At 43.3% G+C, this 121,896-nt stretch overlaps 7 protein-coding genes and 3 long non-coding RNA genes across 32 annotated transcripts in view; 8 read left to right on the forward strand and 2 right to left on the reverse strand.

Moving 5' to 3' along the window:
• Positions 1-5,328, forward strand: part of mecp2 (methyl CpG binding protein 2) — an 8,977-nt gene extending 3,649 nt beyond the window's left edge. The window contains exon 6 of the mRNA XM_029156056.3: positions 291-5,328. Within this exon, the coding sequence (XP_029011889.1) occupies positions 291-2,384 (2,094 nt within the window). The 3' untranslated portion in view covers positions 2,385-5,328. The remainder of the gene's footprint in view (positions 1-290) is intronic.
• Positions 5,329-5,787: 459 nt separating this feature from the next.
• LOC114858616 (uncharacterized) lies at positions 5,788-9,695 on the forward strand. The gene is made up of 10 exons (XM_041071502.2): positions 5,788-6,029; positions 6,896-7,069; positions 7,180-7,337; positions 7,406-7,604; positions 7,811-7,907; positions 7,987-8,158; positions 8,601-8,635; positions 8,707-8,815; positions 9,092-9,222; positions 9,593-9,695. The coding sequence occupies exons 1-10, from the start codon at positions 5,788-5,790 to the stop codon at positions 9,632-9,634; spliced, it is 1,359 nt and encodes a 452-aa protein (XP_040927436.1). The 3' UTR covers positions 9,635-9,695.
• Positions 9,696-11,742: 2,047 nt separating this feature from the next.
• On the forward strand, positions 11,743-31,612 carry fgd1 (FYVE, RhoGEF and PH domain containing 1). Of its 6 annotated transcripts, none has more exons than XM_029156051.3 (18): positions 11,743-12,061; positions 18,474-18,770; positions 19,216-19,414; positions 19,487-20,216; positions 20,352-20,441; positions 20,717-20,865; positions 20,939-21,095; positions 21,172-21,307; positions 22,248-22,306; positions 22,584-22,730; positions 22,812-22,904; positions 23,101-23,180; positions 23,286-23,316; positions 26,474-26,608; positions 26,679-26,807; positions 26,887-27,045; positions 27,147-27,293; positions 27,403-31,612. In XM_029156051.3, exons 1-18 carry the CDS (start codon positions 12,004-12,006, stop codon positions 27,670-27,672), a joined length of 3,066 nt encoding a protein of 1,021 aa, XP_029011884.1. In that variant the 5' UTR covers positions 11,743-12,003; the 3' UTR covers positions 27,673-31,612. The 6 variants fall into 6 exon arrangements, with proteins under 6 accessions (XP_029011884.1, XP_029011886.1, XP_055366095.1 ...); XM_029156053.3 differs by having other exon boundaries at positions 11,745-12,061; positions 15,733-18,770; positions 21,169-21,307; XM_055510120.1 differs by having other exon boundaries at positions 11,745-12,061; positions 18,442-18,770; positions 21,169-21,307.
• A 1-nt stretch (position 31,613) lies between these two features.
• On the reverse strand, positions 31,614-37,474 carry LOC129604304 (uncharacterized). Of its 2 annotated transcripts, XR_008695099.1 has the most exons (3): positions 36,769-37,474; positions 35,104-35,578; positions 31,614-35,011 (listed from the first exon to the last, which is right to left on the reverse strand). It is a non-coding gene; the product is annotated as an uncharacterized LOC129604304 (long non-coding RNA). The 2 variants fall into 2 exon arrangements; XR_008695098.1 differs by having other exon boundaries at positions 31,614-35,578.
• A 179-nt stretch (positions 37,475-37,653) lies between these two features.
• On the forward strand, positions 37,654-45,016 carry tfe3a (transcription factor binding to IGHM enhancer 3a). 3 transcript variants are annotated; one of them, XM_029156065.3, is made up of 11 exons: positions 37,654-37,932; positions 39,159-39,257; positions 39,367-39,429; positions 39,555-39,711; positions 39,883-40,068; positions 41,237-41,335; positions 42,768-42,882; positions 43,110-43,166; positions 43,270-43,345; positions 43,434-43,581; positions 43,657-45,016. In XM_029156065.3, exons 1-11 carry the CDS (start codon positions 37,796-37,798, stop codon positions 43,993-43,995), a joined length of 1,476 nt encoding a protein of 491 aa, XP_029011898.1. In that variant the 5' UTR covers positions 37,654-37,795; the 3' UTR covers positions 43,996-45,016. The 3 variants fall into 3 exon arrangements, with proteins under 3 accessions (XP_029011898.1, XP_029011899.1, XP_029011900.1); XM_029156066.3 differs by having other exon boundaries at positions 39,883-40,062; XM_029156067.3 differs by lacking the exon at positions 37,654-37,932 and having other exon boundaries at positions 39,353-39,429.
• An 8,669-nt stretch (positions 45,017-53,685) lies between these two features.
• cxxc1a (CXXC finger protein 1a) lies at positions 53,686-57,331 on the forward strand. Of its 4 annotated transcripts, XM_055510125.1 has the most exons (13): positions 53,686-53,844; positions 54,086-54,273; positions 54,564-54,664; positions 54,938-55,089; positions 55,176-55,331; positions 55,463-55,654; positions 55,721-55,822; positions 56,069-56,286; positions 56,506-56,713; positions 56,835-56,889; positions 57,008-57,057; positions 57,123-57,219; positions 57,292-57,331. In XM_055510125.1, the coding sequence occupies exons 1-12, from the start codon at positions 53,842-53,844 to the stop codon at positions 57,141-57,143; spliced, it is 1,446 nt and encodes a 481-aa protein (XP_055366100.1). In that variant the 5' UTR covers positions 53,686-53,841; the 3' UTR covers positions 57,144-57,219; positions 57,292-57,331. The 4 variants fall into 4 exon arrangements, with proteins under 4 accessions (XP_055366100.1, XP_029011891.3, XP_055366098.1 ...); XM_029156058.3 differs by lacking the exons at positions 57,123-57,219; positions 57,292-57,331 and having other exon boundaries at positions 56,779-56,889; positions 57,008-57,116; XM_055510123.1 differs by lacking the exons at positions 57,123-57,219; positions 57,292-57,331 and having other exon boundaries at positions 56,779-57,116.
• A 197-nt stretch (positions 57,332-57,528) lies between these two features.
• On the forward strand, positions 57,529-80,020 carry hdac6 (histone deacetylase 6). Of its 4 annotated transcripts, none has more exons than XR_008695084.1 (29): positions 57,529-57,667; positions 59,389-59,471; positions 59,818-59,943; positions 61,399-61,484; positions 64,375-64,459; positions 64,627-64,667; positions 64,839-64,935; positions 65,015-65,112; positions 65,211-65,315; positions 65,854-65,922; positions 66,000-66,126; positions 66,396-66,461; positions 66,856-66,915; positions 66,999-67,088; positions 67,299-67,405; positions 70,414-70,481; positions 70,598-70,745; positions 71,758-71,886; positions 72,101-72,269; positions 72,346-72,551; positions 72,630-72,822; positions 72,893-73,042; positions 77,255-77,432; positions 77,635-77,756; positions 77,829-78,038; positions 78,119-78,247; positions 78,323-78,395; positions 78,555-78,683; positions 79,650-80,020. XR_008695084.1 is itself a non-coding variant. In XM_055510118.1 (29 exons), the coding sequence occupies exons 1-29, from the start codon at positions 57,628-57,630 to the stop codon at positions 79,716-79,718; spliced, it is 3,327 nt and encodes a 1,108-aa protein (XP_055366093.1). In that variant the 5' UTR covers positions 57,529-57,627; the 3' UTR covers positions 79,719-80,020. The 4 variants fall into 4 exon arrangements, 3 of the variants coding, with proteins under 3 accessions (XP_055366093.1, XP_029011882.1, XP_055366094.1); XM_055510118.1 differs by having other exon boundaries at positions 78,323-78,469; XM_029156049.3 differs by lacking the exon at positions 57,529-57,667 and adding an exon at positions 59,020-59,155 and having other exon boundaries at positions 78,323-78,469.
• On the forward strand, positions 73,049-75,542 carry LOC129604307 (uncharacterized). Its single transcript, XR_008695103.1, has 2 exons — positions 73,049-74,075; positions 74,621-75,542. It is a non-coding gene; the product is annotated as an uncharacterized LOC129604307 (long non-coding RNA).
• Positions 80,021-80,161: 141 nt separating the features above from the next.
• lhfpl4b (LHFPL tetraspan subfamily member 4b) lies at positions 80,162-93,001 on the forward strand. 6 transcript variants are annotated; one of them, XM_029155078.3, is made up of 7 exons: positions 80,162-84,973; positions 91,493-91,716; positions 91,781-91,985; positions 92,080-92,159; positions 92,349-92,496; positions 92,576-92,611; positions 92,689-93,001. In XM_029155078.3, the coding sequence occupies exons 2-6, from the start codon at positions 91,495-91,497 to the stop codon at positions 92,602-92,604; spliced, it is 684 nt and encodes a 227-aa protein (XP_029010911.1). In that variant the 5' UTR covers positions 80,162-84,973; positions 91,493-91,494; the 3' UTR covers positions 92,605-92,611; positions 92,689-93,001. The 6 variants fall into 6 exon arrangements, with proteins under 6 accessions (XP_029010911.1, XP_040927660.1, XP_040927655.1 ...); XM_041071726.2 differs by having other exon boundaries at positions 91,930-91,985; positions 92,080-92,173; XM_041071721.2 differs by having other exon boundaries at positions 91,493-91,985; positions 92,080-92,173.
• Positions 93,002-100,542: 7,541 nt separating this feature from the next.
• On the reverse strand, positions 100,543-109,043 carry LOC129604302 (uncharacterized). Of its 4 annotated transcripts, XR_008695094.1 has the most exons (3): positions 108,306-109,040; positions 107,369-107,671; positions 100,543-106,754 (listed from the first exon to the last, which is right to left on the reverse strand). It is a non-coding gene; the product is annotated as an uncharacterized LOC129604302 (long non-coding RNA). The 4 variants fall into 4 exon arrangements; XR_008695095.1 differs by having other exon boundaries at positions 100,543-105,630; positions 107,369-109,043; XR_008695093.1 differs by having other exon boundaries at positions 107,369-109,043.
• Between the last annotated feature and the right edge of the window lie 12,853 nt (positions 109,044-121,896).

Here is a 121,896-nt window from a genome sequence, read left to right on the forward strand (position 1 = left end):
TGTAGCCACTATATCCTCTTACAAACTATGCTTCTAGCAGTGTCTCTAGGAGCTTTCATAGCCTTTGCTATCCTCTGTGTCCTTGGAAGGTAATAAGAATGTCTTCTGAACAATTTTCAAGGACAAGATTTTTCAGTGTTTAAAGAATTGAGACAGTGGTAATGATTATAAGTTGCATTTAGTGTTAATCTTGGAGGAACAGCTTGAAACATTTGTTGCACCGAGCAGTTTAATTTGGTTGGTGGGGGTTGGTGTTATGGTTACTTGCTTACGTGGTTGTTCTCCTGCAGGCAGTTTCTCCTGCTCTGAAATCCCGTCCTGGGAGAAAGAGAAAATCTGAACAAGAACTTCCAGCACCACCACAGACAGCCCCCAAGAAACGGGGCAGAAAAGCAGCCTCAACTTCAGCAGCATTATCAGCTCCTACAGCATCCACATCGGCAGCATCAACTGCTGGTAGTGCAGCAGCTGGAAGCTATGCCACAGCTGCCCTCTTAGCTGCCGAAGCCAAACGGAGAGCAGCCAAGGAGTCTTCCACAAAACCTGTTGTCCAAGAAACAGCCCTGCCAATCAAGAAACGTAAAACGAGAGAGACAGTGGAGGAGAAAGAGAGCATTCACATGCCAACAACTACATCAATGGAGACAGGAAGGTGGGCTACTACAGAGAAGGAAGGAGGTGCTGGGGATGGAACCTTAGATCCTCAGCCCACTCCGTCTGGAGACACCCAGTCACAGTCACAGAAGCAGCCCACTGCTTCAGATGAAGGTCATTCACATGGACCTAAGACACATAAAGGAAGGAAGCACAAAGAGAAAAGTGAAGTAGTGGCAGGTGACGGAGGCAGCAAAGGACAGGGAGCAGGTGAAGATGCAGGTGATAAGGGAGGACAGGGTGCAGGAGGAAGGAGTAGCAGCAGCAGCAGCAGTAGCATTAGCCCCTCAAAAAGTTACAAAAGAAAAGACAGACCACCTCACAAGCACCACCACCATCATCACCACCATCATCATCACCGTCGTCACCAACAGTCCTCTGCCTCCACACTGGCTCAGGGTCCTGCCCATCTAGCTCCCTCCAACCAGCCCAGGCTTGAAGTTGAGCACCAGGCTGTGCCTCAGCCTACGCAACAAACACCTTCTAGACCACAGTCCAAGCCAGCACTTCAGTCTGTATCTGAACCCCAGCATCCTCCCCCTCAACCACATCACCAACAACATTCTCCTGGTCAGCCCCCAGCTCAGCCTCGATACCCCACATCCCAGTCATCTCCTACCAGGCATTTTCTGTCCCAGCCACGGCCTCAACACCCCCCTCCCCAAACCCACAGTCTGCCCCAGGCCTTCACCCAAAAGGCCCAGTTGCAGCCTATCCACTCCGAAGCACAGCATCAAACCCAGCCACAAGCTCTGCATGCCCCTCAGTCTTCTTTGATTCTACACATTCAGCCACCTCAAACAAGGCATGCACATCCTTCGACTCAGTCGTCTACAGTGCTCCATCCTCAAACCCACCCCAGGCACCCGTCACAGCTGCAAACCCAGCTCAAACAGCAATGTCCTTCACAGCCTCATCTCGCACAACACGACAGGCCAACGCAACCACAGATGCAGTCCCAGGTCAGGATCCTAACCCAACCTCAGTCTCATGTTCAGCCCAGAATCCCATCTCAAACATACCCTCAACAGCAGTCCAGAAGCCATGGACAACCTCAGACCAGGCACCAAGTACAGACCCCATCACAGACAAGGCCCAGTTTGCAGCACCATGTGCAGACTCAATACAGACCACAATCCGGACAGTCTTTATCCCAGCCCAGGCCTCCTCAGTCTCAACTACAATCCCAAGCACAACAATACCTCCACCAGATTCAAACACAGCAACGACCCCTGTCCCAGGCTCCCTCTCAGCTCACCAGGCCCCATATGCAGCACCACTCATTCCAACGACCATCTCCCAGCCTAACCAGAACCAACCTGGCCTCTACTCAACAAAATCAGAGTGAACAGCCCCAAGATCTAAGCACCACACGGCCTAGTCGAGCAAGCTTGCTGCCGAACCGAGAAGTTGGTGTGGAATGTATCGTAATGGAAGGAAGAGGGGAGCCCACCATGACATCAGAGAACAGAGAGGTTTTAGGAGGAGAAAGAAGCTCAAACAGCACCTCAAGGCCTCCCAGCTCTGTGCCTCCTGAACCTCCTGGAGTAGCTGGGAGCGGGATTGGTGCTGTGACTGGATCAGAGGGCAGGCCCAGGCATAGGGCAGAGCCAGAGGCAGCAAGTGAGGGCAGGGAGCTCAGAGACATCGTTCCCCAGTCCTCTGTCCCGTGCCCCAGCCGAGAGGAAACCGTAGAGTCACGGACTGTTGTTAGTGAAAGAGTCAGTTGATTGGGTGAATCAGGAACCAGCTACTGATTGGTGGATGGAAGGTCAGGAGAACGAGCTGTCCATAGAGATATCACCTTTTTACAGTGTTTTAGATAGAAGAATAGTCAGGGTGATAGTCACACAGAACTTCTTGGACTGTTGCAACATCTACTTTGTCTGACTCTGTCTGGACACTTTATAAGGTTCTGGATTTGATAACTGACCCGGGCAGCGAGAGAGGAGAATGCGTATTGTCTTTTTCTAGGAAAAACAAATGAAAAGGAAAATCTGATTAAAAAGTGTGTGTACATATAATCAAAAGGCAGCTGTTGTGTCCCGCTAGTCTCCGTGGCGAGGGAGGGGTAGGTCGGAACTAAAACCAACGCTTAACACATTACTCGGAACGAAACGCTGCTTCCGGAATATAACCTGTTTTTTTATTTGGTATTTTGATAGTTTATTGTTTTGTCTCTGTTATCCAGCTTTAAACTCTGATATTATTGACTAAAGGTCCCTGACCCATTGTCTTGCTGCTGACTGAAGGTCCCTTATTTCATGTCCCTATTAATTATTACTAAAGGTCCTCCTATTGACTGATCCTTGATCAAAAGCCTCAGAGATGACGTTGGGCGGTGGTTTTCACCTTAATCAGTTTTCTTACTTCCCCTTCCCACCCACAGTAAATACTAAAGGGGTGGTGATGTCTAGCATGCCCCTCTAAAGGTAGCCAATCTGGTATCTTTATCTTCAGATTCCTTCTAGTTTAGAAGTTTGAAACATTTGCGTCGCTTAAACTCTTGATTTGTTTTATTAGACACTGCAACAGCATCAAAAACAAACCAGTTCATTGAAGAAAAACTTAAGGGTTCAGACAGTTGTTCTTCCAGCTTAGAGATTCTTCCACAATAGTCTTCATTTGCTCTGTTTGTTTTGGGATCATTTTGTTTCCAAAAGAAGTGCATTTAATGTCAAACCAAACCCACTTCTACAGTAGCTTTATTTTAGTTTTTAATGTTAATGACAGAGTGTGGCAATTGACTCAGTTTTATTGTGTCTTCATGTTGAATGTCTGGAACAGTTTGCACTTCTCCAGTTTGTACAATCAACCGCCTGCATGTCACTCAGAGACCCTGCAGGCCTCAACTCGAGGCACATGTATGCACAGGAGTAAAACCCTGAAGCAGATTTAGTTCAGCTTCATGTGGACTCAATGTGTTACAAACTACACAGTTAGTGCAGGTTTGGGAGGAGGGATTCTCGCATGCAGAACCTTCAGAGATTCTGTGAAATGTAGCAAACAACCCAGTTGTAGAATCATGTCTGGTGACACAGGTTCTGACAGAGGAATTAATTCACGATATGTGTACTTGACTGATCGATAGAAATGCTCCTACCCTCGTTAAAGCTAACATCCACTGTTCATGCTTTGAAGACAGCTGTGGCCAGAAACACTAAAGCAGAGAAGTACACGATAACAACAATCAGATCCCCTCAGGTTACAGATTCCTGTGAGAATATTTTATCTCTCACCAATGACTCAGTGGTGCCACCTAGTTCCAGGAGCCAAATATCAGAGATGGCATGCAGACAACTGAAAACTAGATTAGATTAGATTAGATTAGATTAGATTAGATTAGATTAGATTAGATTAGATTAGATTAGATTAGATTAGATTAGATTAGATTAAAAAAAACTATTTGTGCTGCAATAGGGGAATTGCCATAAATATTGTTATGATACTGTCCTCCTAAATGGATGGGTGTGGTTGCTGGGACTAACTGGGCAAGAGGTAGAGTAGTCGCCCACCAATCATAGAAAAATCCAGAAACAAGCCAAAGTGTCTTTGGGTAGACAGTGAACCCCAGGTTGCCCCTGCTGTGTAAAGAAATGCAGTGTCAAAGCGCTCTGAGTCCTAGATAAGTAGATAAGGTAGAAAAGCTGTGCAAGCATTCACCATTTAACCAGAACTAAACTGGCTAAAGTTGTGTGTGGCATGAAATCTGCAGCTTGAACTCAGTGATTGGCTGTTTGTCAATGAAATGCATCCTGGGAGTCGTGGTTATAATGTGCTTTAGTTTTTCTGTCCACAGATATGTCATAGTTTTTACTATATTCTGCATGTCTGAATCTCTCCCAGGACCAACATGGGGCTCTGTTCAAACCAGAGGCGGAAGTAAATAGGTACTGTCTGAAGCAGCACTAGGCCGAAGGATCATGAGTTTTAACGCAGTGACGAGTACTTTGTTGTGCACTAAATGCCATTAATAACATGAATGTATAGTCCAGATGTTCCACGTGTGCCTCATCAGCTTATTTGATGAACAAAACCAGGTTTAAAACTGGATTTCTGTATATTTACAGTAAAAAGTCATCAGGGTTAACAAACAGAACTTTTAGTTAAAACCCAGAAAAATTCAGTTTTACTGCTGTGGAACAAAAGCAGCAACAACACACATCAAAACAGAACATGGAATTATTTCTTGAGAGTTCTGCTTGAGTGAAGGTACTCTGTTACACTCCACCTCTGGTTCTCATGTATCTCTGGAGGAGCCTCAGTGTTAATGTTCTGATTCCGGCCCAATGTTCTGATACCCACCTGAGGCTGACATAGCTCCTCTGCATCCATGGCGCCTCCGTCTGCAGACATGAAGCGTCCCTCTGCGAGCGGGACCCGACCCTGCACCAACTACAGTAACCAGCCACCATACTGCATGTTCCAGAGTTTAGTGCCTATAATATTGTGCGTCTTGCCAGAAGCCACCATGTCCGCCCAGCCATGTTGTGTTTCTAGACTTAGTAGTGATGTGTGTGGTGACTTCATAGTTGCTAATATTGAGGATGAATATTCTGCTTTTTCTCTGGTCGGAATTCAAATGAAACTTCAATACACTGTCGCTGTAGACAACTAGTTTTTACCTGTTTTCTTATTTTTCTTTCTAACTAAAAGCGTTTGTTGTCCCCTTCCTGTGCATGTCTCGTTCAATGACTGACATCAACGAAAGCAACAGAGCTCGTCAGGTCATTGGAACACATTAGCATACGCACAGACTCTACTGTCTGTCTTTGTTTTGACTAATGCTAATATTTAACTTTTTATATACAACAAAAATAGAAACAAATAGACAGAATGCTGTAACAAATGTACACCTTCATATAGATATGTCAGCAATATTAGAGCCAACATAGACAAAAGACAGCTATTATTAAAACCATGATGTGTTTGTATTTTCTCTGTGTTCATTGATAAGGTTTGTCCAGAGGTCTAATACAGCTTTCAATTTCCAGTTGATATAGCTAATTATTAAAGCGATTACATATGTTTTGGAATCCATCCAAACGAGAGCCGTGACCTCTTGGTGACCTCTGGCCGATCAAAATGCGGCTCTCTGATTGGCTGAAAATACTTCCATGCAAAGGGGTGAAAATGGTGGTTGGCGTGGTCCTGGCGCTTTTGGTGCTCTTAGGACTCGCTCCTTCCTTAAGGAGCGATGCGGATTCAGAGCGTGGAAGGACGCACCTACGCCGCGTGCAGAGGCTCGCCGCTCAACCAAAGTACGGAGAGTGTTGGTTGCGAGCTTTGAAGCACCTAGACACGCGCTGCAAGGAGTTGACGTCACAGAGCCAAAGTCGGATCGCGCTGAGCTTCACCTACTGTCACCTGAGCAGGTAAGAAACACAAGGCCATGTGAGCAGCGGGTTTACTGGGTTAGTTCGGTGACCAATGCTTCACTTATCATTCTCCATCAACATAATTTGTTAAACGTCCGCTCGCTTTGAATCATTAACAACAGAAAGTTACAGGAAGATTGTATGAGGAAACCGGAGCAAAAGCTGTGTTGAGTCTACTGGTTCGGAACCAGTGTCCATCCTCCTCACACACTCCAAAGTTATCAGATAGCAGGTGAGCTGCTGTTAGTGGGTCTGTCTCTGGTTTTGTGATCCAGTAGCTACCGATACCAGCTCTGGCACCACGTTTGCGGTTTGTTCTGTGTTACTTTTCACTGATGTTGATATTTTTTTCCCTAGAATAAAAATTTACAGGAACTTTTGCGAACTGCTAAAAGCAGGAAAAAAATTGTTTGTTGTCTCATAAGAAACTATATTTAGGGATTCTAGAAGTGGAGCTGATGGAGACATGGCATAAAACCTCTGGTTTGACTGATATATAGAATATATATTTCCTGGAGTTGTGATTGAGCATAAAAACTTGCGTAGAAACATAGGTTATTATTAAATTTGAGGCCTTGTACACAATGTGTTGCACATTCGTCTTCTAACTTCTTATTGAGTTGAACAGTGGGGAGCAGCCATTTAATTACTATTAATTTGTATTTGTTATTTGTATGTATGTTTATTATGAAATTACAGTGTGTTTATACTGCAGCACATACTCTTCATATCTCTCCAGTATTTAATCTGATCGACATCTAAACACAGCTGTTACGTTGTGTTTGATTGGTTAACCTTTGTGTGACATCAACTGACCTGCCGTCATTTCTAACCTGTATTTAACAAGCATCTCTCTGTGTTAGCTCTGGAAGGGATTTCCCATCATGCCCTGATGGGTCAGACATCACCAAGTGTACAGGTGCGATGGATGCTGTGGCCTTTAACACTTATACCGAGTTTTTCACCCACACCTATTCCATCTGTCACTTCCTGCACTCTGAAGCCTGGCAGAGCCGCGCTGAGAACACCATTCACAGGTGAACCCAATTCAGGTGACGCTCAGCTGAGGTAAACCGGCGACGCAATGCCTCGCATGGGTAAACTGGACACGTTGCAAGGCCAAAAGCTAAATTTGTTGTGTGTCCAGGTTGACGGAGAGTTCGGCAGGTGTAGTTGAGCAGCTTCAGTCTACCAGGCAGATGGCTGAGGCTCTGATTGAAACCCAGAGCATTGCCTTACAGGCACAGCAGGAGATCCTAAACAATGGAGAAGAGCTGAGAGTCACCCTCAAAGACTCTACTCAAGGTAAAAATGGTCCTACATCCATGTTGTTTTTGCTGCACTGTCTAATACGCCTCTTTTGCGGCTCCCAGGTCTGCGGGCTGTGTTTTCTGAGCTAAGCAGCGTCTCCAGGGAGCAGCAGATGGCCCTGTCTGAACTCTTTAGCAGAGTTTCCTTCTTGCAGAACTTCCTACTGATGGAGGCTCATAGTCTGAGCTCCTGCTGCTACAACGCTGCTGCTCTCTTCACCTCATTCTTCCTCACCTGCAGCCAGCGCTCTTCCAGAGCCAGGTAAGCCCTCCTTTTCACCCTCTCCAGGGCCCGAAACCCAGCTGAAGGCAGAGTAGAGTAGGTGCGGCTGACTGTGTGTGTGTGTGTGTGTGTGTGTGTGTGTGTGTGTGTGTGTGTGTGTGTGTGTGTGTGTGTGTGTGTGTGTGTGTGTGTGTGTGTGTGTGTGTGTGTGTGTGTGTGTGTGTGTGTGTGTGTGTGTGTGTTAGGTTGGTGTTGCTTGGCTTGGTGTGTCTGAATTTCTACCTGGAGAGGAGGATCTACCAGTTCGTGGTGAGCTCCGATCATCCTGAACATCAACACATGGTTGGTACCTGCCGATAAGCTGACGCGATGATGCTCAGGTCACCTGGCTTACTCGTACGTATCATGGTTCTGTGCCCAGGAGCTGCTCGGTGTGTATGTGAGCCTGCTGCGGCGGCTCATGGTGTGCGTTGGCCTGTGCGTCCTGCTGGCTGTTTGTGTTCGGTACAGAGACCCAGTACAGCAGAGTCTGCAGGTGCTGCAACAGCTCACAGAGACTCAGCGAAGGCTGCAGGAGGCGCTGCAGCGCGCAGGTGAGGACTCGGACACAGCTGAGGCCCATCCAAGTAGTGTCAGCCCAGTTTGTACTAACATGAATGTAAAACATAAAACTAAGATGAGTGATTGTTTTCTAACAATGATTCATGTAGTATTTACTTCTTTTGTTTTTCCAATTTGTAGTGAATGTTAACAAAAGTTCACTTAATACAAGCAGAGCTGCCAACTGACCTGGAACCATTTAAATTTGTCTTCAAGTCCAAACTGGGCTGAGCTGTCACACATTGGGTCAAACATGTGGCTGCAGGCCTCATGGTGGAGGCGGCCTAAGGAATTGGTTTTAATCAGAATCTTCAGTGTTTGTGCTTCATCCTGCTTCTCTGCGAGTTGAGGTCAGATCAGTGCTGAACTCACTGAACAGATGAAGGGTTGGTGTCATTCTGTGGGTCTGATGCTAGTTCCGTCCTGTGTCTGCAGAGTGTTTGGCAGAACAGAGGATTCATCACATGAAGGTTAGTGATGGTCTGAGGTGAATTTTAAAGCACCGACGTGACTTTGTGACTCACTGTGTCACTGTTATCAGAGGAGCACAGGGAGCAGGAGGAAGGAGAAGGAGGATGATGATAGTGACGACGACTGCAGAAGCACACCGGTGTCTCCGACCACAGACTTGACTCATCTCTCAGTCCTTGGTCAGCACCTGTCTTACATCTATTAAATTCAGTTTATTTATATAGCGCCAACTCAAAACATAGTTATCTTAAGGCACTTTAGAAGGAAAAACTCCCTCGCGAGGAACGAGGAAGAAACCTACAGCAGAGAGAGAGAGAGACTGATCTTAAAGGTGGAGAGTGTGTTAGCTTCTCGAACCTGAACAGGGAGCTGGTTCAACAGGACAGGAGCTTGGTAACGAAAGGCTCTACACATACTTTTATATCTATGTGCTGCATATTGTGTCTCTGCTGCAGGTCGTGGCTCTACAAATGGCTCAGACATCACTATGCTGCCATACGTTACACACAATGCATCAGCAAGTCATGGTCGTCGCGCCCGTCGCTCCTCCGCTGTGGTCTACAGCATCCTGGTGGAAGACAGACAGGTAGGTGAGCTGTGACGTGTGTAGTATAAGTGTTTGAACATGTCAGAATCTGCTGCAAACGTCCTGCAGGGCCTGGAGTCTATTCTTGCTGTTCTGGTTCGTCTGCTGGATCAGTCTTCTTTTCTGTGTCCTTAAGGTTCATTCATAACTTGTCATTCTCTCTGTGACTTTACTTTTATGTGTCCAGGTTTAAGACGCAAACATTAATTCACCTTCACAAAACCCTGATAAGTTCTCCATGAATGTCCAGGTTGCTCTAGTTAGACGTTTCCACAGTAACCACAGATGTGATCAGATTAGGCTGGACTGAGATTTCGGGGGTTACATATTTTCCCATGTGACCTCTGACCTCTTTCCCTGTCATCTTTAGCCTCGCTACAGTCTAAGAAGCCGACGATCAGAAACTCAGTGACTGAAGGAATGAGTCCCAATGTTTGTTTTTCTTTGTCAATAAAGGCCAGTTGGATTTTAAAGAGACGTGTGTCACCGACTCAGCTATATCATCGTTTATTTTTGAATTATTGAGTAAACAAAAAATATTCTGCCTCAATCTGAGGGTCCAGAAAGTAATTTACAAATCCAAACTCCAGAGGGAGACAGGAGCAGAAATTCAAACTTAGAAACTAAAGCACCAAAACCAGAACAACCTAAATACACTGAAACGAACCCTAGACTTTCTGCATCCAGGGGCCCTTTTCTTCAAACCCTCCCATGGTTCCATGAACCTCGAGGGTTGGAGCCCTCTGAAGGTTCAGACTGATGAAAAAGTAGAAACCCTCTTGGATTTTTCTCAAGTTTTAGCCTCCTGAAACAAAAGGAGAAAATGAAAAGCAGACAGCAGGAAGAGGAGGAGGAGTCATGGTGCAGCTCAGATCAGACTCTCACGAAAACAGTAGAGGCGCGACAGAAGAAGCAAGCATCCACCTGTCGTCCTGCTGGAATGGAGGTAGAATACAGGCGGACCCAGCCTCCTGGGAAAGTGTGAAGTTCAAAGTAAGTGTGTTCTAGAGCAAACTGTTCTAGCCCAGATTACAGTCTGGAGCTTTGTTCTATGTGCATGCCCAGTCCTTTGGACCATTTCAAACCAGGTGCTGGAACGTGTGAGGACAGAGATGGAGAGAACCAGAACTAAGACCAGCATGTAAGCGGTGTGAACCTGTAGCTCGAGTAATGAGCACTTGAGATGGACTTGGCCAAGTCCTGAATCGTGAACTGAGCTCAGACTGTGATGTCTTGGAGCTTAACCAACTCTGCGGTGGTCTGTTCCCTCCCAGCTCCTTCTCCAGTGAATTCTGCACCATGAGGTTCTCCTACCACCTCCTCTCTTTGGCTGCAGCCAGCAGAAGTGCTACCTATAGGACAGGTGAGTCCAGAGTTCATGTTTCTCCACAGAGTGTGTGTCTGTAGCTTGATGGTGGCCCCACGTTTCTCTTCTTTTCACTTCAGAGGCAACGGCTGCGTCAGAATGAGAAGACAGAAGGCAGTGGGTTTGTCTGTTGGGATCAAGTCTAAGACAAGGGTGTACATAGTTCTGAGGTTTTTAGCGAATACCTGCTACTTCGGTTTCAGGAGCTCATAAGAGTGAAGAGCTACAGCTTAAAATCACACACCAACTTCAGATGTTGTACAAGGAGCAGAACTTAGCCCTGAGCTCTCCTCAAACTCTGGTTCTAATGCGAGTGTTCATCTTCAGCAGGAGTCACACAGCTGCTCATTGGCTCATTGGTTTCTCCTGTTTGAACCTGGACTTACCATGTTGATAATGACCCCTCATGAGGAAACAGAGAGGTGGAGTGTAATTGTCTGTAGATCGATAGACTTTATTCTTTATTGATCCCACAGCAGGGGAATTCAATTGCTGAAACAGCCAAAAACAGACAGCAGAGAAATTTTGCAGGATTGCAAGAAAAAGGAGCATAACAAATAAACAACAACAACATTATGCACATATTAACGATTCAGAGATAGTGTCTAAACAACATTGCAGATTGCTTGTCAGGCCTCTAAATTGTACAGTCTAACAGCAGTGGGGATTAAAGACCTGTGGTACCGTTCCTTCCTACACTGTGTGTGTGGGCGGGTTGTTTTTGTTTGTTTCAGTCATAACCTATGTCTAGACACCTGGAGTCCCTGGTTTTATTCTCACTGCATGCTGAATTTCAAATTAAAAAAAAAACAGAAAATAACTTTTAGATCTTTGCTTTGTTTGAGTTCGCATTTTTACTCTGGTTAACTGACTAACTAGCGTTTGGTCAAAAAATGTCCCAGCAGGAGTTAAGAGGCATCAGCTGATCACAGATCCTCAGTCCTCACGTGTTAACCGTTGTTACAGAAGCGTCCTCCAGTTAGCATAGCCGCTTACACAATTAACCACGAAACACGGCTAATACAATATAGGAGAGAGTGGATTACAGTTGCTGGAGGTAAAGTGTCCACACGCACACACTTCTGTTAATTAAAGTAATGTCAAAATATGAATGGCGTTTCCTTAATTCGTTGTCAAGGAAACCAAGCTATGAGAGAGAGAGAGAGAGAGACACCCCTCCCCTCCCTCTCTTCCGCCGCCCGCCGCTTACACATCGGGCAGCGCTCCGAACCAAACCGAGCGGATCTAACCTACTTATCCCCTTCAAGCGGCTGTCGGGGTACTGTTGGTTCGGACCGTCGATGAGTCTGTGAAAGCGAACCGGTCCGGTCCCTGCTTCCTGTGTGTGCGACTCGTTTCTTCTCCGTGCTGTGGACCGGGAGAGCCGCTCTCTCCCCGCACCAACATTTTCTTTAATGACCGGATTTGTATTTTGCTGCGCGATGTATATGGACAGAAGCAGCCTGACCAGGGGTGAGTCCGCACTGACACATCTGCAGCGCGCGCGCACGCACGTACCTGCTGAAAGCCGGCGCACGCGCACAGACAGAAACATACACGCAGCTTCACCACACCACAGCATCGTCTTTTATTTTGGGTCGTGTGAAAAATTTCGATGAACATCACCGTAATCTCGAGAATTGGGGGTTGGGAATGACATGCGCGCGCACGCCTCCAGACGTGCGCTCGCACACACTGACCGACATCTCGCCGCAGTGAATGTAGGCTAGTATGGCTGCGTGATACTACGCCTGCCAGATGTGTCTTCATCATCCCAACGCGGCGTTACGACAATCAGTCATAAAGGTTCGGTTCCACCAACAGTCTGAACCCAGACCAACCGGATCTTACAATGTGAAGGTTGATGGAGGCTGAACAGCAGGATGGAGGTGGATGGTGTTAAGTAGTGTGTGTGTGGGGGGGGCTCCGTGGACACAGTCGACTCATCTGAATTTGTTCCATCTCTGGTGATGCAAATACAGAATCCTTTTCTTTTAGAACCTGTCTGTAGCTTGTTCTGGCCTTTGATCTGTTTCTGACGTCTGCAGCTAATGCAGATCCAGCTTTAGTATCCAAATCGTATGCAATCAGTGAACCCACTAGAACCTTCAAAATGTCCACGACTGACAAGCAGAACAAAAGCTTAAGCTTGCTAGAACCAGCTGCATGAGTTATGGGTTGTCCTAATCCTTTACACTAGCATTAAAGCAGATCGGTAGAACCCCCATCTTTGGAACTGAGTCATAGAACCTTCTCAAGATGAACACGGAGATGACTAAACCACTCCACTACTACTGTAAGGAGAACCCAGACTCTAGAACCTCTAAGATGAACAGAACTACTTCAAAATCAAGAGTCATATGTTTGCTCCATGGTCTATAAGTAGACTATAAACAACATACTTCTGTTACTATGGGGGTGCCGAATGTAAAAGGAGCACCTATAACTAGTTTTCTCACATTCAACTAAATGACACATGTTTTCTCACATTTAGTTAAATGTGCAAAAGTCTAAATGTAAATGTTAAATGTTAAATATAAATGTTAAATGATCAAACTGAATATTCAAGTAGATTCCACCCTCTATGATCCTAGATCAGTGACGGGGACTCAAACGCCTCAAACACATAGCTCCGCCCACATCTGACTCTGGATCGGTGGACGACAATACTGGAGAGAAGCCTGAAGTCGAAGCCATCATGGCCGCCAGCTCCGACTCCCTCCCGTTGGGGGAGATTGAACGGGCTGTAACGGCAGGTGTGCGGTCTGAGGCTTCAAACTGCTGTTCTGTCGTTAACACCAATAATGAGGAGTTAAGTAGGTTTAAATAGAATATTTCTGTGGCGCCGTTGGAGAATTAGTTAGCTAACTTTACTAGCTAGCCGAAGTTACGTCCAGGCTAAAAACAAAAGTTTCCAGGTCAGATGTGGGCGGGGTTTGCGCGCACTGTTTGAGGCGTTTGAGTTCGCGTCTCTGATCTGAGACCAGCGCTGTTTGTAGGGATGGAGTCTACTTGCACAATCATGAATATTCAGTTTACACTCGGCGAACATTTAACATTCACATTTAGACTTTTGCACATTTAACTAAATGTGAGAAAACATGTTGAAAAAAACTAGTTATAGGTGCTCCTTTTACATTTGGCACCCCATACTGTTTCTAGCTAACAGTAGAACTTTTTTCGTTTTTTCTGGAAAATAATGAACATTAATGATGAACACCATAGTAGTGTTTTTTTAAGGTGGCAAATAGAACTTGTTGAAGAAGTGCCAGAACCCTCAATCGTGTTTTCCCTAGAATCATGGCTTGGGAGGGGGGGGGGGTGCGGCAAAACACTCCATAGTGTTTATGATTTTTTTAATTACAGTATAACAATATATTTTAACGTCTGCACGATTACTGTACAATAACCTAACTGTACACTGAACTAAACACTAACCATCAGATTTATTTTTAAAAATGAAAAAAAAGTTAACAATTGCCCTCTGACTGAGTCAAAACCTGTCATTGGGTGGTGGCTAGACTTTTGCTGCTTGTCAGGGGCAGGGCATGCAGCACGTGGGCTCCTTTCTCTACTTTGACTCGGAGTAGGAAAGCTACACCGGCTGCTACTCGCAGCAGAACAAGTGCTGTCAGCTTCACCCTACGAGCATTTAAAAAAAACGCCGAGATTGTTGCCTGATTTTCAGCCAGATGCGACATTCTTAGATGCGCGGTCTCTGTCCGCTGGCGGGTGTGCGCGCGCACGTGCCTGTGTGTGCGCATCGGGGCGGAATTCTGCCGTGCGCGATACGAAGAAAAATTGTAAAGGCGCAAACGTGGAGACAGAACTTAGATGCCATCGTATAAATTATGGGGTGCCAAATGTAAAAGTAGCACCTATAACTAGTTTTCTCACATTTAACTAAATGACACAACATGTTTTCTCACGTTTAGTTAAATGTGCAAAAGTCTAAATGTAAATGTTAAATATAAATGTTAAATGTAAATGTTAAATGTTAAATGTTAAATCTAAATGTTAAATGTAAATGTCAAATGTAAATGTTAAATCTAAATGTTAAATGTTTGCCGAGTGTAAAACTGAATATTCATGAATGGGCAAGTAAACTCCATCCCTACCCTCAAACAGCGCTGGTCTAAGATCAGTGACGTGGACTCAAACACGTCAAACAGTACGCATAGCTCCGCCCACATCTGACTCTGGATCGGTGCACGAAAATACTGGAGAGAAGCCTGAAGTCGAAGCCATCATGGCCGCCAGCTCCGACTCCCTCCCGTTGGGGGAGATTGAACGGGCTGTAACGGCAGGTGTGCGGGCTGAGGCTCCGCTTCAAACTGCCGTTCTGTCGTAAACACCATTAATGAGGAGTCAAGTAGGTTTAAAAAGAATATTTCTGTGGCGCCGGTGGAGAATTAGTTGGCTAACTATACTAGCTAGCCGAAGTTACGTCCAGGCTAAAAACAAAAGTTTCCAGATCAGATGTGGGCGGGGTTTGCGCGCACTGTTTGAGGTGATTGAGTTCGCGTCTCTGATCTGAGACCAGCGCTGTTTGAGGGTAGGGGTAGAGTCTACTTGCACAATCATGAATATTCAGTTTACACTCGGCAAACATTTAACATTTACATTTAACATTTACATTTAACATTTACATTTAACATTTAGCATTTAACATTTACATTTAGACTTTTGCACATTTAACTAAATGTGAGAAAACATGTTTTGTCATTTCGTTAAATGTGAGAAAACTAGTTATAGATGCTCCTTTTACATTTGGCACCCCCATAATAAATAACATAAGGCTATTTAGTTTAATAAAAGAAAAAAGCACAGGCGTATTATATAGGAAAGATCTTCTTAAATGACTTCTGTCGGTATTCTATGAAAATAAAATAAAATTAACTTCACAGTTTCCTTGGACTTCACGTTTTAAAGGTAGGGAAACACTGCTCAACGACTATGTTCTGCCAGGGCTTAAAAGGTCGAAAGAAACCGTTAGAAGCTCATCGCAGACACACAGAATCTTTGATAATCATGAAATTATTTAAGCAAAGTTGTAACGAAATGTCTCGTGGACATAAGTCTGTGATTCTAAGACCAAGGTGAGACAAGTCTGACTTTGAAGAACCTGCGTGTGTTTTCTATAGAGCTACAGTGTCTATTCTGGACTGAACTGGACTGGAGGGTTCTGCCATTGCTGCGGCGTTCCTGCCTACAGCCTAGTGTTCTACTAGGAACAGAACCCATCCAATTCTCTGGTTGTCAGCTTTGTGCGTAATGGACGGATTCTGGGTAATGTAGTTCTGAAGCACAAAGGGATAAAGAATCTGCTTCCTGAATCCAACGAATAAAAATTTACTCTGTGTCTGCTTTACAATAAAGTGATAGTTCACCGCTGAAAAGCAAATTGTGTTATAAAATTTTTACATTTTTTTAGCAAGAATGTGCAACAACACTTAACATTGATGGTCAATGTCCAGAGGAAAATGGCAGTAATATGTGTTGTGGATGTAAATGGTTATATCCTAACACCCAGATTGCATTGTGCTTGGACAAATCTCCCGAGCTTCAGAGATTGGATTTACCTGAGATGGGCTGTGTGTTTCCACATAAGGATAACTTTTCCAGTTTACACACAAATGTTTGGACATTTCTTTACAATTTTAACAAAAGGTTATATTTTAACATTGTGTTTGAATAAAGACATTGTTTCTAAGTCATTTAGCAAGCTTTTATTATAATTTAAGCAGACACAAATTCCTCATTTAGCTAAAACCTTCTTCCTTTCTTCATCTGCTGTTAGTGGCTGGAAAAACAAGATAGTTGTCACTCACAGATAGTCTCTGTGATGATACGCAACCGGCCGATATTACCTACAAATGGATGAAATTAATTATATTATTAGTTTTAAAGTTTCTGCCAGCCAAGCTAATGCACAGGCTAACGTTAGCAACGTAAGCTAGTGCTACTCCTGACAGTCCAAAACACAATCAGCAGCTCATAAATGTACTCAGACCTTACAGCACAAAAGAATAAACGGTCGAATATATTACTTACTCAGTGCTCATTTCACCGTTCTGTCCCAGCTGTTTCTGGTCTGTCCTGCAGCGCAAAGACACGATGCATCCGGCCTGTGGCTTTGCCTGAAGCTGACTCTGGGCTCTCCGCTGTAGGTGCTGGTTCCTTACGGGCAGCCTCGTCCTCGTCAGCACTGTACTCTGGCTCATACAACTAACCACAAATATCAGACGTGCGTGCTGAAGTACTACCTGTCCTCCAAATAATCTACAGCGGGACCTCCACCCATTGAATATTAGTGCTGTAAGCGTATGCGAGTAAAAACAATGGTGGAGAAGTTGCGCTTTAGCAGGATGGCTCCGCCCCTATCTCAGTCTGGCTCCGCCCCTCTCAGCCTGACCGTTGCTGGAGCAGGTACAGAGGAAATCAGGAAGCACTAGTTGTAGTTTTTGAGCCCATGGCAAACCATCTGCTAAGTCGTCTTACCGGGATTAATAAATAATAATAACTTCTCTGCATTGAAATTATGGAGCAGTCTAAGTGTCCCTTCAATTTTAGAAATGTAATATTAAGAAGGTCGTTTTGGTCAACACCTATTAAAAAAGTTTTCCTTTAACTAAAATCTGTTTTCTACGCAACCAACAAGAAGAAGCAATGGCGAACAGAGCTTTTGTGCATCTGTTCTCCAGCGGGCTGGCTCTGCCCCCTCTCAGCCTGGCTCCGCCCCCATAGGCTGTGGTTTCTTTCCGCTTTAGAATTTCTGACATTGCAGTATTTTCTGTGTCCAGTGTTTGAGCTGGGCCTCCTTGCCACAGATGGCTCTGCTTACCAACACACTTTCGCTCTGTCTTCCATCTTTACTTTTACTGGCTATAAGAAGCTGAGAGTAAACAAGGTTGAGTGATATGTAAAGAGGGGAGATGTTGGTACGGCCTTGTGAAACCTAATGGGACTGTCCTGCTGCAGACACGAAGTGTACAGTAGGATCATGTATGGAAGATGGAGTTTGATTTTAGCAGATAAAGATCTGATCAGGATCTTTATCTCAGAAATCCAGGATCTCAGGAATGTGGTAATTTCAAATAATTCCTTTCAAATAATGAGCTGTCAAAAAGCACTGGAACCCAGCCAATGAGCTGCAGCTGTGTTCAGACCACAAAAATCTCGGTCTCCTCTGTTTGGAGTTTATTTCTGTCCAACAGCACCAGCAGAGACGTCATCTGGAAGCTATTACTGTGGTTTTACAATCAGCTGATTCCACAAACGCCTGCCAGCCCATCGTCTGCTATAAGAAACCGAAAGACTACGGTGCTGCATCAGCAGACTGCACCTATAAGATTAAGTTATTCAAATAACGAGGTGGCGATAGACAATTATGATAAATGCTTCTTTATGATGCTCTGTTTATGTTAAGGCAGAGCATGGTTCTGTTAGAGGCGTAAAGTTATATATTAATAATTAGAATAATTACAATCTATTGGTTTTTGGGTTTGATTCCAGGGTCGTCCAGGTTTCTTTCTGTGCAGTTTGCGTGCTCTCCTCGTGTCTGTGTGGGTTTTCTCTGTTTTCTTCCCACAGTCCAAACACAAGCAGTCAGGTTGTGTGAGTGGTTCCCCTGTGATCTGTGAACCCTGCATCTGGGCCCGGCAGCAGGGCCACAACCCTTGACAGGAGTAAGCAGCCGAGATAGGATCGGCTTTTAAATTAAAAAGCTCGAGATTTGTTGTTTTTTCTTTATTGTTGAGTAAGGACTGAACTGAACTGATGACAAGGGAGACTGGTTTGTGTTACTTGGTACTGTACTTCTACTAAAACCTGTTACTGTTATGTCATTGTAGAACATCTTGTAGAGTTCCAATGTCATCCCCAGGTTCCTCCTCCTCCAGTCCCAGTTTGCTCGCTAAGGGTCTCTCTCTGGAACCATCCTGCTCGCCGTGCAGTCACGGTGAGGCGGATACACCCCAGCAGCTGAACTCAGACCTTGAACCCATCTCCTCCTCTTCGGGTCCAGCGTCCCGGGAAGAAGGGGCTCCGCTAACTAGGCTAATAGAGGACTGTGGTTCAGCTAATGAGTTGGTCAATGACACAGGCCCACTAGAGCTGCCAGCTAACACAGTAACCCCACTGAGCAGGAGCAGAGCACCGCTGCCTGGACCAAAGCCTCAGGGTACAAAACCTTCCTTCATCATTTATCTTGATAAATGATAAATATGCACATATTCTGCATGAACCTATCCCCTGGGGGAGCAATGCTTGTGCGAAGTGTCCTACACAAGGACACACCTGCAGCCCTGTGGTGTGAACCTGGGGCATCCTGCTTCCCAGGCCAATGCTCTACCCACTGAGCTACCCATTATGCATGTTTGCTAACACCGTAACATAGAAACTACCGGACCATGTTTTTCAAATGCAACTGTAGTGCAAATATTCATATTTGCATTCACATTGTAGTTTTATGTTTATGTTTATGTTAAGATATGAAACTACAGTGTTTTTCATATATACAGTTACTGCATACCAAAATCAGGAAGTGGGGTGGTTCTGAGAGCCAGTGCAGGTAGATGAACTGATTCATGACATCACTATTTAAGCTGTGACCACACCTCCCACAGTACCTCCAAAGCCCCCCCACCTTCAGCAGCATGCAGTGGTGTCAAGGCCTCGACCTCGTGCCCCAGACAAGCCCCTACCCCCTACACCACCTTGCAGACCCCTCCAAACAGATCCCCGGGGGGGGTGGAGTCCTCCCATCCGTGACGAAGGCACAGCCTCACCCACCTGTGTCCTGTCATTGATTGAAAAATTTGAGCGGTGAGTTCTAATTGATCTGAAGACATGTGACATCATGATTTTATTTATAAATGCTTGTATGTATATGTGCAGTGAGCAGATCATTGTGGTTCCTGACATTACCGGGGGAACCCTGTGTCAACGCCTCCCTGACCCCTCCTCCTCATCCCGACCTTCATCACCTGCAACCTCATCAATGCCTGTCGCTTCCCCAACTGATGAACAGACTTCCACGGAACTAAGAGGTGGTGATGGCATGATATTAAGGGCTAAGGAGGGGGCACCTAGTGACCTACATCATCTTAACGATGATGGCAATGAAAATAAAAATGATGATGACGACCTTCACCACAAGCGTTTATCCATGGAGTCGGGTTATGGTGCCTCTGAGAAGCACTTGGAAGAGGATATGGTGGCAGTTGAGATGAGAGAGCAACAACACCAGCCACTTCCACTGCTCGACCAATCAGAACTCCCCTCTGAGCATCTGTCCCTCCCCTCTTCACAGACAGATGGGAAGTTGGCCAATCGGGACAGCGGGATTGATAGCATCAGCTCTCCATCGCACAGTGAGGAGCTCTGCTTTGCTGGCGTAGATGACGGGGGTGTGGTTTACCCCTGCAGCCCTGCCCTCCTGCCTCACCTCTCCAGTTTGTCCTTATATGCAATGGAGGGAGGGGAAGGTGAGGAAGAGGGGGAGAAGGCAAGTGGAGGTGTGAGAAGAAGGCAGTTTGCAGAGGATGGAGACAGTGACCTGGAGGAGGAGGGAGAACTTACACTGGTGCTGTCTCCCCCCAAGGCCAACAGACAGGACTCTGCTGAGGTGAGATTACTGACAAAAAGGCTAACTGTATATAGACCTCAATTCGAACCTCATTGGAAAACAAGTTGACATTAAAGTCACAGAGCTCACAGAGATGTAAAAGTCAGATGTTTAACACTGAGGGTCTCTGTCCAGCTTTCTGTCCAACAGAGAGTTTTCAACATCGCTAATGAGCTGCTCCACACAGAGACTGCCTACGTCTCCAAGCTCCACCTCCTGGACCAGGTGAGTTACCAGAGCTGTCCTTCTTTTGTCCAGTCAGTGTTATTGTTTCGTTTATTTTCTAACATTCACATAATTGCCTCTGTTGCCATGGAAGCATTGCAGTCATTACACGACAGAGCACGATAGAGCTGATGGGTATGAGGTGTTACACCTGTAAAATGTTAGAAATCACAACAAAGAAACTAAAAACCAGGACTGGGTTTCTAGTTGCACTGACCCAGGACATAATGTGAATTTTACTTTGAATTTTCAACCTGTCTGCTCTCTTCCCTCAGGTTTTCTGTGCCAGACTCATGGAGGAGGCTCGCTCCCGCTCCTCTTTCCCCTGTGACGTGGTTCATGGAATCTTTTCCAACATCTGCTCCATTTACTGTTTCCATCAGCAGTTTCTGCTGCCAGCGCTTCAGAAACGGATGGAGGAGTGGTGAGGATCTTTCTTCTCCTCACCTTCTGGGTTTTCTCCTCAGGATCTCACTTTGTTCCTCCTTTATCTGCAGGGATTCAAACCCACGGATCGGGGACATCCTGCAGAAGCTGGCTCCCTTTCTGAAAATGTATGGAGAGTATGTGAAAAACTTTGACCGAGCCATGGAGCTGGTGAACACCTGGATGGAGAGATCAGCTCAATTCAAGACCATCATTCAGGAGATCCAGGTTCAGCTTCTTCTGGGATTTAAAGTGGTATGGTAGAAGTTTGGTCTGTTTATTTGTAATTGTGTGTTCTCAGAAGGAGGAGCGCTGTGGAAACCTGACTCTGCAGCATCACATGTTGGAGCCAGTTCAGAGGATTCCTCGCTACGAGCTGTTGCTCAAAGATTATCTTCATCGCCTGCCAGAGGACGCCCCGGACTACAAGGATGCCCAGAGTACAGAACATCACACGCACACATCAGTGCCGGCTAACGCTAAGTTGCTAACAACCAGCTTCACTCACACACCTGACCCTAAACTTTGGTTAGAGGGTATGTAGTCAGTTGTTTTAGCTAAAAACTACAGACAAAGTGAGGCGGAAAATTATTTTATTTGACAGTTGCTCTGAGTCAAGGTGGCTGTGGCCGAACGACTCACCTATTAGTATCTGTGTGAATCTGGAAGATTAGCAAGTTAGGCTAAGACCAGAACTGAATTTTTCCAATACTTCAGCATCATCTCTAACAACTCCACAATCTCCACATTGTTAATATTGAGATGTAAAATCCTCTTTCATTTTCTCCTCAGAAGAGGAGGTGGTTTTGGTAGAATGTGCTTCTGAAGTGATTAAGGTTCAGCAACACTTGGTTCTATCCCTGGTGCTGCTTTTGGTTGGGCTGCAGACAGCCTGCCAGGTGGTTTGACAGACTTCATGAACCCAGGAGATTGGCCCCTACAAGAAAGTCACAGTAAAAGAACAAACAGGACATGCAGTTTGGCTAGAGGCTGACTGCCAGAGACCATGTGAGGGAGGGAGGTCAACAAAAAATACTTGTTGTTGATGGGGAAGGCACACCAAGAACCAGCAACTCTACAGTATGACAGAGACGCAGTTCAGCAAATGAGTGAGGTGGACGTTAGGCACTAACACTTGAGGACAGTTGACAAGTCAGGTGTGAGCAATTAGGTGAGCAAATGGCTGAGAGCAATTAGAATAAGGGTGAATGCAACAGACAATGCAGAGGTGAGGATTCCCTGAAATACTGGATGCTGCTCAGTGACAGTTTAAGTTTGAGCACAGGAGATGAGCTAACAGTCATTATGAGATCGCCCCTTGTTTGCCTCTCTCTACATCTCTGCCTGTCTAATTGTCTACTTCTCTGTCTTTGTCTGCAGAGTCTCTGGAGCTGATTGCCACAGCAGCCGAACACTCCAACGCTGCCATCCGGAAAATGGTGAGAGTTCCGCAGTTGTCAGTCAGAACATTCAAGCCTTAGACACAGTCAGATAGTTTTTCACAGAATTAGAATCAGCTCTAAATCTTACGAGATGATGTTAACTTAATGCGCCAACCGACAATTATCATATATCTGGCAACACTGAATGGATCAGACATCCTAAGCTGATCAGACGTGGCTGTCAAGTGGCAGGATTGGTTGCTTCTAGTACGGCCTGCATGGACTCTGTGGGCTCTGGTTTATATTGTCTGTTGTCCGTGTTTGTCCTTGTCAGGAGCGAATGAGGAAGTTGTTGAAGGTGTACGAGCTGTTGGGAGGGGAAGAAGACATTGTTAACCCAACCAATGAGCTCATTAAAGAAGGACACATCCTAAAACTGTCCAACAAGAATGGAAGCACTCAGGACCGATACCTCATACTGGTACCTAACTGATTGTCTCATCCTCTGCTTCTGCTTCTCAGAATAGAACTCGTTATACGTGACTGTTGTCTCTCTCTGTAGTTTAACGACAGGTTGTTGTACTGCGTCCCAAAGCTGCGTCTGATTGGTCAGAAGTATGGCGTCCGTGCTCGTATTGATGTGGATGGCATGGAGGTGAGACATTTAAGTGTCCTTAGGAGAAAAGACACACGAGTATCTGTTGGGATGGTAGCGTTTGTCACTGTCAACAGATGCATGCATAGGTTCTGCTTGCAAATGTTCTTAGTTTTTGTTGGTGGACAACGACATGCTGATGTTCCATCCAACCCACAGAACTTGTGTAAATCTCTCTCCTGTGTGTGTCCTCCAGCTGAAGGAGACCAGCAGTATTGCAGTTCCTAGAACCTTTCTGGTGTCTGGAAAGCAGCGATCTATGGAGTTGCAGGCCAGGTACACTTTTATAGACAAGTGATTACATTGTGACAAGATGTTTCAGCTGAGTTTGTCCAGTAAATCTGGTGTCTGTTTTCTCATTGTGTTACTGTTTTCCTGCAGGACGGAGGAGGAAAAGAAAGACTGGATCCAGGTACACGCAGTCCACCATCCCCAAACCTAAACATAAGACGTGTAATGCTGTGGCATCCATCTGTAGTGGGGTCCAGGTGACAGATTGGTCTGGTTCAGTTGAGGATTTTGTACAGTAAACCTATTGCTTAGCCTCCCCACTCCGTGTCAACTCAGAGTGGAGCCCAGGACGCAGAGTCGCAGTCTTACACGCCTCTCTGCATGTTCTCTACAGCCGCCACCCACTCCTAGTCTTAGTTATCGCATAGAGACTGTGTCTGCTCCCCGACCACATAAACTATATGTCACAAACAAATCAAAGAGGAGTGACTTACCAGAATTTAAAAAACATCAAAACAGTTCCTCTTACGGAACAAAGTAACAGTAAGCTAATAAAGTGGTTTATTAAATATCAGATGTCTCTCATCTAAATCCTTTTTAATAAATGACTTGATAAGTGACCATCACATAGATCTGTTCTGTCTCACTGAAACCTGGCTGCAGCAGGATGAATATGTTACTTTAAATGAGTCGACTCCAATTAATCACATCAACTATCAAGTTCCAAGAAGTACAGGTAGAGGTGGAGGAGTAGCAGCCATTTATAAATCAGATTTATTAATTACTCCTTAACCTAAACATAGTTATAACTCATTTGAGAGCCTCACTCTGAGCCTTTCTCACCCAGACTCTAAAACTCAGAAGCCACTTGTGTTTTGTATTGTTTACCGTCCTCCTGCTCCATATTCGGAGTTCTTAACTGAATTCTCTGAATTCTTATCTGACTTAGTTCTTAGCACAGATAAAGTCATTGTAGTGGGAGACTTTAACATTCATGTAGATGTTGACAGCACTGCTTTTAACTCCTTAATAGACACTATTGGTTTTACACAGCAGGTAAATGAACCCACTCATCGTTTTAACCATACCCTCGATCTTGTCATGACATATGGGGTTGAAATTGATAATTTAATAGTTCTTCCCCAAAGCCCTCTGTTATCTGACCATTTCTTACTAACTTTTGAATTTAGCACAATTGACCCTACAATAGCTGGAAAGAAATGTTATTATAGCAGATGTTTATCTGACAACTCTGTTGCCAGATTCAAGCAGATGATTCCATCATCTTTTGCCTCAATGTCTTGTAGATACACAGAGAATAGTCACCTTAATCCTTATGAACAGGTTGACTGTCTTGTAGATGATGCTGCAGCTTCTCTACGTACAATGTTAGACACAGTGGCTCCTCTGAAGAAGAAGACAGTGGATCAGAGGAGGTTAGCTCCGTGGTATAACTCAGAGATTCGCAGCCTAAAGCACAGGACCAGACAACTAGAAAGACAGTGGCGTTCCAACAAAATAAATGTAAACTGCATTGCATGGAAGCACAGTCTAATGAAATATAAAAAAGCACTTTGTGCTGCTAGAAAAACATATTATTCCTCCCTAATTGAGGAAAACAAAAACAACCCCAGGTTTAGTCTACTATCCCCTTAAATCTCAGCAGCAATGACTTTATGAACTACTTTACTAACAAAATTATCATCATTAGAAAAAAACATTCAGCAGCGACTTCTTCCAAATGACAGAAAGCACTGTCTACTATAGATCCATCAACTTTAAATGTATTAAATCCTCTGTCTTACCTAGACAGCTTCTTCCCCATAACTCATATGGAGTTAACCTCAATAATCAACTCTTCCAAGTCGTCCACTTGTCTTTTAGATCCAATCCCAACCAGATTACTCAAAGAAGTTCTACCTTTGATCAGCTCATCCATATTAAATCAAATCAACCAATCTTTACAACTAGGCTATGTACCACAGGCTTTTAAGGTGGCTGTGGTCAAACCTCTATTGAAAAAACCAACCCTTGACCCTGGACAACTAGCCACCTATAGGCCCATTTCAAATTTACCCTTTATTTCCAAGATTCTGGAAAAAAAATCGTGGCTAAACAATTATCTGACCACCTGAGTGGGAATAACCTGTACGAAGATTTTCAGTCAGGATTTAGAAAACATCATAGCACAGAAACAGCTCTGGTTAGAGTCACTAATGATCTTTTATTAGCTTCGGACAATGGTCTAGTTTCTGTCCTTGTCCTGTTAGATCTTAGTGCTGCATTTGATACAATTGATCATAACATTCTATTACAGACACTAGAACATAGAATCGGGATTAATGGAACAGCATTGGGATGGTTTAAATCCTATTTGTTGAACAGATTCCAGTTTGTTCACGTTAATGATGAATTCTCCACATGCACAAGGATTAGCTATGGAGTACCACAGGGTTCTGTGCTGGGTCCAATTCTGTTTAGCCTATACATGTCTCCTCTAGGTGAGATTATTAGAAAGCATTCTATTAATTTTCATTTTTATGCAGATGATACTCTATATATGCTATATATATGTCCTTGGAACCAAATGAAACAGATCAACTAGTCAAAATTCAGGGTTGTTTAAAAGACATCAAATCCTGGATGTCCCAAAACTTCCTTCAACTAAACTCAGATAAAACCGAGATTCTTATTGTTGGGCCTAAAAATCTGAGAGAGACACTATTGAGTCAGATAGCCACCCTGGATGGCATAACATTACCTTCAAATTCTACTGTGAGGAACCTTGGTGTCATCTTTGACCAGGATCTCTCTTTTACATCATACATTAAACAAATGTCTAGAACCGCCTACTTTCATCTTAGAAATATAGCTAAAATCAAAAGCATCCTCTCTGAGAGCGATGCAGAGAGACTGATTCATGCATTTGTTACCTCTAGGCTGGACTACTGTAACTCCTTACTCATAGGATGTCCTAACAGCTCCTTAAAAAGCCTACAGCTTATTCAAAATGCTGCAGCCAGAGTTCTGACAGGACTTAGAAAGAGAGATCACATTTCTCCTACATTAGCTTCTCTGCACTGGCTGCCTGTAAAATGTAGGATAGAATTTAAAATTCTCCTACTCACCTACAAAGTACTCAATGATAAAGCTCCTTCTTATCTTAAAGACCTCATAGTTCCTTACGCTCCCAGCAGAACACTTCGTTCTTTGTTGGGTTTAGTTGTGTGAGGTTTTAAACCTTACTTTGTAAAGTGCCTTGAAATAACTTTGTTGTGATTTGGCGCTATATAAATAAAATTGAATTGAATTGAATTGAATATTGTGTGTGCACTCAGGCTATCCAGGCGACCATCCAGAGACACGAGCAGTCGGTGGAGAGCTTCAGACACTTGAATTGTTCTCTGCGAGACGACGATTCCACACCACCTCACTCCCTGGTAACACACCACTGGAAGCTGTTCTGTACTAAGGTACCAGATTAGCAGAGTACTGCAACGAGATCACACATGTAAAACAGTCAGTGGCTCCTGTTTATTTCAGAGCTGTGTGGAGCTGGGGAAACGAGCTCCAACTCCCATCAGAGAGAAGGAAGTGACTCTGTGCATGAAGTGTCAGGAGCCATTCAACTCCATCACCAAGAGGCGGCACCACTGTAAAGCTTGTGGACACGTACGTCCTCTTTCTGCCTGCCTACTTGCCTGCCTGTCTGTTTGCTGCCATTCTACTTTCTTGTTTCTGATGAACATAGGTGGTTTGTGGGAAATGTTCAGAGTTTCGCGCTCGTCTGTCATACGACAACAATCGGACCAACCGCGTTTGTGTCGACTGCTATGCTACTCTGGTAGGGGTGCTACCCTCGTCCTCCATGTCGAGCAGCAGCACCCAGAGGAGACGCTCCATCCTCGAGGTTGGTTCTATTTCCAGTTACCCCCACAGAAGGAGCTTAGTAAATAAAATGTAAACTGACTTATACTAGTAGGATGAAGCCAGAGTCTGTTGTCTCCACAGAAACAGGCCTCGCTGGCAGCAGAGAACAGTGTGATCTGTAGTTTTCTTAACCACATGGAGAAGGGAGGGGGGAAGGGCTGGCAGAAGGCCTGGTTTGTCATTCCTGAAAACGAGCCACTGGTTCTCTACATCTACGGAGCTCCACAGGTAAATTAAAAGACTAAAATGCAGTCTAGACCCTGAGCTACTAAACAATCAATGACGCTCCAATTAGCTTCACAAGTGTCGATTGTTACCAAAATCCTATCATTCACAGGATGTGAAGGCACAGCGAAGCATCCCTCTTATTGGCTTTGAGGTCTCTCTACCCGAGTCATGTGACCGACTGGAGCGACGCAATGCCTTCAAGATATCCCAGAGTCACCTTACGCTGTACTTCAGTGCCGAGGCAGAGGAACTGCAGCGGCGATGGATGGATGTCCTGTCGAGGGCTGGGAGGGGGGAGGAGCTTCAGGTGCACCTCCCAATTGTGGAAAGTTTGGAGGAGGAGCTTGAGGAGCTAGCAGCAGAGGAAGAAAACACATAATTTTTCAGTCATGAAGAAGGGGTCTTTAAACCAAGATCAATCTTTTAGTACAAAACGATTACAAACAGTTGTAGCTAACATCTAAACCAACCCACCCTTTGAGCTCTCTGTCTATTTAAACCTGTGTGGTTCAGCTGCATGATTTCTCCCTGCTATCAACGTAAGGCGGTGCTCCCTCTTAGCTCTTTGTTTCACCTGCCAGGTAAGGTGGCAGTAAATGTCTTCATTGTATATTGTCACAGTACATTTTTAAGAGAAACCTCAGATCAGCCTTCTGATCCCTGACCCAGTAGGTTTGGCCTGTGGAATGTCTTCAGCACTACTGTACCCTTAAGCCCCAGCTGTTGTTTTTTTGGAGAAACCTCTTATCCAGAGCAAAAAAAGTGACCTACAACTAATTTATATTGATTTTGCATCTCACAGCTGTTTGAACATGGATCCAAAGCTTCCTGATTGGATTATTTCATTTTTTTACTTTTAAAGTTGAAAAAATGCAACATGTTTCCTCTGTTGGATTAGTCTTTCAAAGGGTCAGCCAGGTCCCTAGGTAATAATAGTCCTCTCAAGGGTAGAAGTGCACCCCAGACTGTTGGCTTACTGACTCTAAAATAAGTAAACTGTTGGAAGCCAACTTTAAGCAACAGCACAGGAACCTGTGGACTCAACAAATAATATAATGAAAATAACTGAAACCTTATTGATCTCACAGTGTGGAAAAGAACCTGGGATCAAACCAGGGACCCTCTGCTTCCCAGGCCGATGTGCAACCTAATGAGCTAACAGGCCTCTTTGGTCAGATTTCAGTTCATGTTTGATGCAGAGAACATCGATGCACAGATGAAAGGTAAATGCATTTATTTTTCCTCAGAAAGGAAAGAGACATTTACTGTGGTTCATAGAGCACGTCCACCTGTACAATAGCCTTGTTTTATAAACTCATACTGAAGCTGCAGGTTCTGTCTGGGCTGCATGAAATCTGTACAGTACAGAACAATGTGCACATGGATGTTTATTGTGTTCAATTTGATGTACAGTAGGAGCCCTGAGACAACCTCATCAAGTCAGTTCATCAAGAATCATCAGTTATGTGCTTGTTGGAGTACGGTTAACATCTGAAAGCGGCTTGACACAGTTTTCAAGACAACCCAATGAGCCCATGACAAAAAAACTAAACATGTTGGAATGCCCCCTCACCTGCATCCTGACAAGAAGCAGCTGCTGAAATAATTTTAAGTTTAAAAGTCATGAGCAAGAGGTGGATAGAAAAAGAGAAGAAACATAGTGAAGTGTCATCTTTAATGCACTTCATAGACATCTCAAATGTCCCCTGTAATGGACAAACCCTTCTTTTATTTTTCCTCTGTTCATCTCTTCGCTCAATGGCCTCACTGCTGCTATTACACCTCGAGCTCAGCTACATTTCCCAGCAGCTTCTGCTCCTTTTAAATCACACAATCACAAGCTTTAGTCTAGTTTTAGTCAATTTGTCTGGACTTTTAGAATATTTTGTTTCAAATTCATCCGATACAGGTGAAATGTTATAAGTTTATTTTGACCTATTCAATATTTATTAATAATAATTGTCTAATATCTGGTGAAATAGCTATTGGGGTTTCTGCAGGACACTGGTGGATAATGAGTCTCTGGCAGGAAAGAGGAGCCAGACTGGACTTTAACGTACATTATCTGCTCATGTAAGACTCACTGAGTGTTGAAGCTGATATGAACTGAATTCATATCAGTTCATATATGAATGATATATGAATATAAATGAAAAAGTTTTAATCATCTTCACTTTCAGTGGTTCAGTATTTCTCTGTTTGTCTCTTTACACATTTTTGGAAAAGTGTTTTGATAGTGAAAAAATCAAATGCTACTAAGATAATTATTGTATTATTCTGATCAATCTCACTGATGAAAAAAGAATTGTTGTTGGATATTTCTGTGTTTTTGGGTCTGGGTTGCTTTTTGATATTTGCTTGATGCAAAAAGAAAACATTACTATAAATGTAATTTATTACCCCTCTCCCCAGTCATGTGATTCTGTAAAGTTTAAAGGTGAATGTTTGATGTTTCACTACATAGCCAGAGCCAAGCAGACAGTTTGGGGTCACAGGGACAATCTGACATTTTGATGAACCCTGCTGTTGTCCGGTTAGTTCATAGTCTCGTGTTTCAGATGGACATTGGGTTCATCTGTACAACAGAGGCCATGTGTAGCCTGGCTGAGAGCTAAATATCACTAACCAGCTCTTTTTATTATGACCTATTTCAAACATGTTTCATATCCGACTTTAGCTTCATGCCAATCTCTCTAAGGTTACTGGTATGCTGGTCTACGCTGGTTTAGTCAGAGTTAACAGGGGTTGTGTGATGTGGTTCTGTTGGCTGAGCCAGGCCAGCCGTCAGCTTCCTTGATCCAGCTGAGGCACATGAGTCTGGAACAGTCTTTCCTGAACTTCTACCTCTATCACTGTCTGGTGCTCAGTGGCTCTGGCTGTGTCACTGGGGCCACTTCTGCCTCGAGCTTGGCCTTAAGCCTGCCGTCATTATCATCTTTCAAAATGGTAAAAGTGTTAGCAGCTTTTAATCTGGGTGATATCTGTCAAACAGTTGGGCTCGTGCTTCCTATGCCGTCTGTTTTATTTTCCAAACTGTGCTGTGTGTTGTTCCAGTTCCATGTGCAAAGAACATACAGTATTCATTGTACAGAGCTAGTATGGGTAACGTATAAAGCCTTTGTGTATTTGAATATTTCCTAAGTCAAGTTGTAACAAGTTACAGTTTGAGCTGCTTATAACTGGAAAAGAGCACAATTATTGACTGTACACACAGATTTCGCATGTTTGGTTGCTTCTTACTGTGAGCGAACACCAGCTGGGTGTCCATCATCAGAAGCTAAAGCTCGTCCAACAACACGTGGCAGCTGGTATCCGCTACATCTCTTAAACACTTTGTTGTGCGTGGTCCAAACTGGTTCTGGTTTTTAGTAACTGGGGTCAGATTTCTGCCTTACCCAGAAATTTATTTGTGCCAAACCAAACAAGTCCTTTTCTTTTAGTACAAACCCTTCAGTGTGGGGCTTTGTATCGATGTTTTACTTCCTCCTGTTTTTTTATGTTAAAAAACAAGCAGGAAGTATTACAGGCAGATGTGTTGATCACGTCGATGTTCTCAAAATGTTTAGTTCCTCTGCAGTGAAGTGTCCTTCACATGTTCACTCTGCTCGTTTCCTCAGAATGTGAGTGTATCTGACTCTTCACAGCTGCTGTTACCCACGGACTGTTCATCAAACCAAGCACAGAAAAGGTTACTATTAATGTTTCATGTTTGAAAATCACAAAACAGCCTCAGACTTTAATCCACCACCAAGAGCATGATGGGGGCCTTTCACATGCATATGCAGTAGCAATTTCATCATGTTTCCATGGAGCAGCAGGACTTTCACCACTTATATTTTAGCAAGTTTCTTCTTGAGAAGTTGACAAATACTAAGATGATGTTAATATCTGACATGTTTTGGCAGTTAGACCATCAACATGTTGACAGTGATAACTAATCTTTACTTATCTCATAACTTCTTGCTAAAGGAACCGCAGAGGTTTCTGGGGCAGCCTGTTACTATAGTAACCATGAGGCTCTTCAGCCCTTACTTCAAAGTAGTGTGTTACCATAGCAGCTACCGTGCTCTAGTTACCATAACAACTACATCCCTTAGCTTTTTTCTGTGTCTCTCTGGGTGTAACAGCAGTATGGTTGTGTATTGAATTTCCTCTGGTATCTTTTTGCTATTGATTATTAATTATGGATTGGTTACAGGTTATTGGTTAGTGGCCGGCCACTGCCTTTCATCGTCTGTTGATTTCCCATAAGCTGTGTAAAAATATAAACTGAGAAATGTTTTATGAGGTCATAAATGAAATAAAAGCCAAAAACATGAGTCAAGTATATAAATAGTATTTTACTATCAATGGTACTGTACTATAATGTATGTGCTACTCTTGCGAAGCATCATGGAACACATCCAAAAAATAAAGTCACAGAGTGAGAATTGAGAATATTTCACAACGCCTTTGTTCTTCTTCATGTTTGAAATGGAAAGAAAATAGTCTGGTAGGAAACATCACACTGAACACTCTTCTCTTATTTGACCAAAAGAGCATTTACTCAGCTGATAACTTCTCATTAATAGAGGGTAGATTAGATTAACAGAGGCTCTTCTGGGGATGCCTGCCTGTGCCCGAAGGGTGGGACACTGTCCAGGAGACACATTGTTAGCCAGTGGTAGTACTCCTGGAAATCTCTCCACTACACTCTGGGGGTGTCTGTTCTCCGCTCCGGGTGCGTGGATCCGCTGCCTGTGTGGGTTGTAAAAAGGGCACCTATAACTAGTTTTCTCACATTTAACTAAATGACACAACATGTTTTCTCACATTTAGTTAAATGTGCAAAAGTCTAAATGTAAATGTTGAATGTAAATGTTAAATGTAAATGTTAAATGATTGCCGAGTATAAGACTGAATATTAATGATTGTGCAAGTAGACTCCATCCCTACCCTCAAACAGCGCTGGTCTCAGATCAGAGACGAGAACCCAAACACCTCAAACAGTGCGCGCAAACCCCGCTCACATCTGACCTGGAAACTTTCGTTTATAGCGTGGAAGTAACTCGGCTAGCTAGTGAAGTTAGCTAACTAATTCTCCACCGGCGCCACAGAAATACTCTATTCAAAACCTACTTAACTCCCCGTTAATGGTGTTTACGACAGAACAGCACTTTGAAGCGGAGCGTCAGCCCGCACACCCGCCGTTAAAGCCTGTTCAATGTCTCCTAACGGGAGGGAGTCGGAGCTGACGGCTTCGACTTCAGGTTTCTCTCCAGTATTGTCGTCCACCGATTCAGAGTCAGATGTGGGCGGAGCTATGCATACTGTTTGAGGTGTTTGAGTCCGCGTCACTGATCTAGGATCATAGGGGGTGGAGTCTACTTAAATATTCGATCATTTAACATTTATATTTAACATTTACATTTTACATTTAAAATTTACATTAAACATTTACATTTAGACTTTTGCACATTTAACTAAATGTGAGAAAACTAGTTATCGGTGTTCCTTTTACAATTGGCACCCCATATGCCTGGGTGGTCTCTTCTTCTACAGACTCCACTAACATGGTAGGGTAGTGAAGTTACGGCACCCGACCATATTCCCTATCTTGTCACGGGAGAATCTCCTGGTGGACTCCCTACAGCAGGGGTAGGGGTACAGCAAATGTATGGCCCGCGAGATGATTTTGTAACGTATTAAAATTAGCTGCAATTTTTCAATAAAATCAACAGCTGTTTCAATTGTCCACTTGGTGGCGCAGTAGCAATTATGTTAAGCAAGAACTGTTTATACCGGGACAGAGCAAGTAGGTCAAGCGGCAGCCAGTCTGGATGAGCTACTTTGTTTAGCCCTCACTACTTATTATGGATTCTACTTTCAACATTATTTGCCTTGGCACGTCTTCGCCCCAGTATGTCTCAAATAAAAGTGGACACAGAGTGTTCCAAGAAAAATGGTCATGTCCTAATTTATTCACGGAAGTGAATGGGAAAGTTCACAGCATGTTACAGTGCTGAAAAAATTTAACCTTTGTCACCACTATGTGAGTCTTCATGCCGACAAATACTGTAGGACGACTTCCAAGGACAGCGGAGAAGACAGAAGGTGAATGAACTGTTGACCGGTCTGCGTTTAATCTCAGCCGAGACATCAGTGACGCTGCAGTGAAAGCTAGCTACCTCACCTCTAATAAGATCGCAGTGGCTGTCAGCCTGGCTACAGATGGTGGGGCCTCAACGATCGGGCAGAAAGCAGGCGCAACGAAAGTTGTCCCGCTGTGTTATGACAGCAGACGTTCCTTCACCTTGAAGCTGTCGTTGTGGCAACTCGCCGGTGGTGATGTGTTTTGCTCACCATCCACCATGAATCCATCTGATCTGATCCATCTGATGCATCAGCATCCAACTTGAAATAATAGGCTTGCAGTGTGACTCTAATTTGAAGGGCACATTTGCCGCAGCTGACCACATTTTAATAGAATCCCTTGCCAGGTTAGCCCAACTTGACAACCCTTGCTGCAAAACTGTTGTGGATGTTTGGAACTGCACATGTCCGGGAGCAAGTTTTCTCTGTAATGACCATAAACAAAACTGCGCTCCAGGCTCGCGCACAACCACTTGAATCACATGGCTGCCACTCAGAGGTGATGCTTAATATTGATACGCTGGTGAAAACTAAAAGATACCAGGTACTGTATCAGCAGTCAATTTACTGAGGCATTGTGAGCTCTCTGTCCTCAAAATATTTAAATAACTTGGTGTTTTCTGATTAATAGTGATGTTGTCAGGCTTCAGCTTATGTTTTATGTTTATCGTATTATCGTATTATAAGAAAGAATGAGTTTGACACCCCTGCCCTACAGGTGGGCCAACCCTCCCACTGGAGGGAGTGTTTTCCGCTTGTTCTCTTGGGGTGGACAACGTTGACCCACAGTGGTCCATTCTGACCCATTGTGTCGTCTCTGTGGCTGCTGCTGGGGGGTTCTGTGTGGCTGACTCAGGTCACGACACCTGCCCTCCTGGAACTGAAGGTGTGTGGGCTGCCTGGCTGCTAGGATTCTTTCCTCTGCTTGTTGGCTGGATGGCCGGGCTCCTCTCATCACCCCAGTTTTCACTGTTGGCAATGCACCAATGTCTGCCCTGCTCTTTTAGTGAACAATCTTATGTTACAGCTTTACTAACCTTGAAGTGGGACACTCAACGTCTGAGCTGATAAACATGCTTCCTAAACTTAGCTGTGAGTACTGCTGTCATTTATTGTTATCACTATTAATAATGTTTGATCATACTAGTTGTGTTATTGTATGTCACAGCCCCTAAGTGTTATGTGATTATGTGTTATATTGTATTTGCATAGGAATATATGAATGTATTTTAGTATGAGTGTATACACACGCCTTAACATTATTACAGGTACTAATATTAATCTAACAGTTAACAACAGTACAGCAGTTATATAGTTATGAATGTGTCTGCCTGAATTATTTATTTGTTTGTTTGTTTGTTTGTTTTGTACCTATTTATATCTTTTTTTTGCCTCATTGATTTGTTTGGTCTCAGCTTTACGAGTACACAGGCAGGATGGTTGGACCAGAGACTGGATACAGGCAGGATGGTTGGACAAGAGACTGGACACAGGCAGGATGGTTGGACAAGAGACTGGACACAGGCAGGATGGCAGGACCAGAGACTGGACTGGACACAGGCAGGATGGTTGGACCAGAGACTAGACTGGACACAGGCAGGATGGTTGGACCACAGACTAGACCGGACACAGGCAGGATGGTTGGATAAGAGACTGGACACAGGCAGGATGGCAGTACCAGAGACTGGATTGGACACAGGCAGGATGGTTGGACCAGAGACTGGACTGGATACAGGCAGGATGGTTGGATCAGAGACTGGACACAGGCAGGAAGGTTGGATCAGAGACTGGACACAGGCAGGATAGTTGGACCAGAGACTGGACACAGGCAGGATAGTTGGACCAGAGACTGGACACAGGCAGGATGGTTGGACCAGAGACTAGACTGGACACAGGCAGGATGGTTGGACCAGAGACTAGACCGGACACAGGCAGGATGGTTGGATAAGAGACTGGACACAGGCAGGATGGCAGGACCAGAGACTGGATTGGACACAGGCAGGATGGTTGGACCAGAGACTGGACACAGGCAGGATGGCAGGACCAGAGACTGGATTGGACACAGGCAGGATGGTTGGACCAGAGACTGGACTGGATACAGGCAGGATGGTTGGACCAGAGACTGGACACAGGCAGGATGGTTGGATCAGAGACTGGACACAGGCAAGAAGGTTGGATCAGAGACTGGACACAGGCAGGATAGTTGGACCAGAGACTGGACACAGGCAGGATGGTTGGACCAGAGACTGGACTGGACACAGGAAGGATGGTTGGACCAAAGACTTGATACAGGCAGGATGGTTGGACCAGAGACTGGATACCGGCAGGACAATCTGGACACTTTCTTGTTCTTTTTTTAACAACTTTTACTAGTTGATCTGTTTCATTTGGTTCCAAAGACATATATAGCGGAGTAGCATTAGCATAACAATGAAAATTTATAAAATGCTTCCTAATAATATCACCTAAAGGAGACATCTATAGACTGAACAGTATTGGACCAAGCACAGAACCCTGTGGTACTCCAAAGCTAATCCTTGGGCATATGGAGGATTTGTTGTTAACATGAACAAACTGGAAGCTGTTGAACAAATAGGAAATAACCCATCCCAGTTCCTAATTCTGATGCTATGTTCTAGTCTCTGTAATAGAATGTTATTACAGAGCATTGTACCAAATGCAGCACTAAGATCCAACAGGACAAGGACAGAAACTAGACCATTGTCTGAAGCTAAGAGAAGATCATTATTTAGTAACCAGAGTTGTTTCTGTGCTATGATGTTTTCTAAATCCTGACAGAAATTCTTCGTACAGGTTATTCCCACTCAGGTCAGATAATTGTTTAGCCACGATTTTTTTAAGAATCTTAGAAACAAAGGGTAAATTTGAAATGGGCCTATACTGTAGTTGGCTAGTTCTCCGGGGTCCAAAGTAGGTTTTTTCAATAAAGGTTTGACCACAGCCACCTTAAAAGCCTTTGGTACATAGTCTATATGTACAGTAAAGATTGGTTGATTTGATTTAATATGAACAAGCTGATTAGAGAGTGGGGGAAAAGCTCTCTTGGTGTATTTAAAGTTGTTGGATCTAGACAGTGAGTTCTGTCATTTGGAGGAAGATGCTAATGAATGTTTTCTCTAATGGTGATAATTTTATTAGTAAAGTAGTTCACAAAGTCATTGCTGAGATTTAAGGGGATAGTAGGCTAAACACAGCTGTGACTCTTAGTCAACTTGGCTACAGTGCTGAAAAGAAATCTGGTATTGTTTTGTTTTTAGTTAGTATTCGTGACGTAATTTTCAACTGATGAAATACTCTGTAAAATGAAAACATGTCCACCCACCGCCCGCGCGCCTCTTCCCGGATTTCTGATTGGCCGTTTGTCATCAGAATCTCAGACCATCGATTGATGTCACGGCGGGTTTCCCCCTCGCTTCCCGTAACAATTGAAACAAAAACATACAAGATGGCCGGTTCCACACCGCTTCCAGAGCCCTAAAACACTGCGGCCCCCCATTAGCTGGTAGCAAAAAACAGTGACCCCCAATTGGCTGGCAGCAAACCAAGAAGCAACATAACAGTAGCTGATTGGTCGGGTCTAGACCAGTTTAGTCGGCGAATCACACATAGAAATAGAACAAGTAGATTGTACCTAGACTCTGACGTTAAAACTGGCTTTTGCACCTTTACTGATGATGACGTTCCATGAAGCTTCGAAGCTTTTCATCATATTGGCTCACTCGAATTTATTCAGTAACTCATCTATCGAACAAACTTATCATTAGTTTCTGCTTACTATACTTATTATGAACAAATTCACATTATTATATGACTAGTAAAAAACTGGCACCATAAAAGTAATTAAAAGAAACAGCCTCGCAACGATGGATTGGACTGATATGTTATGTGGGAAAATTAACAGTTCACATTTAGTCAATTTAATTTGCTTGAAAACCCACTTTAGTGTTTTGTTGTATCATTTCACACTTCAATATAAATAAAAAGAAATGAGACACGAGACACATTTTATCTATGCAGACTGATTAAAACGAGGTAACATATTTGCTAAAAACTAAACTAAAAGATCAGTCAGAAGAATATATGGAAAATTCCGGTTTATTCCATAAACTTGGTTTTGTGCAACACCCCTTTGGTGTAGTGTGTGTGATCTGTGTGTTGTGCTTCTGTGTCATCGGCTCCGTCTTTCAGCCTTCGCCTCGGCGCGCGGTTCAGCCCAAGACTTACCAAGACGAGACTTGTTCGTTTTCCCCTGGTGTCGCTACCGGTTCCGGGTTCTGCTCAGTTCCTGTGCCTGCTGTGTCGCTGAGTCTGGGTCTCTGCTGCATAAAACGTCTATTGGCTCTGAAGAGATGTCAACTGTCAGTTCGGACCACGTCCAGACCACAGAGCAGGACCGGGTCGGATCGGAGCAGAAGGAAGACGGGACCCTGCACCCACAGACCGTGTTTGTCATTCTGGACTCGGCTGAAACGCTCACCCTGCTCCAGTGAGTCCGGAGGTTCTTATGTTCTTCCAAAGTCTATTACATAATCTACAGATTTAAGGTCGCTGTGGTCATCACTACTCACCAACTCACTACTTAAGACGTGGTGTAGATCTCTGGTTTGTTCTGGTAAAATAACAAACTGTACACCTCACTTTAAAGATGGGGCAAGCAGCGTTTACTGTGGTGATTCTAGAGTTCACAGCAGGAAACGTGAGTCGTAAGTCATCATTTCTCTGACTGCCAGCAGAGTTGTGTCTTGTAAAGGTGAATCTGTGGAGAAGCAGCTGCAGGTTTTCATCTACGGACAAATGTCAGTCAGTGCCGAATAAAGCTTTTTACCTGTATTGTTGGCTAACTATGCCTCAAATGTTTCATATTGTGTGACATCGATTCCATTTGGGTTGGGCCTAAGTTGTAGTTCTGAGCAAACATTAAATTGTGAAACTGGTGATGAGATATGTTGCTCAGGTAGCAGTTAAGGTATGGGGGTAGCTAGGTTAATGATTTAGGAGGTTTTTGTTGTTTATTGCAATTGTCTGACCTTTGACCCCTAGCCTACTGAAAATCTGTGTTAGCTTAACCCCAAACCTTGTTCCCAAGTATTGAAAGCACTTTGTTTCTTCAGTTCAAACTGTTTCCAGATGTTGTTGAGGATTCACTCATGGCTGAAAAGTGATAAACGTCTCTTTGAACTTCTGCTTTTGTTTAAAAAAAACATGACATTGATGTTGATGGGCAACTTCACATTCACAGTCCTCAGCAAGCTTAAAACAGCAACTATGTAATGGTGTATGTGGATCAAATCCTATAAAGAACACCTGTAAACAGTCATAAAGACCAAACAGCACAAGACCCACATGAACATGGGAGTATCCTGTTTCCACTGTCGTCCCACTCAGTACGCGGAGGAACATGGATCCACACTGAGACACTACTATTACTGTCCTTCTATACACTGCATCCTAACAAAGCATCTCGTGAACAGAACCAGCTTAAGATGCAGTGTTTTTTAATCTTTTTATTCCATAATTTGAATACAAAAATATCAAACATGCAAAGGCTTGAACCAGTAGACACTGAGAAAATATAATACAGAAAAGTAATCAGAACATTCAGTATCTGACTGGTTCGGTGTCCATCTCAGAGGAGTCCGATCGTTTCCATACCTGGTTCCTTGTCTGATCGGTTCTGTTTCTGAAGCCTCTGGTTGGTTGTCTTCTGCTCAGGATGGAGTCTGGTATAGTACCTGACATTGAGGTCGACAGTTTGCTTCCTTCAGAGTGTGACACCTTCTACCAGATCAAGAGCCAACCAATCAGCAGCAGGTAACCAACACACCTGTCACATGTGGGGTTTCTGTGTCCAAAGTACACCAAGTTCTGTGATCTCATACTGCTGCACAGTAACAAATAGTTATAAGCTTCTTCTACTTAGCACGTCGTCAGCAGCCTCCTCCTCCTCCTTTGGTTCCTTGGTGCCGTCAGTCATGTCGTCCAGGTAAGTGTAGTGTCTCTGTTGGTCCTGCAGAGGGCGCAGTTCTCCATCAGTGTCACTTAACTCATAACCCCCGAGTCCTGTGTACGCTTCTCTTTTTTCTCCTGTCTCACGATCTTTTGCTGCAGGGTGTTGCTGCGCCAGGGTCTGATGCGACAGCAGGCTCTACAGGAGGAGCAGAAAGAGGCGCAGCAGCAGCTCCTGCACTGCACTGCGTCTTCCACCCCCATCTCTGTGTCGTCTTCCTGCAAACCCCCGGCTCAGGTCCCTGTGGAGGTGCTCAAGGTCTGTGCACTTTTTAGTGAGTGGTCTGTTCTGAACCTGTCCAAAGTCTGCTCTTAAATCAAACATTGGATTTTCTTTTACAATAAAATGTCTTTCATTAAATCACCGTGTGTTTAGTAGGAACACATGTTCAAACCTGGCTTTCAGAATACCTGCCTCTGTTTCCCTCAGGTGCAAACTCATCTGGAAAACCCCACCAGGTATCACATTCAGCAGGCTCAGAGGCAGCAGGTGCGTCAATACCTGTCCACCACTACCAAGACAACCAATCAGGAGCCGGCTGGACCAGCACCAAGTCACTCCCCCCAGGTGGGCTCCAGCCCTGGACAACCTAAGGACGACGGACAGGAAGTAAATGTATATATTCCTTTGTTCTGTTCATTTGTATGCAACAGTAAGTATGTCTCTTGGAGTTCAGCATAAAACCACTTTTACAAAGAGGAAACCAGAACTGAGCAGGAGCTGGGATCACTGATACAAGACATCTCAGTTGTGTTCACCAGGCATCAGTATATCATTAGAAAAGGGCAGCGTCATGGACCTACATTGATTTTTGTTTCTTTCATTTTGGACCCTTTAAGAATCCCACAGTCATTTAAAGCCACCATCTGCTGGGAGCTAGACCCCAGCCTGTCCCACTGAACACGCCTTTGACTCTGGACTTTCACATCTCATGCCACCCCCAGCCATCGGCCTGCGTCAGCTTAAGTAAATGTTAGAACATGTTCAGGATAAAAGCGCCTCCACTTCAAAATGTCCAGAAAGATCAAAAACACATTTTTACAGGGATCAAATTATGAACAGGAGTGGGGATAAACTGAGGAAGACTGTGACATGCAGGCAGCCACAGGAAGGAAGTCACTAGATAGACAAAACTAACAAACAAACAAACATTTCCCACACAACATGAACAGTTTCTTTTGTTTGTTACAAACTGAAATAAATGGTTTGAATGGTAAGATTGGGAATCAGGCCTAAACGGCTGCTTCCTTGTGACTTTTAAAGGAGCATTTCCCCACTTTTACTAAGTCAGCAGAGTCCTTCCTGTTCGAGTCCTAGTTTGTTGAGTCAGCAATTGGTCAGGATCTGACTCACATAAAGCGGCTTGGTCACAGTCTTTGTGTTGTTGCTGCAGCTGAACAGAATCTGTCTAAGCTTCAGGCGGTTAAAACCTTAGACCTGGACACATGTCAGTATGTCTGTGTCTGACAGAAAGCTCTTATCACTTATAAGGCCACGTGGATCAATATGTAAATGAGACATGAGCCAAATTCCCACTGTTCTTCTTGGTGGAGTCCGGTCTTTCAGATGACTGGGGGTATGTGTGACAGGCCCGAGGGTCGATCACTGTTTCTAAGGTGTTTGGACCAAATTTGACAACTGATCCAGGTTCACTGCAAATGATCAACCTCCTGCAGATCTGCAGATGTTTGTTTTTGTGAGCTTTGCTTGATGCACCTGTTACCATGTTGTAAAACATTTGTTAAAACCAACATGAGACCTGATGTGTGATTGGTTTATTCAGATTGAAGAGATGCTCATCAATGACCTCATCAGCCTGGAGTCGAGCCTCAATGACAGCTTTGTGGAGCTAAGCGACTCGGGACTGCAGCTGTCCTCCACGGTAACGCACTCACAGACACTAGACCTTAACAAGCTCCTGCAGCTTCAATGCTGAAGGCGACTCATACTGCATCAGAGTGTAGTTAAACAGGCAAGAAAGCATTTAGTCTCCTGCAACGCTTCCTGACACCAACCATGAACTGTGTGGTGTCGCGATTAGACAGTTAGAGGCCTGTGTGTTTTGCTGTCTTTTACTGTGGCAAACAGTCTACTGGTCAAACATCCCAGTTGTGCTTCCAGCTGTTTTAGCAACTCTGGCTACAGTTGTTCACGCCTCCCTGTTGCTGCTGCAGCCGCTCGGGGTGGAGACTCCAAGTGTGTCGCCCTGATAATGAAGCTCTGGGAGGTTTTTGTTTCTTTCTTAAAGAGACGTTTCCTCATTTTTCAACAGTCGTCAGACAGAAAGAGGAACAGAGGCTGCTGGTGCCGGTGTTATCAGAAAGATGAGGATTCTAGTTTTACTGCCGGAGCATGAGAAGAGGAGGATTAAATCGGAGGTAAAGGCCTTTGAAGGCCTTTTATTGATCCACTATTTGAACTGGTGGAGGTGAGAGATCAGAGGCGGACGTGTTCAGGTACAACTAAAGCAGCATAAACGTGTTCAGGTACAACTAAAGCAGCATAAACTTGTTCTGGTTCTGGTTTTGGTCTGTTCGACTGATCCTGGTTCAGAGGACAAACCACCAAACATTTGCACATTCATTTTGTGCTTTTGGACAAATGGATTGAGTAAATGTTGAGTGTGCAGCTAAGAGGCAGCGCCTGCAACTCTGGTTTTTCCCTTAAGATCTGGCTTCTCTCGATTCCTCATCAGCCGTGCTCAGCAGCACATTTGCTCCCTTGGCAGCTTTACATCCTTAGACATCTGTGAGGTGATGTGCTGGTTTTTAAGTCCAGCCAGGTTTGGCCCTGCTCAGTGTGGCTATGTTCAGTTTAGCAGACCAACTGCTGCAGCTCAGCATCATCTGTCTGTTGCACTTTGTTCACAACAGGACAATATTTCACTAATCAAAGGAAATGCAAACAGGAAGTGAGAAATGAGAATCCGCTTAGAACAGCATGAGGAGCTCCCGGCTTCAAGGCTCCGACCTTTGAGCCACTCACTAAACAGCTCTCAGGCCAAGTTTAGAAGGTGTTCAATCATTCAATCGAAGCCTTTTGGATCACGTGGCTTTTTGTCTCTGAGAACTGAACCACGTAAACCCCAATCTGGTGTTAAAACTCTTGTTCAGACACAGCAAACCCTCGCAAATCTTCTTCTGTCAGATGAGGTGACCTGAAGGAAGTTTTAGGTGTTATACAAATACAGTTCCCAGCTTGTGTGGTCATGTTACCATAGGCCAGACCTGTCAAGGGGAGCTTGACTGGACCTGTCGCAGGGTGGGACGCTCTGAGTGTCTGTCTGGCTGATCCTGTGTCCTGCTTTGTTTCAGCTGCCAGTCTCAGGGACCATGCTGGATGTGCACGGCAGCAGTGGGGAAACATCCATGGTCAGCGTGAGCAGCAGCTGCCCAGCTGAACTGCAGGACATCAAGAGGGAGCTGTGTGGTGCGTGACACACGTTCTGTACTGTAGCTGCTTACAATTGTTTGAAATAGCCCAGCTTGGCTTTTCCCATTGTTCTTCTTCAGTTTGATTAGTCAACACCACAGCCAGCCTTATTCCATCAGATCATCAGTTCCCACTTCCTGTTTGAACATGAACACTGTGCTGACTCAGATTCAGGTTGACAGTTCATCAGGAAGCGTAAAGTAACTGTGACATTGTTGTTGTAGATGGGGAGGCTAAAGCTCTTAACAAAGAACGTCAGAAGAAAGACAACCACAACCTGAGTGAGTCTAAAGTTTTCCCTAACTAACCGGGGCTCCTGCTCAATCTCTGTTTCTAATACTGATAACGGCTGCAGAGTCTGATCTTAACCTGTGTCCCTTTCAGTTGAGAGGAGAAGGAGGTTCAACATCAACGACCGGATCAAAGAACTTGGAGCACTCGTTCCCAAAACCACTGAGCCGTCAGTAAACGCATCACCCTCACAATAATAGTACTTCAGTAATGCTGAGACGTGTCTCTTCCACATTATTTTGACTTTGCGTGTTCAGGGAGATGAAGTGGAACAAAGGAACCATCCTGAAGGCGTCGGTGGATTACATCCGTAAACTGCAGAAGGAGCAACACAGAACCCGAGAGATGGAGGAGAGACAGCGGAGGCTGGAAGACGCCAACCGCTGCCTGCAGCTGCGCATACAGGTGAGCAGCAGTACCAAGAGACCAGAGCTCATTCCTCAGAGAAACTAATCAAAGCATGCTGGACTTTTATTGTAGGAGCTGGAGCTTCAGGCTCGACTCCATGGACTCTCCTCCCCCGCCTCCTCTTCTTTAGACCCTCAGACCCTGCTCTCCCCTACCCTGCCTCAGGTCTCCTCCTCCTTAGTGACGCCCTCTCGGGGTCTGGACACCCTGAGCTTTGGAGAACTGGAAGAGCCCCGAGGAGCGCCCACCGTCTTCTCCCCAGACCTGATGTCTGATGTGGAACTGACGGAGCTCCACAGCCTAGGACACATCCTGATGGAGGAGGGGAGTGGAGGCAACCCCCTGCTGTCCTGTGGAGCTTCAAAGACCCGCAGCAGGCGAAGCAGCTTCTGCATGGACGAGGACATCTGATGGTAACATTACCATGATGGAGCCCGGCTGATTAGAACTATTAGAACTAGGCTGCTCTGACTGGACGTTTTTTAATAGAAATATTTTTTAATAAGTGACATCATCAGTGACATAAGTGATGTCATGCTTCACCAGTAATCATGGTATCTACTGCTGGTAGATGGTCGGTGTATTCATGGTAACCAGTATTTGCTATTCCAGGATGTAACGACGTAAGTCTGGGGCCACATCTACATTCACACACAAGATTGGCTGATCTGAGCTTCAGCTGTTTCTGATTATTAATCACAATCATATGCAATTGGTTGAATCATTGCTACTGACTTGTCAGAGGCTTCAGCTCTAGAGGAGCAGCTGAGACAACAACAAGAGAACACATTTATACTCATCATAGTGATGTAATACATTTACTGAGTGAAATGTGATACAATCAACAACTCTGGTTGTACAGTAAATTCCTCAAATCTGCTCTGGGATCAGCCAAAGCTCTGACTAGTGTTAATGTTACCTTTAATTAAACACATTTAACATCTAAAAATAAAGTGACTTCAGCAACTAAATGAACAAAACAAGCTTTTAAATGAAACACCTTCATGTTCAATTGTGTATTTATTAATTGTACATGGACACACAACAGAGCTCCAGAGGAAACGGAAATGAAAGGGAAGCATTAACTCACTGTTATCTTGGTTTGCCTGTTACATAAAGGACTGATGCACTTTTTTCTTTGTTTAAAACAGTTTAGTGATGTTTTGCCTGTCGTTTTTTTCTTGTTCTGACGTCAAATCCACTGGTGTGTTTGTACAGTACAGCTGATTGTCACAACAACCAGAGACTCCTGCTGGCAATATATTCATCTCTACAGACACAGCAGGAACCAAGGCCTAAAGCATGTGTAGGCCATGTTAGGGATGCAGATACCGTATCAACTGTTGTCTGTAATCATAATCTGTGTATTTTTATAGACTCTTATGGTTCTGATTTTCTACAGAGATAAAGCTATGAAAGAAGTTTGAGTTTGGATCCTCAGTCCTGGTCTGGACTTAATTTTATTTTAAATCACAAAGCTTGATTAGTTCCCAATCAATCAAGCAACTGTAGTCCAAGTCTAGATGATGTAGCAGATTCAAATGAGCAGCACCAGGAAATAGAAAGAATTCAAGAACAGAAGAATGAGTTTGTTTTGACCTGTCGGCTTAACACACTACGTCCGAGTTTATATTGTAGTAACAGCTTCGATCCTCAGCCTGTTTGATTCAGAACCATCAAAGCAACGTTCTGCAGCAAACCTGAGGACAGTGTCCTTGGAAAACATGCATTCTACAATTCTTGGTTCACCTGTCTTCCTGTCCTTTTCTCACCCCCACCTTCTCCTTCTTCTTCCACCACCAGAGGTCCCTGTTTGTCTGCTGCTGTTTCAGCTGAAGTCTGACTCTGCCCCAGTATGTGTGCAACAAAGCCTCCAGTAAGAGCAAGGGAGGGGGACTCTGTGTTTATGTATGTACGATGACTGGTGCTCAAACAGCAAAATAATATTTTCAATTTTATTTATATAGCGCCAAATCACAACATTATCTCAACCCACCTTACAAGGTAAGGTTTAAGACCTTACAAAACTATCCCAACAGATCCCACATACAGCAAGCCTTTAATTTGACAGCAACAGCGGAGAGGAAAAACTCTCTCTCTAACGACGAAGAACCTCCAGCAGAACCAGTCTGAGAGAGAGAGAGAGAGAGAGAGGCACAGCAACAACAAACAAGCAAGAACAGAGCACAGGCAGGATAGTTGGACCGGAGACTGGACACAGGCAGGATGGTTGGACCCGCAGCTGCCCATCACAAACACATACTGTAGCTCTGAGTCCGATGATACCTGACGGTGAGGACATAGTGGGGAAGAAAGAAAGACGGGGGAGAAGCACTACTACTGTAGAGAGAGAGAGAGAAAATTAGTTAAACATAGAACAAGTCACTGCGGGACTATTAAAGGCTTTCTTATTCTAAACAATGATAGGAGGTTATAGGATAGAAGAGAGAAGGAAACAGGAGCTCAGTGTATAAATTAAGTTCCCCAGCAACATCTCCTATTATGTATAAGCATTATCAAAAAGGTGTCACACTTAGCAGGAGTAGCAAGGTGAAGGACCCAAACGAACAGCACACAGATCTCCGTTTATAGGGAATCTAATGAAAGCTGAAGGTCAAAGCTGGCAGAGGTCGGTACACAAGAAAACAATGATGGCCAAGGTAAAGACAGGAGTCAGGCAAGGCAGTCAATCTCCAGGCTGGGCTTGATAAACAAGGCATAGTCCAAAACGGCACAGACAGAGCAGGCAAGGCACAGTCAAAACCAAGATGCAGAACTGGTGTGTTACTTAACATAGTTAACTACAAATATAATGAGTGATAGGAAACCGCTGGGGGATCACATGACTAGATAAGTAAAACCAGAACTAAAGCAGACAGGATAACAAAACAGGTAGTACTAAAATGAACCGGGAAAAAACTGTAGTAATTGCTCTAGGACCAAGAGTTGTGACAAAAGGAGGGTTTTAAGCCTGATCTTAAAGGTGGATAATGTGTCAGCTTCTCAAACCTGAACAGGGAGCTGGTTCCACAGGAGAGAATCTTGGTAGCTAAAAGCTTTGCCTCCCATTCTACATTTAAAAAAAGTAGCCCAGTGCTCTGAGAACGAAGAGTTCTGCTGGGTGCATAAGGAACTATGAGGTCTTTAAGATAAGAAGGAGCTTTATCATTGAGTACTTTGTAGGTGAGTAGGAGAATTTTATATTCTAACCTACATTTTACAGGCAGCCAGTGCAGAAAAGCTAATGTGAATGAGAAATGTGATCTCTCTTTCTTAAGATAAGACTTAAGATAAGACTCAGTGTCACCTGCTCTGGCCCCAGGCAAAGACTTAACTATGACTGCTAGATTCTCTAACTTCACGTTTCAGACTATGGAGTCACCAATTATCAGTGGGTTTCCAGTGGGTGTGTCGCTGAGTGGGGAAATCTGTTTGAAACGCGAAGCAGTTAGTGGTGAACCGTGGGCGCCTATCTTAAGCTGTGTTTCTTACGAGTTGTCACCCACTCATGACCCTGCTGCCTGGGGCCTGCCGAGGGACTGGTAGCAGCTAAGCTAGGAGGTGCCGCAACGGCTAGAGGGACCTGGCTAACTGGCTTTTCCAAGGTGACTAAGTCTAATAACCTCGCCTCCAAATCTCCAAGTAGTGTAACAAACAAACAAATCCCAGTAACAGGAAGTGACACAATTCCGATGAGTGCAGCCACTGCTCACCAGACTTCACGACATAATAACCATATATAATAACCATAATAACCTGACGGTGTTCATTGCTCAGTATTTTGAGGGCGCTTAGAAAGGGTGCTCCCCATACTCTACCAAAACATCAAAGCGATACTGAACTGATTTTCAATGGGTGTTGACTGAGGCTTTTTTTGCCTCAGGCTCACAGGGGCAGCCTCATCCTCCTGCTTATGACGTAGCTCATTGGCGCTGAACTCTGGCCCATACAACTAACCAAGAATATCGGACTGTGCATGCTGAAGAACCCGCTGTCTTCTAAATAATCTACAGCAGGACCTCCGGCCACTGAATATAAGTGCTGTACGCCTATGCAAGGAAAAACAATGGTTTATGCTCCTGCAAGCTGGCTTCACCCCCTCTCAGTCTGACCATTGCTGGGGCAGGTATAGAGAAAACCAGAGAGCACTAGTTGTAGGTTTTGAGCCGACGGCAAACCATCTGCTGAGGCGTCTTACCGGAGGAATAAATAATAACTCTCTACATTGAAATTATGGAGCAATCTGAGTGTCCCTTCATTCATTCTTAAATATTACCTGAGGTCGTTTTAATCAACCCCCATTGAAAATTGTTTTTTCCTTTAAGTGCCCAATCGACTGCACTTTCTGCAGATCTTCAGAAAAAACAACCAAAAAAAGAAGCTACTAATGAGTTTCTACCACGCTTCTGTGGAGAGCACTCAGACATACTGCCTGGGAGTGTGGTAGAGTATACAGGTTTCACTGTTGACGACAAGAAAACTCTACAGGGGGCGATAAACACATCCCAAAAAATCATGCCCTCCTGTCCCCTGATCTGAATGTTTTCTTCTTTTCCTTCAGGACAGTTTTGATGTCACGAGTGACCCATGGCATGTTATTAGTGTTACAGGATTTCGGCTGGAGTGACCTGTAAACCAGGTGACAGGTTTAATACAGGGAGAGAATTAAGACGAGACACTAGATGTGTTGTGCCACTACGCAGGCTATTCTCCGTCTTGATAATAAACAATTTTCACATTTTATTTTCAAAAACATACTGTACCACACAAATCCAATACTCCATAAAACTTACTTGAGTGTGAATCTATACTTACTGTACCCTCTACACTCCTTTCCTAACATTCTTATAGTTTACATAATACAGTATATATTTTAACCTTACCTGTAAGACATACATGTACCATAGGCATTATAGAGGACCACTAAATGCCATTACAGATCGTCTTCACTCAGACAACACTTTAATCAACTTATTTACTTGGGTGTCCACACAGAATTTAATATATATAGTTACATATATTAAGCTATGTTGCACGTCCTTGGCATTTCTTGGTCCTGACCCATAGTTTGAGTTTTAAGTGTTTCACGGTAACACATGGCCCCTCAGCATCAGACTGTGTCCCTTTATAGGGTCCCACTCCTCCTTTTTCACCCCGTCTTGATGGATGTCGATGTACATTTCAGATATCTTTCTGTCGGTGCGGATGTTCTCTGTGATGTTGGGCCTCCTGTGGGGGTCAGAGACCAGGCGGTGGTGTCATTACAGTGATGTCCTGTTTTACCCACGCCCTCCTGAGCTGTCAATCACAAAAACTGGAAGTTTACTTCATTTGATTTTATGTGTATTTACATACAGGATGTTTGGTCTCAGATAGATGAGTCAGAATTAACTAAAGCCTTAGAAACAAGTGTAACAAATGAAAATTGAAGTGATTTCTGAGAACAAAATGTTGATCTGTGATCTGCGGTACGTGGGATCAGTTGTGTTTAGTTGTGTAAGTTCTTAAACCTTACCTTGTAAAGTGTCTTAAAAATTTGTGATTTGGTGCAGCATAAATTAAATTGAATTTAACTGAATTGAATCTTCTGAACAAAACAAAGAGCTCAGTTGGTGAAATCATTTGACACAACTCTTGAAACACGTGCATTAAATCTAAAACTAAAGCTAATGTGAAATGTTGTGAATTTATAGTTTATGAAGCATTATAGCAAGAAAAAAAGAGTTAAGGAAGGAAATGTGTGAAAAGTCACCTGGTCAGTCTAAAGAGACAGTAAGATCAAACAGAACAAAAGACAGTGAACACAACAGTCTGAAGAGACAGTAGGATCAAACAAAACAGGAGACAGTGAACACAACAGTGTGAGTAGACAGTCAGATCAAACAGAGCAGGAGAAAGTGAACACAACGGTCTGAAGAGACAGTAGGATCAAACAAAACAGGAGACAGTGAACACAACAGTGTGAGGAGACAGTCAGATCAAACAGAGCAGGAGACAGTGAACGCAACAGTCTGAGGAGACACAGTCACATCAAACAGAGCAGGAGACAGTGAACGCAACACTCTGAGGAGACAAAGTCAGATCAAACAGAGCAGGAGACAGTGAACGCAACAGTCTGAGGAGACAAAGTCAGATCAAACAGAGCAGGAGACAGTGAAAGCAACAGTCTGAGGAGACACAGTCAGATCAAACAGAGCAGGAGTCAGTGAACGCAACAGTCTGAGGAGACAAAGTCAGATCAAACAGAGCAGGAGACAGTGAAAGCAACAGTCTGAGGAGACACAGTCAGATCAAACAGAGCAGGAGACAGTGAACGCAACAGTCTGAGGAGACACAGTCAGATCAAACAGAGCAGGAGTCAGTGAACGCAACAGTCTGAGGAGACACAGTCACATCAAACAGAGCAGGAGACAGTGAACGCAACACTCTGAGGAGACAAAGTCAGATCAAACAGAGCAGGAGACAGTGAACGCAACAGTCTGAGGAGACAAAGTCAGATCAAACAGAGCAGGAGACAGTGAAAGCAACAGTCTGATGAGACAGTGAATGCAACAGTCTGAGGAGACACCGTCAGATCAAACAGAGCAGGAGACAGCGAATGCAACAGTGTGGGGAGACAAAGTCAGATCAAACAGAGCAGGAGACAGTAAAAGCAACAGTCTGGGGAGACACCGTCAGATCAAACAGAGCAGGAGACAGTGAACGCAACAGTCTGAGGAGACAAAGTCAGATCAAACAGAGCAGGAGACAGTGAAAGCAACAGTCTGATGAGACAGTGAATGCAACAGTCTGAGGAGACACCGTCAGATCAAACAGAGCAGGAGACAGCGAATGCAACAGTGTGGGGAGACAAAGTCAGATCAAACAGAGCAGGAGACAGTAAAAGCAACAGTCTGGGGAGACACCGTCAGATCAAACAGAGCAGGAGACAGTGAACGCAACAGTCTGAGGAGACAAAGTCAGATCAAACAGAGCAGGAGACAGTGAAAGCAACAGTCTGATGAGACAGTGAATGCAACAGTCTGAGGAGACACCGTCAAATCAAACAGCGCAGCAGTCAGTGAATGCAACAGTCTGAGGAGACACAGTCACATCAAACAGAGCAGGAGACAGTGAACGCAACAATCTGAGGAGACCGGCCCGCTGACGTTTTATACTTTGCCCTACAGTACATTTACACCAGATGCGTTTTATGTTCAACTGTTTTTACTATGTTGATATAAGTTTCAACATGTTGTACGAGATGTGATGTCTGTTATTGAACTGTTATCATCCTGACCGGCTGCTGTGTTGGGGACAGTGCATCCAGCAGAGATAAGCTCCACACTGATGGAGTGCATTTATCTCTTTGCTTCATGTCTGTGTATCTGTCTGCCTGTCTGTCTCTTGCTTTTTTGAAACAGGAAGTGAATGGACTGAGAGCTTGAAACTGATTGGCTCACCATCTCCAGACACCTTTTTGATGTTAGCAGCGTCAGTCTTCAGGGAGGCATGGCTTTTGGTGGAGGACGGACGTTGCTGATTATTGCTTTTCTGGGGATGTTGGTGCTGAGGAAAGCTGCAGTTAGATGACTGAGACAGAGGAGGAGGAGTGGAAGGAGGGGGAGGGGAAGGTGAAGTACAGAAAGGAGGAGACACCGAGGAGCTGGCCACACCTGAGGCAGAGACATGACATCACAGATGTGTGACAGGCTTAGCCAGATACATCACATCACATTTCTGTGTCCGCAAAGCAGAGGCGGTATGAGTGGACAAAAGTCAGGAGATGTCTTTCGTGAAAAAATTGTCTATCAGAGAGTCATTGCTGATGTCACATGTCGTCTTGTAGGGGTCAGTTGCTGACTCTGAGCCAGACAGATGGAGACGCTCTCAGAATTTTCTACTCATGGCCTGAGGAGGACAAACCCTTCATGACTGTCTGTCCAACACAGTTTCCTGATAATAAAGATTATCCTCAGCAGCTGTGTGCACAATTTAACATAACTTTGAAGGAGCCACCAGCTCCAGGATCAGTGGTGCATACTGATTAAATCATCAACATCTGACACAAGTGGTAATGATGGTGTCTGCTAAGTAAAAATCTGCTTTGAGCGGTTAGCATTTCTATGAATTTAACCCGGTGATTTAAACAATCTCTGAATCTTGGTTTTGGATTGGCCCAGAGAGGACGTCGCAACATAAAACAAAGGAAGCTCTGATTTGTCGTCTTGTGGCTTAGACAAGCTGTGGATCCAGATCTGACGTCACAAACACATGTGAAAAGACCTGGGGCCCATTTCAACAAGGAGGTTTAACAAACTTTGAGTTTAAACTAAACTCTGAGTTTCCCTCATTTCGGGGTTAACAAACTCAGAGTTTCAACAAAACCTCCTTCTTGAAACGGATTCCTGGTCTTTTAATTCTGGCTCACCTGTGCTGTGATGTTGGAGTGTCCCATTGGCTGCTGACTGACCCAGGCTACATCCTGATTGGCCCATTGGCCCTTTTGGCTTTGCTCTCAATGATGTCATGACTGTTGCTGTGTGATGTCACTTTCATCCTGCTGAACTTATTAATAAATGACAACCAATCACAACTGAATTTCAAAATCAACTGATATCAGAGTCTGTTGTCAACAACAACAACAACAACAACAACAACAACAACAACAACAACAACAACAACAACAACAACAACAACAACAACAACAACAACAACAACAACGGGCAAAACTGAACCAACACTTTCTACTCCAGAGGTACATATGGAGTGCCGAATGTAAAAGGTGCACCTATAACTAGTTGTCTCACATTTAACTAAATTCTCACATTTAGTTAAATGTGCAAAAGTCTAAATGTAAATGTTTAATGTTAAATGTAAATGTTAAATGTAAATGTAAATGTAAATGTAAATGTAAAATGTTAAATGTAAATGTAAAATGTTAAATGTAAAATGTTAAACGTAAATGTTAAATATTAATTGTAAATGTTAAATGTTCGCCGAGTGTAAACTGAATATTCATGATTGTGCAAGTAGACTCTACCCCTACCCTCAAACAGCGCTGGTCTCAGATCAGAGAAGCGAACTCAATCACCTCAAACAGTGCGCGCAAATCCCGCCCACATCTGACCTGGAAACTTTTGTTTTTAGCCTGGACGTAACTTCGGCTAGCTAGTAGTTAGTTCTCCACCTAATTCTCCACAGAAATATTCTATGTTTACGACAGAACAGCAGTTTGAAGCGGAGCCTCAGCCCGCACACCTGCCGTTACAGCCCGTTCAATCTCCCCCAACGGGAGGGAGTCGGAGCTGGCGGCCATGATGGCTTCGACTTCAGGTTTCTCTCCAGTATTGTCGTCCACCGATCCAGAGTCAGATGTGGGCGGAGCTATGCGTACTGTTTGAGGTATTTGAGTCCGCGTCACTGATCTAGGATAATAGAGGGTGGAGTCTACTTAAATATTCAGTTCGATTATTTAACATTTACATTTAACATTTACATTTAGACTTTTGCACATTTAACTAAATGTGAGAAAACATGTTGTGTCATTTAGTTAAATGTGAGAAAACTAGTTATAGGTGCTACTTTTACATTCGGCACCCCATAGGTACAGGTACATGAATAAACGCACTAATTAACTGCACTAAAAATTGTTTGTTAATAAAAGTGACAAACACCTTAATTATCAGTAAACGAGTCATTGTGCAGAATCAGCCTTTTCCCGCTGCTTTTTTAATGCAGTAAAGTAAAAGCAGCTGGCATGTTTTCTAATGTTCTTGTTTTAAACAATTATAAAAAATAACCAACAAAAGCTATGACGACACAAAAGACGTTTCCTCACCTGGAGCGTTTCTACTTACCTTCCAACGCCTCTCTACTAACTGTTTCTGCCGCTGTGCGCCCTACGTCAGGTGTAACCGTCCGTATGTCCCCACCTCAGCTTCCCTTCACGCACGCGCACGCATAACAGCATCCCTTTGACGCATTTGACAATTGCGCATTTTCTGCTCGAAAACAGATGTGATAGCTTCCATTCTTTTGGTTTGCGCGCTGAAGAACGCGCTGTTTGCGGCTGTAGTCCGGCCTCCGCCCTGCAGGTGGCACTGCTCGCTGCCTTTTGACTCTGAAAGAAGAAGACAAGGATGCAGACGCTTCAACGGACACAGGAATCTAAATCTGTGCAGCTGTGTGTAAAAGTGAAAAGCTGTGGCATCTTGAAGGAGATATGCTGAGGAGCGGAGCGGAGCGGAGCAGCGACAACGGCCGGAAAGCAGCATCATGGTGAGTCCGGTCACAAAACAGCTGAGCATCCCTGACGCTCACACGTCACAGAGTCAGAGACCGGAGCGACGTTTCAGCGAAAGGTTTAGAAACGTGAAGACGTTCAGTCGATCTGGTTTTTAATGCAAACTGTTCTAATGTGAGGCTGTACTGTGAACGAGTCTGGTCCCGGTTTGCAGCAGCAGCCGCACTGAGCGTCCGCTGTTTCAGTTAACTCGTTCCTTTCACCTTTTAAATAAAGAACTTTCAGTCTGAGGAGGTGACGGCAGAAGAGCGACACCCGGAGGAGGAGGAGGAGGAGGAGGAGAAGATCAGAGGAGCTGACGAGGAGGATGAAGCTGGAGGAGGCAGAACAAAGGAGGCCATGAAAACCCCTGGTGCTCCAGTTTACTGCATCTGCCGGAAGCCAGACATCAACTGTTTCATGATGTAAGTACAGGACACATCTTAGATCATACATCAGATACCGTCAGGGACACTCACCTGCCTCTTCCTGTATATCTGCTCCTGCATGTGTTGTCCTGTCTATCCCCTCCTGCCTCCTGTCTTACTCTCCTGTGTCTCTTCTGTCTTTCTCTCCCTGCCTGTTTCCTCCTGCATGTGTTCGCCTGTCTGCCTCCTCCTGTCTTTCTCTCCATGCCTGCCTGCCTCCCTCCTCCTGTCTGTACCATCCTATCTTACTCTGCCTGCTTGATTCCTCCTGCCTGTCCCTCTGTCAGAGGGTGCGACAGCTGCACTGAGTGGTTTCATGGGGACTGTATTGGCGTGTCGGAGCGAGCAGCCAAATCCATCAGAGTGTGGTACTGTCCGTCCTGCAGAGGTTAGTGTCTCATTGTTCCATTGTGTTTTTTCTTCCTGCTGGATTTGGACAAACGTTGACTGGACTGAGCTGTGATCTCACCACACACTTCTATAAACAAACAGTTTCTGTATTTGGTTCAAAACTGAAATTACTGAATTTCTTGACGCAAGATCCACAAAGTGTGTAAACCAGGCTGTGTCTGGACCTGCTCCTCTGTCCAGCAGGAGTCTGTGTGCTGAATCCGACTGATGGTGCAGATGCTTTCTTAGCTCTATTTTGTGTCTTCCTCAGACCAAGATTTGTCTCTGGAGATTAAATATCGTCCAAAAAAGACCAAGAAGAGGGAGGATAAACACTCAGAGCCAGAAAGAGATGACAAATTTGACGACAAAGATGGGAACTCCATACCCCAGCCACGAATGGACAGGAGGCGGGGCTGCCAGGTAATAGGAGAGGCTAATGTACATATAGCAGCTTAGCTCCTCTAAGTGGAACTCAGATTTCAGTCAAACTGTGGTCTGTGCCTCAGATCAAGCGTTCAGCCAGGATGTGTGGAGAGTGCCATGCCTGCCTGAGGACGGAGGACTGCGCCCAGTGTGACTTCTGTAAAGACATGAAGAAGTTTGGAGGTCCCAACAAAATCAGACAGAAGTGTAGACTCCGGCAATGTGAGGTCCGAGCCCGGGTATGTGATCCTCAGGCCAACATCTGTTTCCACGCCGCATTCAAATGCACCACGCAAAGAGTTTGTTGAAACATTGAGTCTTCAGGGGGGAATGATTATAACTATCATCTGGATGATTTGTCTGTGAGCAGAAGATGCTTCGTGTACAAGAAGAGGAGATGAGCCGGAGCAGAGGGTGGGGCCCATCACGGAAAGGAGCGGGGCACCAGACTGAGGATGACGAGGAGGAGGAGGAGGAGGAGGAGGAGGAGGAGCAGGAGGGGTTCAGTGAGAGCGAGCTGGAACTGTATGAGCAGTACAAAGCTGCTGGATACAGAGACCTGGTCAGTGTGGAGGCATCAGCTGTCAGCACGGTGCTGGCTGTCTTCTGACCTGTCCTCCTGTCACAGGTGTGGCATAGTGAGGAGGACGACACGCAGTCAGACTCTCTGAGAAAGAAGGCGGTGAAGGTGAAACACGTTAAGAGACAAGAGAAGAAGACGGAAAAAAAGGTGAGATCAGTGTGGTTCCTCAAGTTCCAGACAAGCAATTGTAGACTCAATGCATTAGAGCAGAAATATGATACCTCAACAATTATTGTGTGTTAAAGTTTAACTAGCATCCACCATGCGTCTGTCTTTCTGGACTCCACTCATTTGTTTTCAACCTTATGTTTGTGATACAGTCTTCATGTTTGAAGCTCAACAGAGCTGTTAGGGTTCTGTGTCTGGACCAACGCATGTCCTGTCCTGCTGTAGAAGTCTGTGTCTGCTCCTAAAGAAGAGGCAAAGCCTCGGCGTCACAAGGCCAAGCAGCGTCACAGGGAGCGTGTGCGACACAGCGTGCGGGCGGAAAGTGTCGGTGTTAAAGACGTGTCCGGGACCCTGAGGCAGTGTTTGGGTCCTGGATGTGTGGAGCCAGCAAGGACCAATTCCAAGTACTGCTCTGAGGACTGTGGTATGAAGCTTGCTGCCAAGTGAGTTTGCATGTTTGGAAACACATAGTGAACATTAGAACCTTTCTGAGAAAAGACTCATCTGCATCTTCGTTTGTCATCTAACCATTAGAACTCCTTTTAATTCATGTGAGCACATACTAGGATCAGCAATGAAACAGACAAAGAACAGAGTTTCTCGCATGACGGCTTTAGAGACGTGGTCCTGAGTCCAAGTGCTTGTTTTTGTGACTGTCTCAGTCGTATCTATGAGATCCTGCCTCAGAGGATCCAGCAGTGGCAGCAGAGTCCTTGCATCGCTGAGGAGATGGGCCGAAGGCAGCTGGAGCGGATTCGAAAGGAGCAGCAAGCAGCCAGACTGCGGCTCACCACGATGGAGAAGCGCTTCCATGAGCTGGAGGGCATCATTGCGAATGCCAAGCTGCAGCAGGTCCAGCACCATGAGGAGGTAGGAGACGCTCAGAGACTCGCATCGCTCCTTTTACGGCGTCGACTAACGCTGCGTCTCCTCAGGTGACAGAGGGTGACGGCGATGACACAGACCTTCAGATCTTTTGTGTTTCCTGCAGTCATCCCGTCAACCCCAAGGTTGCGCTGAGGCACATGGAGAGATGTTATGCGAAGGTCAGTGTACAGCAGTTAGAGCCCCAAGACATGCTGGACGTCCAGACCAGTATTACCCAGCATGCGCTGGCAAGATGAACATCGCTGGAACTGAATCTGTCCCATTTTGATCCAACAGTACGAGAGTCAGACATCTTTCGGTTCCATGTACCCAACACGTATCGAGGGGTAAGACTGGTGAAACCGTCTGTCATGTGTTCTATGTTATTACTTACTCTCTGTCTGTCCTTCAGAGCCACCAGGCTGTTCTGTGACGTGTACAACCCTCAGAGTAAGACGTACTGTAAACGGCTGCAGGTCTTATGTCCTGAACACTCCAGAGACCCCAAGGTGCGTTTCCTCCAAAGGCTGCTGTTGCTCCTCACTGTCTCTCTTCACGGTCTGTCTGTGTCCGTTGTTCAGGTCCCAGCAGATGAGGTTTGTGGTTGTCCTCTGGTCAAAGATGTATTCGAGCCAACTGGAGAGTTTTGCAGGGTTTCTAAGAGGAAATGCAACAAACATTACTGTTGGGAGAAGCTACGCCGTGCTGAGGTGGACCTGGAGCGCGTCCGAATGGTAATCCAGCGCACATGTCAGTCATGTCAGCTATTGTTGGCGACAGCGGTCGTTGACCTGACGTCCTCTGTGTTTGTTAGTGGTACAAACTGGATGAGCTGTTTGAGCAGGAGAGGAACCTGAGGACGGCCATGACCAACCGAGCCGGGCTGCTGGCTCTGATGCTGCACCAGACCATTCAGCATGACCCCATTACTACAGACCTGCGCACTGCCAAGGACAGGTAGACAGCAGACAGACAGGCGGACGGCCGGATGGACGGACAGGCAGGCAGGCAGACAGATGGGTAGGCAGACAGGCATGCGGACAGACAGGCAGACGAGCAGGCGGACAGACAGGCAGACGAGCAGGCGGACAGACAGGCAGGCGGGCGGACAGGCAGGCAGGCGGGCGGACAGGCATGTGGATAGATAAACAGACGGGCAGGCAGGTGGACAGACGGACAGGCAGGTGGACAGGCAGGCAGACAGGAGAACATGTTACTAATACATTATTACAAAAAAATTCCAAATTAAACACAACTGTAGTTACAAAGTGAAGAGTTGATGATGATAAAGGGTGAATGAAGATATAGAAAACATCTCTGATAACTTGGTATAATTATAATCCTTATAATTATATCATTATTTTTCATCATCATTTGTTTTCTAAAGATGGGAAATTTATCTTATTACAATTAAAATCTTATAGTCATACACCCATCTAGTTGTCATCTTGTTTCTCCATTAGGCTTTTTGCAGTTATTGACTTTTATTTGTGAACAGAAATGTGATTAAACTAAAAACCTTTGAAACTACTGATCAGACACTGAGGTCAGGTCTACTACAGACAAAATAAATGGAACAGTAAAAGTGTTACTTGTTTTTATTGTGATGTTTTGTCTTTGTTGGTTTTATTTTTATTTCATCACATTTTCAAATTTACATTTAAAAGCTGGTGTTTGGTGAGTTCTGCTGTTATTTAAATCAAAATGGTGTCAAACGGCGAGTGCTTAGATGAACCCGTGAACACGTGATGAAGACGATTAAACACAATAAAAGCTGTAGCAGCCGAGTAAACATGTATTTCATAAGTAGTTTAATGACACATTTGTGTTTCTCACTAATCTCAGTCTACCCTAAAATATGAATAAATATCTGTAACCCCATCACAGACCGTCTCAACAAACATGTTTCGGTGTATTTTATGTAATTCTCAAGTTCACAGTCAAAACAGTGACTAACTAAGAAAACAACAAAGGAAGATTTAACCAACATGAAGAGAAATTAACTAAAATCGTGTCTGGAGCTGTTTGAATGTAGTTAATGCTGCAACTGAACACTTTCTCCAACTTCTTCTGCTCCATTGCTTTCTTTGCCACCCTATCCACATACTCATTCCCTTTATTGCTCACATGACCTGGAACACACATAAGCACAATCTCCCTGTTACTCTTCCTACTAAATCCTAAACGTCAAATAACATTTCCTGATTATATTGAGCCTTTTTTCCTAGTAAAGTATTTAATATTGACATAAAAACATTACAGATTAGACCTTTCCTCCACCTACCTCAGTGCCCTGAATCTGATTGTTTCCGACGCCTGACGTGACGTCATGTGTGTGCGACACCTCGGCTCAGTTGGCGCTCAGGGAAAACGAGCGAAAACAAGGATAAACAAAGATTCCGTCTTTTAAAGTCAGGGTTAGGCTGAATTGACCCAGGCTAGCAGGTAGTTCGGCTATGGTATTTGTTTAGGTCTGGGCACATGCTAGCTCTATATGCACTGACCGTTTAGTGATAGTATTGGTTGTTTGTCTTCTCTTGGGTTGTCGGAACCGCTGAAACTCATCTTCAGCTTACTGAGTCACAACGTTTTGACTCGTTTCCTCTGTAGACTGTAGATTTTACAAACATCAACAGCGTTTTAAATGCGGGTGCGAAGTTATACTGCTTTTGTTTCAGGTGGATCAAACATGAATTCTGGATCAGATCCTCCAGTGTCTGGACTCAAGTCAGTGAAGAGATCTCCTCGCTTGTCCGCTCAGGTCAGTCAGTTACTAGGTCGCCTGGCAGGTCAGACACCGCAGTGTCAATGTGACCAAAGTGAACAGACCACACAGCATCGGCTCTGTGTGCTGTATTACCATTGCCGTACTGTACCGTGCCGTACACGTATTCTGGGTTTGTTTAACTCCTGTCATAGATTTTCTTCAATGTTCACCAGCGTCCACTGTATGGAGTCAAATTAGGTTCAGATTAGATCTGTGCGTGCGTGCGTACGTGCGTGAACCGATCTGACCACAGCATAAAAACCAACACTGGCCACTTTTTTTGCAGAATCCACTTCAGTGTTTTATCAGGAGACTTAAACTCTCAGGTTTCTTTTTTCAGGGCAACAGGAGTGAAGGAAATCCAGCCGTGAGCGGAGGAAACATTGTGCAGGTGAAGAGGAGAGGAAGAATGGAGAGGAGCAGAGAGGACAGAGAGGAGGAGCTGAATGTCAGACTGCAGGCACTGGTACTGTATACAGATATGAAAAAGGGAAATTATTTTGTTTTAATACAGTAGATGAAAGAAACAGACAAAACAGGATAGAAGAAGAAGAACAACAACAGTGTTAACTGTTGTTCTGTATTGTGTATATTAATGTTGTGGAATCACAGGTTGTCAGGTGGATAGTTGGAAAAAGAAAACATTGGTATTGCACATTTTGGTAAGTACACAAAACAATGAATGAGTATTCCATGTAGTTACACATTGTGTGTCGCTGCAGTGATATGTTGTCCAGTCTGATGTCTGTGGGGAGCAATAACCTGCAGCAGCTCCTTCCTGCAATGGGGGTATAACACTCTGGTGCTGAAGGAGCTGCTCAGAGCCTGTACAGCGTGGTGCAGGGGGTGGAGGGGTTCTCCATGATGGATGTTAGTTTAGCCAACATCCTTCTCTCCGCCACCTCCTCCATGGACTCCAGTGTGCAGCCCAGGACAGAGCCGGCTTTCTGAACCAGCTCGTTGAGTCTCTTTCTGTCTCTGCCTGTACTGTCCCCATACATGACTACTGAAGCAGCTCAGCAGCTGTCTGCACACACCAAAGGACCTCAGTCTTCTCAGCAGGTGGAGGCCACTCTGGCCCTTCTCATACAGAGCGTTTGTGTAGTTTGACCAGTCCAGTTTATTGTTAAGGTGAACACGCAGGTATTTAAAAGTCTCTGAGTCCTGGATATTCACCGGTGTGTGGTTAAGGGGACCTTCTGAAGTCAAGCACTAACTCCTTTGTTTTGCTGGTGTTTAGGTGTTTATCCTCGCACCAGCACCCTTGACTGCAGACTACCACATCAGACACGCAGGCCTTCAGGCTCACAAACTGTGGCCTGTTTGTGAGGTAGTTTATAGTCCAAGTACCCAGATTTTGGTCCACGCCTGCCACCTTCAGCCTCCTCCTCAGAAGTGATGGCTGGATGGTATTGAAAGCACTGCAGAAATCAAAAAATAAGACCCTCACAGTGCTCACAGAGGGAAAGTGTGTCCCTTCTGTGGCAGCTACTGTAACATACTGCGTAGAGTTGGACAGAGTGGCGAAGAGGGGGGTGCAGGCATAGTTATTTCCCCAGAGATGAGCACGAGGGCCTGCGCGTATTGTGTCTGCAGCTGGGACATGGTGCTGTGCAGGTGCTCACATGCGGCAGCTGTGTCGGTCATTGGAGAGATGTAGGCGGTGACTACCGGCATATGGGAGAAGTGGGAGGTAGTATGACCGAACGCTGACTGAAACAACCTCAGACAGTTGAACACAGTGGAAACAGAGCTCAGTTCTTGACTTTTTTGTCTTCCTGGGGCCTGTAGCCTTGTGACACTGTGTGTGTGTGTGTGTGTGTGTGTGTGTGTGTGTGTGTGTGTGTGTGTGTGTGTGTGTGTGTGTGTGTGTGTGTGTGTGTGTGTGTGTGTGTGTGTGTGTGTGTGTGTGTGTGTATAGGATCTGTCAAGCCTATCCTTAATCTGCGGAACCGGTTTGGTTTACTCGGAGATCTTCACTCATCACCAGAACCTGTGGGATCCCAGGTATCAGCATATATCATGAATTTACTATTGACACATGGCATTACTGTACTGTTGCACAAAATCCAGATCAGGAATTAAGATGCTTCATTCATCATTGCTAACAGTATTCAATAATACAACACTCTGTCAGGATATTATAGATCCCTGCTACCTACAGTACACCAGCTTGACTAAGATGCAAACCTGCAACAGAATAAACCAGGATGAAATAAGGTCAAGCTAGGATGCGTCACTCAGCCTGTAGGTCTTCATTCAATTTTTCAACTCAATAAATTTTATTTATAGAGTGCCAAATCATGACGAGGTTATCTCAAAGCACTTTACAAAGTAAGGTTTAAGACCTTACAAAACTAAACTAAATTCAACAGATCCCACATACAGCAAGCCTTTAATTTGATAGCAACAATGGAAAGGAAAAACTCCCTCTCTAATGAGGAAGAAACCTCCAGCAGAACCAGGCTGGATGTGGTCGGCCATCTGCCTTGATCGGTTGGGGTGAGGGGAGAGAGAGAGAGGGAAAAGCACAGCAACAACAAACAAGCAACAACAAAGCACAGGCATGTAGCTCTGAATCCGATGATACCTGTAGGTGAGGACAGAGTGGAAGAGAGAGCGGGGGAGAAGCACAACTACTGGAAAGAAAGAGACAAGGTTAGTTAAATGATGGGTGGTTATTGGATAGAAGAGATAGAAGGAAACAGAGGAGCTCAGTGTATAAATCCCCCAGCAGTCTATGTCTATTGCAGCTTAACTAAGAAATGGTTCCAGTGACTATTTAAAGACTCAAGGAACCACAAATATTGCCCAGCGTTTTCAGAACGAAGTGATCTGCTAGGAACATAAGGAACTATGAGGTCTTTAAGATAAGAAGGAGCTTTATCATTAAGTGCTTTGTAGGTGAGTAGGAGAATTTTAAATTCTATCCTACATTTTACAGGCAGCCAGTGCAGAGAAGCTAATGTAGGAGGAATGTGATCTCTCTTTCCAAGTCCCATCAGAACTCTGGATGCAATTCAATTCAATTTTATTTATATAGCGCCAAATCACAACAAAGTTATTTCAAGGCACTTTACAAAGTAAGGTTTAAAACCTCACACAACTAAACCCAACAAATCCCACATACAGCAAGCATTTAATTAGACAGCAACAGTGAAGAGGAAAAACTCCCTCTCTAACGAGGAAGAAACCTCCAGCAGAACCAGACCGGATGTGGGTGGCCATCTGCCTCGACCGGTTGGGGTGAGAGGATAGAGAGAGAGAAAAGCACAGCAACAACGACAAGAAACAACAAGCAACCACAGAGCACAGGCAGGATGGTTGGACCAGGGACCGGACATAGGCAGGATGGTTGGATCCACAGCTACCTATCACAGACACATAGCTCTGATTCCAGTGATACCTGTAGGTGAGGACAGAGTGGGGGAGAGCACAATTACTGGAGAGAAAGAGACAAGGTTAGTTAAAGATGGAACAATGACGGGAGGTTATTGGATAGAAGAGTTAGAAGGAAACAGAGTTCAGTGTATAAATTAAGTCCCCCAGCAGTCTATGTCTATTGCAGCTTAACTAAGAGATGGTTCCTGTGACTAACAATAATTGCCAGTGACCTGAACCATCTCTAACTATAAGCTTTATCAAAAAGGAAGGTTTTAAGCCTAATCCTAAAGGTGGAGAGTGTGTCAGCTTCTCGAACCTGAAGAGGGAGCTGGTTCCAGAGGAGAGGAGCTTGATGATGCAGCATTTTGAATTAGCTGTAGGCTTTTTAAGGAGCTGTTAGACCATCCTATGAGTAAGGAGTTACAGTAGTCCAGCCTAGAGGTAACAAATGCATGAATCAGTTTCTCTGCATCGCTCTCAGAGAGGATGCTTCTGATTTTAGCTATATTTCTAAGATGAAAGTAGGCGGTTCTAGACATTTGTTTAATGTATGATGTAAAAGAGAGATCCTGGTCAAAGATGACACCAAGGTTTCTCACAGTAGAATCTGAAGCTAATGTTATGCCATCCAGGGTGGCTATCTGACTCAATAGTGTCTCTCTCTGATTTTCAGGCCCAATGATAAGAATTTCTGTTTCATCTGAATTTAGTTGAAGGAAGTTTTGGGACATCCAGGATTTGATGTCTTTTAAACAACTTTAAATTTTGACTAGTTGATCTGTCTAATTTGGTTCCAAAGACATATAAAGCTGGGTATCATCTGCATAACAATGGAAAATTTATAGAATGCTTCCTAATAATCTCACCTAGAGGAGACATGTATAGGCTGAACAGAATTGGACCAAACACAAAACCCTGTGGTACTCCATAGCTAATCCTTGTGCATGTGGAGAATTTGTCTTTAGCATGAACAAACTGGATTCTGTTGAATAAATAGGATTTAAACTATCCCAGTGCTGTTCCTTTAATTCCGAAGGTATGATCTAGTCTCTGTAATAAAATGTTATGATCACTTGTATCAAATGCTAACAGGATCTAACAGATCTAACAGGACAAGGATAGAACCTAGACCATTGTCTAATAGAAGATCATTAGTGAGTAACCAGAGCTGTTTCTGTGCTATGATGTTTTCTAAATCCTGACTGAAAACCTTTGTACAAGTTATTCCCACTTAGGTGGTCAGATAATTGTTTAGCCACGTTTTTTTCTAGAATCTTCATTAAGGGTAAATTTGAAATGGGGCTATAGTTGGCTAGTTCTCCAGGGTCCAGAGTAGGTTTTTTCAATAAAAGTTTGACAACAGCCACCTTAAAAGCCTGTGGTACATATCCTAAATTTAAAGATTGGTTGATTTGTTTTAATATGGACAAGCTGATTAAAGGTAGAAGTATTCTACTTCTGTTAAACACGCTTTACTTCTGTTTCGCTGGGTTGTTGTTGTTGTTGTTGTCAGTCACCCAGAGAATCCAGACAGAGTGAAATCCATCATGAAGGAGCTGGAGAAACAAGAGCTGCTATCTCACTGCATCAGGGTGGAGGTTTGTATGCTTGTTAATTACTTTTTCACAAATCCATAATACACCACACGGTGTAAGTAGCAAAACGATCCTACTAACATGTTCTATGTGACATGAATGGTGCAGACATCAGCATACATGATGTCAAGAGCTGCTGTCATTTAGTCAGTAGTTGTATTTTGTTTCAGCCCAGAGAAGCTACTGAAGACGAGCTGCTACTAGCTCACGCGTGAGTCCACACTTACTGTAACCACATTACCAAATTCTCTCAATATGTTCCTGTGATGTGCTGTTCTTTGATTTGAGTTCTTTGTGTGTGTGTGTGTGTGTGTGTGTGTGTGTGTGTGTGTGTGTGTGTGTGTGTGTGTGTGTGTGTGTGTGTGTGTGTGTGTGTGTGTAGAAAATCTTATGTGCAGCTGATGAGGTTGACTGAGAAGATGTCAGTGGGGGAACTTCAAACTCTGTCTGAGAAATACGACTCTGTTTATCTTCATCCTGTAAGACCAAACCCCCAGACAACCTGTCCTCCATCAGTTTACAGAAATCACTCATCTGATATTACCTGTGCGCCTGCAGGAGTCCTTTCAGGTGTCTGCTTTTGCTGTGGGGTCAGTCCTCCAGCTGGTCGATCAGGTGATGACCTTTAAACTCAGGAATGGATTCGCTGTCATTAGGTAAAAGCTACACCTTCTTGTGCTGCACCTAGGTGCCTCCTCATCAAGAATTCTAACTGCTCTGAGTGTGACACAGCTGTAACCGCAGTTTTTGTCAGACCTCCAGGTCATCATGCTCAGAGTAACAAGTCCAATGGTTACTCTGTCTTCAACAATGTGGCAATCGCAGCGCGATATGCTCAGACCAGACACTTGATCAGCAGGTAGGTGACGTAAAGTCTAAGCTTCAGTGTTTGTTCAAATAGATTTGACCAGAATTTAATGGGACCATTCACATTAATACCCAACAAGTATAAAGCTTTAGTCTGCAGTTGCTAAACAGGTAGTAGGACACTCAGAAAGCACCAACTCCACATGTAATAGACAAACCAGTCGATCGTCCAGCACCTGAAATATTTCTGTGTATGTTGGACAGTGTCTTATTTCAAGTGGATAGCTATTCCAATAAATACCTCACAATCCACTCTTTAAAGTTACTGGGGTTCAGCGACCTGCAGCTGTTGATGTTCCAGGAGGGAAGCTTCTGATTCATTGAGTTGTTCACAGTAACTATGAGTTTAGGTTCAGGTCAGACTCTACACCTGATGGGGAGGTCTGTATTTACTAGTTTCTATCGCTTTAAAGCAGTAGGGTCTGACGATGGGGGGGTTCTTCTTTGATGAAGATCATATGACCTCAGTAAAGTGTTTAGTTCTGCGGATGTCCTGATGATGAAGCACTTTTAATATTTGTCTCTTTCAGAGTGCTGATCGTGGACTGGGATGTTCATCATGGTCAGGGAATTCAGTACATGTTCCAGGAAGACCCTAGGTGATCTGTTCTTCATTTTCTTCATTTCAGTGATGATTCCTGGGATCTCAACTAACAGTGATCTCTATGTTTTGTAGCGTTCTGTACTTCAGCGTCCATAGGTACGAGTTTGCCTCCTTCTGGCCCCATCTCACAGAGTCGGACAGTCAGTCCATTGGCAGTGGACGAGCTGAAGGAAGGAACATCAACTTGCCCTGGAACAAGGTGAGTCCTGCTGACCTCAGCTGGTGCTGCCATTCACCAAACCTGTGATTTTCTTATGCTCCATAACCAAATCTAGTTTAACTGCAAGGGTGTAAATGGTGTGTTTTGATGCAGAAAACTGTGAGCATCACAGGACAATGGCGCTTTGTTCTGATGAAGGAAGTAACTGTTATAAACCAGCAAAAAGTGATTTAGTGGCATGAACTGATTGTTATTCATCAGTGCTCCAGCTGCTTCATTTCTTCTGTTTTATCTGATGCCTTGTTCAGACCAGGATGACAGACGCTGATTACATGGCTGCCTTTCAACAGCTACTGCTGCCTGTGGCCTACGAGGTAACGCACAGAGTTTCACACCCGGAAGCGACCAGAGGATGAGGTCACAGCTGCTCCTAATCCAGTGATCAGCTGCAATGATGCTCAGGGTTAGACAGATAACAAAGGAGAAGAAGTGTAATTCTGACCATGAATCATATATACAGAGAAGACCAGAACCTTTAAATCAGAAGACAAGAAATAAATAGGTCATATAAAGGTCACCTTACTTTTGAAAAGCTAAAAACATTTAATAAGTAGCTAATGTCACTGTACTTCTGCCCAGTCATTACCAGCACCTGGAAACAGTAGTAACAACACACTGCAACTATCAGTGTGTGTGTCCTGTGGCTATGCAGTCAGTCGTCTCTGACCAGTGTCAGCTTGGTTCAGTCTAACCTCTAACCGTGTTCAGTTTCAGCCTCAGTTGGTTCTGGTATGTGCCGGTTTTGATGCTGCTGTCGGTGATCCGAAGGTAAGAAAAAACCCAAGATCACTGATGTAGTATTGTCACAAATTGGTTTGATTGGATTAAATATTTACTGTGTGCGTGTTCAGGGGGAGATGTGTGTGAGCCCTCAGTGCTTCCATGTCCTCACCCACATGCTGATGGCTTTGGCTGAAGGTCGATTGGTTCTCGCTCTTGAGGTAAAACAGCAAGAAGTTAATTTGACAAATGTAGACAAGTAATAGCTTAACACACACACACAGTATAGTATAGTGAGAAGAGTTGTTTTTCATAAAGGCAGCTGGATCTTCATTGTCCAGTGGGTGTATTCAGTGACAAGCTGCACATGTGTATTTCTGGTTAAATGTTGTTCTGTTAACATGTTTAACATGGATGTGGGCTGTTTATAGGGAGGTTACAACCTGCAGTCGACAGCAGAGGGCGCCGCAGCCTGTGTCAAAGCTCTGCTGGGGAGAGCATGTCCTCCTCTGGCCCCGCCCACCGCTCCGTCTAACAGGTAACACCTGGGCGACAGACAGGTACAGGAACCCATAAACGTGATCCTGAGACTCTGTCTGGGCATTCTCTCTCAGTCGCTTCCTCTCTGTGTCTCTGTCTGTCTCCCTCCCTCTCTGTCTCTTCTGCGTGGGGCATTTCTGGACTGTTGTCTATCACTTATCTTCAGTGACAAGGTAATGGAACACAGTATTAGCAGGTTCTGTTGTTGCTGTTCTGTTACGCAAATATCACATACGGTTTTCGAATGAGCTGAGCCGTAGTGCATTTGTCAGGAAGAAAGTTTGGGTTCATCAGTTGGCGGAACGTGTACTGATGCTTGCTGATGAGTACGTGACTGTCTCGTCGCTGTTTGTGCCTTCCATCCAAGTTACGGTCTTGGGTGTTTCGCCGATGAGCTGCTGGAGAAGGAACTTTCCTTTTTTGGTTTTAACACACTTTGTAAGGATGCGAGGCTGCAGCGTGTTCAGACACTAAGGAGGCAGGCGTTCATGTCCTGAGCGATCCGGGACAAACCAAGTCGTACTCAAGGACACACCTGGAGCCCTGGTGGGCTTGAATCTTGGACCTTATGCTTCCCCGGGCTGATGCTCTACCTACTGTGCTACTTAGGCCACCAGAGGAAGGGTGGGGGGTGGACTGTATTTGCACCATACGTGCATATGGTGGATAGAAACACTAGAGAACCACATCCACCTTTCAGTTGCTGAAAACAATTTTACCAATGCTTGGAGAAAACTTAATCCATAGGTTAGGCAGTATACATGGGTGAGGGCTACTAAAGGCAGGGTTACTGCTGCCAGGCTGGACAGAATTTATTTGAACAAAATTGGTTGATGGAGGTCGTTATTTCACTAGCCGGGTTGTCCGATTAAGTCTTTTGTCAGGCTTTCTCTGACCTTTGGAGTCTATGGTGGGAAGCGGGATACGCTCACATTACAGGCACAGAAAAAGATTTCATCAGTGAGCTAAAAGCAGACTTTAGGTTACTAAAGGATGAACTTGTTAGTGGTACTGGTAGTGATCATAAAGCTGAATGCCATATTGTGATGGACAGATGTGGCTGCACAGGGGCTGTGCTGACACTTTTACCAAAGAAAGGAGTCTTTGGGCTACTGATGAGCTGGAGACCAGTGTCATTTGTTTGTGCAGACTATAAAATGATTGCAAAGTATCTTTTGAACAGAATCAAAAAGTACATTATTGTGCACCACTGCCAAAAATACTGTATCCCTGTATGCACAATGGTGGAAAATTTATTTTAGCTGCAAGAAATAATTTATCATTCATTCTAATATGCTGGAGTTGAAAGTTTGTATTTTAAAACTTGATCAAGGAAAGGCTTTTGATAGGATTGATCATGTATATATCTTTTTAACACTTGCTTTTGGTTTTTGGAAGTGTTTCACTTTATGGATTCAGACTCTTTATTGGGAAGCATCTGTACTAATAAAAGTGGGGGGTTGACCGAGTCGACCAGTCCTTGTGCAGAGAGGCATCAAGCAGGGATGTCCCATGTCTGGCTTGCTCTATGCTTTGGCCATTGAGCCACATTTACACCACCTTAGGCAAGGCCTGATGGGACTTGGTATACCCAGGATGGTTTCACAGAAGGTCTCTTTATCAGGATATGCTGATGATAAATCACTTTTTATAGTTTTGCAAAATGATGAGATAGTTCTTAAGCACAAAGTGAGAGTGCGAGCCTCATCTGCTAAGGCAAATTGGGCTAAATGTGAAGGAGAATGGAGGAATGAAGAACAGCTGGTGCTGCCAGAAGGGCTGCAGTGGAGCAGAAATGGGATGAAATAACTAGGTGTATTTTGGGGTAATAAAGTTAAAAGTTAATCATAAACTAATAATAAAGTTAATAAAGTCACTTTTGGGAGAAGAGCTGGGAGAGGTTGATTGAGAAGGCTGACGCCCGATTGTATAGGTGGGCTTGGATCCACCCCCCCAGCTGTCTATAGGGGAAGGGTTCTAGTTGCTAACAATCTCATTACTTCTATGCCATGAAAGCCTTGTTGAGCCTTTAGACCAGGGATGTCAAATGTATGGCCCAAGATGATTTTGAGCTGCAATCTTTCAATAAAATAAACTGCTGTTCCAATTGTGTCCACTGTGTGGTGCAGTAGTGATTATGTTAAGCAAGCAAACTGTTTATAACAGAACAGAGCAAGTAGGTCAAGCAAGCACAGCCAGTTTGGATGAGGTACTTTGTTTTGCCCGCAAAACCTATTACGGCTTCTACTTTTAATGTTATGTGCTTTGGCACCCTCTTTGCTCCAATATGCCTCAAAGAAGCGGACGCAGAGTGTTATAAGATGGTCATCGTCCTATTTATTCACAGAAGTAAATAGGAAAGTTCACAGCATGTTACCGTGCTGAAAGAATATATAATAATATATGCTGCTAATATAATATATGATGACAAATACTGTACTGTATGACAGGCAAAGGCCGAAGACAGAAGGTGAATGAACTGTTGACGGGTCTGTGTTTACTCTCAGCCGAGACATCAGTGCTGCTGCAGTGAACGCTAACTACCTCATTGCTAAATGGCTTCAAAACCATTTAGTGAGGGTGAATTTGTAAAAACGTGCATGATGAAGGCAGCGGACATTGTGTGCAAATATCAACCTCACAAGAAACACAGTTGCAGACAGGATTTGGACAGCCAGTTGAAGCAAAAAAAAAAAAAAAACTCCCTTCTCACCCCACGCGGGTGGTCTCATCCACTTTCCAAGCTCGGGTCCTCTACCAGAGGCCAGGAAGCTTGAGGGTTCTGCGCAGTATCCTTGCTGTTCCTAGGACTGCACTTTTCTGGACTGAGATGTCGGATGTTTTTCCAGGGATCTGTTGTAGCCATCTGTTTGGGGGTCACTGCACCCAGTGCTCCGATCACCACAGGCACCACTGTGGCCTTCACCTTCCAAGCCTTCTCCAGTTCTTCTCTGAGCCCTTGGTATTTCTCTAGTTTCTCATGTTCCTTTTTCCGATTTCTCTCAGTGCTCTGCAGTCAATCTCTCGGTCCATCTCTGCTGTGTATCCACACTGGACCTTTCTACAAGTGCTGGGTAAGTCTTCCACACAAAACCACACCTCCTAAGGTAATCTCAATTGTATGCGCCTAAACATCATTTAATAGAAATATCTATTCATTGAGTTCAAAAGCTTCCTGTTACCTGTGCAGAAGGCGTCCAGTTGGCTGAGAACAGTGTCCTCAGGGACACATCCAATGAGGAGGTCCTCAAGCAGGCTGGTCCCACTCCCTCTGTGGCCACCAACACAGGTCTGGTTTATGATGAGAGGATGATGGAGCACCTGAACTTGTGGGACAGGTGAGTCACCTGAGGCCTCATATACAAAGGCTACTTATGCACAAAAATATGGCATTATCTCCGCAAATATTCAGATGTATCAATAACTACATGACCGTAGTAATGTGCGTAGATCTACAGTAGCTCCTTGCCAGGCATATGTACTTTTCTACAGCTATTGGTCCATTGGCAACATTAAGAGGTGAAGCTGGGAAAATGTTAATGATGTGAAAACGATCAATCGTCACACTGACCAAACGATAAATAATGAGTCTGGAATGAAGAGTGGATATAAAAACATGCTCAAATTAATAATAATAACAACAGCTCTAGCCCTGTTAGAGGATCCGCTAGAGGATCTGTTGGCATGACACAGTGAGAAGTTTCGCAGCCAGTGCACATCTAGCTGCTAACCACAGGGTTCCAGCCAAGAGGGTATATAGAGGGAGCTGCAGACCAGTTGGGTACATGCCAGTAGCCCCTGAGCCGAGCCAAGCCATGCCAGTTGAGATGCAATCATACATATGTAAACAGGGTATAGCAAGTTCCCATACGTACAATGGTGGATCAGGGCAACACTACGTGTACAGTGCAATTTGCAGCGAAAGCCGGTTTAGCTGATGTAATAGGAGCCATCGACTGGACACAACTATAAAAGTAACCCATGTCAACAGGAAACATTTTGATTTCATCAATGTACAAACAATCTGTGTCGCACAATTGCAACGACAGTCAGTAATGTTGTGGTGAGGTGCCTGGTTCAACTAATAAATCAATATTAATAATAAATAAATGAACAGCCCTAATATTAATTCTTGTTGCACAAAAGAACCTGTCTTTAGTGTCAACACTAGTCGGTGGTTTAATGTAGAGACTTCCTATTAGTTTCTGAACACAGTGTCAGGGGGTCAGAACGTCGCGTAGGACAACTTTAGTAGAAAATCTATGCAAATTCTTGTACATTAGGCCCCAGGTCTGCACTGGGTCTGACAACATGAAGATATGCCATCAATGTCCTGCTGTGTTTTTGCAGACATCACCCCGAGCAGCCACAGAGGATCTCCAAAATCTTCTCCAGACTTCAGCAACTGGGTTTGGTTGATCGTTGTCAGCGGATACCAGCTCGCTTAGCATCACACGAGGAGCTATCCCTCTGCCACAGGTCACTAACTATGATTTATGAAGACAGACTGGTGTGGTGCATGCAGTTTTTCCTCTGTTGCTGTCAAATTGTAATTAAAGGCTTGCCGTATGTGGGATTTGTTGGGTTTAGTTGTGTAAGGTCTTAAAACTTACCTTGTAAAGTCCCTTGAGATAACCTTGTCGTGATTTGGCGCTATATGAACAAAATTGAATAGTAAACCGTGTGTGTTTAGCATGCAGCACATTGAGCAGATGAAAGCTACAACAGACATGAAGCCAAGAGATCTGCATAAACTGGGACAAGAGTTCAACTCCATCTACATCAACAACCAGAGCTTCCAGTCGGCTCAGTTAGCTGCAGGAGGCTGCTTCAACGCTGTGGAGAGGATCCTGGATGGACAGGTAGCACATGGGGACACTTCTCACATACAGTTATTACATATTAGAGTGGTCTGGTTGAATTTGTTGACCTGTCCAGGTGAGTAACGGCATAGCCGTCGTCCGTCCCCCTGGTCACCACGCGGAGAGAGACTCTCCCTGTGGTTTTTGTTTTTTCAACACTGTAGCGCTCACCGCCCGCTACGCACAAAAAATCTCCAATGATGCACCACTGAGAGTTCTCATCCTGGATTGGGACGTTCATCATGGCAATGGGACACAACACATATTTGAGGATGATAACAGGTGAGGAGCAGGAAGTGATGTGAGAAAGTGGAGTCTGACTTAATTTGAATTGATGATGCACTCCATCTCTGTCTCCAGTGTCCTGTACATCTCCCTCCATCGCTATGACAATGGAATGTTCTTCCCCTCGTCAGAGGATGCTGCCCCCAATTGCGTGGGTGTTGCCAAGGGGGCAGGATTTAATGTCAATGTGGCCTGGAGTGGAGGACGCATGGGTGATTCCGACTATCTTGCTGCATTTCACCACGTTGTCATGCCTATCGCTACTGAGGTAACAAGGTACACACATGTTTTGGCAGACCTGATGGATTGGATCTGATTGCTTGGCCCTCTCTCTACAGTTTAACCCTGGTCTGGTTCTGGTGTCAGCTGGGTTTGATGCAGCTCGGGGGGACCCTCTGGGTGGGTATCATGTAACCCCAGAAGGTTACGCCCACCTCACACACCTGCTGATGTCACTGGCCGGGGGTCGAATCCTGCTCATCCTGGAGGTAAGTAGTATTTTTGGACCTGGATGACAGACCTTCTTTTTAGAAGGAATTGGTTTAGTACAGGGGTGGGCATACCTGGTCTTTAAGGGTCGGTGTCCCTGCTGGTTTTCCAACTTTCCCTGCTGATCACCTTCATCAGGTGTGTCATTTAGCTTTTTCAACTCCTGATTGACTGAAAACACCTGATCGAGGTAATCAGCGGTACCTGGGGCAGGGAGAGTTGGCAAACTAGCAAGACAGCGGCCCTTGAGAACCAGGTTTGCCCACCCCTGGTTTAGCACCTGAACCTAATCGTAGCTCTCAGGTGTAGAACAGTGGAAACGGCAGCAGAACCTGAAACAATGGGGACATTAAACTTCACTAAACTGAATCAGAAGGACGCCACAATCACTGACTGGTCTGGAGACATACAGTGCATCTGGAAAGTATGCATAATGTCTCACTTTTTCTACATTTTTCTTTGTTACAGCCTTATTCCAAAATGGATTAAATTAATTTATTTCCTCAAAATTCTTCACACAATACACCGTAATGACAATGAGAGAAAAGATTTTTTCAAATTGTTGCAAATTTATTAAAGGTCCATCCATATGCAAAATTCACTTTTTGGACATTCTGGTACGTTTATTTGACTCCCTGGGTCACGTTAAGACACTCCTGGTTTGTTAGAAGTACGTCCCCTATTTATTTCACATTTTTGAGAGTTTATCCTGTCCGGTTCAAGAACCATGGTTTCAAATTTGGCGGACTATGTACGTCTGCATTCACTTGACCACTCACAGAACCAGCTTCAGCCCCGCCCAGACAAACCTGGACCCCTAAATGTACCTGCAACATTACATTTCAGTCACTCACTGCGCAGTCTACCACATTGCGTTTTAGTCACTCCCTGTACGCTCCAGCATAGTAGGTGGCAGTGATGCACCTTTCAGTTGGTTGCCACCCGCCATTTAAAAGACAAAAGAAGAAGTCACTCAGGTTGAAGAAGCGCTCCGTTCCTACAAGACGTGATCCACTTGCTGCTTCCCCAAACGTAAGTACATGCTTGATACTTATTTGAAGTATGTATTCCAGACGTTTCTCTGTTTATAATGTAGCTTCCCTCCTGTGTAAGGAATGCTAATTGCTAGAACCGTTGAATCTAACAGCTACAGCGACAGAGAGAGACGGTGTTGCAAGGTGTTGACACGCAATTTGGATGAGTCCAAGCCTCTCCAGCATTTGTCCGGTTCGAATCGAGTGATATATGGTACTGAGGTCATTTACTCAGCTCACATTTTAGCTGCTAACGTTATGTTAGCCACTAGCGCGATGGTAGCGCAGCGTTAGCGGCTAGTGCTAGCCTCCACATGATGTTCAGTACAACTTGGGTTTGGCTGCGATAGTAAGTTGTGAGAGTCAGCTGTGTAATTACTACCGAGCCTGTAGTGTGTACGTCGTAGCCCAAGTAGACCTGTGAATTTGGGTTATGGCAAGTTCTATCTAAGTCTAACATGTATGTTGTTGCTGTCTTCTCATATGTGTTGCTTATCCTGTCAGCTACTGTAGCTGTAAACGTGACTTGTTTTTTTCATACAGGCTGATGCATGCCAGCTGCCGAAACGTGAGGAGGTTGCTTCTCAAACTGACTCCACTACAGGCTGTGGACACACAGCTACCTTGTAGAAGAGTTGTCGCTCACCTCAGGAGCAAAGTTATGTACATTTAACAGCAGTATAATCATTTGTTGGCCAATATGCAGTTTTATTTGACTGAGATTGAGATTTTGCATTTCACATTCCAGTAGTTGTGGTATTCATAATCTGATCTATATTATTGTCTATATATATACTCTATATTCAGTTGGTCAACTTATTCTTATATTTTAGTCCGTTGACGGGTAAATTGTAATTCTGGTGTTATGGTGCAGATTGTGTGGAAAATGTGATGGAGACCATCTTTATTAAAGTCCTGCTGGACCCAGGTCGTTATATGGAGGACCTTGTGAACATCCCTGTCCCACCGGCCCTCTTAGCAGAATTTGAGCAACCTGACAGAAAGGAGGTCATTAATGTCATGCCAAGATTTAACAAACCAGCATTTTAAAAGCTAAGTTGAATGTTTGCTCCAAACACCATTAAAACTGATCTAAATACCTCTATTTATTGTTTAGATCTGTAAAGGTTGTGAGATACATAGGAAATACTGGTCATTTCATTAATCTGCTATTCTATTCTTTATACCTTCTAGAGTGTTGTCTAGGAAAACCGCTGCATCCTCCATCTGAACAGCAGCTGCACTGCTTTCAATGTCTTCCAAAACGTGATGAAGACAAAAAAGATCCCCACATCTCCCCAGCCAACTGCCCATGACTGTAGCTGTTCCACTACAAAAACTATGCTTTCAACATAACCATGAATCCTACCCATTCATTTTGTGGTCTGCAAATTGAACTGTGACGGTAACTTATCCAGCATTATAGTGCTGGTGCATTGGTTGACAATAAAGTTGGCTTTGACTATTGCGGTTTCACTGAACTATGTTTGTATGTATATACCTATGAGGGAAAATGAAAAACAAATGTTTTATAACATTTCAACTTTAATTGAGGTATTGCCACAAAAACAATAATTTAGGTATTTCACAATTGGCCTAAGTCCAACATAGGTGCCTTGTGCCTCAGGAAACACTGCCCTAATCCAGACCAGGGAAGGTGGGATGACAACTTGGACTCTTTGCCCTCGAAGTCCCAGCGTCAGCTAACAAGACTTCTAGACTAGATACCTGCAACAACTTGAGATACACATAGACATAGTACTGTCAAATTTATGACCTGGGATTTTTCAGTTTTTTCTATTTTTAATAAATTTGCAAGGATTTCAAGAAAGCTTTTCTCTCATTGTTATTACAGGGAATTGTGTGTAGAAATTTGAGGAAATAAATGAATTTAATCAATTTTGGAATAAGGCTATAACATAAAAAAATGTGAAAAAAGTGAAGCTCTATGAATACTTTCCGGATGCACTATAGACATACGGTCAGGTCCATAAATATTGGGACATCAACGCAATTCCAATATATTTGGCTCTGTACACAACCACAATGGATTTAAAGTGAAACAAACAAGATGTGCTTTAGCTGCAGACTGTCAGGGTCCATGTACCTTTTGATTTTTTGTTTAAAATCAAAAGTCATAAAGGGTCAGAGCAGGTTCTGCTGATCTGCATTGGTTCCCCTTCAGCAACATAATTAACTGGCCCTGTGTTGGCTCTGGGCCGTAGTTTGCCCCTGCCTGACACTTTTATTTCCACCAAATGTAACAGAGCTCTCCATTTCTCTGTCACACATTAAGAAATAACCGTAGAAGAAGTTGCTAATAGCAGTAAGCTCCAATAAACTTCAGACTAAAACATTAAAACAAAAAACGATTTCAGCTTGAAGGTATGGTTGAATGGTTTTAAAATTCAATATTTTGATATGTGAATGAAATGAAAATTCAGAAATAGTAGCTTTATTTGTTTTTTCATTACCACTTTAAAAATGAAATAATGAACTTTTGATTATAAATGAAAAATCAATTGAACGAAAGGTACACAGACCTGCCAGCTTTAATTTGAGGGTATTTACAGCCAAATCAGTTGACCGGTGTAGGAATTAAAACAGTTTGTAAATGTTTGAAGGGAAAATGCCCAAAGAACAAGCAGGAACTGAAGACAGTTGCATTGGAAGCCTGGCAGAGCATCATTAGGCATGAAACCCAGCATCTGGTGATGTCTATGCGTTCCAGAATTCAGGTTGTATTTGAATGCAATGGTTCTGCAGCCAAGTATTAAAATGAAAGTGAACGTTTTATATATGATTTTTATCATGACTGGAGAAGTCGACCTACCCCAAAGTTAAAAATAGGAATAAACCAGCATCCTGGTAGCTCAGTAGGTAGAGCATTGATCGGTTCGAGTTCCCTCCCAGCCTCTGGCACCCGGTGTTTCCTTGAGCAAAATGCTCCACACTAGCTGAGTGATGCACCATTGCTGCTCACTGCTCCCTCACACATTTTTAATCTGATGCTTCTTCATCACTGTCACAGCAGTTTCCTTAAATGCAGTAATTATTATTTTTATTTGTTGGCCCAATTAAAGACGAAATGCGAAACGTGAGAGCTAAGCAGAGTATAAACTGTCCTGAGACATCACCTGATAATGTGCTTCAGCTGATTTGCATCTCTTCTTTCAGGGAGGTTATAACCTGTCATCTATTTCTGACGCCATGATGATGTGCACCAGCATGTTACTAGGAGAGCCTCCTCCATCCTTGGTGACGCCCGCATCCCCGCCTCACCATAATGCTGTGGCAACGATCAATGAGGTCATCCGATACCACGCCCCTTACTGGAGGTCACTGAGGATACACAGTGAGTAGATGTTTAGCTTAGATCATGGTCCTACTTTTTTATTTGTTTTTAAAATGTAGTTAAATTAAATTTAGTTTTTAATTCATCCTGTTTTATGAATGTGGTTAGTATTGAATTTTATTCTAAAAACGTTGTTGTTGTTTTTTTATTATATTGTTCTTTTTCCTTATTACCTTCATCATCTGCCTGGCCTCCCATTCAGTCCCAGAGTCTGTGCAGACATCCCTGCCCTCCCCAAAGCATCATGGAAAACGCAGTTCTAAAGGAAGAAGCAGGAAGTTAGAGACGCCTCTGCAGCCTCCTACAGAACCAGAGAACACCACGGTGGGTAGCAGAGTTTTAAAAAAACCTAAAGTTCATAATATTGTGTGAGCGTTTTTGCTTTCATCCAATCAGACGGAGTCCAGCCTGGCCCACCTCAGTCAAGGATTGTCCAGTTTGGACATCAGTGAAACCTCAGCAAATCAGATGTCTGCTGCATCCACTCTGGTGGGCGGGGGAAAGGTTCATCTCAGTTTTGAAGTTACGTATAAAAGTGAAGCGAAGGCCGAATCAAATGTAGCTGTACCCATTCAGAGCCAATCAGGAGACGGCACGCCATCTCAGGTGTGTCAACAGAGTCTCATTTTTAACTAACTTCAGTCTGATGTTACTGTAGAACTGTCATCATTGTTAACTCTCTGTAGACTGTTGCCATGGAAACATCAGATGTGGCTGCTGCTGCTGGTGGAGTCTGGGCAGAATTTGAAGGAGCGTGCGGTTGGTCCAAGCCTGAGACACATCTGGACCTGATGTGTAGAGAAAAGACAGATGGAGTCAGTATCCTGTCTGTCTATTATATCCTTCTCTCTGGTGTGTTTCTGACTGTCTTTCTGTTTTTGCGTCCCTAGACCTCTTTGTTCTTGATTGAGCCTCTATCGTGGTGTCCTCACCTGGATGCTGTTAAGCCTGTCCCTCCCTCAGGTATCAACACCTTCCAGCTATGTCAGGACTGTGGCTCAGATTCTGAGAACTGGATCTGCCTTACTTGCTACCAGGTCTCTGGTCTCCTCTGTACAGCACGTACTTATCCTTGTGCAGATGATGTCATAGTGTCTCACCTGTTCACTCCCGTGTTCTTAGGTGTACTGTGGTCGTTATGTTAATGAGCACATGGTGACTCACAGCGTTGTGTCCGAACATCCTCTGGTGCTGAGCTTCTCTGATTTGTCTGTGTGGTGTTACCTGTGTGAGGTCTACATCCATAACCAGGTATGTCCTAGCTGTAGTAACGTCAGATTAGGTGCCAGCATCTCTGTTATGTGTTATGGTGTTGTGATATTTATCAGAAGGAGCAGTGTGAGGGTTTTGTTCTTTTTGCTTGTCTGCTGGCCTGTCTTTCGGGTTTTATTTAAAACTGTCAAATCCTGCTGCTTTTAGATTTTTACTGTGCTTTACTTGGTGTTGGGAGCTCCCTTCATCTTTGCACAAGGCTTCAGGTTTACAGCACTATGTGAAGAGGAGATGATGAAGGCTTCAGGAAAGAAAGCTGCATGACCTTTCATCATGGAAAACATGAACTATTCCTTTTTCAATAAGATAAGAATACAGGGAGTGTAGCCTTGTGTGTCTTAAGAAGATCTGGTTAAACAAACAGACACCTGGCTCTGCTGGTGTCTCTTCTCGAACCCGAGGGACTGGAAGACACTCTGCTGCAGTGGGTCAGGCTGTTGAGCTGCTCGGACTACATCATCTTCTGTAAGGAGAACACAGTATTTCCTCAACAGGAGCTTGGAGACTCCTGAGCTTACAGCCCTACTCAATTAGAAGAGGAGAAGGGCTTTCATTTCAGGGGACAAAGAAAAGAGGATCGAGGTGAGATAGGCCAAGGGCAGCTACAAGAAGAGTCTGGAAGAGCAGATGATGTGTGAAGATCAGGCCCTGTTCACAGAGGAATAGTGATGAAGATCAGGGCTGGGCCACAATTTAATTCTGTTCTCCTACACATTTGACTCCAGTCCCACCTCCCTCTACAAGCTTTCCTTCACCTCCCTCCCTCCTCTCCCTTAACATCAGAGAGGATCAGCCCCAGACGTCTCAGGGAATGTGCTCACCAGCTCTTCAAGCGAGAATAGTTGAGGGTTAGGGTTGGGCTGAACATGTATATGTACATATGATACACTCAGTGGAAGCAGCTGGATCAATATAGTTAATATTTTTAATTGACTGTGCTTTTAGGTTGTGTATGAAGCTAAAAATGCTGCTCACTGTGCCAAGTTTGGAGAGGAGATCCCTCCATGGAGCTGAGAACACAAGAAAGTGATGAAGAGAAGAGAAGAATGTTGCAACGGAAACTAGCAACAGTGGTCCTTTGTGGGAATGATCTGCCGTGTCCCAATAGTGAGCAAAATTGAGATATTTTATGTAAATGTTTAACCTGAGATTGGTGCTGATCTTCATTATCACTGTTATTGTTAAAAGAATTGTATTGCTTCAGTTTCCTGAAATTGTAACGCTTTTTGAGAAGTCAGTGGGTTACATTTAGTTCTTGAACGAGTAACAAAACTCTGCATGTTTCACTTTTATAAATTAATTTTAATTATTTCAAATATTTGTCATGGGAATGGTTATATAATGAGTTTTTTCATTGTGTCACTGTCAACTGATTTGTTCATTCTGATTTGTTTCATCCTGTTGACCTATTTCTGATATTTATTATTTATCTCTCAAAAAAAAATCCAAAAACAAGAGCCAACAGTTTCAATATGCACACTAAAATGGTCTTTAGTATGTAGGTGGAAGCTCACTCCCAGGTTTGTTTGCTGCAGCTGAGATGTTGTTAAATGTCATTATGATATTTAATTTTTTGTAGTTTTAATATTTATTCCTCCTTCTCTGTCTCACCCTCTTCTAATGTATGTTTATTTAACGTCTAATCTACAGCAATTTAAAGACTCGAAGACTATATTATTAGGAGCTGTTATCTTAGATTAGATTAGGTTAGGTTAGATTAGATTAGATAAACCTTTGTTAGTGCCACAGTGGGGAAATTTCATCAGAAGCCATCTTGACCGGCGCTAAATCCGTCAGTGGAAGCAAGTTGCAGTACAAAACAATAAACACACGCACATACAGTGGCACACAGTACAAGTGAAAACCTTGCTCAAATTCTTTCCTGGGTACAGCAGGACAGATAGATAAGGGCCTGCAATCCGGGCATCTGAACGGGCGGTGATGTTACTAATCAGTCTCTCCATCCGGATCATCCTCTGATGCATATCATCTGAACGATCTGAGATGTTACTTATCAGTCCTTCAATCCGGGCCATCCTATGGTGTAATTCCGTCAGCCGAGTAACCATGGCCCCCGTCGGCATTTGTAGCTAGACGGCGGGTGGACACGTCAATGAGCCGGCCGCAGATTTTCCAATCTTTCCAATCTTCCGATAAAGCAGGGCACCACCAAAGCCAATCATGAGTAGCCCTGTTATCAAAGTCCAAAATATGAATACATCCTCTGCATCCTCGATCATCCATAAAGAGGCAGACGAGAGAGTTGTCCTTTTGTGCGATTTATTGAAATAATAAAGAAAATAAAAATGGGGAAAGCAAATAACAAACAGATGTTAATCGTGCACATCAACAAACCAAAAACCAGCTGGCGAGATCAGTGCACACACCACGAAGGTGTGATGCAAAGAGCCCACAGTCTTCCAAGTTGCTTCTGCCTTTTAACCTCTCTGTCCGACTAGGTTGGAATGTCTGTCTAACCCAATCAAATCATTCAGTCACAGTGTGTGTGAAGATGTTTACATCCTCAGACTTGCATTGCTGACGTCCAACTATCTGAGAAAGGAGCACCAAATCTCAACAGACAGACACAACTCCCCGACCTTGGGTTTGGGAGCTAGAGTTGAGAGTCTATCAGGCAGAGACAACTATTGAACAATCTAGGTGAAATGTCAAATGCATACAGTAAGACAAAACATAAGATATTGCTGTGCTGCTGGTAGAGAACCTGAAGGACATGCAGATGGAGCCCCCCTGGTCTCATGGATCATGGACTACCTCACCAACCGCCCCCAGTATGTCCGCCTGTAGAATCAGAATCAAGTCATTTTTATTCGCCAGGTTTGCACAAGACAAACAAGGAATTGCAGTTTGTCAAAAACAGTTTCTGTGCAGGGTGTGTGGAGTCAGCAGTGATGCTTGCTTCCCTTTTTCTGAGTCTGGCCCAATACAGAAGCTCAGTCCCGATGACCGGACCACCTGCTGCAGTCTGTGTCTGTCCTGCTTGGTGGCTGAACCAAACCACACAGTGATGGAGGTGCAGAGGACAGACTGGACGATGGCCGTGTAGAAGATGGTCAGCAGCTCCTGGGGCAGGTTGAACTTCCTGAGCTAGCTCCTGTGATTGTGGACCCTAGGAACCTGAATGAGTCCACGGTAGACACTGTGTTGTTGTGGATGTTGGGGAGGGGTTCTTCCTGAAACCCACCTCCACAGTCTTGAGCTTGTTGAGCTCTAGCTGGTTCTGACTGCACCACTGGACCTGCTGCTCCACCTCCTGTCTGCATCCAGACTCATCACCGTCCTGGAGGAGCCCAACGACGGTCATGTGGTCTGCATACTTCAGGAGTTTCACAGACGGGTTCCCTGAGGTGCAGTCGTTGGTATAGATGGTATAAGAGCAGTGAGGAGAGAACACATCGCTGTGGTGCGCTGGTGCTGATGGTGCAGGTGCTAGATGTGATGCTGCACAGACTCACCTTTAGACCACAGGTTTACAGGTTCTGGATTTCTGCCTGTATGTTAGGATGTGGTGAACCAGACAGTGACGGTAGGCGCCCTTTAACACAGTGTAGCAGTGGTCCAGTGTGTTCATGTCTCTGGTGGGATACTTCACATGCTGCATGTATCTGGGGAGTTCTGGCTCAGGTTCGCTTTGTTAAAGTCACCCATGACGATGAGCAGGGAGTCTGGATGTTTCCTCTCCACGTCCGACATGTGCTCAGCCAGGTTCTGGAACTCTGTTGTTACACGGGCCTGAGGTGGGACCAGAACCAACGGACGGCAGTTGACAAAGAAGCACTCCAGGTGAGGACTGCAGAACTTCTTCAACACTGTGACATCTGTACACCAACCTTCGTTAATATAGAAGCACGTTTCGCCTCACCATGTTTTCCCGGAAAGCTCCGTGACGCGGTCCAAATGAAGCTGCTGGAAGCCGGGAAGGTGCAGCGCTGCTTCAGGGATGTTCTCACTGAGACAGGATTCAGTGAAGCACAGGGCGGCGGATCTGTTCAAGTCCTTGTTTTTCGTGTTGAGGAACAGAAGAGCATCTGTTTTACCAGGGAGCGCACGTTAGCCAGGTGTATTGATGGGAGTGGTGTGCGCGAGCCCCGCTGTCTCAGTTTGACGAGCGCGCCCACGCACGCTGAAGATCCGATAGAGCCTTTTCGCCTCCGAGAAGGATCTCCGTGAAACTTTCTGAGTCTGTAAAAACCGTAGGAGACGTTCCAGGAGATGAATGTTCTAGATTGGGGAGTTCCTCTCTGGAATAGGTAATCCATGAAGCCATGAGTGGTTGCACAAAGTAAAACTAAAACCCTAAAACCAGCAAAAATCTAAAGGGTACTGGGGAGCGCAGAGCTGAGGCTGCCATCTGCGGTGCCATCTTGGTAGCAGAACTGTGTGTCTGACACCGTGGTCTGCAGCACAGGTGCTCCACAGGGCACAAGCCAGGCATCCCTTTCTCTTCCCCCTCTACACCTCAGACTTCAGGTACAACTCAGACTTTAGGAAATCTGGGAGTGCTGTCACCGCTCTCACTATTAAAAAGAAGAGGTGGAGATGTTGACTGAGTACAAATACCTTGAAGTGTACAATAAACTGGACTGGAAGAACTCCTCAGCTGTGAACAAAAGGCTCAGAGCAGGATGTACTTCCTGAGGAGGCTCAGGTCCTTTAACGTGTGCAGCTCCATGCTGAGGATGTTCTGTGAGTCTGTGGGTCCAGTGTTTTAGGCTGTGGTCTGTGGGGCAGCAGCATGAATGTAGCAGACAGTAACAGACTGGACAAAGTCTGATCAGACTGACTGATCAGGAGGGCTGGTTCTGTTCTGGGCTGGAGCTGGACCCCCTACATGCTGTAGCTGAGAGGAGGATGCTGGTCCAACTCCTCTCTATAGACGACACCTCCACACCCACACAGTGTGTGGCTGGACAGAGGAGCACCTTCAGCAACAGGCTGATCAGTATTAGGTTCTCCACAGAACGCCAGCGGAGAACCTTCCTACCGATGCCATCAGCCTTTACAACTCCTCCTCTGTCTGGAAGGGTTGATCTCCATTCATGCAATAACATGTACAATAAAACTTTAGCTACTAATTAGATGTGAGTGTTCTTACGAACTTGCCCCGTTGGTTCGGAACCGGCGGGGTTTGACAGGGAACCTGCTAAATACTCTCCCCGTCGGTTCCGAACCGGCGGGGCTTGACAGAACCCTAAGGCAGGAGAGGAGATGCGGTGGAGAGGAACAATGACTGCATCCACTCCGAGCGGGGAAAGCTACGGCTCTCACAGGGCCAGGAGGAGAACGCGCTCACACTGAGCGGAGGAGTTGGCACTGGGGCCAACGTGCGTGCAAGTGTGTGAAACAAAAGACATCCCTTAAATACAAACCAAAACAGGTGGGTCATCTAATTAGACAGGAAATGAGCTCAGAACAGACCCACACAAAAAACCCCAGGAGCGCCTCTAGCTGCGCGGAGGCTGAATGTCACAAGTGTGTGTAGATGTGTTAGCATTTTTATTTTTAATCTCCCTACCTTCTTGGTGTTCCTCCATCTATGACAGCGATCAAAGTGTGAAAAATAATTTCTCTCTAGAATTAATAAAGTTTTTTGAATCTGGAATTACACAATTAACGGTATTAAAATCAGTTTGAGCTTTGTTAAAAAAACTAGCAGCTGATTTATTTTACATAGCCTAAACTTACATAACTTACAAATGTCATCATATATCCTGAAGATGACGTCCTTTATTGATGTCTACAGTCCAAGGTATTGCTGCTCTGGGGTTTCATGCTCTTGGACCACTGATTAAAAGGAACTACTATTAGTATAGTTCTGAAAACTACTTATCACGGATTTAACACTATAATCTACATCATTGGTTGCGTTTTGAACACGTTTTTATATTTGTTGTTTGAGTGTAGTTATAAAAATTGTATTTAATAGTAGCTTTTTCAACGAATCAAGGCTGGCATCAGATCCTGCCTGGGCCTGCAGGGGGCGTGCCTCAAATCTCACCTGGTTCCTGCTGCATCTCGGGTATAATAAGTCTCTGTTTGTTGTTTAGGTCGTTTAATAAAAAGACGCACAGTTTTCGACGACATACCAAGACTTCGGTTATTGTTATTGTTCGCAGGAACATCCGGGTACTTAGCGCTGCGAGCCTCCATCCTGCAAGCGGCCGGGTGGAGGAAGCGCACACAGCTGGACCTCCAGCTGCAGGTTTGGTTCTGTTCTTTTTCTGCTGTTACCGGATCGGATCGTTTCTGTAAGTATCGTTACCTCACAGGCCTGCAGGTTTAGACCTACGACCCCGTTCCGTTTATAGAAACCAAAGCAACAGCAACGCGGGTCAATAGAATGGTTTGAATCACAGAATAAAAAAGGATGTGTGGGCAATATTCCCTTTAAAATTACCGTTGGACCTGAATCCGCTGCAGTTCTGGGAATTATCGCGTAACCGCGGTACGGTCTGATTGACTGCTGAGTTTCCACTGCGGTTATAAGCCGCTGTTAGCTTTTCAGTGGTCAGCCGTCGCTATAGAAGCGCGCGATTCGTGTGATCTTTACGGTAACAGTGTTGCGATCACTGAGAAGAGCGGGATAGAAATAATATTAGAGCTAATTGTCTAAAGAAACAAATGGTTTTGGTTATTTAAGTATTCTAGTCAGTTAAATTGATGCCAATGACCGAACTTTGACATTCAATAAGAATAAGAACACCTTTAATTGTCCTGCATTAGGGGGAATTGTGTCTCACAGGAGCACAATAAAGCACAATACAGAGAAAAATAATGAAAAATCAAGCATCAGAAATAAAGTGAAGATTTTTGAGATTATTATGGTTTACAACTCATGAAAAGCCTAAATACATAATCAAAAATCACAATATTGTGAAAAGTAATATTCACAAGAAATATTCTATTCTAATCTGTTGTAAAATAACATTGTTTACAAAAAGGTTGAGACAACTGTTGGTGCATGAACAATGCCACCTGTGAGAGCCAGGGTGATGGGATGAGCCTGGCCGCCACACCCAGTTCAGCGACCAGTTCTAAACTTTGACTTAAAATAAATAAATAAATAAAATAAAACCTGTTCCTCAATTTAGTACAAAACAATTCCTTCATAGTACTACTGTACTAAGCACTTCATAAACTACTACTTCTCTTTCATTTTTCATATTAGGGGTCTCCACAGCGAATCATCCTCCTCCATCTTATTCTGTCCTGGGCATCTTCTACACTTACACCAGCCAACCTCATGTCCTCTGTTATCACATCCATGTATCTCCTCCTTGGTTGTCCCTCCTGCCTGGCAGCTCAATCTCCTACTTCCTTCTACCAATATATTCACTCTCCCTCCTCTGCACATGTCCAAACCATCTCAGTCTGGCCTCTCTGTTGCTAACACAGGCAATGTGAGCTGTCCCTCTGATGAGCTTCCTGATTCTGTCCAACCTCGTCACTCCTAAGGAGAACCTCAGCATCTTCATCTCTGCTGCCTCCGTCTCTGCCTCTTGTCTCTTTCTCACTGCTACCGTCTCTAACCCATAGAGCAGAGCTGCTCTCACCACTGTCTTGTACACCTTGCCTTGCTGACACTCTTCTGTCACACAACACTCCTGACACTTTCCTCCACCCGCTCCAACCCACATGCACTCGCCTCTTCACCTATTTTCCACACCCGCCATCACGCTGAACTGTTAAACTCCTGCACCCTCTGTAGCCTCACTGTTCTACCTCGCTCCCTCTTGTTTAGACACATGTATTTTGTCTTACTACAACTGACTCTCATGCCTCTTCTTTCCAGGGCAAACCTCCACCTTGTAGCTGTTCCTCCACCTGCTCATGCTCATCAGCGTAGCAAACAAGAAGGGACTCAAAACTGATCCTTGGTGTAGTCCCACCTCCACCTTGACCTACAGCACATCTCACAACCGTCATACTCCTCTCATGCCCATGTCCTGGACTACTCTGACGTACTTCTCTGTCACTCCCGACAGCCTCATCCAGTACCACAGCTCCTCCCTTGGCACTGTGTCATACACCTTCTCTAAATCCACAAACATGAGCTCCTTCTGACCATCTCTGTACTTTTCCATCAACATTCTCAGAGCAGACATGGCATCAGTAAAGCTCTTACAGGGCATGGAATACTGCTGCCCACAAATCTCACCTTCTTCCTGAGCCTGGCTTCCACTACTCTTTCCCACATCTTCATTATGTGGCTCATCAACTTTATTCCTCTGTAGTTGCTGCAGTTCTGCGTGTCACCCTTGTTCTTAAAAATCAGCACCAGAACGCTTCTCTTCCATTCTTCAGACATCTTCTCGCTCTCTAGAATCCTGTTGAATAAACTGGTTACAAACTCCACTGCTGTCTCTCCTAGACACTTCCACACCTCCACAGGTACGTCATCAGGACCAACAGCCTTTCCACTCATCATCCTTTTCAGAGCCTTCCTCATCTCATCCTTTCTAATCTCTGCTATTTTCTGCTCCACAATATCCACATCTTCCTCCCTTCTTTCCCTGTCATTCTCCTCATTCATGAGATCCTCTGGATTCTCCTTCCATCTTCTCTGCACACTCTCTTGGGTTGTTAGCACCTTTCCATCACTGTCCTCAATCACCCTTATCTGTTGCACATCCTTCCCATCGCTATCGCTCTGTCTGGCTAGCCTGTACAAGTCCTTCTCTCCTTCCTTTGTGTCTAACCTGTCATGCAGCTCACCGTATGCTTTCTGTTTGGCCTTTGTCGCCTCCCTCTTGTCACCTCCCTCTCTGTGCTGTGTTTCCTTTTACTTCTGTCTACTTTCTTCAGTCCTTTCTACATCCCACTTCCTTTTAGCCAACCTCTTCCTCTGGATGCAGTCCTGTTTTTTTTTCTCGTTCCACCACCAAGTCTTTATCTTCTTTCCTCCTTCCAGATGACACACCCAGCACTTTCCTACCTGTTTCCCCAAAAACCTCTGTTGTAGTTTTCCACCACTTGGTCTTCTTTTCTGTCTTTCCTCTCTTCTTCTTCGTGTCCGGAGTCATTTTACACACCACCATGCGGTGCTGTCTGGCTTCACTCTCTCCTACCACCACTTTGCAGTCACTAACCTCTCTCAAATGACCTCGTCTACATAGAATGTAGTCCACCTGCGTGCTCCTACCTCCACTCTTGTATGTCACTCTGTGCTCCTCTCTCTTCTGGAAGTAGGTGTTCATGTTAGTAATTTTTATCCTCTTAACAAAGTCCACCACCCTCTGTCATTCTAGATTCATCAAACCTGCCCCTCCTCATCATCTCTGTTCCCGTCACTAACATGCCCATTGAAGTCTGCTCGAACAACTAGTCTCTCTCCACTGGGGATCCTCTGTATGACCTCATCAAACACACTTCCGAATCTCTCCTTCTCTTTTATCTCACAGCCAACTTGTGGAGCACACCCACTGAGTACATTCACCATCACCCCTTAGAATTCTAGCTTTAGGCTCATCACCCTGTCTGAAACCTTTCCCCTTCAGATCAGATCAGATCAGATCAGATCAGATCAGATCAGATCAGATCAGATCAGATCAGATCAGATCAGATCAGATCAGTTCAGTTCAATTCAATTCAATTCAATTCAATTCAATTCAATTCAATTCAATTCAATTCAATTCCGTTCAATTCAATTCAATTCAATTCAATTCAATTTGCCATGTGCCCTGACTAGTTAGGGTGAGGAGATAGACACACAGCACAGCAACAACAAGCAGTAGCTATATTTCTAAGATGAAAGTAGGCGGTTTTAGAAATTTGTTTAATGTATGATGTAAAAGAGAGATCCTGGTCAAAGATGCCATCCAGGGTGGCTATTTGACTTAAATTGTCTCAACCCAACGATACTGTAAGAATTTCAGTTTTATCTGAATTTAGTTGGACATTTTGGGACATCCAGGATTTAATGTCTTTTAAACAACTTTGAATTTTGACTAGTTAATCTGTTTTATTTGGTTCCAAAGACATATAAAGCTGGGTATCATCTACATAACAATGAAAATTTATAGAATGCTTCCTAATAATCTCACCTAGAGGAGACATGTATAGGCTGAACAGAATTGGACCAAACACAAAACCCTGTGGTACTCCATAGCTAATCCTTGTGCATGTGGAGAATTTGTCATTAACATGAACAAACTGGATTCTGTTGAATAAATAGGATTTAAACTATCCCAGTACTGTTCCTTTAATTCCGAAGTATGATCTAGTCTCTGTAATAAAATGTTATGATCACTTGTATCAAATGCAGCACTAAGATCTAACAGGACAAGGATAGAACCTAGACCATTGTCTAATAGAAGATCATTAGTGACTCTAACCAGAGCTGTTTCTGTGCTATGATGTTTTCTAAATCCTGACTGAATACCTTTGTACAAGTTATTCCCACTTAGGTGGTCAGATCATTGTTTACCCACAATTCTTTCAACAATCTTAAAAATAACGGGTAAATTTGAAATGGGCCTATAGTTGGCTAGTTGTCCAGGGTCCAGAGTTTTTTCAATAAAGGTTTGACCACAGACACCTTAAAACCTGTAGTACATAGCCTAAATGTAAAGCTTGGTTGATTTTATTTAATATGGACCAGATGACTAAAGGTAGAACCTTTTTTGAGTAATCGGGTTGGGATTGGATCTAAAAGACAAGTGGACGCATTGGAAGAGATAATTATTGAAGTTAACTCCACATGAGTTATGGGGAAGAAGCAGTCTAGGTGAGACAGAGGGCAGAGGTAAATTTAAAGTTGATGGATCTGGAGGGGGAGTTCTGTCATTTGGAGGAAGTCGCTGCTGAATGTCTTCTCTAACGGTGATAATTTTATTAGTAAAGAAGTTCATAAAGTCATTGCTGCTGAGATTTAAGGGGATAGTAGACTCAACACAGCTATGACTCTTAGTCAGCCTGGTTACAGTGCTGGAAAGAAACCTGGGGTTGTTTTGGTTTTCCTCAATTAAAGAGGGATATTATATTTTCCTAGCAGCACAAAGTGCCTTTTTTGATATATTAGTAGACTGTCCTTCCATGCTATGCAGTTTACATTTATTTTGTTGGAATAACTATAAGAACTATGGGGAAGAACTACTAGGGAAGAACTATAAAATTATGAATTGAAAATATGTCAGGACAAGATTGAGGGTATGATTAAAACAGTTAATCAGTGGGTTCATTTACCTGCTGAGTAAAACCAATGGGGTCCATTAATGAGTTGAAAGCAGTGCTGAGACAGTTGCTGTCAACATCTACATGAATGTTAAAGTCTCCCACTACAATGACTTTATCTGTGCTAATGTAACGTTCTGTTTTGCATGTCTTCTTCTTTTATAGAAACCACACAGAGCTGGTCGAACTTATTTTAACAGCAATTTCTATAACCACCAACAGCACTAGACAGCCATTTCTTCCTTTTTTCGCATGAACAACCGCACGCCTACTCCCCTGAAAAAAAACATATCCCATCAGCACTAGCAAGTCCCCACGGGGTTTCTGTTCGCTGCAGTTCAGTCCAGAATCTCCAAACTTGACTATATTCTACCACCAACAGATCGCGCAATTTCGACATTTAACGGGATTTAACATTAAAATAAAACTAAATCAGATAAAAATTCTGAAAATTCAGAACTCTGAATATGGAGCAGGAGGACGACAAATAATACAAAACACAACAGACTTCTAATCACTCCTAACCTGTTTTTCTTCCTATCAACACCATGGTAGAACACCTCCTTCAATACTATGGGCTTTACTACTTTACTTTATTAGACCACTATGATGCAGTGTTAAAGTACTACTCTCAGGGAAAACACTGGGTTGGATTTATTGAAGGTCAGCTTTTTATGTCAAGGCTGTGTATTGTAAGATACTTCCTAAGAGATTATTCCGAAACTATTCAGTGAAATTAGTTGATATTTGCTGTGGTAGTAGTCCTTGAAGTACTAAGTAGAATTTTAAAGGCGTGGTGATGTACTTATTTGAGGACCTAATTTTATTCAAAGCCAAGTTTTAGGATAGAGACCAACCGCGTCTTTTGTACATTGAATATTTACAAACAAACACTGACAATTCCAACATTTCTTAAATTTTGCAATTTACCATTTGTTTCCTTAGAAAATTAGCTGTAACATAATTTCTTTTGGCACTTCTAAGTGATTGCAACACTGTTACCTAAAATACTACACAAATCGCTAAAGTGATGGCTGATTTGAGCACAGAAAAGTGAACCACGTCTCATTTGATGGCAGATTGCCTCCAGTGTTTGTGTCATAATTATCAAATATGTTTCCCTTTGATTAATGATCACTGCTTAAAAGTTAAAATGCCTCCATTTCAAATAAATTAGCAGCAGTATTATTCAGTGACGTGAAGAAGCCTAGATGAAAATGCTGCAAAGACACAGGATCAGTGGTGTAATGGAGACCCACACTGATGGTGTGACTTCGCTGACTGATAACAAACAGACCAGTGAAGATGCAGAGGCTTTCTCCAGCTACATAAGTCACAACTAGCTGCATCCTGGTCCATCCAATGGTCTGCAACCAAGTGGATACTGTACGTGAATGAGTTAAAATCTGTGCATCTCAAGAACGTAAAAGAACAAACCAGAGCTGTGTTAGGTGCAAGAAGGTGGCCAGGCTTCTAAACTAGGTCTCATTAAGGTTCAAGCTCTTATTTACTGTGGAGCCTGATGGTTCTCGCTGAAACTAAATTATCTTAAAAAGTCTAAAACTGGTCCTGAATCCACTTTCTCTGTCTGTCAGTTATGTCGGCCTCACCCCCCCTCGCCGACCTTTCTCGTCTCTATCAGACCGAATTTATTCGAAGCGCCCGGGCAGTCGGCGTCCTCTGGGCCATCTGTACACTCTGCTTGGCCATCATCCAGGTAGTGGTTCTGGTGCAGCCGTCTTGGATCGGCACAGCAGATTTAAAAACACAGGGGGCAGGACCCGCTCAGCATGTCAGTGGAACACTGGGACTGTTTGAGGTGAGAGTAGATACAGGAGTCACGATGTCACCCTCCATCAACTTTAACCCGTCCTTGTGCTCAGGTGTGTATGGACCCGGACTGGCTGGTCCCAGACTGTCGTGGGGGTCTGTCCAGTCTGTCTCCTCTCCCATCCTTCCAGTCAGTGGCAGTGTTGGTAGGACTGTCCCTGTGGGCCGTGTGGACCAGCGTCCTTTGTCTCTGTCTCTTCAGGTTCTGCAGTGCTGCAACTGTGTACAAGATCTGTGGCTGGCTGCAACTCACTGCAGGTCAGGACCACTGGTTCAACTGGATCTGTATGTCCTGTTGTCCTGCGTGGACAGTGAGGAACTGTCTTGCCCATCTGTGTCTCTCTGTCTGCAGGTTTCTGTCTGGCGTTGGCCTGTCTGCTGTTTCCAGATTCGTGGGAGAATCCAGAGATGAGAGCTCTGTGTGGAGACTCGGTGAGATGCAGCAGGTGTCTATCAAATTGTTTGGGAGTTTATTCACATCAGAAGGCAAAAATGTGACTGTTAAATGAAACTATTCAGTGGAGTGTAGGGATAAATGTCTCTTCCTGTATCACAGTGACACCAGGAGGTGGGGCCTTTGCGCTAATGCACATACTGTATATGCTTTGGTTCTGTCTCCAGGTGGCCAGTTTTTCTCCAGGTAACTGTTCGGTCCACTGGGCCTACATTCTGGCCATCCTGGGCATTTTGGACGCCGTCATCTTGGCCACACTGGCCTTTGTTCTGGCCAACAGACAGGACGCTCTGCTGCCTCCTGATGCCAAGGAAGGTGAGGAGGACGAAGCAATGTAGTCATACTATACAGACAAAGCTGTAATGTCAGTTTATTAAGGAGTCTTTGTTTACAGTGACCACGGGTCTGCTGATATCGGCATGACGTTAAGGTGAATTTCCTCCTTTGCTGTCACCCTGCCTTTTTACCTCTGTGCACAAACATTCAGCTCTCCTCCTTCTCCTTTAGAGAAGCTCTCTCCAACCTTCAATGTGTCGTTCTGAGATTGACTGCTTTGATCTTCTCCCACATATCTGGGGAAGATTGGGCTGCTGCTTTCATTCTGATAAGTGGATGAGGAAGCATCGCCAGTGACATTTTTCATTATTTCTCCCCACTTTTAGGTAGGTTTTATGTATGTGACCTGACAAACGCCACTGCAAGGAATTACAAACTTGTGTAATGAGTCCAAATAACAAAGTATAACAAGTGTTGGTATGTTCTAATAGGGTAACGTGTGATGTAGCTGTAGCTGCCATTTGAAGGGTTGTCAAACACAAACCCCTCTCCTGCTGCTTCTCCATCTCTCCTGCCCCTGTTCCCAGTTGGTGTGCTCAGTCAATGTACAGCAGGAAAAGCCAAGTGATACAGTACCTGAACATCAATTCAATTCAATTCAATTCAATTTTATTTATATAGCGCCAAATCACAACAAAGTTATTTCAAGGCACTTTACAAAGTAAGGTTTAAAACCTCACACAACTAAACCCAACAAATCCCACATACAGCAAGCATTTAATTTAACAGCAACAGTGGAGAGGAAAAACTCCCTCTCTAACGAGGAAGAAACCTCCAGCAGAACCAGACTGGATGTGGGCGGCCATCTGCCTCGACCGGTTGGGGTGAGAGGATAGAGAGATAGAAAAGCACAGCAACAGCAACAAGCAACAACAAGCAACAACAGAGCACAGGCAGGATGGTAGGACCAGGGACTGGATGCAGGCAGGATTGGTTGGATCCGCAGCTGCCCATCACAGACACCAAACTTTGAGTCCAATGATACCTGTAGGTGAGGACAGAGAGGGAGAAAGAGTGGGGGTGGGGGGGGGGGGGGGGGAGAGGAGAGAAGCACAACTACTGGACAGAAAGAGACAAGGTTAGTTAAACATGGGACAATGATGGGAGGTTATGGGACAGAGGAGGTAGAAGGAAACAGAGGAGCTCAGTGTATAAATTAAGTCCCCCAGCAGTCTATGTCTATTGCAGCTTAACTAAGAGATGGTTCCTGTGACTAACAATAATTGCCAGTGACCTGAACCATCTCTAACTATAAGCTTTATCAAAAAGGAAGGTTTTAAGCCTAATCTTAAAGGTGGAGAGTGTGTCAGCTTCTCGAACCTGAAGAGGGAGCTGGTTCCAGAGGAGAGGAGCTTGGTAGCTAAAAGCTCTGCCCCCTGTTCTACATTTAAACACTCTAGGAACCACAAGTAGCCCAGCGCTCTGAGAACGAAGTGTTCTCCTGGGAGCATAAGGAACTATAAGGTCTTTAAGATAAGAAGGAGCTTTATCATTGAGTACTTTGTATGTGAGTAGGAGAATTTTAAATTCTATCCTACATTTTACAGGCAGCCAGTGCAGAGAAGCTAATGTAGGAGAAATGTGATCTCTCTTTCTAAGTCCTGTCATAACTCTGGCTGCAGCATTTTGAATGAGCTGTAGGCTTTTTAAGGAGCTGTTAGGACATCCTATGAGTAAGGAGTTACAGTAGTCCAGCCTAGAGGTAACAAATGCATGCATCAGTTTCTCTGCATCGCTCTGAGAGAGGGTGCTTCTGATTTTAACTATATTTCTAAGGTGGAAGTAGGCAGTTCTGGAGATTTGTTTAATGTATGATGTAAAAGAGAGATCCTGGTCAAACATGACACCAAGGTTCCTCACAGTAGAATCTGAAGCTAATGTTATGTCATCCAGGGTGGCTATCTGACTCAATAGTGTCTCTCTCAGATTTTTAGGCCCAACAATAGGAATCTCGGTTTTATCTGAGTTTAGTTGAAGGAAGTTTTGGGACATCCAGGATTTGATGTCTTTTAAACAACCCTGAATTTTGACTAGTTGATCTGTTTCATTTGGTTCCAAGGACATATATAGCTGAGTATCATCTGCGTAAAAATGAAAATGAATAGAATGCTTTCTAATAATCTCACCTAAAGGAGACATGTATAGGCTAAACAGAATTGTACCCAGCACAGAACCCTGTGGAACTCCATAGCTAATCCTTGTGCGTGTGGAGAATTTATCATCAACATGAACAAACTGGAATCTGTTCCATAAATAGGATTTAAACCATCCCAATGCTGTTCCATTAATCCCGATTCTATGTTCTAGTGTCTGTAATAGAATGTTATGATCAATTGTATCAAATGCAGCACTAAGATCTAACAGGACAAGGACAGAAACTAGACCATTGTCCGAAGCTAATAGAAGATCATTAGTGACTCTAACCAGAGCTGTTTCTGTGCTATGATGTTTTCTAAATCCTGACTGAAAATCTTCATACAGGTTATTCCCACTAAGGTGGTCAGATAATTGTTTAGCCACAATTTTTTCCAGAATCTTGGAAATAAAGGGTAAATTTGAAATGGGCCTATAGTTGGCTAGTTGTCCAGGGTCAAGGGTTGGTTTTTTCAATAGAGGTTTGACCACAGCCACCTTAAAAGCCTGTGGTACATAGCCTAGTTGTAAAGATTGGTTGATTTGATTTAATATGGATGAGCTGATTAAAGGTAGAACTTCTTTGAGTAATCTGGTTGGGATTGGTTCTAAAAGACAAGTGGACGACTTGGAAAAGTTAATTATTGAGGTTAACTCCATATGAGTTATGGGGGAGAAGCTGTCTAGGTAAGACAGAGGATTTAATAAATTTAAAGTTGATGGATCTAGACAGTGCTTTCTGTCATTTGGAAGAAGTCGCTGCTGAATGTTTTTTCTAATGATGATAATTTTATTAGTAAAGTAGTTCATAAAGTCATTGCTGCTGAGATTTAAGGGGATAGTAGACTCAATACAGCTATGACTCTTTGTCAGCCTGGCTACAGTGCTGAAAAGAACAACTGGGGTTGTTTTTGTTTTCCTCAATTAGGGAGGAATAATATGTTTTTCTAGCAGCACAAAGTGCTTTTTTATATTTCATTAGACTGTCCTTCCATGCAATGCAGTTTACATTTATTTTGTTGGAACGCCACTGTCTTTCTAGTTGTCTAGTCCTTTGCTTTAGGCTGCGGATGTCTGAGTTATACCACGGAGCTAACCTCCTCTGATTTACTGTCTTCTTCTTCAGAGGAGCCACTGTGTCTAACATTGTACGTAGAGAAGCTGCAGCATCATCTACAAGACAGTCAACCTGTTCATAAGGATTAAGGTGACTGTTCTCTGTGTATCTACAAGACATTGAGGCAAAAGATGATGGAATCATCAATCAATCAAAAATCTGATTTATAAACTGCTGCTACTCCTCCACCTCTACCTGTACATCTTGGAACATGATAGTTGATGTGACTTATTGGAGTCGACTCATTTAAAGTAACATATTTATCCTGCTGCAGCCAGGTTTCAGTGAGACAGAACAGATCTATGTGATGGTCACTTATCAAGTCATTTATTAAAAAGGATTTAGATGAGAGAGATCTGATATTTAATAGACCACACTTTATTAGCTTACTGTTACTTTGTTCTGTAAGAGGAACTGTTTTGATGTTTATTAAAGTCTGGTAAGTCACTCCTCTTTGATTTGTGTGTGACTTGTATAGTTTAGGTGGTCGGGGAGAAGACACAGTCTCTATGCGATAACTAAGACTAAGAGTGGGTCGCGGCTGTAGAGAACATGCAGAGAGGCGTGTAAGACTGCGACTCTGCGTCCTGGGGTCCACTCTGTGTTGTCAAGCAGTGGGGGGACTAAGCAACATGGCCATGTTACTAGAGAGCAGAGAGGCTCCGTTCAACGTGGGATGGACGCCGTCTCTTCTAATCAGCCCAGGTTTTCCCCAAAAAGTGCTCCAATTAGCCACAAAGCCCACATCGTTTGCAGGACACCACCTAGACAACCAGCGGTGGAGCGATGACAGCCGGCTATACATGTCATCGCTGGTCACATTGGGGAGGGGTCCAGAGAAAACTACGGAGTCCGACATTGTTTTGGCGAACGAACACACCGACTCAATGTTAGTTTTAGTGACTTCCGATTGGCGTAACCGGGCGTCATTAGCTCCTGCGTGTATTACGATCTTAGCGTACTTACGCTTATCCTTAGACAGGAGCTTTAGATAAGACTCAATGTCGCCCGCTCTGGCCCCAGGCAAACACCTAACCATGACCGCTGGATTCTCTAACTTCACGTTTCGGACTATGGAGTCACCAATGATCAGAGTGGGTTTCTCAGCGGGTGTGTCGCTGAGTGGGGAAAATCTGTTTGAAACGTGAAGCGGTTGGTGGTGAACCGTGGGCGCCTGCCTAAAGCTACGTTTCTTACCAGCCGTGACCCAGTCGTTGCCCAGCTGCCTGGGACCTGCCGGGGGACTGTTAGCAGCTAAGCTAGGAGGCTCCGCACCGGCTAAAGGGACCTGGCTAGCTGGCCTGTTTTCTAAAGTGCGAAGCCGAGACTCTAAGTCTAACAACCTCGCCTCCAACCCTGCAACTAGCGTACACCTATTACAGATCCCATTACCATCACTAAAGGAGGCAGAGGATAAGCTAAACATAAGACACACCGAGCACCGAACAGAGCGAGAGGGAGAGGAAAAGGGGGAAGCCATAGCAGGAAATTAAGCTAGGAGCTACGCTAGTGGAGAAAACACTTAGATAACAGTGTAAATTAGCAGGACGTTTAATGAAAGGAAAAGATGCTTGAGTGTTACAAGCTTGTTTTGCAACTTTTAGCAGTCGCTATCAGATATAAAACGATAATATTTAGAAAAGAGCGGAGAGTAACGCTGTACACACACAGCGGCAGCAAACCTCAGTAACCGGAAGTGACGCGATACGCTTACCGTCAGTCAGCCAATGGTCAGTGAGGAATCAAGGAGTGAGAGAGTTGGAGAACCAGCAGGACATAGGCACTCGAGGACCGAGTTTGACTTCCCTGAGCTAAACCCTCCCTACTAGTATGTTCATGTGTGTTTATGTGTTTTGTGAGCTGCAATAGAGACATCTGTATGTAATAGTAATGTACATTCATTTCGATAAATCTGTCGATGTAGAAGCATTACAGGTCACATTTGTCATTATTTTTTCCCACTTTTAGGGGCTTAACTTCAGCTGCTCGCACGTTGTCGCCACTAGTCTGTTCACATCAGAGCCTTTCATGGTGCTGTTAAGCTTTGTTTATTTTTTTGCTCTCTCTACACTAAGTTAAGATTCATTTAGGTTGGAGTTAGCTTCAGAAGCAGTTAGCTTCAGAGGCAGTTAGCTTAGAGTTAATTCAGATTAAGTTATGCTCAATTATCTTATAGTTAGCATTAGGTTCAGTTAGCTTAGCGTTAGCTTTAATAATTAATAGTGCTGTGTGTCTTAACACAGTTTTTATTATAGATAAAGCATTTCCAGAGGACGAATTGTTGAAATTGCTAAAAATGCTGATGATTTGATAGTTATAGACAGCTCTACAAGCTGTCTATACCTATCAATTATCTATGTGAAAATGGGGTTTAAACTTAGCTGAATGTACACAAAGGAAGAAGGAAGCATATATGAATGTATCTGAAGAGATTTACAGTAGGAGTTGTTTAAACAGAGTTAAATATTTTGCAGAAGAAACTTAAGTAGTTGTATTTCGAATTGAGGAACTTGAAAAGACTTGCTGAAATCGAAGAAACACTGAAAATCAAGGAAGTGTGTAAAGGTTTGCTAAACATGATGAAACATAGCTGAATGTATCAAAACAGCATCCAAGAGCTGAAAGAATAGTAACAAAACAGCTGAGAGTAGCTGCAGAGGAAGTAGTTGAATTTTAAATTGAGAAAAGTTGGAGTATTGGGGGAAGCATTGTTAAACAATAAAAAAGGCTCATCAAGTAATAATAATTAACCAGCCAAAACCTGAAAAATTCATAGAACTAGTCATAATTAACCATTAGAAAGCCCCTGGTAGGGTTGATGGGTCAGACTAAGAGCGGTTTACAAACCATAAAACATAACAAGAACTGAGAAGTCGCCCGGTATAGCGCAGCCGGGACCCCACCCTGGAGCCAGGCCCGGGGTTGGGGCTCACATGCGAGCGCCTGGTGGCCGGACCTATTCTCACGGGGCCCGGCCGGGCATAGCCCGAAGGAGCACCGTGGGACCGTCCTTAGGTTGACCCACCATCCGCAGGAGGAGCCGTAGGGGGGCGGTGCATAGTGGATTGGGCAGCAGTCGAAAGCGGGAGCCTGGACGACCCAATCCCTGGATGACCAATCTGGCTATTGGGACATGGAATGTTGCATCACTGGGAGGGAAGGAGCCTGAGCTGGATCTGGCTCACCTCCATACATAGCCTGGGCTCTGGAACCCAACTCCTTGAGAGGGGCTGGACTCTCTTCTACTCTTGCTTACACTTTGGTATAATGAAACATTTATAATATAGCTGAAAGTTGCCTGCGGTGAGAGGCGGCGGGCTGGTGTGCTTAGCTGCCATGTGTTGGAGTGCTAGGCACACTTTGGCCATAACAAACACCGAACATGTTCCAACATAAGGGTGTTCATCGGTGCACATGACACCAGGACACCCTAGGCCGGAGGTTGATCCTATACTTTGTAGTCGTTTTACCTGACCTTCGGCCATATGTTTTGGACACTCGGGTGAAGAGAGGGGCTGAGCTGTCAACTGATCACCACCTGGCCTTGGCAGGCCCAAACGTATCGTGAGGGTCTATTGGGAACGTCTGACTGAACCCTCTGTCAGACGGACCTTTAACTCACACCTCCAGAAGAGTTTCCTCCAAATTCCAAGAGAGGTTGGAGACCTAGAGTCTGAGTGGACCATGTTCCCCGCCACCATTGTCAACGCGGCCGCTTAGAGCTGCGGACGCAGGGTGCCTGTCGTGGTGGTACTCACTCACAAACCCGGTAGTGGACGCCGGAGGTAAGGGATGCCATCAAGCTGAAGAAGGAGTCCTATCAGGTCTGGTGTCCTGAGGCAGCTGATCGGTACTGAACAGGCCAAGCGCGCCCGTGCTGTTGTGGAGGCAAAAACTCAGACCTGGGAGGAGTTCAGGGAGGCCATGGACTATCGTTCGGCTTCAAAGATATTCCTGCAAACCGTTCGACACCTCAGGAGGGAGAAGCAGTCCTTCACCAACTCTGTTTTCAGTGCAGGTGTGGAACTGTTGACTTCGACTGGGGATGTTATTGGATGGTGGAAGTAGTACTTTGAGGACCTCCTCAACCCCTTCGACACGCCTTCTACTAAGGAAGCAGCAGCAGGGATTTCAGAGGTGGACTTGCCCATCACCCAGGCTGAGGTCACTGAGGTAGTTTGTAAGCTCCTCAGTGGCAGGGCAGCGAGGTGGGTGAGATCTGTCCTGAGTACCTCAAGTCTCTGGATGTTGTGGGGCTGTCTTGGGTGACACGCCTCTGCAACATCGCATGGACGAGGGGATCAGTTCCTCTGGACTGGACAACCGGGCTGGCTGTCCCTCTTCACAAAAAGGGGCACAGGAGAATATGTTCTATATATACTATACTATAGGGGGATTACACTTCTTAGCCTCCCCGGGAAAGTCTATGCCAGGGTACTGGAGAGAAGAAATTGGCCCAACCGATAGTCAAACCTCGGATGCAGGAGGAACAATGTGGTTTTCGTCTTGGTCGTGGAATGTTGAACCAGCTTTATACCCTCAGCAGGGTGCTTAAGGGTTTGTGGGAGTTTGCCCAACCGGTTTACATGTGTTTTGTGGACTTGGAGAAGGCATTTGGCTGCGTCCCTCGTCACATCCTATGGGGGGTGCTCCAGGAGTATGTAGTCTAAGGCTCTTTGCTAAGGGCTGTTCGGTCTCTGTACAACCGGAGCAGGAGCTTGGTTCACATTGCCGGTGTGGTGGAAATTTTCCATAAAGAAGTAGATGAGAGAGAGTTGTCCTTTTGTGCGATTTATTGAAATAATAAAGAAAATAAAAATAATGGGGAAAGCAAATAAAAAGCATGGATGTTGATCGTGCACATCAACAAACCAAAAACCAGCTGGGGAGATCAGTGCACACACCACGAAGGTGTGATGCAAAGAGCCCACGATCCTCAAGTTGCTTCTGCCTTTTAGCTTCTCTGTCCGACTAGGGTGGAATGTCTTTCCAACCCAATCAAATTACATGCACCATCTCCTCCCTGTCGCAGTGTGTGTGAAGATTTTTACTTTCTCACACCTGCATCGCTGACGTCCAACTATCTGTGAGAAAGGAGCACCAAGTCTCAACAGACAGAGACACAACTCCCCGACCTTGGGTTTGGGAGCTAGAGTTGAGAGTCTATCAGGCAGAGACAACCATTGAACAATCTAGGTGAAATGTCAAATGCATACAGTAAGACAAAACATAAGATATTAATTGCAGAACATAAGTCATAACTCGTATAATAACTGCATAGAAATAAGGAAGAGACATAGAAATAAGGAAGAGACAATTTTTGCCATAACACTCCCCCCTTTTGATTACACATTAATCAACCACTAAGAAGAAAAATTGTTAACATCACATTCTGTAATAATAAAAGATCCTTGCAAATGAAACAATAAGGGTATTAACTCATCAAGATTCAAAATACACCTTCACATAAAATGGAAGTAACTAAGGGACAAAAGGTTGGGAGCTGTTTTTGGGTAGTTATACAAGAATAACCTCTGTATTGGCATGTGAAGAAAATAAGCTCATAATCATATTTGTATCAGATTATATTTTGTGATTAGATAGCCTAAGATCATCGTCAAAGTCATTAAGTAAATTAGAGTTGGGGTTTTTGAACATAGTGCATTGTGTCATCTCATACGAGAGTGTTGCTGAGGTCGCACGCATGATGAGACCTCTAACCAGTGGGATAACGCAAAAACCAAACAAGAGAATCACAGCCATCTCAATTATAAAGGAAACAGCTGTGGACATGAGAACAGATTTCCATTTTCCAGACATTTCGTCTAGCCAATTCCAAGAGGAAGAATCTATACCAGAGTTAGCTGAGATTCTGAAGGCCGTGTAGCGCCTTCGCCACAATACCATTAGAATCAGTGTTATTCAGGATGTAAGTACAACATGCCTCTCCAAACATAACACAAACGCCTCTTTTCTCTGCTAACAATGTGTCTACGGCCATTCAATTGTAATGTAATAAAGACAATTAATGTATGATAGCCATACGTTTCCGGTGGGGTTCTGTTTCATATATTCTTAAGATAGATTTAATGCTTTCGGATCTTTAATTGTACATTTGCGTCTAGAGCGAATAGGAGATTCAGGGATTTAACCAGAATGATGATGCATATTTCCGCTTCTGTTGTCTTTCATCTGTAGATGAAGGATAGAACTAATTGTAGCAGTGAATAAAGTGATTGTGAGCAAATTAAACACCAAGTCAACTTCAGGATATTTAAACTCAGTGTTGTTGTTGTTGTGAATTTTCTCATTCAAAAGTAGTGTGTAAAGTTACATAGAAACATCATATGCTAAAGGCAATAATCCAAGTAACATAAAATGAAGTCTAACAAAGCATGTTTACAATTGATGTCTCGTAACAATCTGCTTCTTCCTGTTGAACAGTAGCGTTAGATTGTTTCCAACCTGTGTGTTGAAGTATTGACAGTTCGTTGGGGTTCTTCAGGTTGTGATCAGCTGATCACAGAGACACTTGGGGTTCGTTATCACCGCCAGGTTTCCTCCCAATGTCGTCTGAGTCACTGTCACTCCCGTGATGTGAAGAGTCTACACGTCGTCCAGCGTCGGCAACTCAAGGCTGCTCGTGTGTGTGTTTTCTCAGAAACGTGTGTGTAGATGTATAGTCTGATAGTGTGATTCACCGGTGCAGCTTTAGGCGGCGCTTGGCTCACACCTTTAGCTGAACGGTCAACGCAGCCTCGCCTCAGTGAGTGTGTGAGCACAGCGAGGGTCGTTCTTCTCAATTCTTTTCGTCAGTGGTGGTTTTCTTGTGTGGTGTAGATGTAGATGGAGGGTCGTCTGTTGGATCCGGGACCTTCCTGGATGGAGTTGGTCCAAGTCGCTCTTTCTGCGATCTTTACAGTCGTGTTGGTCGTCAGAAGGACCTGGAAGGGGCCTCGCCACCGTTTGGAGGTCCAGTGCTTCCTCCTGAACTCCTTAACGATCGCTCAGTCCCCTGGTTGAATGGTGTGATGGTCCTGTCGCCTGTTTTCACCTGTTGGGAAATCTGAATTGTGGGGAAAAAGTGTTTGGGCGGCACGGCTTGTCGTCAGGCCCAAACCAGACTCCATGGCTACAGGTGGAACCATTCGTCAGCCAGAGTCTGTGTTCCTGCGAGGTAGAAAATGTTTAAAGCACAGGGAGAGAGGAAGAAAGGAAGGAAAGGATAGAGAGAGTTGGAGAGAGGGAACAAGGATGAGGAGAGGAAACGAGGATCAGGAGAGGGAGGGGTTGTCGTCCTTCGCAGCAGCGTCTGCAGCTGCATGTCGGCAGAAACAAAGTCGTCACTGATGATGTAAAAACAGCATTAGCTGTAGGTGGCAGGACAGCGTCCAGCAAAGCAGAACCTAATCATGATGTGAGATAGGTTTGCAATTAGACTTCAAAAAAGCTTCCTATGCTTCCACAGAGCGTCTGTGGAGTCCGTGTAGATGGTAACAGACTCTCCTTCTGCTCGTTTACTAGCTTCAGTCAATGTGATCAACTCTGCAGCCTGAGCAGAGTAGTGTCTTAGCAAAGAGCCAGACTTCAAGACGGCCTCTTGATAGTAACGTTCAGCATGTTTAGTAAGGTGGTGTTGCATCTAAGCCATCGGGCTGTAGAAAGATGTGATGTTTTCCAAAAGAATCAAAGACACAGTATGAGGACAAAAGAACAGAAGTCGTACAACCTGATTTCTCATTCACTGTTTGAGTGAAAGGTTGCGTAGGGTCAGATCAGGAAGACCCAAAGTAGGAGCCGACTGAAGAGCAAGCATGAGGTCAATAAACGTCAGCCTCAGACGTCCACGTGAGACAAGAAGTGGACGATGAAGATGTCTGCATCAGAACCCTGAGTGGGGCCTCAAAGACATTAAAGTTAAGAATGAAGTTCCTGCAATAAGAACAAAAACCTAGAAAAGATAAGCTGTTTATACGTGCACGGTTTAGGCAGGTTTCAAATTGCTTCAAATCTGTTGGGTGAGATGGATTTGCCATCAGCTGTAATTACAATGACCCAGAAAATAACCTTTGTCTAAACAAAGTGTAATTTAAACAGGCTCTCTTTGTGGCCTGTAGCATCCAATGTTTCAGTAGCTTAGTGGTGTCTGCAGTAACACCATCTATGGCTTCCTTTAAGAGGGTGTTGTTGTTCACATGGTCTGTGGTCAGATTTAGGTGTGATGACCACTGGTTCACATCCTCTGATCAAACCTACATCATGTCTGTGTGTGAGCCACAGGGAAACAGGGCTTCCTGTAAGGCTGAGTGTTGGCTCAGAGCGTCCTCTGAAAAATAAAAATAAAAACAAAAGCATGTAATGTGGGTGAATACGTCCCATGGGGTCAGAAGTCGTTCACCAGTCTCCACCCCGTTGACATCTGATCACGAAAGGACCCACGTCCTGCATCTGTCTCCATCATGTTTTCACAGAGGGACGTGTGGAACTGTAGAATAAAAATCAAAAATCTTTTTGTTCGTTAGGAAAAGAAATCGCAAGCGCAGACCTGTGTTCATCCCAAAAGAGGGAAGTTGAGGTCAGTTTGTGTGTGTGTGTGTGAAATCATAAACAAGCTGCGATGCAGCCTGTGTGAGGGCCTCAGTTACAGCCCCCCCTCAGCAGCCAATGATAAGAGCACAGCTGAGCTGAAGTTAACACCAACAAAAGAGGGATTATTTAGAATGTCTGTAGATGTTACCCTTCACTCCGTCTGGAGTGGAAATCAATCAAATATCTAAACTACATGAGATCTCTTCCTAAAAATTTAACTGGGCACAAGTTTGAAAGCAAAAATGAATGTTAAGGTGTCTTGCTGTCAGATGTTGCACAAGACAGTGAAAGAATAAGTTTTTCTTTAATAGTCTGGTACGTACAGTAATTATTATTACTTCTCTCTAATAGTCGTCTTCCCTTTAATAGTCATTAATAGTCTGTTTCAGTCAGTCTCAGTCTTCCTATAGTCTGTTTTTTTGTTTCTTTTTCTACAGTCTGTTTTGTTTTCTCTATAGTCTGTTTTGTTTCCTATAGTCTTCTAGTCTGGCCAGACAAACCTATATTGTGCACAAACCCTTTTAGAAACATAGAGGATTTTATTACTGAATTTGTTGCAAGTTAAAATAGTTTGAACCCATCAGACTGTAAAGTCATACAGCAATTGTCATTTAGCTGTTTGTCATCATTTTAAAATCACTCTGTGGGATTTTTTTTAAGCAAAAAGCGATTCTTCATTGCGAGCAGATAAGCATGAACATGAATTTGAGCGTGTATCAGCTGTAAGCGTGTTTCTTCATTGCGTGTATGAATGTGTGTGTGTTTTTGCGGTACCGTCTTGTACATCACGTGAAAAGGAACCGTCACCTTCCTCCTTCCCCAACCATCAGTCTGATGTGAGCGCCAGTGGGTGAAGCCTTTCAATGGGACAGTTGTTCCTCGATGACAGACCTTTCCTGGATCCTCGCATGCAGCTCTATTGGGCCGATCACGTCTGAAGCCTCTCCTGTTGTTTCAACCAGTGTCTGTGTCAGAGCACGTCTTCTCTGCTGTTGCTCTGTCCTTGTTTTCCTTTGCTGATTGTCATAAGCAGGTGTCTGTGTCAGACACACATGCTTGTAGTAGCTGGTTCATCTGATGAGCCCAGAACGTGATGGCTGCAGACGTTGTGAGAGTCGCTGAGGCGTCCATGCTGTGGTCTGTGTCCTCCAGCTGCTGTGGTGTCAGCGCTTCCACCCTGTTCTGGTTGTTGGTCGGCGCTTCTTCTCCTTCGGTTCTTCTGCTGATGGTGGGAAAGGAGTCCAGATCCGGATTTACCCTCATCGCGCTCGGTTCTGCATTAGAATAGAGAGCAGAAACAATGGGAGCATTTGCTCTTGACATGACGTGTGTGTGTGGTGTATGTGTGTCTGTGGCAGAGTGCAAACAATTCTTCCCCAGAGTTGTTATCTCCTTTCTTTCCGTTACTTTCATCTTTTGTTTCTTTTAGGGCTTTAGTTTTGATAGTTTTGCTTTTTCAAGTATTTTCTTTTGTCTCTAATTTTTCTTTTAAGGTGCATATGTCCTTACACTAAGTGATTCTCCTTTTGAACCCATAACCAGTTTCCCACTCATGGAAACATGAAACGCACTAATAACCATATTAACTTTTTACTTTTAATTACTTTTACTTTTGTAATGCTGCAGTCTGGTGGTGGAGACTTAGATCGCCCCGAACCCATCTTTCAGAGTCCCGGCGGTTTCCTGCCTTAGATTTTTATGTGTTCCGGCCGGAACCTTTTTTCGAAATTTCTCTTCCACGGACGTCTCCGTAGAAAGGGAACCGCTCAGATCAGCGACAGGGTTCTCGGAAGTGGTCCCTCACCGTCAGGCCCCTCTAAGACCCGGGTCCCTCGTATCTCAAAAACACTTCCCCCTGCAAACGCGCTCCGTATTTCAGAAGCCGTCTTTTATTTCCTTGTCCACACCCTTTGGACTGCGCTCAGATCTGCACACTGGTCTGTATCCTCAGTACAGACAAAACAAGCTCGGTCCCACGAGCCAACCCTTAGCAACCACCGTCTCGACCACCAGGGCAGACTTTGACCTAATTAATTTTTACCCGAATATTAAATTTTTTAATTTAAAAAAATTGTTTGGTCCTAATTATTATATTTTAGATGTTTTCAGCCACATAGTCGTTTTAGAAATATTATTATCTCTTTTCCTAGTTATATTTTCTTTTTGTTTTTTCCCAAATTAAAAGGAATCTCTCTCACCGAGCCGAGCCAAATTAGGATTTGAGTTTGAATCTGAGTTCGTGGATCTCGTCAGAGGCGATCCAGACGGGTGAGCAGTCCTCCCAGCTCTGAATGTCTGTAGAGGTTTGGAGGCTGAGCGACCCTAGTCCTCAGGACTATCGTCCCTGGTCACACCGTCCAGACGACCTGCCGCGGGATCCTGCCGACAACGCCAATTTCTGTGGTGGAAATTTTCCATAAAGAAGTAGATGAGAGAGAGTTGTCCTTTTGTGCGATTTATTGAAATAATAAAGAAAATAAAAATAATGGGGAAAGCAAATAAAAAGCATGGATGTTGATCGTGCACATCAACAAACCAAAAACCAGCTGGGGAGATCAGTGCACACACTACGAAGGTGTGATGCAAAGAGCCCACGATCCTCAAGTTGCTTCTGCCTTTTAGCTTCTCTGTCCGACTAGGGTGGAATGTCTTTCCAACCCAATCAAATTACATGCACCATCTTCTCCCTGTCGCAGTGTGTGTGAAGATTTTTACTTTCTCACACCTGCATCGCTGACGTCCAACTATCTGTGAGAAAGGAGCACCAAGTCTCAACAGACAGAGACACAACTCCCCGACCTTGGGTTTGGGAGCTAGAGTTGAGAGTCTATCAGGCAGAGACAACCATTGAACAATTTAGGTGAAATGTCAAATGCATACAGTAAGACAAAACATAAGATATTAATTGCAGAACATAAGTCATAACTCGTATAATAACTGCATAGAAATAAGGAAGAGACATAGAAATAAGGAAGAGACAATTTTTGCCATAACACCGGCAGTAAGTCAGACCTGTTCCTGCATGTTGGACTTCGGCAGGGCTGCTCTTTGTCACCGGTTCTGTTCGTTGTTTTTATGGACAGAATTTCTAGGAGCAGCCAGGGGCCGGAGGGGGTCTGGTTCAGGGACCACAGGATTGCGTTTCTGCTTTTCGCAGAGGATGTTGTCCTGTTGGCTTCATTGGGCCAGGACCTTCAGCGTGCGCTGGGGTGGTTTGCAGCTGAGTGTGAAGCGGCTGGGATGAGAATCAGCTCCTCCAAATCTGAAGCCATGGCTCTCGACCAAAAAATTGTGGTGGCTTAGACGTCTGTGCAACTGTCAATGTGGTTATAAGGCACAGCAAATGCAAACCATAAATGTTAAATGTAAAAAGGTATTATATGTAAAAGATAATGAATAAACAAGATAAATGAGAATAGAGGAAAATATATTTTCTCCAACAGCAAAGCTCTCAATTTGCCGGTCAATCTACATTCCTACCCTCACCAGCTAAATATAATTATCTAAAAAACAACGCTGAACATCTTGATGAAAAAAAGCTTGAAAGTGATTATACATATTTAATATAGTAATATTTCATTTTTATTTTGTTTTTTATTATAAGTAAAAAACACAAGACTAAACACCACTAAATCCTCACATAAGTTACCACCTACAAAGGTGAACTTGCAAACATATTACAACCTCCACTTTAAGGAAGGGTCACTCATTCTTAGTTGTTAGGGTGCCACAATTGTTCACAATTCACTAACCATAATGCATTGCAATCTAATTTGCATACAATACTGAATGCTTTAACGTTGACTTTATTTCTCAAGAAACAAAACTTTAACAATATGAACAATAGCTGCAAGTGGTTGATACAAAAGGAAACACCGAAACCTTGGCGAAACCGAGACACAATAAAAAGAAGAAGCCAGAAACAGCAGCGTCGGGGAAGGGCACAAACCCGTGGGTCACTCGTATCCAGACCCAAAGCAGTAATCTGGATTGAAGTGCAGCTGTGCGTCCCGGTCGCTGCCCCCGCAGTCGTCGCCTACCAGCGAGGCTCCGCTCTCCCCAGCCGCTGGCGCTAAATAAAAACACGGTAAACTACCAGACTGCGGTCAAATGAGCAGTCATTCGTTCATCCGTCGTTCAGCCAGCCGCGCTTCAAAAACGTCTTGCGCCCGTATTACGCGCTTTACAGCAGAGCACAAAACACGCTCGTCGCGACTTCCTCTTTTCATAGCGAGACGTCGGTCTGTTCAAAATACGGAAAACTAAAAAACAAAATATTGCATATATAGAAAAACTGTCGCCTAATAAAGATCTGTTTACTTTTACTGCAAAATTAAGCATTTATTAGTATTTAAAAATACCATGTCATACTGTAAAACTTTTATAATTAACTAGAAAAAGTAATTTCTCGAGAAATTACGTGGGAGAGCTGATCTGCTGCCGCAACGATGCCAAACGCTGATTAAGCTGCTGACGTCAAAAAGTTGACTACGTCCAAAAGTTGACTACGGCAAAACGATGAAAACGAGAAAACGTTGACAAAGATTAAAACGATGACAAAAGATGGCGATTAAAAAGATGATGACAATATGACAATATTAAAGAGATGACAATGATTCAAAAGTTGACCAAGTTAAAAAGATGTCAAAGATTAAAAAGTTGACCAAGGTGCATTGTTGACAATCATAAATAAGCTGACTAGCTTTTTGATTTGAAGAAATTATTTGTAAATAATTACCTGTGTAATAGTTTAATAACTAGTAGAAATTTACCAGTCAGAAACAAAAATCTTGCCATTTAAGGTAATAAATTACATTGGTGCTTCTATTTTGAAAGGATTTAGAGGTTGTGTGTGGGCGATTACTAAACTATAAAATAGTCATTAGATAGTCATAATTTATCATTCAATAGCAAGAATAGCCCTATTAAAGCAAAAGATTTAGATTTAGCTTTTTCAGATTAAAAGCACCCTAATAAGTGTGAGTGGTTATTAACTGAACTCTAAAGTAGTCTCATTAACGATTGGTAAGTACTGTATTCAGAAGCAAAAATTTTCTAATCAATCTTGCCATTAAAGGTAATAAATTGTAATTGGCGCTTTTATTTTAAAAGGATTTAGAGGAAATGTGTAGGGGTAATAGCGTAACTGTCAATTAGTCTTTAAAGAATCATAATTACCCATCTAAAAGCAGAAATTTTGCTATTAAAGCGAATTATTTGGCTTGGTGCTTTTATTTTGTAAGGATTTAGAGGAAGTGTGTGCTTAATTACTACACAATCCAATAGTGTAGTTGAGTAATCAGTAATAAGCATGGAACTGCTGTCTACACTGAGCATCAGGAGTTTGACCTGTCAGTCAAATCTGCAGGTGCGCCGTCGCCATGGAGACGAAAGGCGGGAAAATCAGGCTCACTCTGCTCTGTAAAAGCAGAGTTTCATTCTGAATAAACAAGCTTGTTCCAGCTAAACCATGATAGTTAACATAAAAATTATTTCATTTTACGAGTCCCAAGTCTTCAATGAGCAAATGGTGTGAATTTTATGTTTAAGGACAAAAGCTTGTAGCCACAGTGGCAATTTCAAAATATGTCTCCTCTGTTTTTCTCCCCAGATGTCTGCCATAAATTATCATTAGAGTTTATGGGAGAATTTCAGGATATCTCTGCGCTTTGAGGTTGATAGCGACTAAAGTATAGGTCTGAGGGTATATCCAGACACATCATTAGAAAGAAGACAATTATGACTACGATTTAGTGAAGTAATTACGTTGATAGAGTAAAAATTGTGGCTGTAGTGACAAGTTAGAGACAGAAGTTCTGTCTTAAAAAAGCGCACCTTCTCACTGTAGCTGTGACATCACGCACTCTAGCAGACGCAATACACACTAATGGAAAAGCTGAAAATTTAACAAAAACCACACGATATTTAAACGCTCACAATTAAAAAACTATAAAAGATACGAGGACGCTGATTTACACGGAGAACGTTGAAAGATGATAGACGCTTTTGACGTTGAAATGACGTTTCTACGCCAAAGTATGACGATGACAGAAGCTGACAAAAAGAGCCAAGTTGACAAAAAGTTGAACGATGATTCCTATAGACGACCATTATAAAAAAACGACGAAAAACGTTGAATAACGTTAAAAGTTGAAAAGCAGAAAACGTAAAAAGTTATAGCCCCCATCTCCTAAAGACGACACACGTTTAGAAAGTTGAACGGCGATTCTACGACGAAGCGTTGAGACGATGAAAGCGACCGAAAAACGGGGCGAAATAAAAAAAAAAAAAAAAAAAAGAGCGAAGATATCAATAGTGTGAGAGCTGTTCAGCTCTCCCACTAACTAGAAAAAGTAATTTCTCGAGAAATTACGTGGGAGAGCTGATCTGCTGCCGCAACGATGACAAACGCTGATTAAGCTGCTGACGTCAAAAAGTTGACTACGTCCAAAAGTTGACTACGGCAAAACAATGAAAACGAGAAAACGATGACAAAGATTAAAACGATGACAAAAGATGGCGATTAAAAAGATGATGATTAAAAAGATGACCAAGGTCCTACTGAGACAAGATTAAAATATGACAATGACTCAAAAGTTGACCAAGGTAAAAAGATGTCAAAGATTAAAAAGTTGACCAGAGTGCATTGTTGACAATCATAAATAAGCTGACTATCTTTTTGATTTGAAGAAAGTATTTGTAAATAATTACCTAACTGTGTAATAGTTTAATAACTAGAAGAAATTTACCAGTCAGAAACGAAAATCTTGCCATTTAAGGTAATAAATTACATTGGTGCTTTTATTTTGAAAAGATTTAGAGGTTGTGTGTGGGCAATTACTAAACTATAAAATAGTCATTAGATAGTCATAATTTATCATTCAATAGCAAGAATAGCCCTATTAAAACAAAAGATTTAGATTTAGCCCTTTCAGAATAAAAGCACCCTAATAAGTTTGAGTGGCTATTTACTGAACTCTAAAGTAGTCTCATTAACGATTGGTTAGTATTCAGAACCACAAACTTTCTAATCAATCTTGCCATTAAAGGTAAAAAATTGTAATTGGTGCTTTTATTTTGAAAGGATTTAGAGGAAATGTGTGGGGGTAATAGCGTAACTGTCAATTAGTCTTTAAATAATCATAATTACCCATTCAAAGGCAAAAACAGTGCAGTTAAAGCTAATAATTGGCATTGGTGCTTTTATTTTGAAAGGATGTAGAGGAAGCATGTGTGGGTAATTACTAAACTGTTAATCTATATTTAAACAGTCATATTTACCCATCTAAAAGCAGAAATATTGCTATCAAAGCTAATTATTTGGCTTGGTGCTTTTATTTTGAAGGGATTTAGAGGAAGTGTGTGCTTAATTACTACACAATCCAATAGTGTAGTTGAGTAATCAGTAATGAGCATGGAACTGCTGTCTACACTGAGCATCAGGAGTTTGACCTGTCAGTGAAATCTGCAGCTGCGCCGTCGCCATGGAGACGAAAGGCGGGAAAATCAGGCTCACTCTGCTCTGTAAAAGCAGAGTTTCACCCTGTATAAACAGGCTTGTTCCAGCTAAAGCATAATAGTTATCACAAAAATTATTTCATTTTACGAGTCCCAAGGCTTCAATGAGCAAATGGTGTGAATTTTATGTTTAAGGACAAAAGCTTGTAGCCACAGTGGCAATTTCAAAATATGTCTCCTCTGTTTTTCTCCCCAGACGTCTGCGAAAAATTATCATTAGAGTCTATGGGAGAATTTCAGGATGTCTCTGCGCTTTGAGGTTGATAGCGACTAAAGTATAGGTCTGAGGGTATATCCAGACACATCATTAGAAAGAAGACAAGTATGACTACGATTTAGTGAAGTAATTACGTTGATAGAGTAAAAATTGTGGCTGTAGTGACAAGTTAAAGACAGAAGTTCTGTCTTAAAAAAGCGCACCTTCTCACTGTAGCTGTGACATCACGCACTCTAGCAGAGCCAATACACACTAATGGAAAAGCTGAAAATTTAACAAAAGCCACACGATATTTAAACGCTCACAAGTCGAAAAGTATAGAAGATACGACAACGCTGATTTACAAGGAGAAAGTTGAACGTTGATGGACGCTTTTGAAGTTGAAATGACGTTTCTACGCCAAAGTATGACGATGACAGAAGCTGATGAAAAGAGGGAAGTTGACAAAAACTTGAACGATGATTCCCATAGACAACCATTATAAAAAAACAATGAAAAAAGTTGAATAACGTTAAAAGTTGAAAAGCTGAAAACATAAAAAGTAATAGCCCACATCTCCTAAAGATGACACACGTTTAGAAAGTTGAACGACGATTCTACGATGAAGCGTTAAAAAGTAGATAGCAATCAAAAAAAGGGCGGAATAAGTAGAATAATAATAATAATAACAACTAGAAAAAGCATTTCCATAAGAAAATGCACAGTGAATGCTTCCAAGCTGAAAATATTCCTGAAGAGTTGCTGAAAGTAACTGAAACATTTAAAACAGATGAAATAGCTCAATCATGTAAAGCATAGTTGAATGTATCTAAGGAGAAATAGGAATTGATTAAACAGTGCTGAATATTTGCAGAAGAAGCTGAAGTAGTTCAATTTCATATGGAGGAAACACAAAAAAGATTTGCTGAAATTAACAAACTGCTGAAAATCAATTAATAATTTGTTGAATTATAGCCAAATGTATCAAAATGGCTAAATATTGTAATTAAATAGTTTTGATTTCAAGAGCTTAATGAGTAGCTTAACGTTTTGGAAATAATTAATACGGCTTAAATTTGCTTCAGAACAAGTATTTGGATTTAAATTGATAAAAGTTAAAGCTTTGAAGGAAGTGTGTGCAGATAATTGCTGAACAGTAGAATAGTTTCATTAACTGGTTATAATTAACTAGTCAAATTCACAAATGTGATATTTAGGCTAAATAATTAGATTGGTGCGTTTATTTTGAAAGTAATTTGAGGAAGTGTGTGTCCTAAATTGGTAAACTGGGAAAAGTGCTCATTAAGTTGTCCTAAATAACAAAAAAGCAGTCAAAAGCATAAATTAAAAAGGTTTAGAGCTTAGTTAGTTGCACTAAAAGTTTAGTATTCTTATTTTGAAATGACTTACAGGAAGCTTGTGTGAGTAATTGTTAAATTGTTTCATTAACTAGTAATAATAAACCAGTAATAACTGGTATAGACTTATTGCTGATTTACAATTGACCATTCAAAAGCAGAATTTATTCTATCAAAGCAAAAAAATTGGTTTAATGCTTTTATTTTAAAATGATTTAGAGATGTATGTGTTTATAGCTAAACTTTAAAATAGTCTCATTACTTGTCACAATTACCCATTCAAAAACAGAGTTTATGCTATTAAAACTAAAAATTTGGATTGGTACTTTTATTTTGAAAGGATATCGAGGACACCTGTGCAGGCAATTTCTAAACATTAAGATTGTCTTATCATCTAGTAACAATACACCAGCTGAACGCAGAAATATTGCCCTTTTTAGCTAAAGATCTGGAATGGGGCTTTTATTTTGAAAGGATTTGGAGAAACTGTGTGTGCAGTATTTTAGTCTAAATAAATAGTCATAATAAACCTGTTGGAAACAGAAATATTGCTATCTTTAGTTAAAAATCAGGATTTGGGCTTTTATTTTGAAAGGATGTGGAGAAGCTGTGTGTGCTTAATAGCTAAACTGTAAAACAGTCACAATAACCAGTCACGATTACCCATTAAAAAGTATAAATAGTCCTATTAAAGCTAAAAATTTGGATTGGTGCTTTTATTTTAAAAGAATAGGGAAAATGCCTGTGCAGGTATTTGCTAAACAGTATATTAGTCTAAATAACTAGTCATAATACACCTGTTGAAAGCAGAACTATTGTTATCCTTAGCTAAAGATCAGGATTGGGGCTTTTATTTTGAAAGGATGTAGAGGGGCTGTACGTGCTTAATAGCTAAACTGTAAAACAGTCACACTAACCAGTCATGATTACCCATTCAAAAGCACAAATAGTGCTATTAAAGCTAAAAATCTGGATTGGTGCTTTTATTTTGAAAAGATTTAGAGGTCGTGTGTGAGTAATTACTAAACTATAAAATAGTCATTAGACAGTCATAATATGTCATTCAATAGCAAGAATTGCCCTATTAAAGGAAAAAATTTAGTTTAAGCCCTTTCAGAATAAAATCACCCTAATAAGTGTGGTTATTTGCTGAACTCTAAAGTGTCTCATTAACGATTGGTAAGTATTCAGAACCAGAAATGTTCTAATCAATCTTGCCATTAAAGGTAATAAATTGTAATTGGTGCTTTTATTTTGAAAGGATTTAGAGGAAACGTGTGGGGGTAATAGCATAACTGTCAATTAGTCTTTAAATAATCATAATTAACCATTCAAAGGCAAAAATGGTGCAGTTAAAGCTAATAATTGGCATTGGTGCTTTTATTTTGAAAGGATGTAGAGGAAGCATGTGTGGGTAATTACTAAACTGTTAATCTATCTTTAAATAGTCATAATTACCCATCTAAAAGCAGAAATATTGCTATTAAAGCTAAATATTTGGCTTGGTGCTTTTATTTTGAAAGGATTTAGAGGAAGTGTGTGCTTAATTACTACACAATCCAATAGTGTAGATGAGTAACCAGTAATAAGCATGGAACTGCTGTCTACACTGAGAATCAGGAGTTTGACCTGTCAGTGAAATCTGCAGCTGCGCCGTCGCCATGGAGACGAAAGGCGGGAAAATCAGGCTCACTCTGCTCTGTAAAAGCAGAGTTTCACCCTGTATAAACAGGCTTGTTCCAGCTAAACCATAATAGATATCACAAAAATTATTTCATTTTACGAGTCCCAAGTCTTCAATGAGCAAATGGTGTGAATTTTATGTTTGAGGACAAATGTTTGTAGCCGCAGTCGCAATTTCAAAATACTTCTCCTCTTGTTTTTCTCCCCAGACGTCTGCCGAAAATTATCATTAGAGTCTATGGGAGAATTTCGGGATCTCTCTGCGCTTTGAGGTCGATAGCGACTAAAGTATAGGTCTGAGAGTAAAGCCAGACACATCATTGGAAAGAAGACAAGTATGACTACGATTTAGTGAAATAATTACGTTGATAGAGTGAAAATTGTGTCCGTAGTGACGAGTTAAAGATAGAAGTTCTATCTTAAAAAAACGTCCCCTCGCACTCTGGCTGTGACATCACGCACTCTAAATAACCCAATACACACTAATGGAAAAGATGAAAATTGACCAAAAACCACCCAATATTTAAACTGCTATAAATCAGAAACTATTAAAGATATTTTAACGATTTCTGGAAGATTAATAGTTGAATAGTTGAAGATTATTTTGTAGTTTAAATGGTGTCTGTAGCCTAAAGAATGCGGAAGTAGTTAAAGCTGAAAGTAGACAAAGCTGAAGAGAATTTGAAAAGTTGTTCCCATTCATTTCAATGGGAAAAAAAAGTTAAAAAAAGCTTAATAACTTGAAAAATATGAAACATATGAATGAGAAAAGTAATAGCACACTTCTCCTTAAAAAGCTGAACATTTTGATATTGGAATCGTTTCTGTAGCTGAAAGTATGCGGGACTAGTTAGATGCAGAAAAACGGGGGGAAGAAAAAAGATAATAATAATAATAATAATAAAGCTTAGAAAAACAATACAGTGAATGCTTTGCAGCATTCACTGTGATAATGAAGACCGAAGATAACAATAGTGTGAGAGCTGTTCAGCTCTCCAAGCGTCTATCATCTTTCAACGTTCTCCGTGTAAATCAGCGTCCTCGTATCTTTTATAGTTTTCGACTTGTGAGCGTTTAAATATGGTGTGGTTTTTGTTAAATTTTCAGCTTTTCCATTAGTGTGTATTGGGTCAGTTAGAGTGCGTGATGTCACAGCTACAGTGAGAAGGTGCGCTTTTTTAAGACAGAACTTCTGTCTTTAACTTGTCACTACAGCCACAATTATTACTCTATCAACGTAATTACTTCACTAAATCGTATTCATAATTGTCTTGTTTCTAATGATGTGTCTGGATATACCCTCAGACTTATACTTTAGTTGCTATCAACCTCAAAGCGCAGAGACATCCTGAAATTCTCCCATTGACTCTAATGATAATTTTTGGCAGACGTCTGAGGAGAAAAACAGAGGAGACATATTTTGAAATTGCCACTGTGGCTACAGGCTTTTGTCCTTAAACATAAAATTCACACCATTTGCTCATTGAAGCCTTGGGACTCGTAAAATGAAATAATCTTTGTGATAACTATCATGGTTTAGCTGGAACAAGCCTGTTTATACAGGGTGAAACTCTGCTTTTACAGAGCAGAGTGAGCCTGATTTTCCCGCCTTTCGTCTCCATGGCGACGGCGCAGCTGCAGATTTCACTGACAGGTCAAACTCCTGATGCTCAGTGTAGACAGCAGTTACATGCTTATTACTGACTACTCAACTACACTATTGGATTGTGTAGTAATTAGTGGGAGAGCTGAACAGCTCTCACACTATTGTTATCTTCTGTGTTCATTATTAGTGGGAGAGCTGAACAGCTCTCACACTATTGAGATCTTCGCTCTTTATTATTATTAGTGGGAGAGCTGAACAGCTCTCACACTATTGAGATCTTCGCTCTTTATTATTAGTGGGAGAGCTGAACAGCTCTCACACTATTGAGATCTTCGCTCTTTATTAGTGGGAGAGCTGAACAGCTCTCACACTATTGAGATCTTCGCTCTTTATTATTAGTGGGAGAGCTGAACAGCTCTCACACTATTGAGATCTTCGCTCTTTATTATTATTCTTATTATTTCGCCCTGTTTTTCGGTCGCTATCTACTTCTCAACGCTTCATCGTAGAATCATCGTTCAACGTTCTAAACGTGCGTCATCGTTAGACGATGCAGGCTATTACTTTTCACGTTTTCAGCTTTTCAACTTTTAACGTTATTCAACGTTTTTCGTCGTTTTTTTATAATGGTCGTCTATGGGAATCATCGTTCAACTTTTTGTCAACTTGCCTCTTTTCGTCAGCTTCTGTCATCGTCATACTTTGGCGTAGAAACGTCATTTCAACGTCAAAAGCGTCTATCATCTTTCAGCGTTCTCCGTTTAAATCAGCGTCCTCGTATCTTTTATAGTTTTCGACTTGTGAGCGTTTAAATATCGTGTGGTTTTTGTTAAATTTTCAGCTTTTCCATTAGTGTGTATTGGGTCATTTAGAGTGCGTGATGTCACAGCTACAGTGAGAAGGTGCGCTTTTTTAAGACAGAACTTCTGTCTTTAACTTGTCACTACAGCCACAATTTTTACTCTATCAACGTAATTACTTCACTAAATCGTAGTCATAATTGTCCTCTTTCTAATGATGTGTCTGGATATACCCTCAGACCTATACTTTAGTCGCTATCAACCTCAAAGCGCAGAGACATCCTGAAATTCTCCCATAGACTCTAATGATAATTTTTGGCAGACGTCTGGAGAGAAAAACAGAGGAGATGTATTTTAAATTTGCCACTGTGGCTACAAGCTTTTGTCCTTAAACATAAAATTCACACCATTTGCTCATTGAAGCCTTGGGACTCGTAAAATGAAATAATTTTTGTGATAACTATCATGATTTAGCTGGAACAAGCCTGTTTATACAGGGTGAAACTCTGCTTTTACAGAGCAGAGTGAGCCTGATTTTCCCGCCTTTCGTCTCCATGGCGACGGCGCAGCTGCAGATTTCACTGACAGGTCAAACTGCTGATGCTCAGTGTAGACAGCAGTTCCATGCTTATTACTGATTACACAACTACACTATTGGATTGTGTAGTAATTAAGCACACACTTCCTCTAAATCCTTTCAAAATAAAAGCACCAAGCCAAATAATTAGCTTTAATAGCAATATTTCTGCTTTTAGATGGGTAATTATGACTATTTAAAGATAGATTAACAGTTTAGTAAATACCCACACATGCTTCCTCTACATCCTTTCAAAATAAAAGCACCATTGCCAATTATTAGGTTTAACTGCACTGTTTTTGCCTTTGAATGGGTAATTATGATTATTTAAAGACTAATTGACAGTTACGCTATTACCCCCACACATTTCTTCTAAATCCTTTCAAAATAAAAGCACCAATTACAATTTATTACCTTTAATGGCAAGATTGATTAGAAAGTTTGTGGTTCTGAATACTTACCAATTGTTAATGAGACTACTTTAGAGTTCAGTGAATAGCCACTCAAACTTATTAAGGTGCTTTTATTCTGAAAGGGCTAAATCTAAATCTTTTGCTTTAATAGGGCTATTCTTGCTATTGAATGATAAATTATGACTATCTAACGACTATTTTATAGTTTAGTAATTGCCCACACACAACCTCTAAATCCTTTCAAAATAAAAGCACCAATGTAATTCATTACCTTAAATGGCAAGATTTTTGTTTCTGACTGGTAAATGTCTACTACTTATTAAACTATTACACAGTTAGGTAATGCTTTACAAATACTTTCTTCAAATCAAAAAGATAGTCAGCTTATTTATGATTGTCAACAATGCACCTTGGTCAACTTTTTAATCTTTGACATCTTTTCAGCTTGGTCAAATTAGGAATTTTTTTAAATCGCCATCTTTTGTCATCGTTTTATTCTTTGTCAACGTTTTCTCGTTTTCATCGTTTTCATCGTTTTCATCTTTTTGCCGTAGTCAACTTTTGGACGCAGTCAACTTTTTGACGTCAGCAGCTTAATCAGCGTTTGTCATCGTTGCGGCAGCAGATCAGCTCTCCCACGTAATTTCTCGAGAAATTACTTTTTCTAGTTATTATTCTTATTATTTCGCCCCGTTTTTCGGTCGCTATCTACTTCTCAACGCTTCATCGCAGAATCATCGTTCAACGTTCTAAACGTGCGTCATCGTTAGACGATGCAGGCTATTACTTTTCACGTTTTCAGCTTTTCAACTTTTACCGTTATTCAACGTTTTCCGTCGTTTTTTTATAATGGTCGTCTATGGGAATCATCGTTCAACTTTCTGTCAACTTGCCTCTTTTCATCAGCGTCTATCATCGTCATACTTAGACGTAGAAACGTCATTTCAACGTCAAAAGCGTCTATCATCTTTCAACGTTCTCCGTCTAAATCAGCGTCCTCGTATCTTTTATAGTTTTCGACTTGTGAGCGTTTAAATATCGTGTGGTTTTTGTTAAATTTTCAGCTTTTCCATTAGTGTGTATTGGCTCTGTTAGAGTGCGTGATGTCACAGCTACAGTGAGAAGGTGCGCTTTTTTAAGACAGAACTTCTGTCTCTAACTCGTCACTACAGCCACAATTTTTACTCTATCAACATAAGTACTTCACTAAATCGTAGTCATACTTGTCTTCTTTCTAATGATGTGTCTGGATATACCCTCAGACCTATACTTTAGTCGCTATCAACCTCAAAGCGCAGAGAGATCCCGAAATTCTCCCATAGACTCTAATGATAATTTTCGGCAGACGTCTGGGGAGAAAAACAGAGGAGACATATTTTGAAATTGCGACTGTGGCTACAAGCTTTTGTCCTTAAACATAAAATTCACACCATTTGCTCATTGAAGCCTTGGGACTCGTAAAATGAAATAATTTTTGTGATAACTATCATGGTTTAGCTGGAACAAGCCTGTTTATACAGGGTGAAACTCTGCTTTTACAGAGCAGAGTGAGCCTGATTTTCCCGCCTTTCGTCTCCATGGCGACGGCGCAGCTGCAGATTTGACTGACAGGTCAAACTGCTGATGCTCAGTGTAGACAGCAGTTCCATGCTTATTACTGATTACTCAACTACACTATTGGATTGTGTAGTAATTAAGCACACGCTTCCTCTAAATCCTTTCAAAATAAAAGCACCAAGCCAAATAATTAGCTTTAATAGCATTATTTCAACTTTTAGATGGGTAATTATGACTATTTAAAGATAGATTAACAGTTTAGTAATTACCCACATGTGCTTCCTCTACATCCTTTCAAAATAAAAGCACCAATGCCAATTATTAGCTTTAACTGCACTGTTTTTGCCTTTGAATGGGTAATTAAAGACTAATTGACAGTTACGCTATTACCCCCACACATTTCCTCTAAATCCTTTCAAAATAAAAGCACCAATGCCAATTATTAGCTTTAACTGCACTGTTTTTGCCTTTGAATGGGTAATTATGATTATTTAAAGACTAGTTGACAGTTACGCTATTACCCCCACACATTTCCTCTAAATCCTTTCAAAATAAAAGCACCAATTACAATTTTTTACTTTTAATGGCAAGATTGATTAGAAAGTTTGTGGTTCTGAATACTAACCAATCGTTAATGAGACTACTTTAGAGTTCAGTAAATAGCCACTCAAACTTATTAGGGTGCTTTTATTCTGAAAGGGCTAAATCTAAATCTTTTGCTTTAATAGGGCTATTGTTGCTATTGAATCATAAATTATGACTATCTAATGACTATTTTATAATTTAGTAATCACTCACACACAACCTCTACATCCTTTCAAAATAAAAGCACCAATGTAATTTATTATCTTAAATGGCAAGATTTTTGTTTCTGACTGGTAAATTTTTAATAGTTATTAAACTATTACACAGTTAGGTAATTATTTACAAATACTTTCTTCAAATCAAAAAGATAGTGAGCTTCTTTATGATTGTCAACAATGCACTCTGGTCAACTTTTTAATCTTTGACATCTTTTTACCTTGGTCAACTTTTGAGTCATTGTCATATTTTAATCTTGTCTTAGTATGACCATGGTCATCTTTTTAATCATCATGTTTTTAATCGCCATCTTTTGTCATCGTTTTAATCTTTGTCATCGTTTCCTCGTTTTCATCGTTTTGCCGTAGTCAACTTTTGGACGTAGTCAACTTTTTGACGTCAGCAGCTTAATCAGCGTTTGTCATCGTTGCGGCAGCAGATCAGCTCTCCCACGTAATTTCTCGAGAAATTACTTTTTCTAGTTATTATTATTATTCTTATTATTTCGCCCCGTTTTTCGGTCGCTATCTACTTCTCAACGCTTCATCGCAGAATCATCGTTCAACATTCTAAACGTGCGTCATCGTTAGACGATGCAGGCTATTACTTTTCACGTTTTCAGCTTTTCAACTTTTAACGTTATTCAACGTTTTCCGTCGTTTTTTTATAATGGTCGTCTATGGGAATCATCGTTCAACTTTCTGTCAACTTCCCTCTTTTCATCAGCGTCTATCTTCGTCATACTTTGGCGTAGAAACGTCATTTCAACGTCAAAAGCGTCTATCATCTTTCAACGTTCTCCGTGTAAATCAGCGTCCTCGTATCTTTTATAGTTTTCGACTTGTGAGCGTTTAAATATCGTGTGGTTTTTGTTAAATTTTCAGCTTTTCCATTAGTGTGTATTGGGTGAGTTAGAGTGTGTGATGTCACAGCTACAGTGAGAAAGTGCGCTTTTTTAAGACAGAACTTCTGTCTCTAACTTGTCACTACAGCCACAATTTTTACTCTATCAACGTAATTCCTTCACTAAA

This window comes from Betta splendens, chromosome 7 (genome assembly GCF_900634795.4).
Source record: "Betta splendens chromosome 7, fBetSpl5.4, whole genome shotgun sequence".
Lineage (NCBI taxonomy): Eukaryota > Metazoa > Chordata > Actinopteri > Anabantiformes > Osphronemidae > Betta > Betta splendens.

Bases quoted from the DNA above. Each gene is read 5' to 3' on its own strand.
- LOC114858616 (XM_041071502.2), top strand. From the start codon at position 5,788: ATGGTGGTTGGCGTGGTCCTGGCGCTTTTGGTGCTCTTAGGACTCGCT. The intron at 6,030-6,895 runs GTAAGAAACACA...TCTCTGTGTTAG, and splicing joins ACCTACTGTCACCTGAGCAG to CTCTGGAAGGGATTTCCCAT. The intron at 9,223-9,592 runs GTAGGTGAGCTG...TGTCATCTTTAG, and splicing joins TCCTGGTGGAAGACAGACAG to CCTCGCTACAGTCTAAGAAG.
- fgd1 (XM_029156050.3), top strand. From the start codon at position 12,004: ATGACCGGATTTGTATTTTGCTGCGCGATGTATATGGACAGAAGCAGC. The intron at 21,096-21,168 runs GTTCAGCTTCTT...GTGTGTTCTCAG, and splicing joins CCATCATTCAGGAGATCCAG to AAGGAGGAGCGCTGTGGAAA. The intron at 27,046-27,146 runs GTTGGTTCTATT...TTGTCTCCACAG, and splicing joins GGAGACGCTCCATCCTCGAG to AAACAGGCCTCGCTGGCAGC.
- tfe3a (XM_029156065.3), top strand. From the start codon at position 37,796: ATGTCAACTGTCAGTTCGGACCACGTCCAGACCACAGAGCAGGACCGG. The intron at 39,430-39,554 runs GTAAGTGTAGTG...CTTTTGCTGCAG, and splicing joins CCGTCAGTCATGTCGTCCAG to GGTGTTGCTGCGCCAGGGTC. The intron at 43,582-43,656 runs GTGAGCAGCAGT...CTTTTATTGTAG, and splicing joins GCCTGCAGCTGCGCATACAG to GAGCTGGAGCTTCAGGCTCG.
- cxxc1a (XM_055510123.1), top strand. The intron at 55,090-55,175 runs GTAATAGGAGAG...TCTGTGCCTCAG, and splicing joins ACAGGAGGCGGGGCTGCCAG to ATCAAGCGTTCAGCCAGGAT. The intron at 55,823-56,068 runs GTGAGATCAGTG...GTCCTGCTGTAG, and splicing joins AGAAGAAGACGGAAAAAAAG to AAGTCTGTGTCTGCTCCTAA.
- hdac6 (XM_055510118.1), top strand. From the start codon at position 57,628: ATGACCCCATTACTACAGACCTGCGCACTGCCAAGGACAG. The intron at 66,462-66,855 runs GTAACGCACAGA...AACCGTGTTCAG, and splicing joins TGCTGCCTGTGGCCTACGAG to TTTCAGCCTCAGTTGGTTCT. The intron at 67,406-70,413 runs GTAACACCTGGG...GATTTCTCTCAG, and splicing joins CCCACCGCTCCGTCTAACAG to TGCTCTGCAGTCAATCTCTC.
- lhfpl4b (XM_041071721.2), top strand. From the start codon at position 91,495: ATGTCGGCCTCACCCCCCCTCGCCGACCTTTCTCGTCTCTATCAGACC. The intron at 91,986-92,079 runs GTCAGGACCACT...CTCTGTCTGCAG, and splicing joins CTGGCTGCAACTCACTGCAG to GTTTCTGTCTGGCGTTGGCC. The intron at 92,174-92,348 runs GTGTCTATCAAA...TTCTGTCTCCAG, and splicing joins GACTCGGTGAGATGCAGCAG to GTGGCCAGTTTTTCTCCAGG.